Source organism: Dermacentor silvarum, chromosome 3 (assembly GCF_013339745.2).
Source record: "Dermacentor silvarum isolate Dsil-2018 chromosome 3, BIME_Dsil_1.4, whole genome shotgun sequence".
NCBI lineage: Eukaryota > Metazoa > Arthropoda > Arachnida > Ixodida > Ixodidae > Dermacentor > Dermacentor silvarum.
Genome location: NC_051156.1, coordinates 126,766,390 through 126,907,169, shown reverse-complemented (window position 1 = coordinate 126,907,169; position 140,780 = coordinate 126,766,390). Strand labels below are relative to the sequence as shown.

The 140,780-nt window shown below is 46.7% G+C and overlaps 2 protein-coding genes across 4 annotated transcripts in view; one reads left to right on the top strand and one right to left on the bottom strand.

Annotated features, from left to right (window-relative positions):
• The first annotated feature begins 19,121 nt into the window (after positions 1-19,121).
• LOC119445764 (uncharacterized) lies at positions 19,122-106,071 on the top strand. The gene is made up of 15 exons (XM_037710043.2): positions 19,122-20,079; positions 40,704-40,939; positions 53,933-54,014; positions 54,545-54,632; positions 71,425-71,516; positions 74,985-75,152; positions 75,885-75,978; positions 79,096-79,188; positions 81,936-82,101; positions 90,379-90,458; positions 92,452-92,565; positions 93,933-94,053; positions 95,717-95,906; positions 102,678-102,820; positions 105,534-106,071. Exons 1-15 carry the CDS (start codon positions 19,449-19,451, stop codon positions 105,825-105,827), a joined length of 2,592 nt encoding a protein of 863 aa, XP_037565971.1. The 5' UTR covers positions 19,122-19,448; the 3' UTR covers positions 105,828-106,071.
• A 20,934-nt stretch (positions 106,072-127,005) lies between these two features.
• The window catches only part of LOC119445761 (uncharacterized), a 190,586-nt gene continuing 176,811 nt past the window's right edge, over positions 127,006-140,780 (bottom strand). For 2 of the 3 annotated variants that reach the window (XM_037710041.2, XM_049663607.1), the window contains exons 4-7: positions 140,526-140,780; positions 137,956-138,183; positions 132,088-132,225; positions 127,006-130,944 (exon numbers count right to left, since the gene is read on the bottom strand). The exon at positions 140,526-140,780 is cut by the window's right edge and continues 2,603 nt beyond it. In XM_037710041.2, coding sequence (XP_037565969.1) covers positions 129,153-130,944; positions 132,088-132,225; positions 137,956-138,183; positions 140,526-140,780 — 2,413 coding nt within the window. In that variant the 3' untranslated portion in view covers positions 127,006-129,152. The remainder of the gene's footprint in view (positions 130,945-132,087; positions 132,226-137,955; positions 138,184-140,525) is intronic. The other variant, XM_049663608.1, reaches the window with a different exon arrangement.

The following is a 140,780-nucleotide window of genomic DNA, read 5'->3' as shown; positions in this document are numbered from 1 at the left end:
CGCGGGAACGCGTTCGCCGAGGCCAACGCCCGCTTTCGGCTGGAGTTTCTCGAACGGCACTTGACGCGCGTGCTTGGGTACGACGCAGAGAACCACGTCACTAACCATGCTGCCAATGGCGCGGGCGCTTGGGTACGACGTAGAGAACGACGTAACTGACGGCGCAGCCAATGGAGACGTTTATTGAAACATGTGGCGAACGGCTTTTTTGTTTCGCATAGCCATATACAGCTTTCGCTGTAAAACATCCGTGTACTATAAATTTAGGTGCACGTTAAGGAACCCCAGGTGGTCAAAATTATTCCGCAGTCCCCCACTACGCTGTGCCTTATAGTCATATCGTGGCTTTGGCACGTAAAACCCTACAATTTGATTAATTTTTAATGTATTGGATAAATAAACAGCTCGCAACACAGCGTTAGGGTAACGACTACGTCACACGTTAAAGCGACAACAAACACAAATTATTAGGTCAATTTACAGCCAATAAAGTCCTGTTTCGAAACTACGCTTCCGTTAATTTCGCGGTAGCAGGTCAACTGGTAAAAAAGAAAATAATGATCACACTTTAATTTATTTCTAATTTCGCACTGAAACTCCAGCGCCGATACGTGATTTGTGACGTCACAAGTTTTAAAGTAACATTTTTGCAATCGGGACGTTGTGGCTCAATAGAAGCTCTAGAAACTCTCTGTTTGGCTCTTTCAGAGTAAAGTGCGACGCATCTTTACAGGGAAACAGACAAAGAGCGCCTAGCCGACGCCGCCAGAATCCACTACGTCATGGCAAGCTGGCATCAATGTGGCATCGCCACCCGTCTTTTGATATTGCATATTTTCTGGCTTACCAAGCATACTTTCCCGGTAACAGGAACTAATAAACGTTTATTTTTATCGTCTCTTCGATATGAGGACGGCATATACGATGACCGACAGGCAGACCTCATAGCCGAATTAGATATACTCCTGCGGCCCTTCTGACACCAATCGCCTTCCCTGTATCTGCAGAGTAACTGGCAGACGCCAACCTGTACACGAGCACAACTCTCTGCATTTCTCTCTGTCTCTCTTGTGCATAGGAAGAAAGGTTCCGCGTTTCGAAAAGCATTGCTTTTCACATACAGCCTCGAACAAAGTGAGAGCTCGATCTCGCCACACAACGGCCGACCTAACCGATAGAACCCCGCTAATGGACCTCCCACGCAACAGTAACAATGCCGTAGACAGACTCCCGTGATGCACGGCAGCCTCCTAATCACCACGAGGCTACCGCAAGCTTAACAAACGGTAGCCTGACACGCAACTAGAAAGTGGCACTAACGCCAATGGACCGCTGTGAGAGAGAAGAATGGGATCATCTGATTAATGACTGATTTTCGGGCTGCGCCTAATGTCCGAACGTGCCTGCGAAAGGTTTGCTGCAGGCTTCGATCGAAGCTCAGCTGGACTGCCAGATATTATCGCTAAGAAAAACACTGTTTCGAGCGACGGCGGCCTCGTGAACAGTTCGATGCTGGGCTTCATCGCGTACGGTAGCCTGCGGTTTGTGTGCGAAAACCTGGGTCTTCCGAATAACCGGGACGCCAGATCGATACGCCTTCGAAACCTCTTAGGCAAGTGCGTATTTAGGTCGAGCCAAGCAGTTTCGTACAGCATGTCGTTATCCGGATGTTTACGTTTGCGAAAGAGATGACTAAGCGAAATCTCTTGTTCCTCCTTAAGAAAGAAAAAAAACTCGGAAATATTCTAATGCCCCAGAACTAACAGAACCACTTACAGATGAGAAGTCAGGGAAAAAAATGTCACAGTTTCGCCCTAAGGGCGAAGCAATGAATGCGATAGCAACACAGCAATGTCATACGAAGGTGAGCGGCTTTGGTAGCAATATGAATTGTACTAAACATGAGCTGATTAAGTAAGCAGGTGTGCTGCGGCGTAAGTAGACCGACATGAAGAGAGACTCGATGACCACAAGAAGGGGCGTGTGAAACCGTGGTGTTGATGAGAAGCGCTTCCCGTGGGCAGGGCGTGTGAAGGGACACACCTGTAGTGCTGCACTGCCGATCCGGGCAGCATTGCATGTGTAGCGTGCGTTGGAAAATGTGGCCCGACTATTACTAACTGAATGAACAAGCGTGGTGTAAGCGCGCACAAACAGGAATAGATCACGCTGAACGACTGCAGACAACGACTGTCAAAACGCTGGCAGCGAGCGTATATACGCCGCAGCGGGCGAAGGTACGTGCGGTCTATCGCTTCAACGGAAACTGAGCGGCGAATGCACGGCGCATAAAGGTCAGAGCCGTGTGGAGATAAGAGACGGTGCGGACGAGCGACGAGCGCGGTTGTTGGCAGCGTAGAAGTACCCCCCCCCCCCCCGCGCTCTCTCCGGCGCTGGCTTCCCGCTTCCTTGCTTGTGCGTGGGTGATTGAGTGCGTTCGCGAGAGAACGGCGCTGCCGACTGCGCTGCTGTACATGCTTGTCTTTGTGAATCGTATAAAAATTCTGTAAATAGATTTCCCCTTTGCTCCTTCCTTCCACAGCATTATTTTATTTTATTAACTGTCGTGAACCGCCGACAGACAGACAGGCAACGAACTTTTATTGAGGTCCTGAGGGACTAGCCGGCGGAGAACCGTTGGGGCCCCCGGCTCGCCGCTGGCTGCTCCCATGTCGGAACCGCTGAGGTTTCTATTTTGCAGCGAATGACAGCAGCAAAGTAGCCCTTGCGATACCGTATATGCACAGAAAGCAGCATGTGACACGAAGCTGCTTGGACGTACTAATTTGGCCGGTGCTTGCATTCAGCAAGTAGTTTCCGAACATTTTATTCAGCAAGCTCTCAGCACGACGCTCCGGTATAGGTCTTAATATTAGCACTAGTTGCACAACTTCTGACAGATCATTACGGCTTTAATAATAGCTGTATGAAAACCACATTCGGATAGGAATGAATTACCGCAAGAACATAAACAACAAAATACAACGATGCACAGCAACCACTTGCAAAATTTTATCTATGTGAGATAATATAAGGGGCGGCAGGAGAAATTACTAAAATCTTTCAAGGACCCTGAAAAAAGCACCTTTGCGAATAAGCGAAATTAAGCTTGAAGATGTGGCAGCAGGTTTAACAACGAATGTTTCTAGCCGGAACATTGCACATGTGTCGTTGAATCCTTGTACGAGCGGATGCATGCGCATCTAAACATGTTTTGCACAGTCGGAAATACCTAATTACGAGAATTCTTTGACGACGGCCGAGAAGGAGGTGGAGGAGACATCGCGTGAGTATCGCGCGCCGCGAGAACAAACAAAAGAAAAATTCCGCAGCACCCATCTCGCAATGACCGTCGACAGTAAAGCGTTTAGCCTCGAATCAATACTGGTGAAACAGCCAACACAACGTATTTGCACCGTCGAAACGGCTTATGTATGAGGCGTGTGCTGAAGCGGGACTCCTATTTCGCGCCTCCCCAAGAACATTCGGAGCCAGCTAGCACGGCCGCGGTGAAGCCTGAGCGTGGCCTCCGAAATGCACGGCGCGCCGATGCGTGGCGAACGCTGAGAAACTAGGGAGCGTTGCATGTAGGCTCCCTGGTAAGTGGTTCCCGAGGGAAAGGGAAAGGTTGGCGCTATCTTCTGCAGCCCTTGAGGGAGCACGGCTCAGCGCCAAAAGGCTCCCTGTGAGAAACGCGTCAAAGGGCAACCAGGCTCCTCTCTCGCGCTCCTTCGCGGAAACGCTGCACCATCTAGTGACGCTGCCGAGAAGTCCGCGCGAGGCCTCCAAAACGAGAAGCGTCGCGCGTGTCTGCTTGATCGTGGCATATTCGCGGCCACTGTCACCAGGTCGTTTTATAGATTATTTCATGCTAATGTTCCTTCTTGTCAAATTATATTAGTTTTTTTTTAAAGCTTGATGCCCGGATGCCAGGTAAACAATGCTTATAGTAAATCGTACCGCGTTACTTTTAGGAGCACGGAAGCTAGGAAAAAGTGTTTCCTAAGAGCTTCGCTAGTTATCTGGATCGGGATGAACACGGGTGCGGCATACCGCATGGAGCACGAAGACACCTCTCATTGTTGTCACCTGAGTGATGCCTTAAGAGACTTTAAGGTCAGACATATAATAATAGCGCGCTGCACGTATGTTACGTATGGGCAATGTTCAGACTTGACTAGCCTCCTATTTAGATCGCGGGCAGGGCTGTGGCAGCGCTTCTAGGCCCCTCGCTGCTCGATGTTAGGGTTAAACTGAAGCTAAAGGCTTAGTAACGACAGACTAAGAAGTTTCCCAATCGCAAAAACGCGTTCAGAACTCTCGGAAAAACGCTAAAACTTGCCTCAACAGTACACGTTCGCTGTGCAACCTGCCGCGCAAACGCACATAGCAGCATAGACGGCGCTGTGACAGGGCGGCGCCCTCGATAAAACAGTCTGCACAGTTTACAAGCTATCACTAGAATCCCACACCAAAACAGTCGAATGCACAGTGCGAGATATGCACACTACGGCGACGGAGGTGATGTATGACGTATGTCTAAGGAAGTGTGGTGTAGAGCAGTGGTGTAGCCAGCAATTTTGTTCGGGGGGGGGGGGGGGGGGGGGTGCTCAGGTTTCAGCGCGGCCTCCTCCTTATAGAATTTGTCGCGGGATCAAATGCATGAATAATAACTGCAATGCCAATTTCATTGTATATTAGATGCTGCAAACGAATTATTGAACGCTATGCACTGTCCATTAAAATATGTATGTTTTCATAAAAGAATATATTCGTATGCCCCAAAAATTGTGGCAGAAATAACTGCTATCAATGCTTCCGCGTTTTTTTGCATAATTAATCAGTAAAGAAAACATCACATGAACTTTAGAACTATTGACCCTTTTCGCGGAGCAGTTTGTTTTAGAGAAACGAGATGGCGCTCACGGCGGCGCGCCATACCTCTCCTCAGCGACCGCGCACGAATACGAAACCATTACCGCTTCTACCTTGCTTCTGTGCGATCAGCTGTCGGAAATGCAACTGAGTTTTCGCTAACACACTGTGCTCCAATCATGCTAGATTGGATAATGTGTATTGAAGACGTGTGCAGTAGTTGGCTGCAAAAATAGTGACTGGCATGTTAAGGAATAGAATGAATCTGTGTGGCGAAGTTCGCGGACCGCTGCTGCAATTGTCCGAACGTGTTACCGGCACTTCGTGATGTACGGCTTTCCTCGAGGATACAAAAATTTACTCATCCGCCAGCCTTCTATCGCTAACCTTCAAAGAAAGGGCTTCATCCCCATAACGTCGGCAAGAGTGAGTACCACTCGTTAAACAATGACAAAGGGAGTAGCGCCGCTTCCTGTCATAGTAAGTTTCGCGCACGTTATCTATACACATCTGTCCAAATGGCAGGAAAACGTACGCCCACTCTATCGCCGACGTATCAAGAATAAGTGAATGGACGCACACTTGAATATATGCGCACTGTATACACACAATAAATGACGGACTACACCTATGGCGCACCAATGGTCGAAGCTGAATGTTTCGTGACGGTCCACAAGAGTAAGCAAGTTACTAGCTGTAATATATATTTGCTACAAGGTATTACAATGTACAAAACAGTTACGTTGCAAGCCTTGTGCGCAGCAAGAACAAATCTATCGGATTCAGAGCTGAGCACACCCGCGAGCGATTAAGCAGAAAATAATCAGATAGTGGCCACACCGAGGAACTTCACTGTGTCAGAAACTGGCAAGGCACTGCTTCAAAATATTTGCCGAATAAAGAACAAAGAGCAAAACACACTAATCCTGACTGAATTCATAATCGCAAAGCTTGAAATGCATATTTAGCCCCGCTTTTAGAAGCACCATATACACTGCTTGCGCCGTTTGGACATAGCTTAATCAGCTCCGAAAACGCTTTTGCATGTTCTCTGAAGCTGCAGGTGATCAAAGCTTCGTGTCGTCCACCTAGTCACCGTCTACGATATCTCTGAAAAAAGAGGTTTTCTAAGCCGCGCCGGCGTCATACACTTCCATTGTAAACAAGGAGGCAGTTGAGGCATGCAATGGACGCGTCATCACGTGATCAAATATGGCAGCGCCCATGGGATCGCCGCGAAAAGGGCCAATATCAGTTTGAAACCAGCAAAGCACTGCATGCAGCTTATATGAAAAACGTAAAGGCCATGAAATGAATAAGTTGAGGACAAATATTTTGATGAATCTTTGTCATTCAAGAACCTTGTTTACATTTTTCTACATATGCAATGGCCAGGAAGAAACCTCAATGATGCTATCCCTCGTTGCAGTCGATTGCGCAGGAGCAGCTGTAATTCGTCGTGTTTTGTAATTACACCGAGATAATACTAGCAGCAGTGAGTACAAATAAAAAGTGGGAGTTCTGCAAAATATATATTAGAAATGCAAAGATAGAATGGAATATACAAATGCGAAGATACAACTCGCTAAAGGGCAAAAAAAGAGTCGCTGGAAATAAAGTTCACTGCTTGTATGCACAAAACCTCGCAATAAGATATTTAAGAATACGTAGGAGTCTCCAATAAATCTACGTATATAAGCAAACGTCAGTGTATATAATGCGTCAAATAAGACAAATAAACATGTTGCTCAGTCACAGATAGTAAACTTTGCGCACATAAATACAGATGATCTAGGCAAGAACACAACTATGATCGCAGAAATCGTGATATGTACTTGGTCGGGACAGTGCCATGTGGGTAGAATAATAAAGGAATAATGCATAAATTAGTACGAAAATGTGTAATTTAACTGCCTGCACAACGCCAACAATTATTCTGCACCCAAAATAAAGGAGGGTATTCCTTCGTTTCAAAAAAGAAATAAAAGCAGGTAGCTGAAAAGGAAAGAAAAGGACAAACGAAGGCCACAGATGATGCGGTAAGTTGAACTACCCAGTTTCCGAGTGTGCTTTCGGCGAACGGCGCGTGGGCCGGGCTTTCAATCAGCAAGGTCGGTCAAAATTGGTTATTGGTATCCTCGTAATTTTTCTATTCGCGTGATAATTGTGATCATGATGCTAACTGCTAGAATAAACGGCGAAAATTTCTGCAGTTTTAAAAGCTAATGAACGGTCATACGTTTTCATAATTAAGAAGTTATGAACCTGAAGGAACAGTGCTTTTTACTTGCATTGATTTTTGCTGCTTCGCTATCTAAAGGACAAACTTTTCACGGCGGGAAAGTTGAGCAAAGCGGTCAATGACTTCGGACACGCTGATGCCGACGTCTCTGTCGGTGTATAGAAGCGCCAGCCTAACCATGCGTTCCACAGACATTGTAGAGCGCAAGTAGTTCTTTAGTAAACTATTGTTAACAAAATATTCTCTCTTTGCTGGCAGTGGTCACTGGAAGGGTGACTAGAAGCTGCAGCAGTATTTACACATTTACATAGAACCTGCTGTCGCAGTGAGAGATGGGCATCTATTCCGGTGCTAAAACCTGAAACACTCCCTTGATGTCATTGGCATACTTGTTTAGGTACCTTGCAAAAACAGCAGGCTGTTCGATTCCAGCGATGCCCGTCGTTTAGTCAGGAAGTATGGAGAAGCAGCCTGCTTTTGAATCTAAGCTTTCTTTGATAATGTCACCACAAATTTCTATAATTTGGTTTTGTGCGTCTGGGCTTAAATACGAGGCAATACTGGGGCAAATTTACGAATGGTTCTACAGATATGTATCTCCACAATCAGCTCGCATGCGAAGAAGCACTCTGAAAATGCCTGTATTTTCAGCAGGGGCATTGCTTAAATCCATAGGGCCCCTGTCCCTGTGGCCACGGAGAGTCAGACCTTGTCGCCCGCAAAAAAAAAAAAAAAAAATCCTCAATAATAGGCCGTTCACTTTCTTCTGTTTTCTCATATTTTACTTTGCCTGCCCTGGTCCAGCTGATCAATCACATTGGGCACGCTTCCTGAAAATGTTTGGAGAAAATTATCAGCTGCTAGCTGACAGTCACGGTGATATTTAGTATTTTCGTGTGTGTGGGAGATTGCGAGCGTGCGCTTCCATTTATGGAACGGCTTGGGCACGAGCGTTCCAGTGCGCGCATGTTGGCCCAAGTGTATAAGAACATTAACCCCATAAAGTTCTAGAATTGAAAATCTTTTAAAGCATGCCTTTGGAAATGTCAGCGCACCTTTCGCGTCAAACGTTTATGAGAACTTTATACCCATAAACTTTCGTAATTGAAATCCATGCGCTCCGTTTATTCCACGGCCGCTGCGAGATGCCGCAACGCGCCCGCTCGCTATCGAAAAGCCGTTGAAAGGTTGTGCTCGGATGGGGCTCGTTGCGTTACGTGACTCCAGGTGCAAGGGCGTTGTCATGAAATCCAGCCCGAGTTCGCAATGTTCGTGCTGAAATGTCTTTTCGAGCGTGAAAAGGACATTGTGGACAAAATCCAGCATGATTGCCGTCGTCTCGGTGGTAGTTTTGGTCGGCGGTGCATGCCAGCACGAAAAAATTTCGGGGGGGGGGGGGGGGGGGGCTGACGCCCCATCAGCCCCCCCCCCCCCTGGCTACGCGCCTGGTGTAGAGGGATGTATGGCCAAAGGGGTACGACAAGCCTCTAGAAGTATTTGAGGATTTTAGACCCCTTTTGTCTAAGTTGCACATATCTATTCCAGCAGGATTATGGTCCATACCAAGCTGCCCAAAGATAGGGTAGTCCAAATACGATAATATCAATAAAGCCGTACAATAGAATATGCTATTTCATCAAAATGTCAGTGTGCTTTAGAGATGACAATGTGTACCGCATTTAAGCTATCCATATAATTACTAGGGTAAACTTGCTTGTTGCTGCAACCCACCAGCGACAGCATTTATGTGTTGATTAGTTGTTTTACTATATATGCAGAACATTTAATACTAGAACTATATATACAGTAGATTTAATCAAAGATGGAGGAGATATCATGCTTGAAAAGCTTGCGGCCCTTTATACGCAATGCCTCACAACTTCAAGTGTACCAGAGAGCTGGAAGAACGCCAACATTATACTTATCCATAAGAAGGGAGACGTTAAAGAATTGAAGAATTACAGACCCATTAGCTTGCTTTCAGTATTGTATAAAATATTCACCAAGATAATTTCCAATAGAATCAGGACAACACTTGACTTCAGTCAACCAAGAGAACAGGCTGGCTTCAGGAAGGGATATTCTACGATGGACCATATCCATGCCATCAATCAGGTAATCGAGAAATCTGCGGAGTACAATCAACCTCTCTATATGGCTTTCATAGATTATGAAAAGGCATTCGATTCAGTAGAGATATCAGCAGTCATAGAGGCATTGCGTAATCAAGGAGTGGAGGAGGCATACGTGAATATCTTGGCAAATATCTACAAGGATTCCACAGCTACCTTGGTTCTCCACAAGAAAAGTAGAAAGATACCTATCAAGAAAGGGGTCAGGCAAGGAGACACAATCTCTCCAATGCTATTCACTGCATGCTTAGAAGAAGTATTCAAGCTCTTAGAATGGGAAGGATTAGGAGTGAGGATCGATGGCGAATATCTCAGCAACCTTCGGTTTGCAGATGACATTGTCCTATTGAGCAACAAGGGAGAGGAATTACAACAAATGATTGAGGACCTTCATCGAGAAAGTGCAAGAATTCGGGTTGAAGATGAATATGCAGAAGACAAAGATAATGTTCAATAGCCTGGCAAGGGAACAAGAATTCAGGATCGTCAGTCAGCCTCTAGAATCTGTAAAGGAATATGTTTATCTAGGTCAATTACTCACAGGGGACCCTGATGATGAGAAAGAAATTTACAGAAGAATAAAATTAGGTTGGAGTGCATACGGCAGGCATTGCGAAATCTTGACTGGGAGCTTACCACTGTCGTTGAAAAGAAAAGTGTACAATCATTGCATTCTACCGGTGCTAACATACGGGGCAGAAACTTGGAGGTTAACAAAGAAGCTCGAGAACAAGTTAAGGACCGCACAAAGAGCAATGGAACGAAAAATCTTAGGAGTAACGTTAAGAGACAGGAAGAGAGCGGTGTGGATCAGAGAACAAACGGGGGTAGACGATATTCTAGTTGACATTAAGCGGAAGAAATGGAGCTGGGCAGGCCATGTAATGCGTAGGATGGATAATCGGTGGACCATTAGGGTTACAGAATGGCTACCAAGAGAAGGGAAGCGCAGTCGAGGACGGCAGAAAGTCAGGTGGGATGATGAGGTTAGGGAATTCGCAGGCGCAAGTTGGAATACGCTAGCGCAAGACAGGGGTAATTGGAGATCGCAGGGAGAGGCCTTCGTCCTGCAGTGGACATAAATATAGGCTGATGATGATGATGATGATGATGATGATGATGATGATGATGATGATGATGATGATGATGATGATATGCAGAACACAGCTACGTGGGCTCACAGGCAGTATTTCATGTGTCGATTCCTCGTTATATAAGCCGGTTTGCTGTCTCCTATCATTCAAAATAACTACCGACCGACCGACCGACCGACCAACCGACGGACCGACCGACGGACCTATTGACACCAAACTGTAATGTGCTCGGCAATGAAAACCTTCCCGTTATTGTGCCAAGGATGGTTATTGCAAGGACACTATAGTCTAAATGGTATGCAGATACAATACACGTGTTGGAACCTATGTGAAGCGAATTAAATGATTAAAAGCGCGAACGGAACGGAAATGACAGAAGCACAGCAAACGCGTGCTTTATACTGCGCCGCGACACTTGCGCCGCCTACCGGCGTACCCTTAATGAGAGAGGGAGAGAGTGAGAGAGAGACTTATATGGAATGATTTGCTGCGCCGCACCTGTGGCGGAGAGGGGGAGAGGGGAGGTCCAAGATTCCGTCCAAGAGGCCATGGCTGGCTTTCGTCGAGGTCGCTCATCCATCGAGAAAGTTATTGACCTCGTTGCCTGGGTCCCTCATTTCCGTTCCGTTTCCGTTCGCTGTGCTTCCGTCAATTAAAGCGCTTAATTAACTGATTTACAACTAACGGCAATGCGTACAATGTTGTTTACTTTCATCCTATGCAACGAGTGATCGCATGGAATGGTATTGTTTATCCAACACAATGATCACTACTTTATTGATAGACAATTTTTTTAAGCTTATGCACTGCACTGTTCACAAGTTGTGGCTCAACGCCAACTCCAAGGACGAAGACGATGTTTGGTGCTTGTCGAGAAAATAATGGTGAAAATACGACACGTATCAATTAACATTTAGGGATTCTGTACCTCTTCTATCACCGTGGAACACACCGATTCTGGAGGATTATCCAAGAACGGGCACATTCCCAGTTGGCATAACAAATGGCTAAATAAAAAAAGTCGATAAAATGAGTGAATTATGCCACCAAGTCGGTGTTTTCTAGAGATATCTGTGAACCAACAATAACGTGTTATGTGGGAATCGTAGTGGGACATGCTCATTCTGAAGGATTGGCCAAGTACGGGCATTCGCACGCACTTAGTGGCTAAACCAAAGAAAATAAACTAAATCGGCGAATTCGTTAAATGTAACTAACCACTCCATTTCCAGAACGGTGTGCTTGAGGGATGCCTGTCAGCCAACATTATATTTTCAGGTTTTATTGCAGCAAATTAAAATAATAATTAACAAAAGTTTATCTACATGCGTAGCCAGCATACAAGGGTCGTATAAACCACTTATCTGGTAGTTTTATGCAACCTTCGTATAAATGTCTACAAATATATTCGCCAAAATAGCGACCGAGCCAACAGCACAAAGCACCCAGAAGCCATGCAGCTGCACGAAACCTGCGTAGGTAGGTCAAGAAAGCTTAGCTTTATTAGTAGTTTGGCGGCTCACTACTACAATGAGTCTTGGCGAAACGGCGTCGTTCCTTAACAATGGAAATCGAGCCGCATGATCCCCATTCTGAAACCTCGAAGTCTCTGCTTGATTTATCCTCATATCGTCCGGTTGCGCTTTCGAGCTGCGTCGGCAAAGTGGTGGAAATAATGATTCTTGCTCGCTTGGAATCGTATCTCGAGCGATTCAACATCTATCTGGACGCCATGGCTGGCTTTCGTCGAGGCCGCTCATCCATCGAGAATGGTATTGTCCTCTTTGCCTGGGTCCAAGAACAGAAAAGTCTCAAGCGCCTATCAGTTGCACTTTTACAGCAAAAGCTGTATATGGCTAGGCGAAACGAAAAACCGTTCGTCCCATGTTTCTCTAACACCGTCTCCATTGGGTGCGCCATCAGTTACGTCGTTCTCTACGTCGCACCCAAGTGCGCGCGCCATTGGCAGCGCCGTTAGTGACGTCCTTCTCTGTGTCGTACCTGCTCTGCCCGCAACGCCGGCTCCTCGGCTCGCCGTTGTCGCATGCGCTCGATATCTCGAGTTAGCTCGGCGTCGTGGTTAGCAACATCCGCCCGCCATTGGCGCTTGCGTTCCACTTCGCGATTTCAACGTGGACGTTTCGTCGCAGCCGAAGCCAAAGTGCCGCTCGAGAAACTCCCGCTGAAAGCGGGCGTTAGCCCCGGCGAACGTGTTCCCGCCATTGCCACGTTGACGCTGCTTTGCCCGCAACGCCCTCCGCTCGGCTCGCCGTTGTCGCATGTGTTCGATATTTCGAGCACAGCCGCTGGATAAAAAAATTACGCCATCTTCCCGTAGGGGAACCCTGAGTAGTATGAGAAGCAGCCATGGGGTCGACTCTAGGTAGTTTTATCAGCTGTATAAACTTGGACATGCAGCCAACGCCTCCTATAAAGACTTTATAGGAGGCGTTGATGCAGCAGCACCAGAAACGCGCCGAACTGTTGTCGACGCCGTCGGCGTTTTTGCCCGCGTTCGCACCTAACGCGCGCGGCGTTGGTGACTGTTGCCGGTGCCTCTGGGGCGCCTACCGTCGCGTCTCTAACCTAAGCTGCTTGGCATTATGGCGCGAGGAGCCGCAGGTGTTGCCATTAATTGCGCAATCCGGAGAGGAAAGGAGCGTCGGAGAGGAGAGAAGGAATGCCGAGAGGTGAGGAGATGAGACAATGATGAGGATGCGCATGCGCAGTAGGGGTGTGGACGCACGGCGGTTGGATGGATGGATGGAGGGAGGTAGGGAGGGAGAGAGTGACATAGCCCCGAGCATAAGATGCTTCGCATCTAAAAAAGCCCGTGTCTCGAGTTAGCTCGCGTCGTGGTTAGCAGCATCCGCCCGCCATTGACGCTCGCGTTCCACTAGAAACACAAACATGTAACCAATAATTGAGAAACGCTTCAATACAGCGTCGGGATTAACCCACTGCTAAACACTGGGGCCGCACGTTTCAGCTCCGCTAGTTAACCATCTGAACGGAACACCTATAGTAACGGTGGTACGGAGTGCTTGGGCGGTGTTTTATTGCGATCGCTATTATATGGACACTCCAAAGCGGATTTCTGCCGTCGGCGTCGTCATCGCCGACGGCAGGTTCCGTATGACGTCAACGGCGATAAAATCGTCGCCGCGCTCCGGACGCTGTATGTGCGAGTGAAAGGGTGCGAGGGACGCGCGCTTTCACGGGGAGCGAACGCACGTCGTAGAGCAAACGCGCGTTCGGCGCTGTGCTCCCTGAAGGGCTGCAGAATTAAGCGTCTATTTCCTCCTTTACAATCACCATATATAGAGAGCAAACGCGACTTCTTACGTCGCGCGAAAGGCCGTGAGGGGACGAGAGGGAGGGAGGGGAGGCGACGTTTAGCTGCGGCACCAAATGCGTATTTATATAAAAACGTTAGAAGGTGGGTAAGATTTCCGACGCTGCTCCACGAGTGTCCCATTCTGATCTCGTCGAAAACCTCTGAACCGCCGCCCCCAGAGGCATCGGCAACAGTCACCAACGCCGCGCGCGTTCGGTGCTAACGCGGGCAAAACAGCATCGACAACAGTTCTGCGCGTTGCTGGTCCTGCTGCATGTCCAAGTTTATACAGCTGATACAAAAACTACTATCCTTACTCGGTTTACCTCTCTACTAGTTTGCTATCGCAATTGATGCTTCGCCTTTCGGGTGTTTTAACGCGATAGCGTTTAGGGCCCCGTATCGCAGAAAATCCGGCGTCGGCGTCGGCATTGGCGCCCGCTGCCGAGAAAACCGTCCCCAACCACGTTTAGGTATGCCACACCATTCTATCATTAATGTTGCTCATACCTTGTTCTGCATTCTTTGCAAAGCTATTCCTCGGAATTTTGAGAATGACAATCCACAAACAAATGTCATGAGACAAAACACCCACAGCGCATGCCTTTTATGTTAAATCTTCTCAGACTGAACTATCAAAAGTACGAAACAAATACGGAAACCTGAAAATGATGTAATTTCTTTGGCGCGGTTGGTGCACTATTTCCGGGATTGGCCCACGCAAGAGGCCGCGTTTCCACCAGAAAGCTCGCCTACGTGCATAGCGTTCGCCGCAGGTGTTTGCCGGTAACCATTACGGTTGCATAAGCTGCACTCGTCGGGAACCATGAGTAGCAGTCTGAGATCTTTGAATACTATCGCGTTCCACTCTTATAAAAGCGAAGCTTAAGCGTCCTCCCAATTTTTTTTTCTCGATGCCAAAGGAGCATACGACAACGTCGCTCATGAGGCCATACTGAACTCACTTGAGGCTGTGGGAGTTGGTGGCCAGATGTATCAATGTATTCGGGACTATTTGACTGAGAGGTGCTTTTTCTTACAGATCGAAGACGGCCAAACTTCGGAACATTACATCTGCCGTGGTGTGCCGCAGGGTGGAGTGTTGAGCCCTATATTGTGCAACCTCGTCTTGGTAGGACTTGTGGAGTATTTACTGCGGACAGTACATATCTCCATATACGCCGACGACATTTGCATCTGGGCCTCTGCAGTGACTCGCCCTCAGGTGCGGGCCAGGCTTCAGCGGGCGGCAATCATGACGGCGTCTTATCTACGAGAACAAGGCCTCGGTGTGTCTACCGAAAAGTGCGCATTGGTTGGCTTTACGCGCAAACAAATGTCATTGTATACCCCGTTTCGATCAACGGTCAAGGTGTGACCTATGTTGAGAGGCATCGCTTTCTGGGTGTCAATCCACCGCAACCTCTCGTGGACCCCTCATTGCGTCTATCTAAAAAAGAAGTTAATTGCTATTGCTCAGGTCTTCGAATTCCTCTGCGGGAAAAACTGGGGTAGACCAGTCCATTCTATGCCGCAGCTGTACAGGGTACTGTTCCTGGGACTCCTCCGTTACAGTCTGCATGTTTCGTCAAATACATGCAAGACGAACATTCGGGCTCTGAAGAGCATACAACACAATGTCAAGCCCTACGCACGTGTTTAGGGCTGCCTCGGTGCACCTTAACATCAGCAATAATAGCCGTCGTGAGAGACCATACGATCCAGACACACGTAACTGTCGACACCCTCAGAGCGCACATTCGTCATCTGTCAAGGATCCCCGATCATTACCTAGCTTCCCTACCAGCCGAGAGACCTCAAGCGACCTTTTCAAAAGTGATTAGCGCACATCAAGAGTGCATACCGTCGTCTTATACACCAGCGGCGAAGCCTTCATCTCCCCTGTGGTGTCTGCGACAGCCACAAGTGAATTTTACTATTCCCGGAATTACCAAGAAGGCCAATCATTCGTCGCCGGCTCTGAAGCAACTGACTCTTCTATTACTGCACCAGACATATCATGACAGCATATATATATATATATATATATATATATATATATATATATATATATATATATATATATACTGACGGTTCGATCTCACCTACCAGTTCAACTGCCGTATTCGTCGTTCTAGCAAAGCAGGTTACAGTTAAATTCGAAATGTCCCATGTGACTACATCTACGTCGGCAGAACTTGCAGCTCTCCATGCAGCTGTGACCTACGTCACCGAAGAGCCGGCGCAGAAATGGGTCATACTTTGCGGCTCTAAAGCAGCTCTTCACAGTTTCAAGTCTGCCTTACATCAGATAACTTACGAGCAGATGATATCCGACATCAGGGAAGTACACAACTATGTTCTGGAAACAGGGCACAACCGTCTTTCAGTGGATTTGGGCCCAGCATAATCTTTCAATGCATTCCTGCTCACTGTAGCATCGTCGGCAACGACTTTGCTTACAGGGCTGCCCGGTCTGCCCGCGAAGACACCCAGACGCCTTCAATACCTTTGGCGAGGACGGACACTGCCAGGGAACTAAGTCTACTTCCACACAAAAAGTCACAACCTTTCTGAAGTTCAAGGGGTTTGAATTGCCGATTGTATGATTTGTACCCCTTGCTACGGCTACAATTAACTGTCATCTAGCTGCGGCGAAACAACCTTGCTGTGCCGCTAGTGGCTGGGAGTGGCGTTCACGAACGCTTACTCGCATCGTATGGTAATGGCCGAGAGCCCGATGTGTGACTCTTGTATGTGCGAGGAAACCATCGAGCACCTATTGTGTACCTGTCCTCGCTACGACGACAACGCCTCTCTCAGGACAGCTTTAAACTGACTGGACTCTAGACCGCTCCCCGAGTCAAAGATACTCGGACCATGGCTACACCCGTCACTGGTACAAAAAGCGATTCGGGCACTAGTGCCCTACTTGAAGTGTACGGGTTGAAGAGACCGCTTAAAGTACTCCTGTGCATCGTCCCACGTGTACTCAGTACTATCTTTCTCCCTCTTTTCCTCTTTCTATTCCCCTTTCCCTTGCCCCTAGTCTAGCGTAGCAAACCGGACACTCGTCTGGTTGACCTCCCTGCCTTTTCTCTCCTTGCTTTATTTCCATCTCTTAGCTTTAAATGTGTGGCGTCGCAATGCAATTGTTGAAGCTATTACACAAACTTGAAGCTAGCGGGTACTCCATAATCAACCCCATTTATTTATTTATTTATTTATTTATTTATTTATTTATTTATTTATTTATTTATTTATTTATTTATTTATTTATTTATTTATTTATTTATTTATTTATTTATTTATTTATTTATATTGAAACTTCCAGGGTAGCAAGCGGTCAATGAAAGATGCAATACTGGGGGTCTCTCTATTAATATCTACCACCTGAGGTTCCTTGGTGTTCATCTAAATCTAATAAACGTAGTCTTTTTCGCATACATCGCCCCTCGTAATGCTCCTACGCGGTCGGGAATGAACCCAACCCACGAATTTGTGCTCAGAAGCAGAACGTCCCAGTCACTGAGCCACCAAGGTCGGTTGAATTTCGAATTCAATGTGAATTCACGACATTAAAGAAATACTGACTACTTGCGAAGAAAGTGAAGTCCAAATCTCCCGCTTTCAGTTTAGCGTTTAAATGACACCATTGCTGGAGCAATAGTATCGTCACATAATTTAAGTATTTGTGGCTTCTTTACGAACAACAATACCGCTCTAGTTGTCACGGTGAATAATTTTTTGCTACATTGCAATGCAAAGTATTCGCCTTTGGTTCGAAAACAAGCAACTATCCCCGAGCAAAAGCTTGCAAAGTCTTGGACATGACGAGAAGCGGGGGCCATTAATTGCCTCCCATTTGTGTCTTTTCTATAGCATACAAAGACTTCGTGCATAGTAATCTACTAATCTGGCTTAACTTATAATGTAGCTCCTTCCTGTCCCTCAAAGAGACAGTGAAAAGCAATGAAAAGCTACACTGAGTAATTTTTTTTTTATCATTAGCACTCGGCGTGGCCTTTATTTCGTTGAATGCTTGCCCAAGATGCTTGCAGCCGTTCTCTTGGACCTTGAAGCAGCAGTGCTAGTGCTTTGCGCCCAAAAGGCCCTTCTAGTCTTCCTCCGAGACACTGGGCGGAACCCGACGCTCTGGATGCTTGTTACAGTGTGTGCTTCAGCTAGATCGTCGTGCATGTTGTGTACGTGTGTTGTGTATGAATAGCTCATTTCATGCATCATCAACATCACATGGAGTGGCATGCGAGCCGTATACAGTAGGGCTAGGCAAACGTCTCCAGTACCTATTAACGTAAGCTTTACTCTCTCCATCTCTTGCCCGTGTTCAGTCTGGTACATTATGGCGACAATATAGCTCTATCTGCAAACTTCCAAATAAACCTTTATAAATGCGCACTCCATATGCCTACGAAGTCGAACAAATTTCTCACACGTATTATTTGGACATCACATGGGAGGGGCGCACCAAATTTACGCAATGTAATGACCACGTCGTAAACCATCTGAAATATACTGCAAGTGGTTAACGAAAGAACACGATCGGCTTTTTGGTAAGCATATTAGCCGTGATAATGGTGTCATTTTTATTCATTATGTGTAAGTGCGTGTGCTTGGGGAAATGGCGTGGCAAAAATGCGTCGAAGGCTCCGTCCGTGTGGTGGTCGCTTAAGGCGCTAGTGGATAGAGTAATCCCCAGAGATAGCTTTAATAATGTCGGCAGGCTATCTCTTTGTATAACAAGCACGACGACTTGAGTTTTACGCACGTAGAAGCAATAACTAACATAATCCACGAGTTAAGGTTTGCGCCGACAGAAGCAATAACTAACACCTTCCCTGAGGTTCATAGACACGGATAATTGCGGAGTCGGTACCAACAGCAACCAACGCAATTACAATACTGCCTCTAGGCATCCTGGATGAACGCCAAACCACTGAGGAAGTTCATGGAACCGAGGCGCTGCCCCAGGGGCCACAATTCATTAGGTACTCCCGTTAATCCTACATAATTATTAACCACGCAAAACAGGAGCAGCCCCCAGGTCGCGCGTCGACTCGACGGCCATCGCACCCGTGCACGACCGTGAACATCGGAGAGAAGTCGGCGGGAGCACCAAGCTCTATAGCGGGTGGAAAGGAGGACGCGTAAGCACAATAACCCTTTCCATCTATAGTCGCAACCAATGGTCGCTATTGAGACAGGCGTGCGTTGCGCCACGCGCCGCCAACGGGTGCTGCTGCTCGGCTGAGGAAACTTTCCGGCCTTGAGGACGTCCAGTTTCGAACCGACCTTGTGGTTCGTTCTCCTCTCCACTCAATGCTACACACTCGCTGCTGCTGCTGCCAGCCCGGCGGCAGCGTCGGCGTCGTTCACGATGTCGCTTTCTTTTTTTCTTCTTCCCCGCCTCCTCCGATCGCGCGGGGGCCGTATTGAGCCGTTTTTTCCTCCCTCGGTCGGTAAACGCACGCGCTCCTTTAGTATAAGCCGGCCCTCGAAAGGCCACCGCCGCCGCCGCCGCTGCTCCCCGTCTCACAATATTTCTAAATGTCCCGCGCGACGCGAGCTGCACGTTTCTAGGTGACCGCCATCGCCGGTTACCGAGATGTGCCTTCCGTGATATTCGCCTCCATTCGGGGCCGTTGTGCCTTGCCTTGCCCGTGTGCGTACCTCTGCCGGCCGGCTTCTTCTCAGAAGCCGACCGCGTGTGCCGACCCCCGCCATTCGGTGTCCAACTGTCAAAAGAAATGTCTGCTGCAAGAACCGTGCGCTCCGCGTTTGCGTGCTTATGCGTGGCGACCGTCTTGTGCCTCGCCGACGGAGCGGCAGACGGCGATGTCCCAAACGGAATTATTGCCGCTCCCGCTCAAAGAGCGGCAGAAGACAGAACAACAGCAGCAACAAGAGGACGGTGGCCTCAAGAGGCAACGGACAACGGCGTCGCGGAGTACCGCTCATCGGCTACTGAGGTGCGTAAGTTCGCACCTAGTTTCACTCGGGAAGCACGCGCAAGGCCCCAGGTTTCGCTTTCAGTCCACGCGAGTGAACTTCGAGACGCGTACGGTGCCAATTACGATCTCCGGGAGTACACCGGCAACTCTCGCCTTGTGTCGCAGAAGAACGTAGGATCCTTCAACAAGCGGACACCACTTGGAGGCGGCATGCGGAGGAGGAGGGCGTTGGACTTGGACAGTGAACCCCGCGCGGCGTGGAGTGACCCCGAAGGCGCGCTCACCAGGACGGCCGAGTGGTTTGTGCTCAAGCTGTGGATGCCCATTCAAGAGCTGGCTGGCAACGGCACGCTATCTTCCAAGTGCCTCTCCGGTCTGCTGGCCGTCTACGGCGGGGTCCGCCGAGGACAGCTGTGGGCGCTCAAGTGTAAGTTTATATACCATCAAGGCTCGAAACAGCCAGCGCTTAACGGGGGTTTCTCTGAAAAAGTTAACTCAAAGTGGTTTTCTGTTTGACATCAAGCGGTAACGGCCGCACTCAACGTGCACTTTGTTCGAAGGATGACATTTAAATTTAAAAAAACAGCGCCAGTTTATAAAGGCTGAGCTGCTGAACCATTGGCTAAACTACCGCATAAAGTTAACCACTGGCTCTGGCAGCGCTTGCGTTGTCTGCCTTTACTGTGGTCCCTGTTGGGATAAGCCGCGGTAGAACAAGGACCATTTTTCACGGTGTGTAGACGTCCAACAAACTAGCCAACTTCGCACTTTCGTGAAGTCGAATCGAGATTGCGCTCAGTCGTAGGAAGTGCCGGAACGAATGTCTCAAACCCAGGTTTTCGCAGTCTTACGCTGTTGGTTCGCGATTTCGTTTCATAGCACTGCAAACGTGAGGTTTAGGCACCTTCGTTGCGGCGCGAAAAGACGTAGACGTTGACACAAGCGGAACAGGAGCTCCGACTCAAAACTCCTCAAGCTATTCGGAAACAGCATATACCACATGGTGGGGCAATATAAGCAATTGTCACGCAAAAAAAAACATCGCCTGCAATGACCAGAGGCACACGCGATCGCTAGTGTAACAGCGCAAAACAGCTAGAACAAAGCAAATAACATGTTCGTGTGACATGTCGTGCTCAGCAAATAATTGCATCCCTTACAGTTTGTCTAATAATGCGTGCGCCTTACTGGGGCACGTTTTCCCATTCTCGTATTGTGAAAAGAAAAATCATGTCTTGCCTCAGTCTACATATGTTCGCGCTGCGTCGAAGTATGCTAAATTATACCACGGAACAAGTTTTCTTATTCCGTGCATTATACCAACTAGCCCAGATATCCACCCTGCTTCAGGTTAACATTCCGTGAGAGTCAAATGCTCCAGCTCAAGAAAAAACAACTGCTTTCCTCTTGCTCAACACTGCGCTTAAAAGAGAATAATAAAACGCTAACGAAGAAGCGGACTACCGAGGGCAACGTGACAAATGTCTGGTTTTGCTTTCTCACGTTTTCCTAGATGCGATTACGCGTTGTCAGACTGCCTATAGGAGGTGCGTCATCACGCCACGAAGTGTGCAAATGTTTGCCTCTACATTTTACAGTTTTTAGCAGGAGGATATACTGTCGGTGGCGAAGTCGGTCGTTGACATCTTTGTTTACTCGGCGCGTTATGCAAATTGGGCCTGTTCGCAGGAAAACGCAGAGAACGACAGCGGTGCCTTTAACGGCATTAAAGTACGTTGCAACTCCGTCGGCACGTGCACCTCATCGGCCGACTTCGGGTATTTCTTCTGTCGTCAAGGAGGGTTAAATTTCCTCTTGGCAGAGTGCGCCCATGCGAGCGATAACCTACGTGAGAGATGGGCGCAGCCGAACGTTTTGTCTTCGAACAGCTGCTGACAAGAAGCATTGCAGTGATCAGATCTTGAAGTGTTCGTTGTCAGATTTTCTTCTGTCATTTTGATTTTTGTGAGGACATAATGTTTAGCTAATCCTACTGTATATTTCCCAAAGGGGCAGCGCGGACCAATTCATCTTATTGGCTTGGCTAATTGATTGAAAACACGTACTATTGCCGCCTTTGCACAAATACGTGTTGTCAATCCGTTACCCAAGACATTCAGAGGAATCAGTCTGTAGTGTTCCTGTGCGGATTTATTGATTGATTGATTGATTGATTGATTTGATCTCAAAGCCGAAGCATTACCGAGAGTAGTGAGAAAAGAAAACAAAATAAATGGGCTGCAACAGACAGCAGGCACAATATTCACTATCGATGGCTGTCTTGAAGGCAGTGACATAAGTGATCGAAGCGACGGAGGCGGGCTCTAACTGGTTCCATTCAGTACCAGTTATCGGGATAAGATTTTCAGCATATAAGTTGGTGTGGCTGCAAGGCAAGCCAACTTTGAACACGCGGTCGTCGAGGGCTGAAATATATGTTGGTGGGCGGAAAGAAAGTGTCTCTGGGACAACTTAAGACAGATAAAGCGAAGCTAATCTACCCAAGCGGGTGAGACACAAACGAAGCCTTGTCAATGCAAGTGACGAACAACACTGCAGTTTCTAAAATTCGCAGTCAGATACAAAGTTACGGACGGAAGTCATCTTCGATATGTATTTTTTTAGCTGAAACCAGGTTTAAAGGGACATTGCGTTGGCACGTTCATCGGGTCCCAATGAGGTTCACACGTAAACTTGATAAAAGTTCAACAAAAAACTTGCGCAATGGAGCACCTTGTGTCCTTGAATTAATTAGTCGAGCTTAGGGAATACAAATGCTGTGAGACAGTCAGCGATAAGCATACGGGGGCACGTTTATCGGTTCGAGTTTGTTTTTTCTTTCAGTCAACGCCCCTATTGCATAATTCTTCCATTCCAGTTATTTACTCTAACTATTGCCGTACTTCCAGTGTCAGCCCCCCCCCACCCTCCAAAAAAAAAAAAAAAGACTCGTCTCGACCTACTTAAGCCATCGCTACCGCTACGTCTAAAGATATCGCGTCCATCTCTGTTTCATTATATATACCATTTTAACCCAGCTCTCAGAGGCACACTGAACTATGGGTCTGTATCCGAGCTAGTTCGTAAGGCGACATCTGAAGGCAGGTAAAAGGCAAATAAAACACAGTGCTACAGAAAAGTGTTTTTCCGAGCGTGAAAGAAGCCCGCGAATACACGCAAAGTGCCTCGAGCGGCCAGCCGCGCGGCAATTCCGCGTGTCCTCGCGGGCTTCTTTCACGCTCGGAAAAACACATTTATCTAGCAAGTACTGAGCAACAGAAAGCTGTATTGGGAGTTTTTCATGTTGCTCTACAATTTTCTCATTAACACTTTCATAATTAGAAGAGTACTTCTCGAGTTATATAATTAATTACAATTGGATAATTAAATCTCAGTAACGAAAAAAGTACTGGCGGCTACTCCACTGTACTGGAAACAATACGCACTAGGTTTGCTTCGCGTAACGCCGTTCCTCTTTTTTTAAATCGTGCTGCGTGATAGCTGGGACACTCTGTGTATATGTATGTATATATATATATATATATATATATATATATATATATATATATATATATATATATATATATAAGTGAGGTTATGCCGGGATACGGTAGTTGAACAGGAACTTGGAGGTTGAGGACGCACGTACGAAAAAAACGATACTTTATTTCCAACGTTTCGGCCGGGGTCTGGCCTTCGTCAGGGAATACATGAAATCGTAAGGCGGTGTGCTTAAATACCTACATGGTATTGGGGGGGTCTTCACGACACACTGTTGCTGTCAGGTACCCGTGCCGAATCAGCAATGCACATGTCAAACGTGTTTAGAAAAAGGAGCATTAAAAAAAGAAGAGTATATATATATGAGAACAATGTTTTTACGCCACGGCATGGTTGTAGGAAAAGGTTTGTACAACAAAGTCCGCAGAGCAGCCAATGTCACCAAGTATATACACAAGAAGATCACAGTTTACAACGACCCATCAAACAACCTTGACAGGGAATGCTAAACAATTTTGACAGAGACCGGCATGATAGTAGGGGGGGGTGTCCTCAGGACACACTGTTGCTGTAAGGTATCCGTGTCGAATCAGCATTACACATGCCAAACGTGTTTAGAAAAAAAGGAGAATTAAAAAAAAGAAAGTATAAAAATGATAGAAATGAGTGAAAATGAAAAAAAAATTTTGCCACGGCATGTTTGTAAGAACAGATTTGTACAACAAAGTCCGCAGAGCAGCCAATGTCACCAAGCATATACACAAGAAGATAGGGTTTACAACCAGATGAGACATCAAACAACCTTCGCAGGGAATGACAAACAGAGACAGCTTTTGACAGAGACAGCTTTTTGCTGTAGGGTACTTGCACCATGACGAATCATCACTCAAACATGCTAAGAGAGCAGCACCACGGGATGTTTGCAACGACAGGTTCGTAGAGCAACAGTTGCAACAAAGGAACGGTTTATAAAAGATCATAGAAATAAAGGTGTAGACTAGTTCTAGCAAAAATGAGATAGCAACAAATAGTTAATATCACTCATCCTAGGTTAAATATAATAGAATGACACATCATCAACTAGAAAATTGTTTCGGGCGAACCTTGTGCATGTGTGTCGGGTGTGCGAACAGCTGTGGCATAAACGACGTGACGACATATGAGCTGTTTCTTCTGAGGACAATAGGAATATGAATCTATTTCGCGGACAAAAAGGTTAATGTGCCCGGGTTTTCGTTAATCCCAGAGGCCACGGCACGAAATTTATGGATTAGAAATGATTCGCGAACTTCCCTTTCGTGGTGCGATTTGAAACCAGACTCAAGTATGGTGGCCGTTAGCTTGTCAAAAGAGTGGCCCGGGATAGAGACATGCTTGGATAGCGGAAGATTCGGCAGGCTCGCGGCATGCGATCTATGATTGTTAAACGCAATCTAAAGGCTGTTTCCGTTTGTACAATGTACTGTAGCTTGCACGTTGAGCATTCAAGTAAATAGACAACATTGGTTGTGTCGCAGTCGAAGTTGCCTTTGCCTTTGATCTTGAGGCTAAAATCTGAAGCGGTGTTCATAACACTCTGCGAAGTCGTCATGTGAGTGCAAACCTTGCACCGCGACTTGTTGCAAGGATGACAGCCTATGTGAATTGGTTTTGTTAGCTTAGAAGGCGTTAGCATGTCGCGTAAATTTTTTGATCGTCGGTAAACTGCGCGTGGCGGCTCCGGAAACACGTCTCTGAGGCGATTACTCTGCATGAGTATGTTATGATGTTTTTTTAAGGATGACATTAACGTTTGGAATGATGCAGAATGTGTCAAGACTCAATTTGTATGCCTTCGTTGCTCAACCCGCTTATCCTGTCTAAGAAGCGCACGGCGGTCCACTGCATCGGCTCGCTTAATCGCGTCATTCACAATTAGGAGCGGATACTTCTGCACCATAAGGGCATCGCGGAGTCTGTCGCAGTTGTTAATGAAATCAGAGCGTTCGGAACAAAGCCTCTTAAAGCGAAATGCTTGACTATAGGGTATAATGGTTTTGCAGTGCTTAACATGGCTACTTTGAAAATGAAGGTATCGGTGAACGTCAGTAGGCTTCTTATAAAGTGTGGTGGTTAGTCTGTTTCCGCACAGGGATACTGTGACGTCCAGAAAACTGATAGATAAGTGTGAGTATAATTTCGAAAACGAAATGGATGGATGAACCTTATTAAAGTCAGCAATGAAAGCCAGTAGTTCCGCCTCCCCGTGGTGCCAGATGAGAAAGATGTCATCAATATATCGTTTATAGTAGTAGGGCTTTAGTTCACGTGTTGAAAGAAATTTATTTTCCAGTTGTCCCATACATACATTAGCGTAATTGGGACCTATTTTGGTCCCTATTGAAGTGGCACTCACTTGTACAAAGTGTACGCCGTCAAATTCAAAATTGTTAAGATTCAAGATAAGTTTTAGCAAGGTAGCTAAAGTAGAGCTATCAACATATTTGTCAAGAGGAGAATCATCGTAAGCGTTAATGACAGATCGGAATCCGTCGTCATGGGGAATGTTAGCATAAAGAGAGGCAACATCCAATGTAACTAGCAACGAGCCATAGGGGATGTCAAGTGTAATTATGTCTGCTAAGAAGTGGGACGTGTCCTTTAGATAAGATGGAAAAGTAGAAGAAATCCCATTAATTAGGCTATCGACATAGCTTGAAAGTAGCTCGGTGACAGTTCCAACGCCTGACACAATAGGGCGACCAGGGTTATTAGTCTTGTGTATCTTGGGTAGCAAATAAAACCTTCCTGGTACCGGACTGAGAGGCATTAACGAGTGCATTGCTTTGTCGGCGAGTTTACCATCTCTTATTAGATCCCTGATGGTGTTAGAGACAATACTTTTTAAATTGTCAGTTGGATCATCATCAAGCCGCTTGTAGAATGACTCATCATTTAATTGCCTCTGGGCCTCCTTGACGTAGTCAGTCACGTTCATTACTACTATAGCTCCTCCTTTATCGGCGAGCTTTATAACAACGTCTGAGCGTTTCTGCAATCCTTCAATTGCTTTTCGTTCGGGGAGAGGAAGGTGTTGTTTGAATGGAATGCGTCTACCATAGGCCTGCAGAATGTCACGTTGCACCGCTGAAATATACAAATCGAGAAATTTATCCCGTTGAGTCGGCGGGGTTCAGTGTTGGCGGGAAGATATGGTATTGGTGGCGGCTCGCTCATGAAAAAACTCCCTCAGCCTCATATTTCTCGCGAAGCCATCTAAATCTTTAGCTAGCTGAAATTCATTAAAGCCGCCGGTAGCCGGGAAGAAATTTAAACCTCGAGAAAGCACAGCCATTTCCGAGTCAGATAAGGCCACGTTCGAAATGTTAACTACGTTTGAATTGTTGGACAGATAGTTACTTTTGCTGCAAGAGGGTTCAGCGTCAACAGAAACGTCGCGCGGCGGGAGCGGTTGAGGACTAACGTTATCATGTAGCAGCTTCCTGGACTTCTCCTTGTGAATTTCTGATCGTTCTTCTTCTTCGTACTCAACAAGCAAAGTACATTCAAAAGGGCTTAATGCCCAAGCTTTGCGCAACTGTCGTTCACTGTTCGATAAGGTTTTGGCAGATTATTGATAATGATTGATAACAATCCGCATGAGTTCAAATGATGCCCGTTTCAATGTGTCATTCCATTTTGCAAGGTTACGGCTTGACATTTGAGGGGTAGCTGGCTTAAGGGAAACGAGAAGTCCGTTAGGTACAGTCAGGGCAGCCAAGTATACATTCAACGTGGAGGCGTAAAGTTCATATCTGACACGCTTATGAATAACTTTTCTAATTTTGAGGAAAGCAATGCTTTTGGTAGTACTATCGGTTGATGTGGTAAGTCAGTTCTGACTATATATATATATATATATATATATATATAGAGAGAGAGAGAGAGAGAGAGAGAGAGAGAAATGAGAAGCACAACTTCGCGGTTATCTTAGGTTTATTTACCCAACAATCTCGGTCGGTCGCCCGACCTTTTTCCAAGGATACAGCAAATTCTCCCAACAGTATTTTGATATGTTCAAGTAGGGAAAGAACACGCCAAAAAAGAGAGAAGAGAGAGAAAAAAAGAACATGAGAGAAAGAGCCGATGGCCAGGGAGATTACTCGTTGGTAACGGAGTTCATCACGACGCGTCCCTGTCATCATTGGCAGTGGACAGGTCTTTGATACGGTCCCCATTATGCGTGCTTTTACACGTGAGTCATCATTGGCAGCGGACAGGCTTTGACACGGTGCCCGTTACACGCGCTTTTACATGATCGACGACGATGCATGGCGCATTCCCGTTAACAGTGGCAGTTGACACGTCATTGACACGGTCGATGTTAAGCGTGCTTTGACATACGTGATTGAAGGGCATGTCGTTCATTTTGAGCTGAACATGCAAAAAAAGTAGAAAAGGCACTAAGACCTTGTCTTGCCAGACAAAGAAAAGGGAAAAACACGTTAGACAAAGCAATGTCGAAAGAAGAAGAAATAAAGTGCAAATATAATATTAAGAGCATGGCGTAATAACCATGAAATAAAAAGCAAGGTACATATACATATAGTTGAAAGACAAGAAGAGTTTCCTGTCAACTGCATCGGTATTTGAGTAAATCCACGTTGAAAAACACACTAAAATTGATCCCACGTTCGGGCCGGCAACCGGCCTTTATCAAGAATGATTTTGCAGGCGCGTGACAGTTTTTTGGTAGATTTGAGCATTGTTTCAATATTGTGCAGCTATCTTGCAAAGAAGTTGTAAACATAGATACAAAAGGAAGTGCGAGAATACAAAGTTAAATACACAATTAGCAAAATAATTACCAAAAGAACAAGAATGAGGATGCAGAGTACAATGCACCTTCCTCATGAGCCAAGGCACCGTCGTCAGGAGTGGCCTCAAAGCAAAGTCCTTTTCGGGAAATGTAATTACATATGCACCGTTGACATGCTGGCAGTGTCGTAACATAATCACATACGTACAGATTTTTCAAAAGTATGTTTCCAAAGCCATAACTACACGTACAAAATAAATTCAGTCCTACAACCACTTTGCAACTGGTGACAAAGAAGGACTGGTCGCAAAGAAGAAGTTCCAAACACCGTCGTCAACATCTTCAGGCGACTGCGAACAAACGCATAGGGAATACGTACATAGCAGGCACACAGAAGGTAATTATATAATCATGATAAATTCAAATTCACAAGAAATATACTTTTATAAGCATTTGTAAGCTCTAATCGACCATTCTAATATGTTTCCCGATGTCCCGATTTGTCCTCACGCTTAATTTGTTCACAATAGCATTCCCGAGAGACATCGCTGATTGGGTGGAGGTGTGGTGACAAGCCCAAGGGACACTGCAAGGGTCCCTCATGTGGAGCAATTTTCCTGCCTAGGCTAACACCCCCCCCCCCCCCACCCACCCCTGCCTATAAAGCTAAATTCCTCCACCACTACCACCACAGCACGTTATGTATGCACAAGATACGCTATTCACCTAGGCTTGCTTCTTCAATGCTGGCATCACGCAAATTAAAATTACGTTCGTATTTCTGCATAGAGCCCTAACCAATCGGCCCAGCCCCCAGACATGATACAGCTGACAGGAGAGTAATTTGGTGCCGAACATCTATCTCATTATACGCGGCGCACACCACAGCCGTTCTTTTCTCTGAGAAGGTAAAATCGCACTTTTTTGAGGTCACGTTGAGAAACGAGTCAGCAATAGTATACATGACGGGTAGGCTATAACTTGTATTCAGTACCAGGAAATGACCATCCCGTGAAGGCAGCCGACTGCGTAAGAAGAGGCGAACAAAAGAGCAACAGGAAACCCAAAGATATAAAAGCACAGAATGTCGCTCTATCACGGAAACTGAGGTATAATTTCTTCGTGTGTAAGAATTATACACCTCAAGCGGCGAAGCTTTGGATAAAAATCGACGGATCATTTTCCTCTATACGCCTACGGGTGCCGCTTAGGTAATCGCAGAGAATGACCGGAAATCTGTCCTTGCGTAAGACTAGACAGATGCGTTCGCTTTAAGCACCCCGGCCACAAAAGGCATCCTTTTCTATTGCCATAAAATGAGCGAGAAGAAATAAAGCAAATTTTCAAGATGCTTACTTCAAGGCTTCTAAACATATGCTTACCGCATCTCATGTGTGCAAACGTGTTGTCCTTTTATCAGCAAGATTTCGATTGTCTTATAGATAACATATACATGTGATGGGGCTCTCTCTGGGTGTTATAACATAGAAAAAAAAGTAGTAAAATAATTCTGGGTTTTTACGGGCCAAAACCATGATCTGATTAGGAGGCATGCCGTAGTTAACTTGGGCCACCTAGGGTTCTTTAACGTGTACTGAATGCGCTGTACACGGGCGTTTTCGCATTTCGCCTCCGTCAAGAGAGCGGCCGCCGCGGCTGAGATTTGATCTTGCGCCCTCGGGCTCAGACGCGCAACGCCATAGCTACTACGCCACCACTGCGGCCAGCAAAAAAGTGGTAACAACACTTTCACGGCTTACCACGAGGTCTCAGTTTAATGTTTCGCTGAAAGCTATTTGAACTGGTGCCGACTTGTGACCACTTGCACTCGTTCGCTAATAACGACGCAAGTGTACCACAGTGCTCGCTAGATTCGATTGACGATTCGTTGTGAAGGAGTGTTGCCTGCACCCTGACGAACGGGAAGGCGTGTGGGAGATTGAAAGACGTCAGGATCAAATAGTCTTGGGCACGAGGGTGACGAAACACGCAATGTGATGATAGTCTGTTGGGCCACACGGTTGTCTTGCGAAAACAGGGCAGCCGCTTTACTCTGTACCTAGACTGTGGTTGTCGGCTGGGACCAAGAGACTGGAACTATCTGACGTTTATCGAAGTCGTCAATAGCATTGCTTCGTTGAAAAAGTGCCGGATACGTCAACCACTGACAATAATTTCTGCGCGGCACCCTTTCTGATACCCTGTCTTTGTAATGACCACTTTTTTTTTTATACATACAGCTCTACAGTAATGTACCTCGAAGAACATCAATGTCTCCCGCTGTGTGTGCCACGTACAGCAGATGAAGTTGTCCCATAAAAAGTGAGAAAAAAAAAAAGCTTTGCAGATGTCGCTGATTGCTATAGCACCGCAAGGGTGGCCTGCTATCTTCTTTTTTATTCCCTTACAGTGATCAGTACAAACACGTACAAGCGTCATCTGAACAGTATGTGCCACTTTGTTCTCGAGGAAATATGTTACGCCAACAATAAAGGTTCCACAAGGTTCTCTCCAACGCAGTGCATCCAAAACAGGAATTCGAAGTCCACATGCACAGACCTCTCAGCTATGAAAAACAGTGCACTATGGTGACATTTGAAGCGAGATTTGAATTGCGTTTTTCTTTATTTTCTTTTCCTTTTTATCTGCTAGCTATTGCGTATTTCTGTTGTTCTTGTTTTTACGTGGGTCTATAGGTAACCTAACAAAAGCTTGCAGATTACCTGGCGCATCCGAAGATTCGTTATGGTTTGTATTAACGGGAGTACATGTGTATCTATAGTAATTAAAGAGAAACTGAGACTTCCACCCAAATGTAGCAATTCGCTACTATGGAAACCCAACTGGGTTCCTCGAAAGAAAGCCTCGCAGTTGAAGAAAAATTCGTCCTGGTCCGGGACTCGAACCCGGGACCACCGCCTTTCCGGGGCAGCCGCTCTACCATCTGAGCTAACCAGGCGGCTAGCAGATGGCAGGGCGAAGTCGAATTTGTCGACCACTCGAAGCAAAGGCAAGTATATGATGTAATAGTTCAGCGGAAATCCGCTAGGTGGAGATAAGTAATTAAAGAGAAACTGAGACTTCCACCCAAATGTAGCAATTCGCTACTATGGAAACCCAACTGGGTTCCTCGAAAGAAAGCCTCGCAGTTGAAGAAAAATTCGTCCTGGTCCGGGACTCGAACCCGGGACCACCGCCTTTCCGGGGCAGCCGCTCTACCATCTGAGCTAACCAGGCGGCTAGCAGATGGCAGGGCGAAGTCGAATTTGTCGACAACTCGAAGCAAAGGCAAGTATATGATGTAATAGTTCAGCGGAAATCCGCTAGGTGGAGATAAGTAATTAAAGAGAAACTGAGACTTCCACCCAAATGTAGCAATTCGCTACTATGGAAACCCAACTGGGTTCCTCGAAAGAAAGCCTCGCAGTTGAAGAAAAATTCGTCCTGGTCCGGGACTCGAACCCGGGACCACCGCCTTTCCGGGGCAGCCGCTCTACCATCTGAGCTAACCAGGCGGCTAGCAGATGGCAGGGCGAAGTCGAATTTGTCGACAACTCGAAGCAAAGGCAAGTATATGATGTAATAGTTCAGCGGAAATCCGCTAGGTGGAGATAAGTAATTAAAGAGAAACTGAGACTTCCACCCAAATGTAGCAATTCGCTACTATGGAAACCCAACTGGGTTCCTCGAAAGAAAGCCTCGCAGTTGAAGAAAAATTCGTCCTGGTCCGGGACTCGAACCCGCTGAACTATTACATCATATACTTGCCTTTGCTTCGAGTTGTCGACAAATTCGACTTCGCCCTGCCATCTGCTAGCCGCCTGGTTAGCTCAGATGGTAGAGCGGCTGCCCCGGAAAGGCGGTGGTCCCGGGTTCGAGTCCCGGACCAGGACGAATTTTTCTTCAACTGCGAGGCTTTCTTTCGAGGAACCCAGTTGGGTTTCCATAGTAGCGAATTGCTACATTTGGGTGGAAGTCTCAGTTTCTCTTTAATTACTTATCTCCACCTAGCGGATTTCCGCTGAACTATTACATCATATACTTGCCTTTGCTTCGAGTTGTCGACAAATTCGACTTCGCCCTGCCATCTGCTAGCCGCCTGGTTAGCTCAGATGGTAGAGCGGCTGCCCCGGAAAGGCGGTGGTCCCGGGTTCGAGTCCCGGACCAGGACGAATTTTTCTTCAACTGCGAGGCTTTCTTTCGAGGAACCCAGTTGGGTTTCCATAGTAGCGAATTGCTACATTTGGGTGGAAGTCTCAGTTTCTCTTTAATTACTTATCTCCACCTAGCGGATTTCCGCTGAACTATTACATCATATACTTGCCTTTGCTTCGAGTTGTCGACAAATTCGACTTCGCCCTGCCATCTGCTAGCCGCCTGGTTAGCTCAGATGGTAGAGCGGCTGCCCCGGAAAGGCGGTGGTCCCGGGTTCGAGTCCCGGACCAGGACGAATTTTTCTTCAACTGCGAGGCTTTCTTTCGAGGAACCCAGTTGGGTTTCCATAGTAGCGAATTGCTACATTTGGGTGGAAGTCTCAGTTTCTCTTTAATTACTTATCTCCACCTAGCGGATTTCCGCTGAACTATTACATCTATAGTAATTGTATCGTGATTTATTGTTTGATTACTTAGATGAGAAATTTGCTCAGAGAAACTTATGAGTCGCTTTGCGATTGCTTGGATTGCCTGCAATGCGAGCAGTACAGTGCCTGTGGTAAGCGCAGTTTTATTTTATTTTTATTTATTTTTTCTCTCTTTTTTGGCGCCTTACGGCGAATGCGAAGCTGAGGATCAGAAAAGCGCACTGGCGACACCCCGATAACGACTCCTCGATGACGACTTCGCCAGCGTAACTAAATGGGCGGGCGGACGGACGGATGGGTGAAGCAAACCCAACATCTCGATTTTAACGACGGTCGCCGTAGAAGCGACTACCACGTGAAGCGCGTTTTTGTCGCATTCTGAGCACGGCGTCACCCAGCGTCAGTGTATCGCTTACGACGACCAAGCTGTTACCCCGCTTGAAGTGCGTAACGTCTATTAAGGGAGGCACATTATTATGAGATGAGAAGCATCGGCGAACACACTCCCCGACTAATGTAATGCTATAGAGACGGCCCATCTTCTATAGGGGCACAATCTACGGGCCACGAATATAGTATAGACATCCGAGGAATGTTCTCGGCCACTGGTGACGCTCGACCCGATGGTCATTACGCGTGCACTTGCGTCGTCTTTGTCGGCTAGGAAGCATCTAGTAAGGCAAGGCCAGGCGGTGACGCATGGAGCCGGCGGATACGTGCGCGCGCATTAGCCGCAATGGCCGGCCATCGACCGAAGTTGTTGTCGGCGGGGCGCGCGTTTTCTTTGCCACCTCGCTGTCCCGAATGCCGAAAACGTGATGGACCGCGCGCGCCTTCGTTCGCGCGACTAATTTGACACGGGCTTGACGCTCACGTGTCGCCTTTGCGATGCCCTTGTCGACATGCAATCGAGCGAGAGTCTTTGTGCCCACATTCCTCGAAACTTGCGCATTTTTTTAGGTTCCCCACATTCGTGACTCGGTAGAGCTCGTCTAACCCTCGACAGAGTAATTACGCCCACGCCGGCACAAAGATCACGGCGATATATCTGCAGCAGCCGCTGTCCCATACATTTTGCTCCAAGCGGGTATACTTGCGAAATCCACTCGACGGAAACAGCAACCTCACAGGACCACGGAGAAGATGACACAGCCAGTACGGGCACTACTAATTACTGCGAAGCTTATTCGCAAAATTATCGCACAGCATATAATAAGTAGCAGGCATGCTTCCAAAATCGCAGGTGCGTGGTCGCCAAGTATCGCGCACACAGCACGTGTTGCCAGTTTTAAAACATTGCTTAACCAGTCCAAACAGAGTTGGTTGTGCTCTATAGTCTCCGTTTAAACCAATAGAAGCCTCGATAATGACTGACTCAATTTGTCTTTATACGTGAAAAGTTTCCGCAATCACCCAAGTACGCCGACGGAGATATATACATGCTTCGTGAGAACAGATGTCCTCGTCTAGCCCACAGATCCCATCCACTATAGAGATGCGCTAGTGTAACTGTGAAGCCTCGAGCTTGCCTTCGATCGAGCCCGGTAGACCCAGGCAGAGGCTAACTCTGAGCGGGGTATTCGAGCGCATCCTAACACCGACAGCTTTGTTCAGGGCGCTCCAGTGTAGTGTGCTTCTTACGTCTTCGCGCCTGCCAGATCGCAGCGTAGCGGCGCAAACGGCAAGGAAGGTCTCCCACGCACCGCTCCTTGTTTGCCGCTCGTCTCGCGTCGCCGGAGCTGTCATTAGAATACAATGAATACAATGGCCACGCTCTGGGTGATACTTGTGACTCTACTTAACCGCTAGCATTAGATGCGGCGCAGACCGGCGGTGTACAAAACGGAGCTCAATAACAAGTTCCTGAGGCAGCGAGCAGACACCGTGCCATGCGTGCACGTCTCGCTAACAAAACGAGCAGTAGCGGCGTCCAAGAAGGAATCGTGAGACTTAATAGATGCGCTGCCACCTAGCTCTAGCGTGGCGTACTTCTGTTTCTTCTTTTTTTTTTTGCGATATTGCCGACTCGCACAAACCAGACGGCGTGAGTTTTGGATTCCTCTGCGAGTGGTTACATTCATTACGCGTCTTCACCACTTAGTTGCAGTGCGTGATTGTTTACGTCTTAAAGCGCATGCTTGTGTATGTTGTGCGCGTGTGCACTGTGTACACGTGGGTCATTGTGTTTGTCTCATGTCACGTCTTAACGCGAACTAAGGTGCTAGGCGTTACATGACCAGGTAAACGTATCCAGCATTCAGAAAAGAACGTACACCTCCATTTCCCGAGTGCACTCACTTGACCTTGAATTGCGTCGTTGCCTACCGCGCGGATGGCTTCAGTGTGTCGCGCGTGGTGGGGCGTAGCATTTAAAAACGCCTATTCATTTCTCGTCGTAATAGCCAACAGCGCCGCTGTTGAAGAACTGTAAACACATTCTGTGCCACTGTCACTGCTTCCACCGTCAACGACATGCTCTGCATACTTGTTTCAACCGCTTAGACAACAGACCATTCTCGGAAGTAAAGATCCTGGGACCTTGGCCAAAAAAGTCCGGTATGCACAAGGTCACGAAAACGACAATGCGTTTCTTGTCGATGACTGGCCCAAACGAGCCCTTGTGACAATATACATGGGAGTGAACATTTTTGACAAAAATAAACTCGGACCCCACTGCGCTTCGACCACATTCTCTAAAAACAAATAATTTGGGGTGGGTGAATATTCGAAGTTTCGAATACTAATCCAATAATACAGACTAACTATTCGCATTTGTATTTTAAATGGGACTATTCGGTATTTTTCCAATAATTTAAACTAACCAAATATATCACCTCAATCTGCTGTTAAAGTATTTTTACTGTTCTCCGTCTGCTAAATAAAGTTTCTCAAGTTATCATAATTAAGATAACGGAAACTTTTTCGAAGCAAGTCAGGAACAAAATAGATAATGCAAGCTGTGTTTCCTATTTCAAAGCGGAAGCCTACAAGTTAGCCCGTCATATTTGCTGGTAGTCTGTGTTCTTGGCAGTCTGGTTAAAATAAGGGTTTTATCTTTTAAGCTACAACCAGCAATGTTTTCGTACTTACGGGCCCTTTTACATGTGTTTACGGCATGCAAGTCCTTCAGCAGCTTTTTTTTTTTTTATTGCGATAGCAATTATATGGACACTCCAAAGCAGATTTATGCCGTCGGCGTCGCCGTCGCCGTTGCCGTTGCCGTCGCCGTCGCCGTGAGGTTCCGTATGACGTCAATGGAGATGAAATCGTCGCCGCGCGCCGCCGAACGCTGTATGTGCGAGTGAAAGGGCGCGAGGGACGCGCGCTTTCACGGGGAGTGAACCCACGGCGGAGAACAAACGCGCGTTCTGCGCCATGCTCCCTTAAGGGCTGCAGAAGTAGGCGTCTCTTTCCTCCTTTACAATCACCATATATGAAGAGCAAACGCGCCTTCTTCCGACGCACGAAAGGCCGTGGGGGGGAGGGGGAGGGAAGAGAAGCAGCGACGTTTAGCTGCGCACCGAGTGCCTATTTATATCAGAGGCTCCAGCAACAGTCACCAACGCCGCACGCATTTTGTGCCAACGCGGGCAAAACGCCGACGGCGTCGACAACAGTTCTGCGTGTTGCCGGTGCTGCTGCATGTCCAAGTTTAAACAGCTGATAAAGCTACTATCATTACTCCGTATAGCTCTCTACAAATTTGCTATCGCAATTGATGCTTCGCCTTTCAGGTGAAACTGCGACAACATTTTTATCACTTTCTATCTTTTTTCGGCAACCATTTATTTCACGTTTTGAGAAAGCTAATTGTACAACAGCCATTCATTCTTGAAAAGCTTTTTTGCAACCAGGCGACAAAGTTGTTGAGTGGCTATTCGATCGTGCACATGTTTTATTGAGAATTAGTTATCTTGTGTTTAAAACTGTTCCTTTGTCTCTGATAGCTTGTTGTCTGTTTTGCACTAGTCAGTACAGTCGTTCTACCTGCCTATACTTGAATAAGTATTACAGTTGTAAATGTATGCATCTGCGTTTGACTGTTTAATATTCGATTCTATATTTTATGCTGACTATTTGTATTTGATTCGTATTGTATTCGTAAAAGTTTGTATCCGGCCCGCCTCTAAAAATAATGGTTTTGGCAAGCACGTCATAGCCTAAACCAAAATACCTAAAAAAAAGGAATTGGTTTTGGTCTCGACGCACAACTTAATGTTTACTTCGCTAACTTCGCTATCGTTTATCGCTTAAACTTTTCATGTCTTTCTCTCTCCCTCTGTCTCTGATGCGAGGTTTCAAAGGCACACCAAGAGCTACAGACACTCTCACGTAAGCTTAATGAAACTGCAACGTGAGCCTATATTCCTTGGCAATCTAAAAAAAAATAATCTGCGCACATCTTTTTTTTTTTTTTTACTACAGCTCCTCGAACACGACGACACTCATATCTGCCTTCCTACTCGTACATCGATGAGGGTCACTGATAAGGAGCGCGGATACGTTTGAAGAATTCTCAGGCTTTGAGCCGGAGCAGACAAATCTTCGTCTCTTCCACTCGAACACTCCGGCAAGGTTGTGAGTCTTGACGCGCGTAAACCAGCAAAAAAAAAACATTTAAAAAATAAAGAACTAAGAAGTTATCTTGTTTGCTCCAGCTTATCTGCGTCTCTGTTTTTAGATTTGCGTGGTTGCCAAGTTAATCTCTTTTTTCTCTCTAATTTCTGGAGGCTGCTATACCAGAGGTACTGTAAGCCCCGAGCAAGAGGATCACAAAAACAAACGCTGCCATTGGAATTCACTCCAACCGTTGCTTTCTGGAGTATCGTAAGTAAGTGCGGATCTCGCAAAAAGAGAAAAACACGGCGAGTGAGCGAGACGTCGAGGCCACTCGCAACTCAAGCGGCGTCTCCCTCAGTCCTTCGAATTCATTGGCACAGGAACGACGCACTGGGCACCGTGGCTCACATCAAGAAGAAACAACATGAAAACAAGTCGCAGTTTCGCCCGAAAGCCGAAGCATCGATTGCGATAGCAAATCATTAGACAGCTATACGAAGTAAGGATTGTAGTTTTGTCGGCCGTATAAACTTGTAAACGTTAGCTTGCTAACACAATTAACAAGCATGGTGTCACGCCCGCACAAGCAAAAATTGAACTCATCTCACTCGATGAGCGCGGACAATCGCTATCAAAAAGCTGGCGTGAAGAAGCAGGGCAGCAGCAGCGAGCGAATTGACCTTCGTGCTGCCTTTCGCTTCAACGCGAACTAAGCGGCGAGAACGCAGCGCACACGAAGCAATCAGCACTCGGCGCACTCTGTCCCTATCGTAGATCGCTCTCAAGATAGGCACCCGCCGCCGGAGTAGCGTTACGCGCCCCGGTGCCTTGCGCGCGATGGAAGACGGCGCGCTTCCTGCCTTGCGCACGCGAGATCGAGCCATCATCGTCGGCTCACCCTCGCACACTTTCACTCGCACACACAGCATACGGCGCGCGGCCACGATGTTATCGCGCTCGGACTTTATGCGGAACGTCACGGCGACGCCAACGGCGAAGATGACGGAAGAATTGTGCCTGGAGTGTCCATATAATTACTATGGCTATAAAATGAACATGCAGAAGACCGCAGATATAGAGCGTGGCAATATTTCGTGAGATGGTATTATTCAAAAAGTTGACTTCTTGAGGAATCAGCAAATACGAGTGCGTCCTTGCGCCTGATCGTTATTTTTTCCATGCTACCTCTCATTTACCCGTTCGTTCTCAGCACGGTTTTAGTCAAGGTTGGCGGGTTTCTTGCCAACTACTTTTGACCGCGAAAGTTCCACCGGCACACACACACACACACACACACACACACACACACACACACACACACACACACACACACACGCACGCACGCACGCACACACACACACGCACACACACAAGCACGCACGCACGCACACGCACACACACAAATCTGTTCAAAATAAAAAAATAAAAACTTTCGCTTTCTGTGTACATTTTTTTATTATGTATCACGGAGTGAAAAGACCCTCTTCACTGCACTATGCAAATAAAATTACAGCAGACCGCTGGAAAGGAGAGCTAAATAGAAAGAAACAAGTCTTTGATTACAATTTTATATATTTCTTGCAGTCTCGATTGCTCGCGAAAAATTCCGCACGTCCGCGTGCATGTGTCATGCAGTGTTTTTGCATTTAATTTGTATTTACGGACGTTTTAAAACCTTAACGGCTGTCTTGAGAAACGGTTTAAACATATACGACACGAACGTGACTTCAGTAGCGGGACATTCTTAGACCATGGGCAACGCCCCACTAAAACGTTTACACCCTTCCTGTGGGATATACAGACGTCAGTTAGGCTACGTAAATGAGTTTTAAATGCGTAAGCATTTCATACCTGCCAACGAGGAAACTCGTCCGTCCGTCACGTAAGACGAATCGCTATAAAGAAATTGATGTATGAAAGAAAATAAATTCCAAAGTCAAATACATTGGCGGTGGTAAGTTTCGAGCCTACGCACTCACGCTTAGAAACCGGGCGCCTTATCCACTGGGTTAAACACCTGCTTCTTTTTTTTTCTTTATAACATGGGAGCAGAATTTTCGGGAATCTGCTGCCTACATTCTTAGTGTGTACTCTGCACAAGAAACAGCGCCGGACTGGATGTCTTTGTTGGACGCTCGCACGTGCTTGCCTGACTTTGCTGAAATTTGGGCTAAACGTCAACGCTTGCAGAAGGTGCATACTTGTATTAGTGCATTTTTGAATGCGATAGAATTACAGACGGACTTCAGCCACTTTCGAGGTAGCATCGTCCGGACTAAAAGCGTGGGCCGATCCCGAAGGCAGTGCAGTCTAACATAGCGTCTCAAAGCACTAGCTATGACAATGGAAGAATGTGATAAACTGACTCACGACGCACGCGCCAGACGCTTCAAAGAGCGACTCTGGCACGACAGACGCGCGCGTGCGATCGTGGCCTACTGGCTAGAGTACTGGGCTGCTGTGCTGGAAGATGGAGGTTCGAACCCACCATCGTCCACGCATTTTTGTTTTCTTTCATAGCATTACAGGTCTACTTCACCCACCTTGGAGGTATCTAACAAAGAAAACTCGAGATATGGTGAGCTTACGCGAGCGCGTCAAAGTGTGCGTATGAAATCGTAAGTCTCTGAGAGATACGAGGTGTAGAAAGGTCCCTTCAATAAATTAGAGGGGGCAAGGATGCAGGCACGCGCGCAACTAATCATCGCAATCTAAGTATTGTGCCAACATCCTGACGTGTTTTCTCTCACTTTTTTTCTTTCATTCCTTACCATCTCACCTGGAGTATCATCCAAAGCCTGTCACTCGGATACCTTCTGCAGATACCATGAAGCTTTATCTCTCTCTTTCTCGTGCAGTGTTTGTGGAAGGGCCCTAGTCCCTAAGGAATTATGCGTCAACGCTTCGTCCGCTTGCGTGACACTCGACTGTTGTGGGCTCAGTGACGCGCCTTCGGCTATGTGCAAAGGCCGGCCTCGCATTTTCTATGCCTTCCCGCGTGGCCACCAACCTCGAGCTAGTCTTGTTTGTCCTTCGTTATGTTTCTGAGTGCGTGTGTCCATGCCTGTCCTCCACGAAGTAATGTTTCACCAGCTAGCCCCACAAGATGTGCTTATCATGAGAAAGCTGCGTGCTGATATCAGTGCCATCAACGTTGCCTTGTTTCTTTTCTCTCTCTCTCTCTCTCTCTCTATGTTTCTCGTTTTGTTTAATGTTATTTTCTTCGCAGCGTCCTTGAAAAGCCTGTGAACACTATGCGAAATGTATAATGCATGATGATTGTCTTAATTTTTTATGTATTTTCATTTGTTTTATTGCAGTGGACTGCGCCGTGTTTCGCTGCTGACCGCTAAACAGCTTATACGTTTCGTTTCGCCAACTATCATCTTTCAACTAAATAAACAGTTTAATGAAATAGAGAATGCTGTTCTTGTTGCCATGATTTCTAATTCATAATAACTAAATACATTCCTCGTTTCTTTTTAGGTTCCTACCATCCAAATAACTCGTTTTCTTGTTGTTTTTTGAACTCTCAAGTTAATACCATCCCGAGCAATCCTAAATTCTAATCAAACAATCAGTTGATTGAATAATTTCCGCGCGTACGCAGTTCTGGACGCCACGGGCAAGTTCCCTAGCGGAGTTCTCTCGTCGTCGTCTCCGTCCTCCGACCCTGGCTCGTACGACGAGTGCTTGGAGATCGGGCACATCGACGCCAACAGTTTGCCACGCAGAGACCGGGCGCCCCCCGCCATGGAAGGCCGATACTGCAGCCTGCAGTGGGTCATGAACGCAACTTCCTTGGTTACGAGAATCTCGGACAGCGATGACGACCGGGACAGCACCGTGAGTTGTAATTTTGTTAAAGCCTGCGCGCCGCTCAAACACACTGAATATTGAAGGCTCGCGAATATGTGATTGGTTCCATTATAAAGGCGTTACTTCCATTTTTAACTGAGGTATCTTATTGAAAGATATTTCTTCGGCTCGAATATGTGGTTGTTGCCGAATGTACACGGTTACTGTGTTTATTAAGCATCTCTTTTTTAAGAAGTTATCCAGGCATGCTTTGTAGTTTAGTGGCAATTTTAGTTGGCCGTTGTTGAGCCTAGTCAGCCAGGAGTCTTTATTCAAGGGAGAGAGAGAAACGAGAAGGGAATGGTAGGGAGGTTAACCATGGACGTGCCCGGTTGGCTACCCTACGCTTGGGGAGAGGGAAAGGGGAAGAAAGATAAGAAGGAACAAGAAGAAAAATATTAAAGAGTCCGTCATTCACAGAATCAGTCGCAGGGGAAGGTTCACGGTCACATGCGCTGATACAGTCCAGTTGCCTTCAAGTGCAGAAGGTCTGTTGTGGCCTTTAGCATGCAAGAATGCATAGACCATGGTGCCAGGATCTTTTCCTCTGAGAGCACTCTATTATCTAATAGGCTGAGTTGAGCTTGTAGAGCAGGTCGCTGAGCGTCAAAGGATGGACAATGACACTGAAGGTGCTCTAGAGTCTCATCGCATCCGCACAAATTGCACGCCCCTCTGTTAGCCATTCCTCTTAGGAATTAATAGGAATTTGTAAATGCGACGCCCAACCACACGCAACAAAGTAAACTTGTTTCGCAACGGGTGAGTCCAGGTGGCAGGCAAAGTTGCAAGTTAGGGTTGAGAGAGTGCAAGCGTGAGTTGCTGAAACCCGGGGAATTCCATCTTAGAAGTGTGATGTGGCGAGAAAGTGATCGAAATTGCCGCGCAGCATCCGTTCTTGAGAGCGGTATAGGCACCCGCTGATGTTTCTGATGAGCCGAGCGAGCAGCTTCATCTGCGCTGTCGTTGCCGACAATTCCGCAGTGGCTCGGCAGCAACTTAAATACAATTTCGTGTCCATTCTCGGGGGCATGATGATGAGCTTGCCTTATTATTGCGATAGCAATTATATGGACACTCAAAAGCAGATTTCTGCCGTCGGCGTTGCCGTCGTCATCGCCGTCGTCATCGCCGTCGCCGTCGCCATCGCCGTGAGGTTCCGTATGACGTCAATGGAGATGAAATCGTCGCCGCGCGCCGAACGCTGTATGTGCGAGTGAAATGGCGCGAGGGGCGCGCGCTTTCACGGGGAGTGAACGCATGGCGGAGAACAAACGCGCGTTCTGCGCCGTAATCCTTTAAGGGCTGCAGAAGTAGGCGTCTCTTCTTTACAATCACCATATATGTAGAGCAAACGCGCCTTCTTCCGACGCGCGAAAGGCCGTTGGGGGGAGGGAAGGGAGGCGACGTTTAGCTGCGGCACCAAGTGCCTATTTATATCAGAGGCTCCGGCAACAGTCACCAACGCCGCACGCATTTTGAGCGAACGCGGGCAAAACGCCGACGGCGTCGACAACAGTTCTGCGTGTTGCCGGTGCTGCTGCATGTCCAAGTTTATACAGCTGATAAAGCTAATATCATTACTCCGTATAGCTCTCTACAAATTTGCTATCGCAATTGATGCTTCGCCTTTCAGGTGAAACTGCGACAACTTTTTCTTACACTAACTGCATCTGTAACCCATGACGTAGGGCAAACGACTGAGTTTGTAGGGCTGCTTTCGAATCGCAGAAGTCTTTATTCGAAGTGGGTGGTTATCAGTTGCTGGCGGCATTCCTGTTGTACTGAGATCTCAACTGCTGACTTCGCTTCGGGTGTAATCAGTTTTGGACGATAAAACTGAATGACCTTGACAAGGATGCATAACTTTGGGAATTCCTTCATTATGATATTTTGCTCACACTAAATGTTTCCTCGTAGTGGAGTTTACGGTAATTTTGCAACTTACGCGATTTCATAATTATGTGATTCATTGTTATTTCTGAAGAATACGACCCCCCACTTTCTGCATTACGTCAGTGTGCGACAGATCGTCAGTGTGCGATCTACATGAATCCGTGTGTCGCAGCGTTTTCTTTTTTTCTCTTTTATACTGTTAGGGCTATGTACTTACCAGCTGTAGTGGCTACATATTTTTTTGTATTCCTCGCAAACTACAAACTTTTGTGAACTTCCGAAAAACATATTCAGTAATAAAAGGAATATTTTGGGGCCCTTTTCTCTTCTCCCTCTTTTGTTTGTTTTACAAGTGAAACACACCTGAATGGTACGGGATAAACAACGAAATATTGCGAAAAACAGAACGTTTACTTGTTTTTGTTTTTTTTCTGGAGCATAGAAAAATTGCTCCAAATTTCTAGCCCCCCAGAATGCCAACGTAGAATATAAAAAAAAAAAAACATTCTGCAGAAAGAGGACTACAAGGGGCATTTTCTGTACAAGAAGTTTCCTATCGAGAGCAGTGAAACCAACACAGAATAGGTATCTTTTTGTGTTGCATGCTTGTGGTTCAAAGCTTTTAGGCTTTGTTTATTTATGATTTATGTTTTCGTGTCACCTTGAAATTATCAGATCAGCTTAATCTCGTATTTCTTGTGGACAGTAAGCATCCCACTTTATTTCTAATGTCTTCTGAAAAAAAAATCCGAATACAAACGGCGTTCTTTGTCGGGGCATTCCAAATTTCTGAACACTTTCAATCTCTAGGTTGAGTGGGGTCATCGGCGATTAGTCCGGCAGTGTAATTGAAAGCGGTGACTACGGTGACTTGCGGTTATTGCGCTTGCTCGTTCGGTTTCGCGATAAACGTTCCTTCCTTCGCCGAATGATGCGCCAATCGCAAACGTGCGTATACGCCCTCGAGCGACCGTTCGAGGAAGGTCCCGTGCCGAAACCTTTCCGACGTGGTTGACGGGCTTCGTCCATGGCCAGTTTGAAAACAGGCGTTTGTGGCATGCCGTTTCGGGACCTTCCAGCGACGAACCGAGGCAACTGCGTCGGACGAACGTCGAGCAATAAATTTCCTCGTGGAAGCACAGCCAGCATTCTTCCTTTGTTTCACGCATTCTCCGCGGCTCGTCGAACGTGCCGAAGCGTCCGCAACGAAGAAAAAAAAATAAAGTGGAACAGAGTGCAGCGCCTGGGATTCGTGTTTTTGAAGGAAGTGATCAGACTCATTGCAGGCTTATTGGTTCTTGCTGGGCTGGTCTATACGTGTACTTGGCAGCCGAACGGACGTTAATTGGAGTCTAACGGAAACAATCGGCTTTTGTCAGAAAAATATCTGTAGGTGTGTCTTACGCCGTCGAAAAATAATCAACGAAAGCATGATTGAGGTCTGCACCGTTATGGCCTGAGTAGTGTGAATCAAAAGAAAGTGCGCAGAAATAACAGGCTGGGCGGTAGTGAAGCGCAAGTTCAGGTGCAATGCGACAATTCACGTTCCACATTAATTTAAAAAAAAGATAGTACAAACAGCGGTTTATGGCAGCATTATGAGAACTCTGTAATGCTCGCTAAATGTCTGAGAATAAGGTCGGGACTGGTAGTTTATTGATCTCGAATAAGCATTTCATTAGGGAGAAAAAAAAATGCGAGACAGAAAGAGAACACGTAGGAATGTCCGAATAGAAAAGTTTCCGACTTGAACTCAGCACCAAGTTGTCAAAAAATAATGTTGAACATTCTTGTTTTCCCCAATAACTAGTGAAAAGGAGACTGTATCACAAATCAACAAACAATATCTTTATAGTTTTCACTTCAAGATTAAAATTAAGACTACTGCGCAGCGGATTCAAATGAACAACCACCATGATATGGCAGTATGTCGGTCAGAAATGCAGGTAACGCGAGTGTCAAGTGGAACGCATATGTAGACAATAAACTCGATGCTTCCGCCAGGACCGGAAAAAAAGTCTTTTTCAAGTTCATCCGTGGCAGATAGCACAATTGTTGTTTTCGAGATGGATTACTCATGAGGCGCACATTATTTGCACGAGACACTGAACTCCATAATTTTGGGGGTTACTAAAGTTTAATAATTATATTCTTAAACTAATAACCTTCCGGCACCCAATGAAACTTGCAAATCCTAGCCGGGGAGTTCTGACCGCGTATCTACCCGGAACTAATTCTCAGTATGACACCAGTTTCGAGATATTAATTCCCAAACTTTGCGAAGAAATACATTGGTGGTCCAGTGATCACTTGGTGTTTCAATGCATGTAACGTATTGTATTACAAAAGTAAGTGAACAACAGTCCATTTTTACCGCAGGTATCACGGCGCATATCTCGAAAACGGTGTGATCCACGAAATTGTTTTCAGTTGGATATCTTGTAAATCCTAATATGGCCTGCATAGTAATCAGTTAAAAAAACGAAATCGTTAATTTGCGTAATTAGTCAATTATGCATTTCAATTTCTCGTGCAGAGAATAAATATCCCCCTGTTTGAGTAATCCACGTGAAAAAATTTAAATGCGGCCAGATGCCACGGGCAATTTTTAAAACGTTTTGGCAGTTTTCCCATAAGCACCCAGTGTAAACAAATAGCAAGGGAAAGGCTGTTATACAACTTGTGTTGTCGTAACAATAATTTAGACCATCTGAATCCGAACAAGATTAGGTGTATGCTGTTCAAACACTTAAAAAAATGTTATAAAAGTACATGACTCGCAACATAAATATTCAGCCACATAGCCCCACATGCAAAGTTTAGTTTGGAAACATTCCAGGATCTCCATAGGCAGCAAACTTTCGAATTATTTGATAACCTAAGTCTGCACTTGGACGGAACCACGATGGGTCTATCGAATCGATCCGACTTACGTGGAAACGGTTTACTGCGCTGCATGCTATTTGAGCTACGGCTCCAGTGCACCAGCAATGGGTCCGTCCATCCGTCCGTCCGTCCGTTCCCTCGTTCGTTCGCTTCTATTACCACGTGTTTCGAGCCGCATTCTCTCCGTGAATTGATTCAAACAGGGCAGATAAAATAACAACGCAGAAGCTCGAAAAAAAAACAACTAACGGCAATCACCATAGAAATACGTTGCTTATAAGTGCCCTACATGAAGTGACGGTACATGCACACCGCGCATATAATTCATTCGATTCATCCGTCCAAGCTCCTCCTTCGCAGACGCAGCGTAGACAATGCGCGTTCCTCCTTTCTTTATTCCCCCCCCTTTTCAATACGGATGGGATTTCCGCAAATAATTAAATCACATACTGGAGTTTACGTGCGAGAACCAAGCCATGATTACGAGGCAAGCCTTATTGGCGGGCTCTGGGTTAATTTTGACCACGTGAGGTTATTTAATGGGCAGCCAATGCACGGTACTTCGGCTTTCCTGCATTTCGCCCCCCTGTGAAAAATGCGGCCGCCGCGGCCTGGATTTCATCCCGCGCCCTCGGGCTTGGCAGCGCAAACGCCATAGCCACTATATGCCACCACAGCTGGTGATTTCCGGTCTTGTGCCGCTCACTGATGGAGAGTGTAAAGTCAACCAAGAAGCTGGTCCTTTATCATAATTGTGACCGTCCTATAGCGGAGACATGTTTTCCACCGGGTATGCCATTCCTGCTCACTTGCTGAAGCAAGAGTATCAGGCTGTTAAGCCGGCCTCCGAGATTACGGGAGTTCTACGCGATCTCAGAGGCGATTCTCATGCGCTAGTTCATCGGAGCAGCAGCAACACGCTGCAGGAATTTGACGTTGGTATCTGCACTTCATTTCTCTGCTTCCTCTTATTAGTCTATAAGCGAGGTGCTGCGACCGTTCGTGTACGTATCTATATCTAGAAACAGAAGACTTGCCCCAAAAGAAGAAAAAAGGAATTAGTGCGACGTCTTTTATGGTTGTAGAGAAATTTTAGGTTCTTAACTCTGGTTTGAAGCTAATATGCTGCCAGGTAAAGGAAACCCAGAAGGCAATTCGGTGTACTAAACCATAGAGCGTCGCCCTGAATGACTGAACGCTAGTATAGCGGTGCATTTTTAAGTAGCGGCTCATCGCGCCATTGTTAACTCTGTAAAGATGTTGTTGAGACTGCAATATTGAATCTACGTAGTTGAAAATTTCCCACAACGGACCGAGGAGGCTGTCTTAGCCACACGTGTGAGCACTATCGAATTGTGGCCTCCGTTTAGCAGCCAGTAAGGTTTATCCTCTGCTTCCTCGAAATGATCTGGGACAGTGAATGCCCGAGTAACGGTGGCTCGAAGCGCTTGAAGCGCAATCCACGGTCACGAAAGACGGACAGATTGAGAGCGTGAAGAAAGCAGAAGCAGACACGTTGAGCCGCGCGTCACAGGCGAAAAATACGGAGCGTCTGACCCAGGGAGACGAACTTCGTTTTGCAACCGTGCCGTCGCTCGCGACATGTTATGTCGTGTTTAGGGGTTGGGAAATTCTCTTGAATGTGCTGCGCGATATCCGCCCCGTACTCTGGCCTTTCTGAGAAACCAGCACAACGTTAAGAAAAGAGAGAGGGGAACTCATCCGAAGGGAAATATTTACGCTTTGGTCATATTACAAAAGAGCAATGTGCTTTCTCCATATGAAAGAAAATGGGAACGGGTTGAGGGGAGGAGGCGTGGAAAGAAACTAGGGTTTCAGGCCGTGTTCGATTTGTAAATCACTAAAGACGGCGCAGATACAGTTTTCTGTAGCTGGCGCCATCTCGCAGTGCTTTTCTGGCCTTGACTCCAACGAGGTGCCGATGCGAGACACAGATATCTGAATCCGCGCACGTGTCCACGCATTCGGAGCGCACCCGCCTGCCGCGGCGGAATACGGTGGGTCACCTTGGCAGAGAGCATAGCTTCCTTGGGGGCCATTTACGATTCAGCAGTACGTGCGTGCTCGTTGGTGCGTGCGCGCGCGTGTGTGTTTGCGTGTCTCGCACGCGTGCGAGAGCGTGTGTGAGCGCGAGTGTTTGAGAGTGTTGCAATTTCGACGAACAGCCCACTTACAACACTTCCACGGAGATGGAAACGCCAAAACACTGAGGTTTTCGCTACGACCCGTCATCGCGTAAACGGAAAACAACTTTTCAAGGATAAATCAACACAACCATCGGTAGCCAAAGGCACTCCAGTTGTAACCGATGAGCCGCATACCAGGGACCCGTTGACCTTAGCCGGTTAGGACAGTTTAGCAAAGGAAAATAAGCACGTGCCAGTGGCGCAGCCAGAAATTTTGTTCGGGGGGGGGGGGGGGGGGGGGGGGGCTCAAGTTCCAACGCGGCCTTCTCCTTATAAAAGTTGTCGAGGCATCAAATACATGAACATTAACTGCATTGCCATTGCCAATGTCATTGTATATTAGATGCTGCAAACGAATTATTTAACGCTACGCACTGTCAAGACAAGTAAATTATGTATTTTTTCATAGAAGCATAGCTTCGTATGCCCCAAAAATTGTGGCAGGAATAGCTGATATCAATGCTTCCGCGTTTTTTTTTTTTGTCTATCTAATAACTAAAGAAAATATCACGTCAACTTTAGAACTATATCAGTTCAAAACCAGCAAAGCAGTGCATGCGGCTGATATGAAAAACGTAAAGGCCATAAAATTAACAAGTTGAGGACAAATATTTTAATGAATCTTTGTCATTCAACAGCCTTGTTTACATTTTGTACATATGCAACGGCCAGGGAAAAACCTCAATGACGCTGTCCTTCGTTGCAATGGATTGCGCAGGAGCAGATGTTACCGGTCGTATATTGTAATTGCACCGAAATTATAGTCGCAACAGTGAGTACATATAAAAAGCAGAAGTTCCGCAAAATATACATAAGAAATGCGAAGATAGAATGGAATATACAAATGCGAAGATAAACGGCAAGAAAGTGTCGCGTGAAACCAAGTTCGCTGCCTGTATACACAAAACATCGCAACAAGATATTTAAATGTACGTATAAGTCTGCAATAAATCTACTTATCTAAGGAAACGTCACTGTATTTAATGCGTCAAACAAGACAAATAAACATGTTGCGCAGTCACAGATAGTAAACTTCACGCATACGAGTATAAAGACAAGACGATCCAGGTAAGAACAAAACTATGATCTCAGAAATCGTGATATGCATTTGGGCCATGCTACGGTCGCGACAGCACCATGTGGCTAGAATAATAGAAAAAGAATGCAAAAATCAATGCGAAAATGTGTATTTTAACTGCCTGCACAGCGGCAACAATTATTCTGCACCCTAAATTAAAGAAGGCTATTGCTTCGTTTCAAAAAACCAGTAAAAACATGTAGCTAAAAAGGAAAGAAAAGGACAAACGAAAGCCACAGATGATGCGGCAAGTTGACTTACCCAACATCCGAGTGCGTTTTTGGGAAACGCCGCGAGTGGCGGGCTTTCAATGAGCAAGGTCAGTCAAAATTGGTTATTGATGTACCCGTAATTCTTGTATTCGCAGGATAATTGATCATCATGCTAACTGTTACAATAAACGGTGAAATTTCCTGTGGTTTTAAAAGCTAATGAACAGTCATACGTTTTCATAATTACGAGCATATATAGGAACGTGAAGGAACAGATATTTTTACATGCATTTATTCTTGCTGCTTCGCTATCTAAACGATAAACTTCACTCGGCGGGGAAGTTTAGCGAAGCGTTCAATAAATTCGGACACGTTGATGGCGACGTCTCTGTGGGCGTATAGAAGCGCCAGCATAACCATGCGTTCCTCAGACATTGTAGAGCGCAAGTGGGTTTTTTTTTTTTTTAGTAATCTCATGTTTGAAAATCTCTCTGCGCTGGCAGTGGCACTGGAAGGGTGACTAGAATCTGCAGCAGTTTGTACACATGTACATATAACTTGCAGTCTCAATAAGAGAGGGCATCTATTCCTGTGCTAAAACCTAAAAACACTTCTTCGGTATCGTTTCCTCAGCACCACGCTCAACAAGATAGACAGCCGTCCTCTCACGGAAGCCAGAATTCTTGGTCCTCGGTCCCAGCCGACGTCGGAACGAACTGCTTTAAAAGCGCTAGTACGCTTTTTAAAAGAAACAGGACTTAGTGAAAAGCTATAGAACGTGCGGACTGATACGTTTCTTTTTCTTTTCTTTTTAATCTTCTCTTGTTTTCTAATCTTTTCTGCCCTTACCCCATCCCCCTGGGCAGAGTAGCCAACAGGACACTTAACCTGGTTAACTCTCTGCCTTTCATCTCTTATTTTCCTTCCTTCCTTCCTTCCTTCCTTCCTTCCTTCCTTCCTTCCTTCCTTCCTTCCTTCCTTCCTTCCTTCCTTCCTTCCTTCCTTCCTTCCTTCCTTCCTTCCTTCCTTCCTTCCTTCCTTCCTTCCTTCCTTCCTTCGATATCGTTGACATCCTTGTTTAGGTACCTTGCACAAACAGCAAGCTGTTCGATTCCAGCAATATCCGTCGTTTCGTCAGCACGTATGGAGAAGCAGCCTGCAGCGTTTAAAGTTTGCATCTAGGCTTTCTTTGATAATTTCACCACAAATTTCTATAATTTGGTTTTGTACATCTGGTTTAAATACGAGCGATTACTGGGGCAACTTTCCAAATGGTTCTTCAGATTCTTCACAATCAGCTCGCATGCGAAGAAGCGCTTCGAAAATACCAGTATTTTCAGTGGGGGCTTTGCTTAAATCTATAGGACCACTGTCGCTATGGCCACGGAGAGCCACACCTTTTCGCCCGCAAAAAAGAACTGCCTCAATAATAGGCCGTTAACTTTCTCCTCTTTCCTCTTATTTTACTTTGCCTGCCCTGGTCCAGCTGATCAATCACATTGGGCACGCTTCCTGAAAATGTTTGGAGAAAATTATCAGCTGCCAGCTGACAGTCACGGTGTTATTTAGTATTTGTGTGCGTGTAGAATATTGCGAGCTCAGGCTTCCATTTCAGGAGCGGCTTGCACACGAGGGCTTCAGTGCGCGCATGTTGGCCCAAGTTTATAAAAACATTAAACTCATAAAGTTCGAGAACTGAAAATAGCACTCCTTTGGAAATGTCAGTGCACCTTTCGCGTCAAGAGTTTATGAGAACTTTATACCCATCAAGTTTCGGAATTGAAATCCATGCGCTCCGTAGATTCCGGGGCCGCTGCGAGATGCCGCGACGCGCCTGCTCGCTATCGAAAAGCCCTGGAAAATTTGTGCTTGGCTGGGGCTCCTTACGTTATGTGACTCCAGGTGCATGGGCGTTGCAACGAAATCCAGCCAGAGTTCGCAATTTTCGCGCCGAAATGTCTTGTCGAGCGTCAAAAAAACATGGTAGACAAAATCCAGAATGATTCCCGGCGCCGGTGGTTGTTTTGGTCGGCGGTGCATGACAGCACGAAAAAATTTCGGGGGGGGGGGGGGGGGGGGGGGCTGAAGCTTCATCAGCCCCCCCCCCCCCTCCCCCCTTGGCTACGCCTCTGGCACGTGCAGTACCAGAAGGGCTCTCTACAGCGGCGGAATTTTCTTTGGACTTTTAAAGTATCACACGGGAATGAGGAGACGTCAGCGTTGTCTGTACAAAGTAGGAGTATGATATTTTCGAAGAAATCAAGCTTGGCGCGAAAAGCGAGGACTTTAGTTGTTTCTCTGGCATGCTACTCATTTAATGTGACAGCAGCACACTCTCAAAGCGAACAGCAATCTGGTGCTGGTGATGTTGCGATAGTCCTCAGCTGTAGAACGTATACCAACTAATGTAGATAGGCGAAGAATCGTGTCTAGGCCACCAGTCTCCGGTTATTCCGAAAAAAATATTTAGTTTTGTTCGGCATATTAATGCTTGTTTAGTCCGCACACGCCACATTGACCTGGTGAAATTTCGCGGTTTTGTGACGTCGCCTGACAGACATGAGAGGTGGGCGCAGCTCAAACAATTTTGACTTGTAGCGGCGGGCTAATAACTAAGTAGGCGTAAAATTTGAAATACTTTTTACTTTTGTTTTGAGGAGGGGTGGGGCGAGGGGGCGACGGCATAATGATACATAATCAGTGTGTACACGTTATATCAGATGATGAGTGGTCACGTTTCTCGTGACTTCGCGTGACTTCGCGTGACAGTTAGGTTAAGTAGGCGTCTCCCGAAAATGTTTAACCATTTGAGGAAGGCGCCAATGGTGGAAATGGGACAGGGACAAATTGGAATACTATTACGTTTTAGGGCCCTAATGTATACGAGCGTTTTTTGCATTTCGCGCCCCATTGATATGCGGTGGCGACATCAATTATAGCTAGTCAATCTAGATCCCATAACAGCTATCGCTGCAAAATTACAACATAAAAAAGCGCACAAATGCAAATTGACTCCTGACGTTTCAATAGAAAGTGGCCCTGACGTTCACACAAGCGACTCCGCTTCGAACATCGCGCGACCTCGGCAGACGCGTTCGAGCATGTCTTCATTGAATGTGTCTCAATGTTGCATATATTAGCACTACCCTAATTAAAATTCAGTGATCGAGCATCGCTCGTTTGTCAAACGTTACGCAGGACATGTACGATACATCGAGTGATTTGCGTTTTCAGCGACATCTCACCTTGGTGGATCTAGTAGCGCAAGCTGGCTGCGTTTTGCGCTTACGCAATGACTCGAGCCTCGACGACGTATAGATGGCTCAAGTGAGGGTGCAACCTTCGCACTACACCATGCGAAGGCGCCCGCCTGGCCTTCGCTGTGGCCACAGCCCCTGAGATGTCGATTCTGTGAAAATGAAGCTTCCGCTAGGCGACCTTTGCCGCAAAACATGCCGGTAGCAGCAGTCCTTAGAGAGACGAATTAAGGGCAAACTATATTAAGATGCATGTTGTGCTTGTACCATCACAAACCCAGCTGAGCCCTCGAGATTAAAACGCACGAAGGTCAGGATAACATGATTCTATAGTTACCGGAAATTCACCGGAAATATTCCCAATGGCAGTGCCCCGGCCGGAATACCGCTGGTATTTCTTTCAGTGTTGCCTTGAACGCAAGTGCAGCGGGAAAGCGACGAGGACTACTGTCGTCATGGCGACGTAAGGGCTGCTGCGCATGCGCTCTGAACGTAGCGAAATCGGTCTATTGCCTTGATTATTTGTGCTCTGCGTGTGTGCGTGTGTGCGCGATGGAAATGTGCAAAAAATTATCTGTTTCTTTCGCACACTTCTGTATGCTGACCGCCTACTCGAGAAGTTTATTTTACACCTCGCTCGCTTGCCCCGATGGTACCTGAGCAAAAAAAAAATAATGTCATTAAACTGCACCTCTACTGACATTCTATTAAATGCAGCATGGAGTTAATGAAAACGCAACAGAATCTCAACGCTGACATTTTTCATGGAATAACGCCTCAATTTTCGCCATTCTCACCTTTTTAATGTCATGCATTGCCTCCTTTCCTTGTATAGTTTTGCTTTCTGGTTTATTTCGTTTTTTTTTCTCCACCCTCATTTACGTCTGATTAATGCCTGCTTCTTCATCTATAAGCAAAGTAGCTGCGCACAAACTCACATAAAAATGTGTATTTGCTTGCTTGCTTGCTGCCTACGTCATACATTTTGTGACATACAGAGCTTTTTCATTTCCTCTTCTGTTTACGTGGTCCAGTTGTCAAACAACGGTCACCGGTGAAAGATAAACAAGTACACGTGTCAGGATACTTGTTACCTTTTTGACCAAGAATGGTCAGTAACATACTGAGTGGTGCATACCCAATGCCCCAAGCTGTATATTCGCAAGTTTGGGCGACAGGAGATAGACACGTACATCGTACGGAAAAGAGGGCGAAGTTCCCAAAGAATGCTGATCGCAATAACATCTCATGGGTAACCTTCCTTCTTCCGAAGAGTCATCTGCTTACGTACTAAAAACGGTAAAGTTATTACAGCTTCGAAAATGTGTGTCGGCACTCCATTAGGCGCTGTGTGCTTTTAGTCACTACCACTTGTTGTGGTATAGCAAATGTATAGGGAATGTTGCCAGCGTGAGCATTTTTTTTTTGTTCAATACCACTTCCAGAATACCTTCAAGAGGATACGGCAAGGCGTGTGCGTTCCTTCTCATTGCTCTAGGAGAGAACTGGAAGCGCTCGTGGCGAAAGGCGAGTTGTGGTCACTTTTGCCAGTGAATGAGAGCTTCATGGTGTGCTTTCATTTTGTTTTTCTGGCTGCACTGCTCACGTTGCATCAGTTACCAGGCACGAGACACTTCTTCCGCGCTTAAAATAAATTGTAAAATTTATTGTCGTGCGCATGTTTGATCTAATTTAAGCTGACACAATCGATTTGCATGACGCAGCATGCAAAACGGTGTGAACTGCTCACATCACTTCATTTTTCTGCCTATCCATCTCGACTAGCATGCTAGACATGCCACCAGCCAAACCTCTACAGGATCCATTAGATCTGTCTCTCACTCTCTCTGCAATCAAATCTTCCTTCCTGTCATAATTCCTAAGTTAGAATTTACTGGCATAATAACTAACACATCTGCAAGGAAATACAGCAGATTGCAAACAACGTAATTGCATATTTTAAATATTTAGACAGTGCAGCCAAGGAAACCTCTCCACTTTTCCCTAAAGAACCTGTCCCTCCCTCTCTCTCTCTTACCTTTGTTTTCTATTTTCAGTGCTCAACGGGTCCAATACATCAGTCGCAGTGTCAGCGTGCCGCTCTCGGAGCGACTTCAGCATCACCCAAGTGCAGCTGGCAGTAATGTAAGTCCAACTTGTTCAACATCTCAGCTGTGACAGATACTCCGCTGAAGGGATCCGCTATCGCAGCTCTGGAAATCCGTGAAACGAGGGGGAAATGCGTCGCTGTCACGTTATGCTCCTTCAGCCGTGCCACAAAGAAACGAAAGTTCCAGATGCTTTCGGAGATAAGGCACGCATAAAGTGGGCAAGAATTTTTTTTTTTCCTCGCTTAGGCGAACTGAGCCTTGCGGTGGGCGCCCAGCGATGATTGAGATTTTTTGTAGGCACAGCTTTCTCACACGTTTGTTTTACCCTACACAGTATGGCGGACTTTCCGCTCAACATGCCGGTTCAAGCTAAGGTGGAGTGTACAACAGTGTAGCTCAGATTCATGAAAAAAAATATCGGTGAGTGTGGGGTGAGAAAACAAGTGACGGAAATGGTGGCATCCGCTCCTCACGCTTCCTATTTTCCACGTTTATAGGATAAACATATTGTACGATGAAACGGAAACCGCAACAACGTCACAGTCCTATGGCGATATCCCGCCTACCCTACCAAACGCGTAGCCATCTTTCGTCTGATCACATCCGCAAAGTTGGGGCGTTGTATATCAGCGGTGTGCTCGGCATCACCTTTCGATATCGGGGTATGAAGGCACAGCCACTAACGTGGACCCGTGGCTATAGTAACACACAGCTTGCTTGTCATGTCAGTGGTTTTATATTGCTGCGGCTTCATGCAGGCAGCCTACACCAGCGCACTTCGCTCGCGGCAGCTGCCTACGGAAAATATAAGTACTCGATGAAGCCCACAAACGCACGAACGCATTAGAACGCTCGTATAGATCTTCCTCGACGCTCAGGGGTGAGTGGCAAACCGCCATCATCATCATCACCACCACCAGTCTATATTTATGTGCACTGCAGGACGAAGGCCTCTCCCTGCGATCTCCAATTACCCCTGTCTTGCGCTAGCTGATTCCAACTTGCGCCTGCAAGTTTCCCAACTTCGTCACCCCACCTAGTTTTCTGCCGTCATCGAATGCGCTTCCCTTCTCTTGGTATCCATTCTGTAACCCTAATGGTCCACCGGTTATTCGTCTTACGCATTACATGGTAGCTTAACATGGTAGCTTAACAAAGCGTCGTTTATGCATTGACGCACAAAAATAACTGGAACGCCAATGCATTTCTCCGCAAAGTTAGGGAATTAATATTTCGAAAGTGGCGTCATCCTGAGAATTCGGTCCAAGTGGATCCACCTTGCGAACTGCATGGCTATAATTTGTAACTTGCAATATGTGCCCTAAAGTAATTAGTTGAAACCTAATTAGTGAGTTTTTATTAATTAGTCGATTATACATTTCAATTTGGTGTGCAAGTAATGTGCGCCTCTTCGAGTAGACCAGCCCATGAACTTGAATTGTGCTATCTACCACAGGCCACCTGTAACAATTCTTGAAAGTGTTCGTTGAAACACCCGGTATATAAATGGTGCCAAACAATGCCCCCTGCCGAATTCCTTGTCTAAACAACATATTATAGCGAATTATCTTTCTTTCTTGGCCGGAAAAGTCTGGCTTACTGAGCGAGGCAGCGTGCTCTGGTACCTTATTTTCCTTGAGGATGGGATGAAAAATATCGCATTCTTGCTTCAATTTCGTGTTTGATCAGGCACAGTTGACGATGTAAATGATTTAAAAAGGATTCGAAAACAAATCTGTACTTTCATGTAGCCAATATTCGATTAGAGGGCGGAAACGAACAGGAATATATTCGATTCGTTGTTCGCACGTTTTACAGCGAAGATTTTAAGGGCTCAGTCTTCCATTGTCGCGTCTGGATGTAGAAAAAACTCTCATTGGCCGTATATGCTGTATGTGCGAATGAAAGCGCGCGAGGGTCGCGCGCCTTCACGGGAAGCGCGGGAGCGCGGGAGGGAGGGGTTGCGGCTTCTGCTCTGCGAGCAACTCGTACTTTGCGCGGCACCGGGCGGTCGCGCGCACCGTATCGTGAAACCGACCTGCAACGGCTCCTACCTTTGTATGCGCCGTGCTTTCGCTGCTCAATTTCCGTTGAAGCGATAGATCGCATGAACCTTCGCTCGCTGCTGCTGGCGCGCTTGCTCACGCCCGCGTTTCGACAGCGGTTGCGTGCGGTCGCACAAACAACACGCAGAACTGTTGTCGACGGTGGCGGCGTTTTGCCTGCGTTCGCACCGAACGCGCGCGGCATTAGAGACGTGTTCATGAAGAGCGTGCCAACCTTTGCCGTACACCCTATGGTGGTGTACCGTAGCGACCATAAGGCCGTAGTCCCTGTGGTCACTAAATAAATGAAAACCACCGGATCATATGTATTTATCATTCTTTAATAGTTCAAATAACCAATTACACCATCACATCTTAATAGTCATAATTTGAAATACATAATTCCCATCATAGTACAGCACGCTGGTCTGCCATCTCAACCCCATTGGAAGGGCTGACAGTTTTAGATGTGAAGCAGCTTATGGTCGGGGCTATGTCACTCCCTCCCTCCCTCCGCCAGTGCGGCATCCACGCCCGCACTGCGCATGCGCATCCTCCTCCCCCTCCACAGTATATGTATGTATGTATGTATGTATGTATGTATGTATAGTATGTATAGTATATGTACGCCAAGCTGCGGCTTCCGGAAGCCGGCTTCTGCTTCCGGTTCCGCTTCCGTTTCCACTTCCGGTTCCGCTTCCGGTTCCGGAAGCCAGCTTCCGGCTTCCGGAGAACGCTTCCGGCGTTTTGCCCGAATGATCCCCCGGTGCTTCGGAGCTGCATACTCCGCTGGGGGCCACCACTGTAGCTCGCGGTATAATGACGCGCGCGCGCCCTCCGCTCCTCTCATTCTCCTCCCGGAACGCCGCGATGAGTGCCCCGGACAGCGCCAGCGTCAACGCCAGTGTCAGCGCCGTTGACAGCGCCGCGGAGAAGAGGGCTCGAGCCGCTGCCACGAAACGGCAGCGGCGACAGGCCGATCTGAAAACTAATAGGAACTTGAGTCGACCCCATGGCTGCTTCGCATACTACTCAGGGTTCCCCTACGGGTAGATGGGGTAATTATTTGAATACTAGCCCGCTTCTAAATTTTACTGATTCGTGGGGTTTAAGGTCCCTGAGCAAACCACATCCATCCTTGAGTTGTGATTATCACAAGCTGACAGAAGAAAAAAAATATCACAGCATATCCACGGGGTGAATGATGATGAGTGGGGCGAAGCTCCGGGGGATCATTCGGGTAAACCACAGCTACGGACGAGAGAGAAAGAGAGCGCGCGTCGGGAACGAGAGAGAAAGAGAGCGCGCGTCAGGAACGAACGCCCTTGTGCAATGCAGCGCCCCTAGCTACGGACAAGAAAGAAAAAGAGCACGCGTCGAGAACTGAGAGAAAGAGAACGCGCGTCGGGAACGAACGCCCTTGTGCACCGCAGCGCACCTAGCTACGGACGAGAGAGAAAAACGCCGGAAGCCCTCTCCGGAAGCCGGAAGCTGGCTTCCGGAACCAGAACCGGATGTGGAAAGGGAAGCGGAACCGGAAGTTGAACCGGAAGCGGAACCGGAACAGGAAACGGAAGCTGAAGTCGGCATATACATATATATGTATATATGTGTATACCATACATACATAGCGGTCTCCATGCCAACCAGAGCTACGGACACTTCATAAAACTACATGCGGCGTCTCTTTCACGTACGGACACACAACGCCATCTATTGAGCAATTCATAAACTAGAGGTGGCTACATACTACTACTACTACAGAGGAGGGAACGACCCACACCCTAAGGAGCTTCGCCCCTAAAAAAAGGAAGGAAAAGGAGGAACGTCTTTGCTGCAGGTGACTGGGGGCGTTCTCGGAATGCAGGAAGCATGCTGACGTGCTTATTTCAATCAGTATCGAAACGTCGTATTAGCGGTCATAGACAGAGAACGCGTGTGACGGTTGGCGTAGGAATTGTAGAAGACTTTGTGTAGTGTTTGCAAAGGTTTTCATTCAGTTTCTAAATTAATACCCTAGTTATGGCTGTAATAAAAAATGAAATTAGAAACAAAAATTTATCGGCCATTACAAAGGTGGTTGACCAGCGAAGCTGTGTTGGACGACACGGCAGTACGACTGCACGTACACCACAGTTACACGAAAATGTTTTCAACCCGCACACGTGCTACGAGAAGAATCGCGCCGCGTGAAGTCGTGATCTTTCCCCCGCATGCTTCCTATTATCATTAGGCATTATGAAGCTCATTGAAAACCTGAAGATTCCTAGTGCCCCCGGGCCAGATAACATCTCTGCCAATATACTAAAAGGTACGAACGAAATTTCCAGTCAAATATTACAAATAATTTTTACCCAGTCTATTACCGACAGCTCCCTTCCAAACGACTGAAAAATTAGTAAAGGGGTACCTGTATATAAGTCAGGCAGCCGCTCTGATCCTTCTAACTACCTTCCCATTTCTCTAACAAGCATTGTCTGTAAACTTCTAGAACATATATAATATATTCGCAAATAGCATGTCATCTTGGTCATCATTCCTTTTTTTTTCACAATCAACACGGTTTCCGGCCAGGTTTGTTATGCGATACACAGCTTTTCGAATTTGTTACTGAACTTCATCTGAACTTAGACTCATCACTTCAAACCGACGTCATCTACCTAGACTTTGCCAAAGCTTTCGACTGTGTTCCCCTCCAGCGACTTTTGGCCAAACTTTCATGCCTCGATCTCGACCCTCTCACGTTGTCATGGATTCATTGCTTTCTAACAAATCGCTTCCAGTACACAGCTGTCGGAAATCATTGCTCTGCCACTTCTAGCGTGATCTCCGGCGTACCATAGGGGTCCGTCCTCGGTCCCCTTCTCTTTCTCATCTTCATAAACGACCTTCCTAACGGCATTTCATCCTCTATCCGACTTTTCGCAGACGACTGCGTAATTTATCGTCGCATCACGAACCAAACCGACCATGCAGTGCTTCAACAAGGCCTACATTTAATAGAAACCTGGTGTTCCAATTCTCTAATGAAACTTAACATCCCCAAATGCAGAGTTATGCAGATCTCCCGTAAACGCTCTAACAAGGAATAACAGTACTCCTTAAACAGGACAACCCTATCCACCGTTGAATCATATCGTTATGTCGGTATCGCCATTAACAGCAAGTTGACCTGGACCGACCACATCACAAAATTGGCTACCGACACTACTAAATGACTTGGTTACGTCAGACGTACCCTCGCCCTGTGCCCCACATCCACACGAAAACTAGCTTATGAAACTTTCATTCCAAGTAAACATCAATACGCCTCAGCTACTTGGAGCCCGCACCAAGCTTACTTACTCAACACTTTAGAATCAATACAAAATCGTGCTGCTAGGTTGGTAACTTCCAGGTGCAGCCGTCAAGAAAGCGTCAGCGCGATTAAATCATCCTTAGGACTCGAACCATTGCTGTTGCGTCGGAAAATTGCAAAGCTGTGTCTTTTCCACCGACTATATTATAACTTCCCACAACTAAATGCAAAGCTTCTTGTTCCACCAACCCGTACATCTGGCCGCCTTTCTAACTCTTGCAGCATCCAGCGCTTGCATGGTTTAACACCTTCCTTTAATCAATCGCTTTTGCCTAGCGCCATCGCAGAGTGGAACAATTTACCAGATAGAGTGGTCAGCGAGCGTAACCTAATTATCTTTAAACAGCTGCTTACTGATCACCTCAAACTCTTCTTTTGAGATTGCCGTTTCACATTGGGGCTTTTTTTGCTGATTTCATATTGCACTGTATTCAGTGTGCCGCAAAGTTTTTCTTTTTTAGTTGCATTCTCAAAGAATCCACAGGCCGTGGGAAACTGTAACCATGTCTTTATTCCTATTCTTACCTTCTGTAAGAAGCTAGCGAGATTGCTCCTTTACAGCGTTGTTCGTTCCATGCTCGCCCGACGGTGGGCTGCGAACAGTGACGTGATTCATGCGCATATGGTAAGGATATCACAGTTCCTCTCTTGGACAATTCAGTTTCGGTTGTCGGGGTGAGGAGGAAGAGGAATAAACATTTGCTGTAGAACCAGCACTTTATGATGGCCGTGCCTAAGCCTCCCATGAAGGGACGTCGAGGGCTTGCCTCGCCGCCGCCTCAGGGGCGTGCTGAGTCGCCCAGGTTTGGTCGTCGAGGGCGGAGCTCAGCAGGGCCTCACGCAACCTCGACGAGATGGTCGTGGTGTTAATGTGTGTGTACTGTGCTGGGAACTCCCACAGCATATGCGGAAGCGTAGCCGGGTGAGTGCCACAGCACGGGCAGTTGGGGGTACTGTAAACTTCAGGGAATATAAGGTGGAGGCGGGCAGGTGAAGGGTACGTATTTGTTTGTAGCAGACGCAGGGTGGTAGCCTGCGTTTGAGGTGAGGTGGGGGGAAGGTTCGGCGACTGAGGTAAAATGCCTTAACGAGATTGTTATAAGCGGTCAGATTGTCCCTGGTGTCCAATTCGTCTCCAGTGTTTCCGGCGCTGTTGACTAGGCCTCGCGCAATGGAGTGGGTGACCTTGTTAATGTTGGGAAGGTGGGGGTGACAGGGTCTGCATGGGCCGGGATCCATGTGAGGGAGATCATGCTGTCTTTGGAGTGTGGTGCCTAGCGCAGGATGCGAAGAGCTTGAGGAGAAATACGGCCTTTGCTGAAGTTAGTGACGGCGGAGCGAGTGTCACACAAGATAGTGTGACAAGTGGGATCTAGAGTGGCCAGGGCGATGGGCACTCTAAATATTATATCCGGGATTATATTTCCTGCCTTCTTTTCTGTGCGATTCGAGACGGCAATTAAAGAAGACAGCAACCCTCATAGAGCATTCGTGGTTCCAATCGGCTGCCTTCCTAAACCAGTCAATTACAATAATTAATTCTCTATTTTTTTCGATTCACCTTAGCATGATGACTGTTCCAACTTGAACACAGATCAGAAAAAATCTTCCCCTAGTATATCTGTTTTTTTTTCTGAACTTTCTTAGTCCGTTTTCTCCAAACCGCCCAATTCTTGGCCCATCCCCCACGGTGGGTGCGTGTCATTTGTCATCATCATCAGCAGCAGCACGCAGTCGCGAGCCGCGCGGCGGAGCGAAGCCATCACTGCGCGTAGTCGCCTCCAATACCAAGGAGTACAGCACTTTGAGGACGAGTCTGTCCGCCTGTGCCGTCGTTTACCGCGGTGAGTGGCCGCTCGGAGAGGGCGACGAAGTCAAAGCGGGCTGTTGAAACAATACCGTATGTACTACGATGAGGGAAGCCCCGCAGGCGAGTCTCCACGGCATCAGCACTACGCGTTGTCGGGTGGCCAGCCCTCCAGGAGTCAAAGGTCGCCGGCTGCGGCTTCGCGACAGCACGCGCCCGAATCGCCACAGGAGCCGCTGTCAGCCGGCTCTCCGGGAGAAGGAGGTTACGACTTCTACGACTACCAGCCAGGCGGCGAGTCCAGGTACGGCACGCACGTACGCGACCCGTCAACCTTGTCGTCGGACTACGACATGACAGCTCACAGGCGTCGCTCCGGCGGCTGTCTCATCACGGGGTGGGCTTTCTGCATCGTGGGAGTCGCGATTCTCGCCATTCCCTTGGTGTTCTTGCTGCTTCCCTACATCAAGGCGAGCTTTTTCGCTGCCACGGAGGCGCCACCAGGCCACGTGTTGCCAAAAACCGATCGACCGCCTATGAAAACGGTTGCTCCTGACCAGTGCCCGCGGATGAATGCCAAAGTGCGCGACGCCGAGAAGATGTCGGATGTGCCCAGCGAGAGACTGTCGGCTGGTCCCAACGCTCCCCCCAACGGTCCGCAACCCGTATACTGTCTCTTCAATGTGAGTCGTTTCAGGCGGCCTAGCGGGTATTTCTTCCTAGCGCAGCATCTCCCGTTGGCCTTGTGCCCGAGTATCGTCTACTGGTCTTGGAGCCTGCCCGACGGAAACCTTACCAGCAGGGCGGAAGAATTCGACAAGAAATACGGACTCGCCGTCATCAAAGATGTCGCGCGGGTTCAGAGAGTCAACGTAGACGTGATCCTCACGCTCGGCGGCTACCCCGAAGACAGCGCCGATTTTCACAAGGTCGGCGAAAACGACAAAGTTCGACACCTGCTGGCGCAGGGCACGTACGACATGTACCGCAAGTACGACCTTTCCGGAGTCAACCTGCACTGGGTTCCGAACAAGGCCGCCTGCGAGTCCCCGTTCAAGGACCCCATACCGCGGCTGGTGGAGTTCATCGACAACCTCAGGCGCCTGGTGACGATGAACGCTCCGAGCGCCGCTTTCAAGGTCACCGCCATTGTAAACGTAGAAGACGTCTCCACGATGAAGTTTTTCCGCGTGCATCAGAGCAAGCTAAACGTGACCTTCTTCAAGATTCACCAGATGCCGCGCGGCAACAGCTTCTCGGATGACTACTGCAACAAATCCGTGCCTGTCTTCGCGTACCACATGGGGCTCGTCGCACCATTCTTTGGAACACCCCCGGTGCCAGGCAGCGTTCCCCCTTCGCAACCTCAGAAGTACGAAGGTCTCTGCGTCAGCATGTCGCTGGCGCTGTACGCCGGCAGTGAAGACGACACGGAACGACCCGCACCTCCGCAGCCCGTGTCCCAGACGCCGGGCCGCATGGCTCTTTTCGAGGTGTGCGACTTCAAGATCGAGTTCAAAGATTTCGTGAAGCCAGTTCCGGGCTGCTTGCTCAGGAGAACTTTGAGCCGCTACCTGAACGTCACGATCGCGCTCGACGACAGGTCAACGCTGCAGACCAAGATGTCCCAACTGGGCAAGCCGGAAGATCTTTGCGTCCTGCTGTACGACGTCGACTTTGACAACTACCGGGCGGGCTGCTCGCAGCGAGACGAGCGGTACGTAATGTTGCAGCACTTCTACAGCGCCAGGATCACGTCGAGCGCCTTTGACGTCACCGATCATCTGCCAAAGCAGAGCTAGGTCGTCTTCAAACCTAAAGGCGGACAATCCAATGGACGTTGCTGGGTACAAACGCACTAATTCCATCGTGCGCCATCGTCCTTCTTTTTTTTCTTATTCTAATATTTTTTTCTTTCTTGGCAACACTTTATAAACAAGTTTCATCTGCCTAATCAGGACACTTGAACCTGCAGCACTGACGTGAACTTGTAACGTTACCTTATTCGTTGTTACTGATTTGTTAGACTCTCCGATATCAGCAGTTACGCACAATTGTCGCACTTGGCGTTGCCCTATCGAAAGGCGGGTCATATCTGCCGATATTTTTAAATGTGTTTTGAAATGATTCCGTGTCGTTTTAAAGCGCTCTAAAAGTCCACTTTTCTGCAGGTATATCTGTTTGGCCCTCCTTTGTGATAATGTTCGAAGCCCCCAGGCCTGATATGTACTTTTTCTTTCGCTAGTTCTATAAACATATGATTTCAGTTTGAATTGATGAATATTTGTCAGCAGGGTGATGGCAGGGAAGAGACGTCGCGAGCAGGAAACGTCCGGGACGTATCTTTCTGAAAGCATCCGAAGAAAAGTACATGCAACACTACGCTCGTATACAGTTACATATAACGTGTCCTTTAAAGCGAAGCGTATTTCTCTGTTTACGTACACTCATTTTCGCACATGAATGCATTTAGATGTCAAGCGCTCAGTAGTGTTCAAGCATTATTTATACATCGCGACCACCATTTCACATGGATGTCGTGACGTTTGCTGATGTTCCACGACTATAGTGTTTTTGTTTACTCTGCTATCTCGCGAGCCAATGGCTTCTTCGACCCGTCGTTGTTTGTACAACCTGCTTGCTAAGGCCAACACCTCTTCTATATTGCGAATAAATAAGAACGCAACTGAACTCGTCTGAAACTGTCACCGATATTAACTCGTCCCCGACGAATAGTTCGCGACAGTGATGTCTTTCTTCCGGCCGTGCGACACCTCACAAGACATCAGCACACGCGTTTCTGGCGTTTCGCAGAACCTTGTGAGTGCGATTCTCGAAGACATGACAATGCCTCAGGAGACATTGTCATGTCTCTTGAGGCCTTCTTGGGTTAGAAGGCCAGAACAGATATGACAGACGCGCCGTGAGTTTGGCTGCACGAACGACGACACTAAATGAAACGCGCCCTCACGCTGCACTCAATCGGCACTGCAGCGAAGACAGGACGGCGTTCTGCCTTCCGCCACTGCCATGGATGAGCACAAGCGTTCCTGTTGCACAGCTGCGTCTATATTACCAACACCCCCTAGACTAGACTCTAGTCTAGGGGGTGTTCATACTACACCACCCGCCGTGCTGGCTCAGTCAGCCAAGGCGTTGCGCTGCTGAGCACGAGGTCGCAGGATCGAATCCCGGCAGCGGCGGTCGCATTTCGATGGAGGCGAAATGCAAAAACGCCCGCGTGCTTGCGTTGTATTGCACGTTAAAGAACCCCAGGTGGTCAAAATTAATCGGGAGCCCTCCACTACGGTGTGTCTCATAATCAGAACTTGTTTTGGCACGTAAAACCCCAGAAAGAAGAAGAATGTATACTACACTGTGGTGCGTACAGCGGTCTGAGCGACTCCACTGGTTAAACTAAAAGGCATACTTACCGATAAATGCCTGTGACCTCTACAAAAAATTTCTAAATACAAAAATATGAAAAAGCATTCAGCGAAAGAAAGACCGTGATAGTTCTCCTGGAAGAGATATACCTACACGTGAAATAAAAAATGAGAGCGAGAGAAATATAACTCACAAAGTAAACCGGAACTTTGGGCAAAAAAAAAAAACCGAGAACCAGCGCGTAAAATTCGCGTGCCAACAGCAGCGCCGTAACAGGCGTAACGTCCTCGCGGGCGGACAAGGCAGACCTTAGTAAGACATGCTTCCACTTCACGTGAGCAAATTGAACGCTCATCTTGAGGCACATGTGTACAACGCGTCACCTGACTGGGCACGTCCTTGGTTAACCTCCCTATGTTTCATTCTTAGTTTCTCTCTCTGATTGGGCACGAACGTGCTAGAACGTAAGAGAGTATGCGCGCCGCGGTATGCCCATTGCTATACGGATATAGCGTGGCCTAAAGCGCCGGGTGTGATACGAGCGTCAATACAGACCTGCGTCTGTCGTCGTTCAAGATAACGTACCATTTTAGTGTCATTCCTATAGGACGGTGTCAGAACATTTTACTGGGACACTAAAACAGCCGCAGTGCCTCATTGCCAGCACCGGTTCTCTTTAGGTGACGACTGACAGCTGGTCGGCCACATTTCGATGGGGGCGAAATGCAGAAAACACCCGTGTACTTAGATTTAGGTGCACGTTAAACAACCCCAGGTGGTCCAAATTAATCCGGAGTCCCCCACTACGGCGTGCCTCATAATCAGCTGGTGGCTTTGGCACGTAAAACCCCATAATTTTTACTATTTTTTTTTTTTTGGTAGCTAGTCAGCGGGCGGGCCTGGGCCGGTATGTTATAGCGATGCCTTTTCGAGCTTTTCGCGCTTGGTCAGTGGTCAGAGCGACGGTCCGCTCACGTTATCAACGGGATCAGCCGGCCGTGAGCGGTGGATGATAAGACTAGTATATAATAAGGCATCGCTACAAAATACCGGCCCTGATATTTCTGCACATGAATGTTCCATTTTTGACAAGACATACCACGTGTGCAGCCACTTCTTAAAAGTACTGGCCGAGTTATTCCACTCCCAATGACCCGAACGTTGTCGTACAACAAGCACGCCGCTACACGAAGACGTCATCTTCACTCGTTGAGGGGAAGACAGCATAAGGAGCCCTATAACGTAAAACTATTCTAATCTTTTTTTTATTCCAATCTTCTGACGTCAAACTTACGTAACCGCGGACGCAAGCACCGGGCAGTGACCCGCAGAGTTTTCTGAACCAAACGCTCTCCTCGTTTATATGTCACCTTTGTTCGCTTTCAAAATGAATAACCTACACTGAGCGATATTAGGGGCGAGGCACCAGCTCTGGTTGGCATGGAGACCGCTATGTACGTATGTATACGCATATATATATATATATATATATATATATATATATATAGTGTGTGTGTGTGTGTTTGTGTGTGTGTGTATAGTATATGTACGCCAAGCTACGGAAGCCGGAACCGGAAGCCGACTTCCGCTTCCGTTTCCACTTCCGGTTCCGCTTCCTCTTCCGGTTCCGGAAGCCAGCTTCCGGCTTCCGGAGAACGCCTTCCGGCGTTGTTCTCTCTCGTCCATAGTAGAGTGTACTAGACAATGGTCGAGTGGGCCGAACGGCGCTCTCCCGGTGAGGCGCCGCGTGTGGAAAAATTTTGCGAGGGCGCTGCGAGCGAACTGGATTGGGGCGGAGACGCGCTCCGCGGCATATTCAACGTACTTTCGCTGCGGGCGCCGAGGCCGATTGCGCATAGTACGCTCTTATAATAGTGCTTTATTTCAACTGCAAAATTATGTTTACACCATTTTGCCAAACATATATGTTTTAGGCATGGATTATAGAACGAGACGCCTTCAATTTTGCTGTCGTTGTCAAGCGCGTCGTCTGCTAGCGAGCGCGCGTTCGCTACGCGGACGCTGGCGGACGCCCAGTTTTTCTCGCAGAACGTCTCTGCAGTACATTTTTTTATGTTTTAGTTGCTTTGGTGCGTCCATGACTCTTGACGGCCGGTACCAAATGTAGTTTTAGCCAGGTGAACTGCTGTTTCTACCACTGTCTTCTAAAAGTAACTGGTATCTCTGCAACATGAAGCTACGTAAGAACATCTTATTATTGATGTGTCATTTTACGCGCGCTTCTCATTATGTGATATTGATCAGGGACAATGATCGCAGAAAATAATATTAGAGTGAAATAAACCAGGGTTATTAACTGCGGGGCGCGAAGAATGGCGAATGTATTTCTAGGCTATTAAATCAAAGGGTACATAGATATAATAGTCATGATATATGTGTAAGGGAAAAATAACAAATATGCTAAATGCACTAAAGTGAGAACTCCAGACCGGAACAAACGCACGTGTTTGCAGTAACAAACACACTTATTAGTGAATACTGTCCATAGAACTCTCATTCGCAAAAACCATCTCATATATATATATATATATATATATATATATATATATATATATATACGCAAGTGTTATTGATATACTGTACGACGCCGAATAGTAGTTTCCGTTCGAATGTAACGCATAACAGCACCATTGAAGTCTCAAAGGTAAGTGACCGATGCAAGCGGGGACTATTATTCCGAATGATTGTGCTTCCGGGGAGTCGTGGCTGTTGCGCAGAGGCGCAGTTCCTGAGAGAATTAACGCACGGGTGTTAATAAGTCCTGCTTAACAAGTTCCTAGTGTCATTCAATATAAACGCCCCCGTTTGGGGGCAGCCTGTAAATCTGTTAACTTAATTCAGGCAAGTAAAACTTTTTTTGACAGTCTCACCATGTTTACAACCCATTAAAACTGGGTGCCCCATGTGGTACCACACTTATCTTCAACGAACGCAACAGATCTGCACATATCTCGACGTGTATGTGAGGTATGCCGTTCCTTTAATTGTTTCATTATGGTCATTATGATAGTGCACCGGATAACTGAAAGCAGCCGTTTATAATATACAAGCTGCTGTGTTGAGTGGTCATACATTTCGGAACGGCATTACATTTATGTATGAAATATAGTATAAGCGTAACATGTTTTCCTCGGAAATCATACTCGAGAATAATTTACAACGATTTTGTTTACACCCCTAGAAAAAAGCCGAAGAACGCAGCCACGTGATTTTCTGTCTCTTTTTTTAATTTAAATAAATTCATGGCTCTACGTGGCAAAACCACGATATGATTATGAGCTTTAGTTTTCACCACCTGGGCTTCTTTAACGCGCACCTAAATAGAAGTACACGAGCGTTTTTTTTTTTTTTTTTTTCATTTCGCTCCCGTCGAATTCCGCGACCTGGATTGAACCCGCGGGTTCCATGGAGTTTAGCAGCCCAACGCCGTATATCCACTATATAGCCACTAATTAGGATACCGCGCCAGCTTTCTTTCCTTCTTTTTTTTTTTTGAAGTATTGACAGGAAAAAAAATTACACGTACGGCTTATACGGCCAAAGATGAGCATATAGAATGACCAACTAAAACTGTTTTCGGCGCGCGAGGTCCTACCGCAATAAATGGCCCCGTACCGATTACTCTGCATTCTGTTACGCGAGGAAGGCGGAAACTTGAATGGAATGTTGCGCTGCAGTTTACTCTTTTTTTATCTATAACAATGCTTCCCGTAAATCTGAGTACAAGGCGCCGGATGGGGCAGATATGCTGTATACTTGTTTCAAGCGGCAAGCAAGAAGGTTGCATGTGTTTCTCCGTCTGCGTTTCGCAAGACCTGCTGATGGAAAACTATATGCGCAAAAACACATCCGAGATATACATGCTGCTTGGAGAACGAGAAAAATATTTGTTCTACAACGGGAACCATACAATAACATAGTAGAAGGAAAGCCGATACTGCGGCCGCAATGCACGTGCATCACCGAGCGGCATTAAAAAAATAAAATAAAATAAAGAAGAAAAAGGAAGGAATTCATTCTTAAGGCATAAATACGTGTCATATGCAATTATGAACACCATTTGAGCGGTCTGAACGCAAATATCAGCGCGCGAAGTAGTACGAATGACCCCACCCAGCTGTATCGCCAGCAGTTTCCAACGGCGCGACCTTGATGCGGCCCAATCCACTTCGATCGCAGCGCCGCCACAGTATTTTTCCACATCGGGCGCCTCACTGCAAAGCATGCGCCGCCCAAGCTAGGTCACTCTACCCAAGCCGCTCGTCCCACTCGACCGTATTCTAGTACACTCTAGTCCATAGCTAGGGGCGCTCCGGTGCACAAAGGCGTAAAGCCCCTCAATGAATTGGCTGACAAGAGGCGATGAGCACGCCCAAGTGGAGAGGGCTTCGGGTGAGAGCCAGCGCAGTGAAAATACTTAACCGGATGAAGAGGGTGGTGCCGGCGTCTCCGTTTGGTCCGCTTCCCCTTACTTACAGTGTACTAGAATTACGAAAGATGTAATACATAAACAACCAACTCACCAGCTTAAATTGTGCAGCAGTGATACCTAAATATTTAATTTCGTGAATATATGGGACAACGTGAAAATGTCTAAGGCGCTGGACGTCTTACCTGCAAAAAAAAAAAAAAAACGAAGTGGTGGTTAAATTCGGCGCGGTGGTGCTGAGAACGCGGATGCGCGGTCGTTGTGGTGAAACCACACTGACCATTTTATCAATCAGCTGCAGAAAAAACTCGAGTGCCTCTTGCTACCGTGACTGCTGCGGCCGTATCAAGCCTTTAAAATAACAGCATGAATAGCAAGGCTAGTTCAACCGTGTCTCTGGCTCGAAACATCGCCAACCCTGTGTAGATCAGCCGCAACAATACTAATTTATTTCACTGCACACTGCGAAGGTGCACCAAAAGAACTTTCGAGCGCTGCACGTCGTGCATTTTACTTTTATACGGTGAAAACAGCAACACGCGATAGCTGTTTTACCGCGACGCATAGGAAAGTTTCAGGATGATGATGATGATGATGATGATGATGATGATTTATTGGCATCCCCTTTGAAACGGGGCGGCGACAAATAGTCACCTAGCCTGCTTGATTTAATCAGGTATACTATACATGTTCTTTATCTTGCATTTTTGTATACCTATCATTATTTTTCTTTTTCAAAAATTTACCTTGTACCGCTGCCTATGATTTTAAGAGATCAGGTCGCATCCATCTTTTCCCTACTTTTTTTCCACCAGTACTCTAATCGTCGTGACGCTGCGAACCGCTCCACCTGTCGGCGGCGACACGAAGTGCGTCAAGCTCTGCCGCGTTGTGAGCACACTACAACTCTTCTAGTACACTGTACCCTTACTGGTCTAAAATCGCGGCGGCGTCCAACGGAAGGTTAAGAATGCCGCTAAAACAGATCCTCAGCAAGGAAGAGTTGGCAAAGCGATGTCGTATACGAGCCGAAAGGGCTCGATAACGTTTTACTGCCACGCAAGAAGGTTTATTATACGCAAATAAATCCATGCTCACCTGCAGGTGCGAGTAGCAAGTAGGCTGAGCGATTGGCGGGCAGCCATCTTCTATTCTTTCGCAACGGGGCAGTCTCGGGCAATGTGCCGAACAAAATTCAGTTTTGTTCGGCACATTAATGCACCTTTAGCGTGTGCACGTCACTTTGACGCGGTGACTTTTCGCGGTTTTGTGACGTCACGTGACAGACAGGCAAAGTGGCGCAGCCCGAAAACTTTCCACCAATAGCAGAGGGCTAATGGCGAAAAGGCGTCGAATCAGGAATAATTATTTTTCTTTTGTTCGGTTTAATCACGCATAATCAGTGTGTACACGTCATATTAGATAAGGAGCTATCGCGCTTTTCGTGGCGTCGCTTGACAGACAGGCGGAGTTGGGGTTGGCCCGAAAAATCTTTGACCAATCGTGGAGGGCTGATGCAGAATTGAAATAGGAAAGTTTGGAATAGTTTTACATGATAGCGCCTAAAGTCCCCGTTTCTTCTCGACGAATGCAAAGTAGCAAGCCCTATGTGAATGCTGGGTGAGCGGCCTACTTCTGTACCTTCGTTCACGTTCTCTGTCTGTCTCTCTCTCACCTATAGGGCAAACCAGCCACGAGGAAATGATCATGTATTAATTGTGATAGCAAAGTTTGATATGGTCTCTCTTCTCTTACATGCTTCTTTATTTTCCCTAACAGCTGCATCTTCATCGTCTGGATCACGCTAATCGCCATCTCCACTTTGGTGCATTTCTACTGGAATAGAAAGGAGTCATCGACAAAGATCGCTGGTAGGAATCACCAGCGCCTTCTCTCTCTTTTTCTTTTTTTTTTCTTTCGTTGCCAATAGCTATATTTTCTTGGTGCCTGCTAACGCTTTCTGCAGCGAAACTGTGCAATTCATGCTACTTTATGCCCACAGTGCTTCCAGAGTCTAAAACAGGAAGAAAAAAAAATAGAAATGTATATTCGTGAAACGAGGCGCTTTGTATTTGCTTGGTCACAAGTAGCCACAACGTTTCTCTCGGCGGAAAATATTGGCGGAGACCAGAGCAGCCTTCGCGGTGCCTAAAGGCCACAGCTGTGGAACACGATGGTTGTGAATTGGCGAGCCTGAAAGCACGACCGTCCGCAGTTATGCAACTGACTTAGGAGGTAACTTCTTAAGAAATGACGCGAACGGTTGCGATTCACGAAAGTGACGCTCCTGCAATGAAGTGTTATTACGTTTTTCAATAGCTTTTTTTTTTTTTACATACCGGGTGGTTCAGCGAACACTGTCAAAAATTTTTAAAGGTTGCCTGTGGCATACAGCACAATTCTAATTCGTGAGCTGTGGCCTACTCGAAGAGGCGGACATTACTTGCACAAAAAACTTTAATGCATAATCGATTAATTAGCAAAATGCACTGATGACTGTATCCTTATGATCCATGTTGCACTTTACAAATTCTAGCCGTGGAGTTCGCAAGGCGGAGCCACTTGGAACGAATTCTGAGGATGACACCAGTTTCAAGATATAATTTCCTGAACTTTGCGGAGAAATGCATTGGCGTTCCAGTTACTTTTGTGCTTTAATGCATAAAACGACTTTTTCTTAAGAAAGTAACCGGGACGCCAATGCATTTCTCCGTAGTGTTTGGGAATTAATAAATCGAAACTGGTGTCATCGTGAGAATTCATTCCAAGTGGATCCACCTGGCAAACTCCACGGCTAGAATGTATAAATTGCAAGATGGGCCATAATTTAGTTTGTTAAAAACTTAATGAACGAAATTTTGTTAATCAGTCGATTATGCGTTTCAGTTTTTTTGTGCAAGTAATGTCCGCCTCTTCGAGTAGACCAGCTAGCTCATGGACTAGAATAGTGCTATCTGCCACAAGCAAAATTTAATAATGTTTGAAAGTGTTCGCTGAAACACCCTGTATTTGTAGCAATTATAGTGACAGCCAAGCGTCTCCCCTGTCTCTGAAGTGCTCGTATTTGCTTTTACAATGGCTGACAAGACAAAGAAAAAAGAAAACAAAGCTAATTTTCTTGCAGCCTGAACAATTTGAAATTTCTCTTGCAGAACGGGCGCTACCGCATTCGGCCGTTAAGTCTTTATTTGCGTAGGTCAGGTCTGGCTGGGTTACATCTTTGTTATTTTTTCAAACTACTTGAACGAACTGAGTTTTCTTTTTTTTTTTCTAACGTGTCACTGACTTACAAGATGATAGTTATGATCGAACATGATTGATCGAACAACTTTATTGAGAGCAGACGAAGTTGTTTATTCACCTTCCTTTACTGTAGAAAAAAATTTTTTGAAGTCAAATGTCGAGCAGCTAGAGCTTTCGCTAACATCGCCAGCCTTTATCTCCCTGGTGGAGTTCTCGCTGGGCTTCAGCCACAGGGATGCCTGTATTGCAGTTTACAAATTTATTAGGGACATAAAGTGACTATACCTTGTTAAATTTCCAAAACTGTTTATTTTGTCTTTTATTTTATTTCTTCAGTTCGAATTATTTAATCTCAATATTATTTTTTAGCTTTCTTCTCATTTCTAGTTTTTTTTCTCTCTCACCCATACTCTAATAATGGAAGTTTTAACTTTGTTATAGTACTACTCATGAAAAAAAGCACACTTATAGCCTGCCTGCTTCTTATCCTATCTGACGTATAGTGAGTAAGAGCCACTGCTTGAAAACAAAAGCAAAACAACGAGACATGAGGGCCCCGCGCTGCATTTCCAGATGTAGTGTGCACTGCGATAGTCAGCTTGCATTTGCGAATGCAGTTCAAAGAACGTCGCAAAGCAACGGTTTCTAAAGCTGTATCCCAGAGGGAACTCAGCATAGCCTTCTTCGATATACAGAAAGACAGGGATGGAGGAAGGTTGTAGTTTATGCGTTGAATGAAAGAGGCCTTCACTGCAGCACACATCTGCTGCACCACCTTCAGTGAGCACGCGCTCATTAAAGATGTAAGCTGTATGAAATTACGTTACAGACAGAACCATTGTGCGCTTTTACTTTTGGCAGTCTGTGAATTTATCGAAATTGTGGCGTTCGGGAGTTATCCGAGTTCTCGGTGGTTGTTGGAGGTAACATTGCTTTGCCATAAATGTACAACGTACTTTGGAAGAATGTACCGAGTACGTCATTGAGGGGAACTGGACAATAACGAAACTATAAGCAAGTAAACTTCCTCCTGCTTACGGGTTTCCGCCCGAACTGTTTCGTGTTACGTTCAGTGTTGCTGCATGTGGACCTCGTTGTGCGACCTGCTCGACCCCTGGTCAGCTCGTACGGTAGGACGACAGCCACGGAAAGGCGTTGGTTACGGGTTCGATCGCCTCACCGGGACAAAAATATATTTTTTTCAACTGCGAGGCTTCCTTTCGGAGAAAACCGTATGCGTTTTCATATTAGTTCGTACGTTATTTACACTTCTGCACAGCACGGGTCAAAGGTGTGTCCATTTCACAGGCTATTTACTCACGCCCACTTTCCCCACGACGTCACTCATAATACCGCTATTTGCCTCCCCTTCATTTTACCCCACCGCAGAGTGACAGGCTAGAGGAGTTTACGTCAGGCCGACCGCTTTGCCATTTCTTAAATACCTTCTCGCTCTCTCCCTCTCTCTGAGCAAGGCAGAAGTTTACATAACGATTGAGCTTTCAAACGATCAATTGTGGTCGGACAGTGAATGTCGGCGGAGCTAGAATTTCAACGAGAAGATTATCTTCGACAAGCGCAAGTTCACATGCGGAGGCGTTGGCTCCAGCGACATTCGTTGTTCTAGGCGGCGTTGCATGTAGGCTCCCTACGTTGTTCGACCGTGCCCATTTGTCTCTCTCTTGTTCTACTCTAGGTGGATGACGATTGCCCCTTCTATCAACTGAAGCATAAGTGCGTGTGCGCGTGACCGTTACAGTGGAGCTCTGTTACAGCCTGTACTCAACAAACATTCGCAGACGTCTACTGTTTTTTAAAAAAGCTTCTGTGTTTGGAGGGGTTCTTAGAGTGAGCTGTGTGTTGGTTGTATCAGTAAACGTAAATTGGAAAGCATTTCAGCGCAAGCAGACAGGTAAAAGAGGCGGGCCGTGGTGTTTACGTCTTCTTTTTGTCCGTGCCTGCTCACGCTAAAATACTGTTCAAATTATCGGGATGTTGTTGGGACGAGATTCATCCTACGCATTTCCACGCAGGAGGTCTTGTCTCTTAATCGCTGGCACGCCTTTTTTTCTTCCTCCTTGGCTCCTTCCTCGCAGATTCGTGCCACCGTAAGTTGACGCTGTCCATCTCTGCCGTGACGAGCATCAAGCGTCTGCTGCTGGTCCGCCAGGAGAAGCACATGTGCGCCGTGCAGCCGCTCAAGACGGTCAGCCTGCTCTGGATCGTCCTCGGCATGACATACAGGGCCCGGTTACTGGAACACGGTACGGTTGTGTCTCTACATCAGCAAAGAAAAGCCTAAATAAACATGCAGCGCATACCGCTTCCTTAGCACTACAACAGGCACTTATCGATGCTTGGGAAACCAAAGAGCGCACTGCTAATTTCTTTCTCGCAGCTTTCCACTTTACGCCCTGTAAAGAAATAAAAAAAGAGAGAAGGAAGGAGAAGAAATAAAAATCTAGTTGATGTACATTATTCGCTCGACGATTACTGGAATCCGCAAGAGCGGTCGTTTACTCCCACCTACTGTCTTCTGCTTGACAAAAATACACCGAACAAATGGCCAACGCTCCACCCAGTCTCACCACTCCACTAACCGCACGCAAATTCGCCTAACAAAGAACCGACGACCGCAACCACCGAACATGTAATACAATCAATGTCTCTGTAAAGGTATTTTATTTTACTTAAGCACGCGCTACTCAAGTTCAAAGTTAGGAACGCTGCTCCTTCAGTCCTGTGTCAAACGTCTGACGTCTGCATTCCTTGTCGGGTACGTCGTGCTCTACACGAAGTGGCGCGCTCAAAGCGATCGTTTCATGCGGTCCCACAAAATTTGAGACCGTTGGCAGCACTATAATAACGTGACTATAGTCACGTAATTATAGTGTAGTCAACGGTTTCATATTTGTGGTATACCACGGCGCTTTCGCTCGTGTTACATTCGCTGATCCGTTGCTGCGGCGACTGTCTTTTTTTTTTTTTTTTTACAGGCGAGCACGAGGTGGACAGGCAATGGCGGCACGGCACCCTTCACACGCTCGCTGCCAGTTCAGACCTGGCGTACACCACGGTGATCCTGCTCAGGTACCCATTCGACCAATTCTTTTGTCCTCCTCCCGCTGTTTATGTGAAAGAGCCCCCTCACATTGCAAACAAACAAGCGATGTGCACAGATCACGCCATAACGATCGTATCTGCCAGATATTACGCACATGCGCGCCACGAAAACAGCTAAAACTCAAACGAAAAGGCGCGAGGTTCTTAATCTCAGACCAGCTACTCTGCTCACCAACCGACACAACATCATAACTGCCCGTTACAACGTCGTGGATCCCGCCAGCAGCGACTCGAATACCACTACCGGGAACAAACGCAGAGCGTGCCAAAACCACCGCCAGAAATGTGCCTCACTTCATTGAAAGGAAGAGATGAAAGGAAGAGACGGAGCTTTCAACGTAATTGTCAAGTGGGCCATCACTTTCAATAACGTAGGGGAAACATTTTGTTCCCCGACGTTGGTAGAGTAAATGTGAGAGAGCTTCGCATTTGGTGAGCGCATATAGATACTACAGCCGCTCACAATATCACGTTGACAATATTTCTTTGCTTTTACCTCCACTATTACTCATTGTGTTTCTTTTTCAACTCTTGCGGTAGAACACTCTCTGGACTGCACTTTGCAACTTCCAGGGTATAGCCAATATTTCCGACAGCCTTGGATTTGGCACTGCTGAGCGTAGGCGCGAATACTGAATTTCTATATGTCGCTTTTTGTCGGGCACATGTGCAGTTCGTTGCACGATGCATCAAGTGCGCCATTGTTTTGCACATCCGAACTTTTAAAACAAAGTGCTGCGGCAAGTGAGCAGAAGATTTTACCCAAAGATCCGTCGCGAAGAGCAAATAATGACTTACGGTAAAGTACGATCGCAACCAGTCGAAACAGCATTATGTTGTAGTTTCTGCCGTGTACATTTTGATAGCGAATAAACGAGGCTACGTGCCGTTCTGCGGAGCAAGAATTAAATGTAGGAAAATTTACTGGTCAATTGTTTCAAAAGCAATATACGACCGCTCATTCCAGCGTTGTTATCAGAAATGTAACCACTGAGCACGAGGTCGCGGGATCATATACCGGCCGCGGCGGCCGCATTTCGATGGAGGCGAAATGAAAAAACGCCCGTATGCTTGCGGTGTAGCGCGCTTTAAAGAACCCCAGGTGGTCAAAATTAATCCGGAGCCCTCCACTACGGCTCGCCTCATAATCAGAACTGGTTTTGGCACGTAAAACCCCACAAAGAAGAAGAGGAATAAGGATTGTAACCATCAAAGTGGTGAACGGCGTTAGGAGAAAAATCCTTGAAAGTCCACACGTGAATGAAGAACATCTGAATCTATTTTTATACATTGTCACTTTTGTTCGCTGCACTTAACTTCTTGCCGTTGACGGCAAGAAGTTGTCGCCCATGCTGTCGCTCATTCAGTCTCGCCTACGAGACAATCGGGAACAAGGGTTTATGCTATTTTCACACAAATCATCGGCTGTTGACATCTTCAAGGCAGCCGCATTCGCCCTCGGAAACAGCCACCGTCGGCGCTCTTTGTCTTGCCACTGTCTAGGACTCCAGGCGGTCGCTTGTGCATGGGGGTCGGCTCCGGCGAGGCACACGTGGAAATGTCTCGATAGTTTGGAGACACAACACGATGATACAAGGGACAAAGCCAATGACGTTAAGGAGAAAATTGCTGGCTCTCCCGTAATCGAGAGTAGATGGAAGCATGAAATGGCTACCATACCATATCTTTTGCTGCCTGTAATGCCGCCGCCTTCAACCGCGTTTCTTCTTGCAACAGTCCAACGAGCTCAGCGTCTGTCGCCACTTTTTCTTCTTGTCACATAGAAGTGGTCGGCTGCAAATGTGCGGCCTTAGGTCCTCTGTATCTGCCCTTTGAACGTCGCTATTGGAAATGACAAATAAAACTTCAGCGTACTAGAAGTTACAGCTTGAGTGTGAGTGATATTGTGAAGAAACATTAGGAAGAACTCGGAAGCAATGTTTTTGTAAGTTGTTTGGAGATTAACCGGCTTATGTAATGCAGTCCTGCACAAAGGGTTAGGGGCCAGAGACCGCATTTCCTTAAGTTTTGGCCCGGACGAACTCGTTTTGTTATCGCAAATTGCCGGCATGTTCTCGTTTTGAGTGCCCGGATGACGGCTCTGGCTTTTAGCTCAAGGTCACTTGAAGGACGCCGACAACGGGAGCTCAACCTCTTTGCACCAGGAGGCCGAAATAAACAGAGAGGCACCTAGGACGTACGCACACGTACAGTCGTGGACACAAATTAACGCATTCAACTTAATTATTATAGTTGTTTGTAGAAGCACCTTGTCACAAAGAATTGTAAGAGCGCCTTCGTCACCCTCCGCTGCAACGAGAGGTCGAGTCGGCATTCTAAAGCCGGTCCTTTCTTGAAGGGATCTCTCATCAACGCCAGCTAGCACATGCAGTCGCGAGCGTTCGCGTCTGCACGCTGCGTGGAGGACACTCACAAAGAAGGTGCTCAGATGTCAACTGTTATGAAACTTCACTTTGGCTGAATTTGTTATAACTGGACAGTATGCTATATCGAAACAATGTTGGCAAGGGCTGGTAGTCGCCTAATGTTCTTATAAAAGCCTTCGAATATTTCCGAGGCAGACGACGCTTGCGTCACGTGATTATCGAATAACAAGCGCCTCTCAGATTTTCAGCATGCCGCGGGCACCGTTTATCTGAGATGTCGAGTCATGCGTCATTTCCGGCGAGTGGTAATGGCGACAGTTTTTCCAGCTTCGGTATCAAAAACTAGCTTTTTTTTTTGCTAACTCATCTTGGCACATCCACCCGTATTTCAAGCCTCAAGTATTCCATGGAGGCTGGTCGTTATGTAAAGTATCTTAAAATTGGTTTTTCCGGTGGTCCGAAATTTCGTTTCGTTGCAATCCGCATTAAAGGCGCTCCTTGCGACTACAGTATAGTCACACGCAACATTTTCTGCCATCACTGCACCCAAGCACACGTGCGCAAAAAACACACATTCACACGGAACTACGCACATCCACACAGGCAGCGCACACACACAAACACAACAGTGCGGGCGTACTACGTGCATCACGTTTACCTGTGTTCACGTCTGCCTCGTCCTTCTTGTCCAACGCAGTGGATACGCAGCGGCCAACACTGTCCTCGAGCTGCACAGGCTTAAAGTTGGCTTCGTCAGAAGACTGCTAGCCGTCCACTGCTTAAAGAGCAGGTGAGCCTACCGTCGACTTGTTTGACTCAACAGCGAACTAAGCAAACTTCACTTACGACGCCCTCGTCTTGAAGGTATAGCAGTTCGTCAGCCTGCCATGTGAAAATCGCGGTATAACGTACTATTGTTAATCAAAAGTATACGAGACGTAAGACCTGCAAGAAAAGCTAATATTTCCGCACTCTGAGGCACACAGCCTGGGGTTCATATTTGCAGCTTCCTCTGTTGTACATACGGCGCACATACGCTCATTATGGAAGGCGCCGGGAATAAGGTTGTTGGTTGAAAACATCGACAACGTCAATGCCAACCGCGACGTCGAAACGGCAACGCCGCTTAGTGTACACGGTAGCTCACAGTATTCACTGGCGCCAAGTGCCGATATAGTAGTATTGCAAATGTGCAGCTAAAATGAAAACTGCTCAAATATTTTAGGTGGCAGTGCTTCATTTTGCTCATCACATCAGTTGTAGAAGTTTCGGCCTCGAGGTCTCTTCGTCTTATTTTGACTGGTTTAATGCTCAAGAATACGTACCAACTGACCCGGATCGCAACTCTACTGCAATGCTTCTCTTTGAAAGTTCCATGCGGGGCATTCAAAACGAGTCATCGTGCCTTAAAAGCATGAAGCCTTTAACAGAGCAACAGCCGCATCAATTGCCGCCTAAATGTTGAGTGGTGACTTCAAATGTGAAGCTCATCCGAAATCCCACGCTACAGTCACGTCAAGCATGTAGGTGCTTCGAGGTTATCCTATTGCACGATGCAAACAAAAAAAATGGAACTGTTCCACGTAAAGCAAGGAAAAATGAAGATGTGCAAATATTATCTGAATAAAATATATTATATCTAAAGTATTCAATGGCCACGAACAAAAAGAGATTAGCATAGCCATTTGGTCAAACAATTACCATTAAAGGTTTTAAAAAGCTATGTTCTTACCTAATTAAGTATAGCCTACATAGTGAAGGGGAGTCTTAAAATGTTAAAGTCGGTCAATGTACGCAGTTCTATTTTAAGAATATGCATGACCATGTCATACAGAAAGGAGATTGCGTACATCACAAACAACAAAGGTCAGAGCTTCCCTATTTAACACTACCCTTCCTGTACCATCAAAAATTCTAATTCCCTTTCAAGTGGTATAATGCATATTTGTTTTTGTTTTTATTGATACTTTATATAATAAGCCTGTGTGCAACCGCACCCTTGCCCCCTAAAAAACCGCCTTAACCGCTGGAGTCTCTTCGATATCCACGTAGTGGATGGACGCCTTTGAGAAAAAAGCAGCCGACCAAGACAAACAAATAAGATTCCGGTCTTCATTGTAGGAGAATGCTGCTGTCGCACTAAATGAGTTCAAAGCCGAAGGAATCGCTCAAGTCTGCTGTCATTCTTTTTTTTTCATTCCACCTTCATTTCGATGCAACCGCGGCGACCGCAAATCGAACTTGCGACCTCGTGTGGAGCAGCAATATACGCCACAACCACTGAACCACTCTAGCGGTGTTGTATACGTTTTCGAGCTCCGATTCCTTTCGCATTAAAAGCGAATGTCATGGGCAGAAAACAAACGTATGTATGCATAAGTGGCAACTTTTCATACATCACAATAGCTTTGAAACGTACACAAAACATCAACGCAACTTACGACTTAGCTAACGTCGTTATCCAAATCGCGGCGCCTTGAACAAAGTCTATGCGCAAAAGAAAAAAAAATTCTGGCTGGTTAAAAGTTTTCTTCACAAACAAGCGGTTCTTTCCGAGAGCCGCATACAGCAGATAGCGAATCATTGAAAGGAACAGCAGCACAAACAAACAGTGGAAATAACAAAGAAACACTACAGCGTACGCTTCCTACGGATGCCCGCTGGGCAAGTACGAAAACAAGCTCTTGGTGTAACTTGCAAAGCAAACGAGGGCAACTGAACAGTGTAAGTTGCCGATGGGCTAGCAGGTTAAAAGATTATACTGATAAGACATTATGTACGTTTTATTTTTGTGTTCAGTAAAGGTGCCGGACCTTGAAACCCCAGAAACATTACTGGCAAGCCAAACAATAATTTACTGTAGTGGCTTTTCTAAGAAACAGTTTTGGTTTCGCTTCTCAGGATGTTTACGTGTCGTGTCGCAGAATCTCGCGGCATGGTAGCAACACTATACCCTGCTTGCTCGGTCAGCTATCTATCATAGAGAAATAAATTCAACTTCTTTCTCTGTGTGTATATCTACGCTTGTGTGCTCATTGCGCTCGAGGCGCGCGAGCAAGCCGAACGCGAGGTCGCGTGTTTCACTCCAGGCCGCGGCAGCACCATTTCCATTACGGCGTGATGCAAAAGTTTGTGTGTATACTTTGCTTTGTAATTGCGTTAAAGAAACGCCAGGGGGCGGTCGAAATGAATCCTGACCCCTGAGCTCCGCGCAACATCCCCTCCTCATAGGCCCATTCTGCCGCTCCTGAACGTGTAACATCCAGATTGCGCAATTTGTTGATATCCCCACTACAACTCGCCTCGCCATCCTAAAGCGCACGTTCAGAAGCAACAGGAACAATTGTCTCGAATGGGCAGCAGCACCGGTAAATGCATTCCCGGGCGCACCGTCACCGCGATCTATAGATAGGAGTGAAGAGGATGTACATACAAGGAGCAAAGTAGTGAATCATTTGGTGAACAAACGGCGTGCGGTTCCTCTGGCGCGAGCCGTGCACTCTGCCGGTGCCAAGTGATCACGTGGTCCTTTCGCAGGCTGACCGCGTCAGCTCTCTTCACCTTGGGTGCGTTCGTGCTGTACCCGCTGTTCGTGGACGGCCCAGCCGCCGACCGGGTGCTGCCGCTCCTCAGCGACGTCTGCCGGCGACGATGGGGTTTCGTGGTCGTGCACCTCAACAACTTGCAGGGACACGGCGATGTGGTGAGTGAGCGCGTTGATGCTAAACTTCCAGGCGGTTACTTTATCGTGTTGCATAGATGTGTGCTTCGTGACGTGGACGTATACTGCAGTACCGGAAAATCGTAAGCTCGAAGAAAAGCTCAGCTTCGTTATAGTGCTAAGTTAGTCACATCTTTATTCAATCGATAGAATAGAAGCGCTGCGAAGGCGAGATCTTGAGTCGTTTTTGATAAATCGCAATTCATCGGAAATCTACTCGCTTTGCACTGGGCCATTGTCTTTGTTAAGGAAGAGGTGTACGGAAACGTGTGCGTAACCATTTAGTCGCAGCCGGCATCTTTAGGACGGCAATTAAGAGGAACGACGTCGATCAATGCCATGCTGGGAAAGTTCGGCATTCCTTGTAGTTGAACACCACGTCGCAACACGTCATGCTGTCGCGCTGTGCCATCCAGTATGTCGGCGTAAGCACGCCTGCCGTGTGCCAAATCTCTTCGATTACACGTAGAAATATAACGCACGTTTTCATAATGTGATAGTGATGCTACTGGTACTATACTGGTATATATCTATACTATATATATCCACATTCTCATATTCGTATACTCTGATAATATGATTCTCATATTCGGATTGAAAATATAGGAATAAGCCCTTGCCCGCGCAATATCGCTGCTTAGATTCTGTGAGCATCCGCATGAAGCTTATCTAAAAAATTAAACAATTTCGTAAATCGTTCATGATCAACATGGACCAAGTAGCCGGACTTGCAGCATCCGGAGCACAAATGGAAAGGTAGAGCGAAGACTCAAACGGCAATGCTTATACTCTGAGATCATTGCTGCGAAAGAAGAGATTAACCGTGGTCAGCAGCATCGACATTGTAACGTTTTATAGCAATACAATTGGCCAGGAACGTCTAGGGAAAGCTTAAACGAGTTCAGTTATTATAAATTCCAGCCGGCCTTCCCGGCAGGTTGAGCAATGTTCAATATTTAGCAAAATGCGGCGCACCATGAGGCTAATTTTAGATCACCGGAAGACAGTTCATAAGCAATGCGAGATCAATCGGACGGCGGAATAGCTAACCAATCACTGGCTTGTCTCCAAATTCACGAAGGCAATTCGACATCGAAAGAAAAGTGATCAGCGGCCACGAGACATGTATACATGCCAGCAATAAAGGACTCCTTCGAAGAACGCCCACCGCATGTGTTATCTATTTCGCTCTCTGTTCTTCCTGTGAGCGAAAAACGCCGGCTCTCTGGGGGGACTCCTACTATCACGGCCCTCTTTTGCTACTGCCAGAACAGTCATTGACGGCGCCATTTAGCCTGCAGTAGGCAGCTGCTGGGACCGTGACTGCTCAAATGTAGGGATGTGGGAATAGTCATTTGCGGGACCGGATGGAATATGAATCGAGTAGTTCTAAAAGCGAATCGAATCAAATATCGACTAGGTTTCGTATATTATTCGAAAAATGAATGACTAATTGATGTAAACCAGTTTTCCCATCCTGTATATTCAGGACGTTAGGGAATTCATCCCTTTATATTGCACGTCCTGAAGCGTTCTTCATTGAAACCACAAATGGGGCAAATCATACTCTCATCAAAGCATAAAGAGAACGTGGTGGGGTAGGGAATGGAGTCTCGCTGGACGCGCGATACCGTCAGTAGTCATCGGCACGCCCAGGGGGCGGTGGGGAACCCAGCCACCCACCCCTGGCCCCTCGGGATCCCCTAGTGGAGTCAAGTCTCAGAAGTATACGGCAGATTCGTCAAAACATCCTGTCGAAGACTCATCATCTGACGTGTTACGAACAACAACAACAAAAAAACTAAATAAAAAGTGCCCATGTGTGAATCTTATTACCACTCATGCACATGTGCTGTGTGCCTGATTGATAATAGGGCTCACACTGTGTGCTCTATATACCTGCCTCTGAGAAAGGACTCTCTAATTGTAAGCAGCAGATATTCGGAACGACGTCTAAAGTGGAAATGGTGCTTGAATCGGACCGTACTATTTCTCGTGCCTCAAAATCGCCCTAAAGTGTTTCGAAAGCAAGCCTAAATGATCGCTGAAGCGTTTGACCAGTTTTTTTGGAGAGAAAGAAATGGCTCAAAATCGCGAAAGCGAGCCAAATACGCTCGGTATAGCGCACATACTAGGCGTGACGCCCACTCGTCGTTGTGTCAGTGTTACAAATTGCGTCCAGACGCAAAAGCGATTGCCCACGCACCAGTCGAGGTCGCCCGTATGCGACTTGGAGCGCGTACATAGTTATAATCGTAGGCGATTTACCTTCACTGTGGTGGCTGGGACCTTGCATAGCTGCGCGCGAAAATAGTCCCCACTTTTTTTTAACTCTTCTTGCGTAACTACCGTGCCAATAAGGATAACCAAGATAGTTCGGATTACTTCTCGCTACAGCTGTTTCACTGTCGTCCAGTCCCGTCCGCCCGTTCGCTGTTAGTCTGTTCCTTCATTGTTGTCTGCGTACGCCCGCACGTCCATATTTATTTCAAGTTTCCTTTCTCTCTATCCGTTACTTTCTCGGCTCATGCGACCATCTAACAACTTGTCGGTCTTTCTTTCGCATCTTATTTATTTCCCTTTAACTCGCATTGGATTCCTGAGGTCTCCGTGAGGTCTGGCTTGGTTATGAATTCCTCGCCGAAATCGTGCACAATATTGCGCAGAAGCTCGCGTCGCTTAGCAGACGTCGTCCGGATTTGGTATGCAAACTCTGAATTAACCGTGAGAATACGATGTTCTGATTGTTGTACTTGTACTACTCAAGACGCGTTTTGTCCCCCATTTTTCTCTCTCTTCGCGATGTACTTCGCCAAAGCACTCAACACCTTTCACGCTTGGTCACAAAAGTCATCTTGCTGTACCATAAGTCTCCTGTGCAGTATAGTCTACACCTAAATCGTATTCTCATCACGTGCACTCCCCTCGCAAAATATGTACAGAGGTACGATGCCATTCGCGTACTATAGCGTACACGGGCATCTAAACATCGATGCCACATAGCAGTGGTTCCTAAACTTTAAGCTGTCACTGACTCCTTTGACCATGGTCCTTGAGAACTCTTGTTCTGTGTGTGCTTATTCGGGAAAGTACTCCTCATACGTAGGGTAACTGCAACAACAACACGCTAGATTTGGTGCATACGTCTGTGCAGCATTTTGGATGCATTCTATTTAATTAACACGCGCTGATTATTTGGAATAACCATTCGCTTTTCAAGTGGGGATGCCGTTCGTCACGTTCGAAGCTAAGTTCACTTCTCTGTGATTCGTATTTGCCGTTTCAGCTTTTGTCTAGGTCATTGTGAAGAACACATCATCATAAAAATTCACCGCTACTTGTAGGCCGCTCCCTGATTTCAGGGTTCTCGTCAGTGGAGCGTCCGCAGATCATTCTCTGCACACATTTACGAATGGTGTCTCGAGGACACCTGTCTATTTCACAATCCCGCGGACAGTCCCGGCGTGAGGTAACACAGGGACGTCAGAAAGTAAAGAAGAGTGCCGCAGACTAACGACCGAAAGTTATTGAAAGAGCGCAGGAACTAATTTAAGAATGGACAATGTCGAAAACTTGCATAACAGGAAAATAACTGCTGGCAACGTATCAAAAAGATATTCCTGTCCCAGGCTCGTGCACATGGGGCAGAAAATTCTATTTCTTTTTTTTTTCTTGCATAAGGTGATCGACGGCACGTTCACGCAGGAGCTGCCATTCTTGTGTATCCTTGTTGTCCATCGATAACTTCCTGCATGCCTTCAATGCATGTCAGTTGTTAGTCAGCGGCATTGTTATCGGTAGTCTGTCGTCCCTGCGTTACGTATACGCTGGCCGAACCAGTCGACACGCGCCAACTACTCCCGCAAAATACCGTGTTGCCGCCCCTACAGGCCTGCGTGTGGCCGTTTCTTGGGCACTAATACCTACATACGACCGGCCTATACCATCTATGTAGGGATTCAGAATGGGTATATAAGTATATAGGAGCTGCTTTGCCTCTACAGACAACGATGTTTTTCCGAGTTTCGTAGTGCCCAAATCAGCCCACAGAGTGTTTTATAACCTCGTGAAACGAGCGAAGCGTACGTATCCTTGAACAACAAAACCGTAAACCGTCCAACGAACGGTCACCCAGTACCAGTCTGACGGTAACGAACATTCCCGCTCGTATCCAGCCAGCCTCAGTTATTTCCATATCTGTTCCCCTTCATCTTATTTTCTCTTTTATCCAGTGTAGGGTAGCCAACCAGGCTCAGTTCTGGTTAAGCTCCATGTATTTCCTTTATCTCTATATATATCAGCCCATAGTTCAATTGTGTTTACCGCTCGGCTCAAACCTTTCAAGTTCTTATGACATTTTGCCGCGTTTGTCGGCGACCGTTCGCGGAAAAGTAAGTTCGCGTCAGTATGAGTATAAGCCGGAGTCCAAGCAAGATCTCGAACGCCGTTCCTGATTCTTTTTTTATCTTTCTTTGCGGGTGCGTTAGTGCCGTCCTTGAACGCATGATTTAGAAGACGGCGGTTTCTCGCTTCCTTTCGGGCGCACGCGTGTAAGGCGGCAACGTACACCAATGTAGTATATATAAGAAATCCAAAGACTTATTATTGCCGCCTAACGTGTTTTTAGAGTACCAGGAAACGCACAACAAACGATGATGCCATACGAAGCCACTTCTTGAGAACCAAATATAGTTGCTGCTAAATAACTGCGTACTCGCGAAACCTAAAAATACTCGGGTTTATTGTTGTGGCGTACGTCGAACCTTATAAACACTTCGTTTTAGCTTGTAGCAGTCCGGCGCTGTATCAATTGTCTTGGGTGCGCTGTGATTGAAACTGCATTTCAAGGACGACGAGATAACAATAGCCAAGAAACGCATATAAACTATTTCAATTAGCATCGGCATCGGTGTAGTTTTCCCAGATGTTATTTTACAGGTGCGCAGCTCGGTCTCACGGTTCATCCTCCACTCGGCATTATAAAGGAGAAAAATTCATAACTCATCAACCGCGAAAGTGGTCCGATTCTGCGCTTTTTATTGCGATTAGCATTATTTGCTTACTTAGGGCATTCTTAATCTATCTATCTATCTATCTATCTATCTATCTATCTATCTATCTATCTATCTATCTTTAATCTGCCTATCTATCTATCCATCTATCTATCTATCTTCCGATCTGTCTGTCTATCTATCTATCTATCTATCTACCGATCTGTCTATCTGTTCTATCTATTTATCAATCTTACGCCGGCCAATTGGCCCAAGTAGTCCGCTAGCTCGGGCCTCTCGTGGTCGTGGTATGTGCTCGTGGTCGCGATGACGTCGTGGTCGTTGCATCATCCGACTACTGTCGTTCCGCTGTCGTCACGCCTTTTACGCCGACCCAGTGTACAAAGTTGTCTAATGGCTTGGCTCACTCTCGTTAGGACTCTCGCTATGCCATCGCTGCCACGCCATCCTCCTCACGCAATCAACGTCACACCGTTGCCTTCATGCCGTCGCCGTCCCTCTGTCGTCTGACCTACGTCATCACTTCACCAACATCATTCCGTAGACGTCATGCGATCATCGTCATACCGCGTTCGACCTTCCAATGACGTCATTAGTTATTCGTCGTTCTATCGTAATCATGTTATCGTCATTCAATAGGTAATTATGCCCCAGTCGTCACGCCTTCGTCGTCATATACAGTTGCCACCATGCATTTTCGTCGTACACTCGTCGTTATGCCATCGTCATCATTTTAGAATCGTTATCTCATCGTCGTCATCATGCCGAGATCATAGCGTCTTCGTCGTTCCATCGATGAAGTTCTTTCGTCCTCATCCCTGCGTCGCCGTCATGTAGTCGCTTCTCATGCGCTCATGCTCATGGCCTACTTTGGCAAGTAAGTATCATAGCAAAGTGGGCCGATACCGGAGACCGCGTGTGTTGCATGTAGCCGAAACAAGGAAGTCTCAGAATGACAGCTACAGATTCTAAACAAACGCGTCTTCAATGATATGGTGCGCCACTTCATTGCTCGAATGCTTACCGCATTACCACAGCTCATTACCATAGCTTTGGCGCTCTTTGGCCATACCTCGCACTTGCACCAATAACATCTAATAATCATCATCATAACCGCATTACCGTTGACAGTCAATGTTAGATGGGTTCTGCCGGAATTTTCTTTAAAGGGTCATCATCATCATATTCAGCCTAAATTTATGTCCACTGCAGGACGAAGGCCTCTCCCTGCGATCTCCAATTACCCCCGTCTTGCGCTAGCTGATTCCAACTTGCTCCTGCAAATTTTCTAACTTTATCTCCCTACCTAATTGTCTGCGGTCCTCGACTGAGCTTCCCTTCTTTTGGTATCCATTCTCTAACTCTAATGGTCCACCAGTTATCCATCCTACGCATTACATGGCCTGCCCAGCTCCATTTTTTCCTCTTAATGTCAACTAGAATATCGGCTATCCCCGTTTGTTTTCTGATCCACACCGCTCTCTTCCTGTCTCTTAACGTTAGCCTTTTTGTGCGGTCCTTAACTTGTTCTCGAGTTTCTTCGTTAACCTCCAAGTTTCTACCCCATATGCTAGCACCGGTAGAATGCAATGATTGTACACTTTTTTTTCAACTACAGTGGTAAGCTCCCAGTCAGGATTTGGCAATGCCTGCCGTATGCACTCCAACCCAATTTTATTCTCCTGTAAATTTCTTTCTCATTATCAGGGTCCCCTGTGAGTAATTGACCTAGATCAACGTACTCCTTTACAGACTCTAGAGGCTGACTGGCGATCCTGAATTATTGTTCCCTTGCCAGGCTATTGAGCATTATCTTTGTCTTCTACATATTAATCTTCAACCCCACTCTTGCACTTTCTCAGCTAAGGTTCTCAATCATGTATTCGTCCCCATTGTTGCTGAATAGGACAATGTCATCTGCAAACCGAAGGTTGCTGAGATATTCGCCATTGATCCTCACTCTAAATCTTCCCAGTTTAAGAGCTTGAATGCTTCTTCTGAGCATGCAGTGAATAGCATTGGAGAGATTGTGTCTCCTTGCCTGGCCCCTTTCTTGAGGTATCTTTCTACTTTTATTGTGGAGAACCAAGGTTGCTGCGCAATATTTGCAGATATTTCTCAAGATACTCACGTATGCCTCCTGTACTCCTTGATTACGTAGAACTACTTACATAGTCGCAAAGTGAGAATTAGCGTGTATTGCTGCGATATTGCTTAGGCAATAAAGTCATCTATGGGTTCTCCCTGCTGGCTTGGGCGAACGCTCCGTGTCCTATGCCAGGTATACGCTCTCCAGCCTGTACTGGTAGTTGTTTTCGCATCGCGCGGTCTATTTAGAATGATGTGGCGTAGTCGACGTTGTAAATGGTTCTGCGAGACATAGTGAAGTGACTTAACTTGGCATGGCAAGTTTCTGCTGCCGGTGAGGCGGATGTGTTCGCGTTGGTTTGAGTCTACAATGAGTCTCGCAGACTAGTTGCGTATTTAAAAAAAAAACGTATCGCGAGTGCGCCGTTACTGGCCTTTAATTCTAAGCTGTGGTTTAGCAGTAATTAGCATTGAAGAAACATGCACAACGATCGTCATAGCGTGGACACGGTTCTGCTGAGACAAGTGCTGCTGCTTACTTTAACAACCATTATAATTGCCATCTATAGATGCATTACGTGACTACCCATTTTGTTGGACGCGGTTTCCCCCCACGTATAAAATAGTTTTTGGTAGTAATAACAGCACACCTATTCTCTCTCCTATTCTCACTCCCTGTCCTTTACTCCCATTTCGTCCCTCCCCTCGGTTGGCCGCCGTTGAGGTGTCTGCTGCAGTGCCGTCACGGGCGATGTTCCTTCGCTTCCTCCTTCCCGTCGCTAGTATAATAAAACAACCAATTTTGAACGCAATGCAGTACAGTGACATTATATGACATTTGACGCTCCATGGGCTTTCTTCTTTTGCTTGTGTGTGTGCGTGTGTGTGTGTGTGGGGGGGGGGGGGGGGGTGCGTGCGTGCGTGCGTGTGTGTGCGTGTGCGTGCGTGCGTGCGCGCTCTCGCGCGAGCGCAAGCAACACACATTTTCTTGCGTATCCAGTGGCGCTTCTTCCAAAGCTGCTGTCAAATATGGTTGCTATGTTTATGTGACGCTGTAGTGTATTATTTTGCCAGTGGCTGGTTTATTCTTTTTTTTTTCCTTCTCTGAGGCATGACGTTTATGTGCGGCGCTTTATGCTCTCTTTCACCATGGCGGCAGTGCTACCATCCGTTGTGGTTCATATCCTGCGAGATGCAGATATTCGTCGCCCTCTCCGGCATCGTCGTTCTCATAAGAAGGTGAGACCCGCGGCTCGAAACTTTCACGCCGAGATCAGTAACGAAAGCATCACAGTACCAAGGCGTGACATAGCGCACAGGAACTACCATATTCAATTCCGAAACAACAGGTGTGTATAAAGTACACTCGACAGAGCTTCGCGCAATTGACATTGTGCTTGTAAATTACAAACAACACACCTAAAACGCAGAGCGTGTGGCACATTTCCCCAGTGTTTTCGTCAACATTGTAAAAACTGCAGGAAATATTTCTTTAGTTTTGCACTATTTATTGGCAAGTCCTGTCGCTTATGTGCCCTTGTTTCGAAAGGTTAATTTGCTGCTTGGTCCGAAATGATCTGCTTACCTTGACTGCCCTGTTCGTCCACTACCCACTTTTCAGGCTTCACTCGGAATTTATTTTGGGCGGGGCAATTGCTTTATGTACAGCGGGAGCAATGTCTAAAGACAATGGTACTAGCAAAAAAAAAAAAACTTGAAAACCCTTCAGCCCAGCCGTTCGACGTTGAATTATTTCTGCGCACACAGGCGGAGTTGGCTGTACCGCTTGATTTCACCCTGTGGGTCTAGGCTGCGAACCAAGAAGAAACTGCTGCAGAACCGATCCCGCGATTGACTGTCGACGATGATGCGCTAGCATTGAATCGATACAACGACACAACGTATTGCCACCGTCGAAACGAGTTATGTATCGGGCGTGTACTGCAGCGCGTGTGTCACGTGTGTTCGCGATATGCTGAGACTGGCCGCACCGCCATTTCGCAGTCTGGTCAGCTGGCAGCATAGAGATTCATACAATCGCTAGAGGGAACTGTTACTATAGTGTCTACGGCAGCTCCGAGCAGGGCATTTGAGCCAGCATGGCAACGATGGGTAGTACATGGGTTTGCCTGAACTTCGTCCGTCTGGCTTAAAATGTATTCGTGACTTTGCAAAGTGATCATTTTTAAGGAAGTATTTTGTTATAATTAATTAAATACACACTAGTCCGACGGCAGGATTCGAACACAGGAGCAATATGCACGGAAGTCCGATATAGAAACCATTATGCCACGGACGCATGGACAACCGGTAACACTGCAATTAGAAAGATTATGCGTGCTCGCAGAGTCCTATTACCCTCTGCATTAAAAAATATAAATTGCTTTGAAATGCAGGCTAATTTAGGCCCACATAGATGAATTAGTAAACAGCTGTACGAAGTAAGGATAGTATAGTTCTATCGTCCGCGCAAGCTTCTGAACATACGCTAACTAAATTAACGAGCATGGTGTCACGCGCACACAAGCAAGCATGAACACATCTCACTCGATGACTGCGGAAACTCGCTGTCAAAACGCTGGAGTGAGGAAGCGCGGCGGCGGCAGCGAGCGAATTGACCTTCGTGCTTCCTCCCGCTTCAACGCAATTTAAGTGGCGAAAACACAGGCACACGAAGCTATATCAGCACTCGGCGCACTCTGTCCGCATCGCAGATCGTTTTCAACATAAGGACCGCGCGGCCGCGCCATAGGCAGCAGCCGCCGCAGTAGAACACCCCCCCCCCCCACCTTCCTCCCCCCGGTGCCTTGCGCGCAATGGAAGGCGGTGCGCTTCCTCCCTTGCGCGCGCGATATTGAGCCGCCATCGTCAGCTCACACTCGCACGCTTTCACTCGCACATACAGGATACGGCACGCGGCGACAATGTTACCACCCTTGGAATTTATCCCGAACATCACGGCGACGGAGACGCCATAGGCAGAAATTCACCTGCAGCGTCCACATAATTGCTATCGCAATAAAATTTTGCTCGCTGCAAGCTTATTCGAAATTATTTCTAAAGCAGTCGTGCTCACTTGAACCTTAAACATATTTACGTTGGTCAGGTCATAACCTTGACCACCACGCGATGCAGCGCTAGCGCTGCAACGAGCTTCAGTATAAACTCACCCTACACCTGCCCAACTCCTAACACACGAGTTAAACATTCCTCCTACTACGTGACTTTGCAGATTCAAGAGAACATCGTGCATCTTTCTCACTTTCATCGGCATCGTCGCACTTGCAGCTGTGTCTGCCGCAGTGGGCGTCAGAGGATACCAGCCTCCCGTTGCCATCCACAGCAGGTATCGTTTCAGCTCTTCATCTTTTGGGGAAAATAAAGTCGTTTCGCCCAGCGTACTGCAACAAAGCGCTACGGGTGAGGAGTCGGCTACGTGAAGGCGAAGGGTACCGCTCAAAGGCACAGAAGAACAACGTTAAGTTGATGCTGTGTCACATACAATCACAGAAATGGCCTCGAAACCAAGCAGCTTTCTTTACCGCGTTCCATGGCCGTGGCATGAAAATTGCGCAATTTCTCCCGGACCTCAGTGCATTTCCGCATCCTTCGACGTAAGCATTGTCGCATAACCTGCAGCATGCGCTGGATGGCTTGGTTTCCACAACGATCGCATTTTCCGGAATTCGCAGGAACGGCGCAACGCACCGTTAGTAATGCTGCAAACCAGGACGGTGCGCTGACTATCCATTGACGTGCAATGATACGGCAAACCACTATGCCTTAAGCGGTCAACCAGTATACTCTAAGTTTGATGGCCGCTGATCCACGGATTCGTTGCCACTACACACCTTGAGAGAAAGCATCTCCATAAGCGGATGCCGTATAATTATGTCCTAATGTGAATATATATACTAGAATGAGTGGAAGAAACGTTGCCAGATTGTGCAGAGTCAGGTGCACAGTGTGCAACCCTACGTCGTGTTTTAGAAACGCGTGTAATGTGGTTGATTTTGATCCCTTTGAATGCCAAGATCTCTTTTTTTTGTTTGTTTCGCTTTCCTATTGCAATGCCAACAAATGTTAAATTAAATTCTTGGGTTTTGCGCACCAGAACCGCGATCTGATTATGAGGCACGCCATAGGGGGACTCCCGATTAATTTCGAAAACATGGGGTTCCTTAAGTGGCACTCAACGCACGGTACACGGGTGCTTTCGCGTTTCGGCCTCATCCCAGCTGGGATTTGATCCCGCGACCTCGTGCTTAGTAACGCATTGTGCAACAAATCATTAAGCCTCATAAATAAAAACAAATGTATTTAAGCATTTGATTCGCTTTTCCGTGCCGTGTGCACACTGAACTCGTACTGGTTCTGTGCAGCCAGAATCGCCGCATGATCTTATGCCGTCTTATCACATTATTTACATCTAATCACTGTTTCATATAGAGGTTCTGCTTTGTAAATAATCGGTTTGCTATGTAGTTAAAATTTTACTGATGACGAGTGGCTGGCAGTCTAACGCCATTAAACTGTTTCTGTAAAACCTTCTATCAGCACCGGACCGCGTTTACTATCGAAAGAGATGCAAACACCATCGTCGAGATGCCCACAAAGAACACTGCAGACCGTAGCATCGCTGTCAATCAAGTGCGAAACGCGCCGCGTATGCAGTGCCTGACCTTGCTTGGCGTTTTCGTGCTCATGTTGCAGGGAATACGTGAGGACGCTTAGCGAAGTTGTGTACCTGCCGTTTCTACACGCTCCGGCATTCATCATCGGCGTTCTGTTCAACAACTGGATAACCAGGGTGTGCAGAGTGAGCATTTCTAAGGTGAGACGTCGTCGCCTGTGGTTCCCCTTTTGTTTGACAGCTACAAAGCGCGCAAGAAATTGTGAATAAATGATTAAACATGTAACCTCCTAAGACCACTTGTACGATTTATTGCAGATTGCCTTCAAAAAAATTTTTTTTGAATAGGAAGGGAACACTCAAACTATTAATTCTGGATATGAAGTCGGGTGCCTGTGTGGAACTGTACAGACGTAGTTTACTCATATTCTTCTCAGGCTGTTTCGATAAATCTGACTCTAAATTGATGTAGACCTCCGTGTTGTCAATGACGGTGGAAAACAAGCATAATGTGTGTTTCGAATTATTTGAGATTACGTGAAAATCCTGGATGCAGCAGCAACATCACAATGCACTGCACATAGTTCCATTATCATCCTTGCGTTTAGGGAATGAAATGCAGTTTTTATCATAGCAAACATGAAGAGATGGTTACTTCTACGTACAAGGAGATGCAGCTTTTTACATTTTATCGTGGTGTTTAAATAAAAAAAATTTCGCGTTCCTAACATCCTTTCTTTTCGTCGCTCCTCCGTTACTTTAGTGACATCAAAGCGAGTTCTCTCCAATCGCGCGCCGCTCTTTCCGCCTCCGCTGCTGCGCCATTTCCTCCTCTAGTCTTTTACACTCCTGCGCCATGCATCCTGTTACTCTCTCCACCTCTAAAGCGATAAACACCAACCATACAAAATGAATGAGGTAGATGGCATCACATCAACTGAACTGCAGCACATGGAGCAATTAAGCGTTATGGCACTGAACCGGTACCGAATCGATGCCCCACGTTTTTGTTACAACTTGTGTGCTACGGTGGTGTCATCGCCGGCTGGACGAATGTTTTTTTTTTTTTTCGAACTTTCCCGGTCGTTTCAATGTAAAGATTAAATTAAATTCTGGTATTTTACGTGTCAAACTACGTTTCATGGTAGTCTATCACAAACGTAAACCGTGTCTTCCAGCCATTTTTTTAGTAAGCGTGCACCACCGTGTTTCCTGTAACGTCTCCCCCTAGCGCTTGGGTCCGCGGTACTGCGCACGCGCAGGCCGGTCTACGCGTGCGCAATACCGCGGCCCCAAGCGCTAGGGGGCCCCTACGCTTGCGTCCCCCTAGTCTAAAATTCTGTACTATCTCTTCACCCTGGGTTGGGAGTTGCGGCCATTACACTCCAGGAGCAAGAATACCTGGCGGCGTACATAATATCCGACATCATGCAAGTACACTGAAAGAGGTGTGGACTGAGGTCCACTGCTCAATAATTCAGTGAGCAAGAATAAGGTTTCATCCTACTGTCGATGTATCCGGTGCCGAGTCACGCGAAATCTCGCGTACGGGATCGTAGTTATTCTTCCGGAATACAGTACCTGGTTTGCGCGCTCGCTGTCAATATGGATTAGGCGGCTGAATCGTGCGCGAAATATTGATTTTACAGTGTCTTCGTGTATACACAACTATGAAGAAGTGGCAGGTTTACTCACGGAGTTCCTTGAGCAAGGTTGCGAATTGCACTCGCTGACTGTTCACCGATAAGGCAGCCAGCGCAGAAAGACTCAAGCGATGACGGCTTCCGTTTCTGCCTCAAATCTGCGCTAGTTTCCTTAGTATTCTTCGACCACGAATGATGCGAACAAACAAAACTTGCCGCAGTGCCTGCGTTGCGTTTTCTGGCTCCTCTCGGCCATCGGACTGGTCTGGGGCGCCCTCTATCCCTGCATCTGGACATCCTGGGTTCCCGTCCCGACGGCAGCGGCCTCGGTGCTGTTCATCGTGGGCCTTCGGCTGGTCTGGTGCGTGGCCATCGCCTACGTGCTGTGGACTGCCACAACGTGGAAATCTGGTACGCATGCTACATGCGACGCATCAAGAACCGCTTCCACTGCTGCGCTCTATTAAGCGGGTTGAATAAAACGCTTCGAATACAAATTGGTTAAAGTACGTACGCCGTACCTCTTCGAGTCGCGGACGACAGCTTACTGTTCTCCTTGAAAAGGAAAAATCTAGAATCACGTACTACATTTCAGGAGTGTGCGATTGAAACTTTGAGTATAACAAAAAAAAAACTTGAGAAATAAACTATATAACAACCTCGCAACGAGCCATGCAACAGAAAATGGTAGCTGTAACCTTAGGAAAAGTGTGTAGCCAATATTCTTAATGAGGTTAAGCGGAAGGATTGGAGTTGGCCGGGTCACGTATAATGCGCAGAGAAGGTAACAGAATGAGTGCAAAGAGAGGCAAAGCAGAGCCAAGAGTGCTGGCAAGCCGACATTGGAGAAACACCAGACAAAGCATGGAGTTTGCTGGCGCAAAACATGGTAAATAGGGTAACACTGAGAAGGGAGATTCAAGTTTGCGTTTATTGATTATAGATAAGATCGCAGGATGTACGAATGGGAGTACAATATACAGGAAGAGGTCCAGTAGTGAAAGACTGTAATGACACTTCTTGTTATAATCTAGGTAATTAAGAGTAAAATAAAAACACATGCATTGCGAAACATTGAAAAGTAGCATGCCTGTTGCTGCAAGGAGCTTCGACGTAACATCAGAAAGACGAAAAAATCCCTAGTAAAAACTATTTTCTATCATTCTCACAAGAAAAAATTAACACTGCTACACCAGCCTTATACGAAAACCAATACTTACTAATAAAGTAAAACGTAATATATTGCATGACCCGTGTTAGAAATACACTTCACCTTTAGATAAAAACACACAAATGAGTTCTATTTAAGTCTATAAGATGAAAGGGAAGGCATTGATCATATAAAGGGAGGGGCAAGGACGTAATATATTGACACTTAAAAAGAAAAATATTTCGTCATGCCGTGAATATGAGGTGAAATATTTTGATGCTCATGATGAAAACTCTTCGTGCGTGTGGCTTCAGGAATGGACCACTGGTAGAATAACATCCATGTTTGAGTACGTGCGTTGGACTCTTCGTTAAGTGTGATTATTGAAACGACCGGCGTTCATCACGCGCGCCAGCTAAAGAGTAGTCGTCATTCCCTAGAATACAACAGTTTGCTTGCAGCGGGCGGCATTTCAGCCACTCCGCGCAATGAGTAAAAACACGTCAAAGATGCTCGGATCGACGTCGAGTTTTTCAGTGGATGTTTCTGTAAACAAAGTAAATTGGTGGCTTTGAAAAAAAAAACTTGGTGCATTTCGGTCTGGGTGAGAATTGAACCCAGGCCTCCAGGGGTGCGAGACGAGCACGCTTTCCCGACGCCACGGCGGCTTTTTTTTTTTTATTGCCATTTCACAAACACAAACAAAAATTATCAGATACACATGTACATATTCTAAATACACCAGCTACAACTCAGCCGGTGTATGTGGCTTAAAAATGTTTCACAGAAGCCAATTGATCCAATATAGGTAGCCATTCTGGGGGTTCACATTGGGCTCTGAACAAGTCTCGGGTGTAGATCACACTCTCAACAAAATAGTGTCTTGCTGAGTGAGTTTGTATATGAGCATGCCTAACATCCATCCTGGTCTTCCATACGCTATGCATGCAAAGCAACATTAGCATATCACTCGGCACTTCCCCTGTATCCGCACATGGAAGAAACCGGAGTCCGAAAGGGCTTAATGGCAATTCTTTTTTAAGAGTTCTTTGCAAGACATCCCGCAGTAATACGGCATCCTGGCAGTCTAGAAAAATATGTTCTATTGTTTCCGGTTTCCTGCAGATTAAACAATTTACTGACCAAGGTACAAACAGACCTTTACTTTGTAACCATGGCTTGACAGGGAGAGTGTCGGTATGTATTTGAAAAAAGAATGTTTTAACTGAGGGCCTGATCGGCATTTTTTTAACACGCTTTAACACATCGCGTTCAGGACCTAGCTTGTAGACAGCTCGATAGACAGGTGTTGGTAAGAATACATCAAGAATGTCACAATACAAACGCTTTTTCGTAACATCAGACAAGTATTCATATGAAAACCTTGCCTTGAGCAAGCGTATAGACATTACCACTTCACGCAAATAAGAACTAAGCGGTCCTGCTTTCAAAGAAAACGATGATACAACAAAATCACATAGATAATTCTGTAATCGTGCTTGGATCACAGTTCTCAAAAATACATCAGTTTGATCCCGCACAAAGAAGAATCTGCTCACCAACTGCTTGAAGAACAGATGCGAGAGCCCTAGACCCCCATTTTTCACCTTATGAAACAAATTGCACCGGCTGGTGCGCTCCCACTGCGATCCCCATATAAAAGTCGCGAATACTCGGTGGATTTTTTAAATCTAATTTCTGGCCATGGTCATCACTTGCAACACGTAAAACACTTTGGCAATTAAAAAAATATTGCAAACGGAAACTCTTGCAAATACTGAAAAGTTATGGCCACCCCATTTATCGGTAGTACTTTTAACACGTTTGTTTTCCTCAGACCAATATTCTTCCGCATTTCGGTAATAATTTAGTGGAACTCCAAGGTACTTTCCTGGGGAAGCTGTCCAATTCATATTGCAGTACACATCGGGTGTGCTCTGCCAGATGCCATGCCAAAATCCAAGGCATTTCGGCCAACTGATCGCGCTACCTGTTGCTGTGCAGAAATCTATAGCTATTTTGACAACTTCTTCCACGCTTTTCTTATCAGTACAAAACACAGCTATGTCGTCCGCATACGCTAGAACCCTAATTTCACTGCTCAAAAATGTATAGCCTCGAATACGCGGTGTTGCAAGTAAACCTAAACAAAAGGGTTCCAGGTAAATCGCAAAAAGAAGAGGAGACAAAGGACATCCTTGTTTCACGCTTCACCGCACAGGAATTGAATCACTTAATTCTTTGTTAATCACTAATTTGGCTGTACAATCATGATACACCATTTTCACACCTTCAGTGATCACAGATCCAACATTTCCATGCTCCAGCAGTAAAAACAAAACTTCATGTACAACTTTATCGAACGCTTTATGTAAGTCTAACTGAATCACGGCTACGCGGTCATGCATTGCGTCACAACATTCCAGAATACTTCTAGCTATGTGTATGTTTGTAAAAAGTGTTCTACCTTTAATACCACACTTTTGATGCGGGCCAACAAGGGACTGAGTAACACTTTGCAGCCGTCTAGCTAACACCTTCATGTATATTTTGTAGTCTGTATTGGTCAAACTAATGGGACGGTAAGACTCAACTGAAAGTAACTTTGCAGGGTCATCAGTTTTGGGGATCAGTACTACATGCTGCTATCCTAAAAGAGAGGGGTGCTTGCTTTTTTTCATAACATTCAGTGATCACTCGATGTAAAGCCATTGCCATTTCTGTCTTAAGAAACTTGTATATGGCGGCACCCAATCCATCCGGCCCGGGTGACTTGCCGTTACTTAATTCATCTATTGCCGCTTCAATTTATGCCACGGTAATTTCAGATTCCAGTGACTTTCAAACCGTGTCTTGTAATCTTGGCATAAGGGACAGAAAGTCAACTCGGAAGCGCTTGGGGTCATCAATTTTTTGGCCAAGAAGCTCTGTGTAAAATTCAACGAATGCAAGTGTTATCTCTTTGCTTTCTTGGGTAATCTTATTGCGATATCGAATTTCATTTATCGCTTTATTTGCTGCATGCTTCTTTTCTTCACTAAGCACACGCTTAGTGGGCGTTTCGCCCAGCCACAATCTTTCAGTACGCGCCCTTATCATTGCGCCGCGGTACTTCATCGATCAACTCGAGCTTTGCGTTCACCTCTTTTATTTCTTTTTTAAACGCTCCAGGCACTTCATTTTCTACGCCTAACATATACTCCAGCTCACTGCGTAACTGTTTCTCTCGTTGCCTTTCCTTGTGACGTAATACACACGCTCTATCAATTGCAGCAATTTTTATATCACATTTAAACTGTTCCCACACTGATATGAAGCTGTTAGTTTTAGTATGCAGGGCATTTGAAAGACATGCTTTGGCTCTTGTGACAAATACTTCATCTTGCAGCAGTTTCTCATTAAACTTCCATAGGAACCAGTTAAACTTCACAACCTTTCGTTTTTCGCCAATGGTAAACTAAGGTGTTGTGTTTCATAAGAGGAGCATAGTGGTAGAAACTTCGCCGGTATGTATATTCTATCTAGCCTCGCATGGAAGTCACCGTTGAAAATGTGTATACCGTGCTTGGCCATCTCGTGTCATGACATAACCAATGTCCTCAAGCTCTCTCTCAATCACTATTGCACTCAAAAGCTCAGCGCTTCTATCAGCGCACACTGAGGCCCATTGTTTTGTCCTCAGCTCTACAGACGCAATTAAAGTCCCCTAGAACCACAATATTTCGTTCTGTTTTCAAAAACCCTTCAGCATACCTGAAAAAAATTTCACGTTCATGCATTTTGTTTGGTGCGTAAATGCACAGAGCACGCCACTGTAATCCAGAAAAAACAATCACATGCAACCAGTCTCCCACTATTGCAGGCGGACACTTTTTCAACAACCGCGATGCTATTGCGAATAAAAATGACGCAGGCTCCTGACCGTCCAACAGCATGGCAAACACATATATTGTATCTAGAGCGAAAATTTGAACCATTTGTTCTGTTTGCTCCTCACTTTGAATTTTTGCTTTCTTGTACAGCCAGAAGGTCAACGTCATTTTCCAAAAGAGTGCGACTAATCTGACATTGCCTCCTACGCGAACACAGTCCTCTCACATTCAATGTCGCAACGCGAAGGCTAGATTTAAAGTTAGTCGCCATTTCATGGAGGTTGCTTGGCCAGGCGTCCTACTCACATCGCAACAGTGGGTTTCTTGGGGTCCTCGTTGAAGGCCTCTGGAACGTCACCTCCGCTAGTGCGGAGGCGTTGTAGGGTTCACCCTACGGTCAGGCGGCAACTTTGGCTTCGGTTGAACCGAAGACCGCCACCCAGTCGACGCCTTCGTTGGAGGCTCGCCGGTGCCTGACGCACTCGCTTTCCCTATGTTGTCGGAGTCTTCGTAAGGCCGCTTTGCAGCGACGCTTCCGGTCGTGAGCATCTCGGCGTCCGTTACCTCCTGGTCGGCGTCTTGCGCTACTGACAATGACGTGCTTGCGGCCTTCGTTTGTTTCTGCGTCATCTGTTGTAGTCTCTGGCATCGTTTCCGATGCTGCAGCCGAGGGCTCGGCACCACCATTCACTTCCTGAACAACTCCTGAAGAAGCTTCAGGGGGCGTTGCAGCAGTCTTCGTGCCGTCGTTGTATTCCCTGCTAGCTTCTTCGGCGTCTGCGGCGTCCATCAGGTGTTCTGACACAACGTCGCTACGGAGTGGGCCTGTAACGCTGGCATAAGAACGCACGCACTGGGAGTCATCGTGGCCGAAGCGCCGACAGATCCCACATCGTGGAACGCGGCACTCTCGTCGGATGTGTCCGGTGCCACGGCATCGGAGGCAGAGCGGCGCTCTGCCAGGAACGAAGACGAGCGCCATGTCTTCGGCAAGACGCAGCGGGTGAGGAAGGTCATCCACTGTAACGCCACGGCGGCTCCACGGTTATGGCTCACTAAAGGTGTGCCTAGTGCGTGCGTCATTGCACACGTCACGCCGCAGCCATCTGGCTGACTATAAAGGTGTGGCCTAGGGCGTGCGTCATTGGGCACGTGACGGCGCAGCCAATGGGAGGAGGTAGCGCCACGTCATTAGTGCATAAAATGAGCGCGCTGCCTTCCCGCGCGTCACTTGCTTTTCGGATTTCATCGGGGCTGTGACTACTTCGATGGACTATATGGACGCCACGTCGTCAGTGCATAAAATGAGCCGCTCTGTGGCCAACGTATACGCAAACACAAACACACAACGAATCAGCAGAAAGAACTTTATTGCTTGTCGATCACATCAGTCGAAAACATTTCACCAAAGGATGATGCTTTCCCATTCCCACAGATCATCACCATCATCAGCCTATATTTTTATGTCCTCTGCGGGACGAAGGCTTCTCCCTGCCTCTTCCCATTCCTACACATAAGCAGTCTTAATTTTTTATCAAAATGTCCTCTGTACATATTCCTACCCCGTACGTTTTCTTATTGTTTTGTATTTTCAATGTATATATACTTTTCATTATTTTGCTCTACCATTAAGAAAAGTGATAACTGTTGTCACACAATATTCCTCATCCCTTCTTAAATGCACCATCGTCATGAATTGAACTGCGAGCAGAAAATTATTGATCAGAACGCATGTCATAACAATGCCACCGCATGAACACATAACAATGCCACCTCTAATAGCTTTGTAGCCGGTTTCAAAGCATGTAGTAGTCCAAAGTGTACGTTTATGAGTTTAAACTAAGCCGCTGTTAAAAATTCAAGTGAACCTAGAAACTTAACAACGCGTTGGATTATTTTTGGAATTCTTCCCGTTTGAAATTTTCTTTCTAATAGTAAATGCGCATATATGGCTGAGATTAAAGTTAATAAGTAACCTTCCATTTCTTTTTCTGCCTTGCAAGAAACTGTCCAAATTAGCGTTATACCGAGAGCTCATGAGCAAGCATCCTTCGTAAGGACGTCTTGACAATGAGTGCGTATGCCATCTCTGTTGTGGACACCCACAGCTGTCTCTCGTCACAATTTCAAGCCTGCTTAACGCCGGTCCACTTTATTCAGGACTGGTCCGCGACGTTCTTGGCTGCCGCACCGTTGCCGCTCTCGGACGGCTCTCGCTGGGCGCCTACCTCTGCTCCTGGATGATCGTCATGCACGGCGTGCTCTCTGCACGCAACAATCCTGAGACCGCTCACGCCTTTCTTGTAAGTGACGATATATAATGGCGACTGTACACACTTTGGGTTCTGTATGGCATTTAACCATTGAAGACCAACTGTGACGTAATTGTGGACCGTGTAGAGAGCCTGAGTAGTTTCATAAGATGTAGATACGTAGCAGGCTCTGTGCAAAATATTACGTTTGCAAATACAAGTGGACGTGTCACGAAAAAACTCGCTAAAGAGACGTTATTTGGCACTGAAACTCAAAAAGAAACGCCACCATTACCGCTCGCCGGATGTGATGCAGTACCCAGAACGTTCAGAACCAGCGTCCCAGCGCGGTTCCACTCTGCAAAGCGTGCGAGGCCCGCGCTGACCTCGATCCCATAATCTGCAGGGCATGCGCCAAAGCCTCACCCACCAACGCCCACCGCACTAACACTACACGCATCTTAACTACGGCCGAGCAGTACGGCCGAGACTTCGCTGCTCAGCTTAGACCCAGAAGAGCAGCTCTGGGCCGCCCGGATGGCCGAAGACGCCGCCAGAAAGCAAGGACTGGCCGCCGTCTGAGGGAGGGGTGGACTGGTGGTTAGTCTCCCAAACCCCGACACCCCCGGACCCCATCACTGACGCAATAAGTCCTCTGTGACGTCTGTGATATGGCGGCGCCCGCTGCGCGATGGAAAACTCGGAGGTGAGGTGCTGAGATTGGCGTCACATGGAACTAACTATGAGGTGCGCGCGTCGTCTCCTAAGGTGCTAATGGAAAGCTGTTAGTACGAAGATTAGGAAACTCTCAGCTTTGCAGCTTTGCCAAGATTGCCTTCAATATGATACCCTCTACTCAATCACTAACAATTTCCTCATTGTGAAATCTCGCTGCATTTGGCCTTTAACGGTGACATGTACAAGCGTACTTTGCATACGCGTAGCGCGTGCCGACGGACGCGCCACGGGTGGCGGCCTTGCTAAGTGCACTCGGGAAAGGAGGCAGCCATCCGTCGTAATTTGCTGCCTCGTTGGTCGTGCTTCTCTGATTCACATTTTTGAAGTGAAATAAGCAACACCCATGGCATGTGTGTGGTGGCTGGCCACCGTTTAAATACATGTCGAAGAACAATTGTTGCACGGTAAGGTGCCCAGATACGTGTACTTATCGCCGACGCTGATCTAATCATTCCCCTCGAGATTTCTTCAGTGGGAGCAATTGCAGCAATGAATAGCCGCCAGTAAAGTTCTTGTTCTCGGGCTTTCTTTTGTCATATCGGTGTTTGTTGCACTCGATCATGTTTACACGGATAAGCGACGAAGCTGGTCATGGCCTAGACATGTTTTGGTTCGGTTCGTGCACAGTGCCGCATGCGGGCTAAACGCATTTCGTTTCGTTGCGTCTTTGAGCGGAATAAGGGCGGAATGAAACCATGTGGACAGGACAGGCATTTCGCTTAGGTTCCGAATGCCGCTTGCCGCTTCTACCGTTTGCAGCTTCTTTACCGTGTTGCTCTATAGTACGACTGTACGAGTGCATCGTGATGTGTGCTAGACCTTCTGAAGGCTTGCAGACTGATTTTGTTGGTTTGATGCGGTCCTTTAAATCGTCGTGGCAGCTGTTACGCGCACTTAATTTTCTTGGATCTATTTGATGCGCGGCTTCGCGCATCTTGACCGTCCTTCGTGCATATTGCTTCATGCAGAACTGCTGTTGATATTTTGAAGTACGAGGTCTTCGCCTCGCCTTGTTTGTACTAAAAGATTCGTGTCAGATTTGTGGAGGCATTGCACTTTGATGCTGCCCGAGTAGACTTAAAACACAAAGCGCTCTGTCTGTTTCACAGCTGAGTGCATTTTCGCGTGTGCATTTTGCACTTGTTCAGGGACACCCAATGACGACACCCGAGCGACTGCTGCCCGAAACAACAAGAAGAACACTTTATCGCTGCCTGCCTGCTAAATTACATGTTCAAAGGTGCCGCCCCCTTGCTCTCAGCATCATCTCGTAGCTGCGAACTCAATCGCGAGGCGGTGACCTCTACGCTATTCAACTGAATTATTTTTTATTATGTTATGTGGCGTAGGAGTGGCCAATTAGCCTACGCCGCAAAGGACGAAACCCGGCCTTGCCACCAGCGCCCATCTCCAACGCTTCTCCACCTTTTCATATATCGTGTGGCTTCTCTTTTCCGTAGAATTCTAAAAAATATGCTAAAAAATGGTCACACTTTCGCTTTGTACGTTTCCAAGCCGGTCACTCAGGGAATTTAAAACTGTCAACACTGCAGCAGGAAGGCCAGTTCGCCGACATGCGTAGCGGAAGTGCATCAGTGGTGCGGGCCTAACTTTCACTTTTATTCACCCATGCGTATTAGAGATAGCTAGAATAAATTTATAAAAAACGCTTAAGACATCGCATTAGACCACGAAACGAAGGGGCTACTTAACACGAGCTCCACTTCGTATAGCTGGGCTCCACAGCGATTGTTTGTAGGACGCACCTGGCACGTAACATTGTGTATACATATATAGACCGCTCTCATAGAGGTCCGTGCCTTTCCCGCAGCTGTCAACGCTGAAGTAGGGGGCTAGCACCTGCCCACCAAAAATATGAATTCACAGCCACGAAATTCAGGCATACTTGTGGCAAAGTGTTGTCGTCGGCTACTGCATCCCAACTGTACTTTCGCAAGCTGCCGCTAGGTGTCCATACGTGGCGCCTCTATTTACGGTGCCGGAATTATTCTTTTTTTCTTTCCAGATTCGGGACTTCGTGGCCAACACGGTTCTGAGCTACGCAGGCGCGCTGCTCTTCTACGTGGCGTGCGACGGGCCGGCGCAATCGCTCTGCTCGCTGCTGCGCACTTTGGTGATCGGCCGCGAGGCGGCGCGGCGGAGGCAATCGTTCGACGAATGCGACCGCAAAGTCCGCTTCCTCTCAGAGCTGTTGGGCATGGAGTCACCGAGGACTGCCAAAGAATTGCAGCAACAGCAGCCTGTGTCGCGGACGCTGCAGAGGTTCTCGTCGCTCAAGGATATGGTGTTGCACTTGTGAACAGCTGTCGAGGCTTCAGACTTTTTGTGCCAACGGGTCTCGAGGCGGTGAACAGTACCGGTGCCTCTCGACTTGGTGTGATGACCGTGCGTGCTTTCGAGGACCCAGAACCGGGCGCCCACACGAGCCTAATCTAGCCGGTGTTGGTATCTTGGCAAGAAAGTCGCTAAATTTAGCGTGTTTTTAGTCACCTTAACGGCAACATTGCCTTTTTGAAGTCTCAGCGACATTTCGGCGACTTTTTGTAACGTAAATGGCCGGTAAATTGTGCCTCGCCCTGATTTTATCCAGATGGGGATATACGCGCTTTCATTTGGTCGCTATACTTCTAGAGACATACTGGACAGCATATAAGTGAGCCATGAGGGTGCGTCAAAGCCCATTTTCTTGACAAAACACAACCGTAGAATCTGATACCGTTTTAGAAACACGGCGGTTGTTCTGGCTTCTCACATTCCATCCGCTGACTCGCCACCACACGAGCTACTTCGAAACTCTAGCTTAAAAAATAACGAGGTAGGCGCCCACAAACAACTATAACAAAAACTACTCAATTCCGATCGCGTAAGCCATCATCATCCCTCACCTATGTATTGCTAAAAAAATGTACGATTTAGGGCCGCAACCTGGCGACTTTGTCCAAACAAAATAATAAAGCTACCAACACTGAATCGAGCCCTCGCGATGTGTCCGATAATCCCGGTGTCGAAAGCACGCCAGCGGACAACCGCGCTGCTGCCGTCGGACCTGTACGTGCTAGCAAAAGAGACAGACAAAAACTTTATTGAATGTCCTTGCTGGGGTCAAGGGAGGCGGGGGGCGGGAGACTAGCCCCACCGCAGGCCCCCTGGCTTCCTCAGGCGGCGGCCAGACCTTGACTCATGGCAGCGTCGTCAGCCAGCCGGCCTGCCCAGAGTTGGTCCTGCGGGCATACGCTGAGCAGCACAGCCCCTCACGTTACAGCAAAGCGTCACAGACGCTGATCCGCCATCGTGCTGTGACATCTGACATCATCTGCTTGGCGTCCGTGAAGGAAGTCGCTACCGCCGAAAACTTCGAACTTGTAGTGACACTGCTACGAACACTCCACATAATCACAGACCTTTGTTTCTGTGCCGACATGATACCCAATGGCGCTTACGGCATATCAGCACACTTACTAGCGCGGGCAGACGCCAGTTAACGCCAGATAAACAAATGCAAGTTGCTACGACACACATTAGTAATTTATTTATGCCATCCACGTCGTTGCTTTCGGCGGCATCAACACACTACGGAACCAAAGTGAACATCCACTCGATTTGCTAGACTGCTTCTTAAATGAAGAGCGAGAAGGCACTTTCGTCGGTTGAAAGAAGCCGGTTGACTTTACGCAACGTCACGAAATTTTTTGCGATGTCATTAAATACTCTTGAGGCTGGGCCTACTCACTGCCGGTCTTTCTTGTACAAAACACCAAGTTCCTGCTCCTGCACATCGTTCTTTGTCGAGACAGCTTCCTGCTCGATCGGTTAACTTTCGCGACGTTACAAAAGTGCAGTAGATTGGCACTGTATTATTTCCTGGCTGCAGAATCTTTCACTAGTTATTTACACGGCTTACTGAAACAAGGAAGCATGCGCTGTCAGAAAATTAGTAAACACTCGAGAAACGTTAGCTATACACGTATTTTTATTTCGCGCTCTGTGGAATTACGCCGAGCGCTCACGCAGGCCATCCCGAAAACTATTTTACCGCAGAGGTGCGACAATAAATGAGGACTACGTGGCCACGTAGCACTGTAAGCACAAGCTGTAAGTCGCGATGTCCTCCCGAGACCTGATGACAGCTCAGGGACGCATAACCGCTGTTTACGTAGTTCATTCGTACTGAGCGGCAGGTTACGAATGTGAAAAGGCAATTTTTCGTTTCAAGGGACACTAAATGCAAATATTAAGTCGATCTAGATCGAAAGATTATGCTTCTGTAATAACGAATTCTTCATTCGTAATGAAAACAGAACTTTTATAGGCATAAAATAGAAATTTGGAGTGGAGTCATCTGTTGTCGACTTATGTACCTCTTATGTGTGGCATCAGCACCTCTCATTCAGATAGAGCGGCCGTGACCCACCACTGCGAACGGCATCACTTTTCTCTGGTGTGAGCGGAGGAAGCGGGCGGAAAGGCAGGAAAACGGTTAATTGGGATAATTACAAAGTACGTTCACATTGTCTGAGGCTGAGAAAACCCGGCTCTCCGCTCTCGTCTCCGGAAAACGTCCCTCGGCTCTCAGGGTTGCTTGACCTGGTTTCCGAATAAAGCTAACTTGGTAAAGAAGAACTATAGTCTTGCATTGACAGGTCATAGTCTTCTAGATGGGTGGGCAGTCTGGGCTGTCTGACTGGGCACTGATCGTTTAGCGGCAAAGCAGATGCAGTTTCTGAACTACGCGACGCCGGGCGATAAGTCTTCAAAGGTGGACGCAAACACGAGGATGTCCTCCAAGTAGACTCTGATGCCCGATCTTATAGGATGTTGAAGGTCTTGCAGGACGAGCTGCATGGCACGTTGAAATGTTGAAGGAGCATTCCCGAGTTCGAAGGGCATACGTGTCCACATGTATGTCCCACTGTGTGTGATGAAGGCGGTTTTCTCCTGGTCTTCCTCTTTCACTCTGATTTGCCAGTATGCACAGCACAAATCCAAGACCGCAAACAAGGAGCTGCCAGCAAGGTCATCAAAAATGTCGTCAGCCCGGGGAAGCGGCTGCAGGAAATTCACTGTCACATGGTTCAGAGGTATGTAATTCACGCACAGCCTCTTTTTGTCGGTTTGCGTTACTACCACTGCTGGGAAGCCCCAGGGGCGATAGGCTGGTCGGATGATGTCACTCTCAAGCAGAGTCGCTGTCTGACGCTCGAGGAATTGTCTATCACTGGCGGTGTAACGGTACGGCTGTCGACCGCAGGGCTTGTCGTCGGGCACCAGCTTGAGCTCGTGTTCGATGCCTTCATAGAGACCGATGTCTTCGGGGCTTGTGCTGAAAAGACCAGCATGACGTTGTACAATGCGCTTCACGGCTGCTTGTTCTTCGTGATTGTGCTGAGCTCCGAGGCAGATGTCAGTCAGGGGATCGTCAGGGACGTTAGCAAGTGGGTCTGAAGGCAACGGGCTGAAAGAGTTTGTCTGGAGTGGGCTTGTGGGGCATGTTGTTTCCAGTTGAGCTAGGGCCGCCTTGTTGAGCTGGCTCCACAAGGGTTCATTGTCGTCTGGCTCGTACTCGAATTGAAGTGGCTCTGCCGTGGGCTGCGAGGGATCAAATCGTGACAATGCAGATGTTGTCAAAATTACAGCATTTGGCATTCTTGGCAATAGTTCCTCTTTGCACTGCACGATAACGTTGGTAGATGGCTGGCAGATCACAGGCAGCTTCGGAGGTTTGAAGTGGAGTTCAGCTTGAGCTGCGTAAAACCAATCCTCAGCGACCGAAGCGCTGCCTTGGACGAGGCAGCCTCAGTTATGAAGAACTGCTCACTGTGCTGGCTGAGTTAGAAGCGATCGTCAACTGCCGCCCTCTAATGCAGCACTGTGAAGACACCGGGGATGCAGGGGCACTAACGCCATGGATCGCACTTCTTAACCGGCAAGCGCGTAGTTGGACTACCAGCAAGAACCACCGGCTGTTTGCCTAGCTCCACCGCACATGACTTGCGAAGGCGGGTGAAGTACACAGACGAGCTTCTGCGCCGATTAAGGAAACGATGGAAAAAAAAGCATTTCCGTCTCTTCCGCTCCGCTCATCACTGCCAGCCATCACCTTCGTCCCGACTGAGCGTTGGCGACTTGGTGATTGTCAAGGACGACAACGTGCCGGCGCTACAGTAGAAACTCGGCAGAGTGGTCGAGGCGTTTCCAGGCAGGGACGGCATCGAGAGACATTTCAAAATCGCCTTCCCAAACGGCCAGCAAGCCCGGCGTGCCGCTCAACATTTGTACCCTTTGGAGGCAGACGACCACAACACGGCCCCGGAGGATGTTGAAGTCTACCGCGGGAAAGCAGTGGCGTCGTCGCACAAAACAACCAGGGAATGCGAGGCCGAAGCGGAGGCGAGCGTGAACTAGAGTTCGTGAACTAGCAATAAAAAAGGAAAGAAGGAAGTGTCCGACAAGGGCAACGCGGGTGTAAGTCTCTTCTCTTTTGCTACAGGGGGTTTCTGTTTGCAAACCCGGCACAATGCCCCGGCTGGATTCGTCCGGAACCGCGAAGCAAGAGGCGACGGACAGCAATAGCGATGTCCTCACGGGGAGTGCTGACAATTTGGTCTGGCCGCACCCACAAATTAATACCATCGCGATCTCCGAGAGCGGTTCCCGCTACCACCCAGATGGCCCATGCCAGACTGTGGCGAGCCCAGAGGTGTAGACAAAGACCACCATCTGGTCGCAAAATTACCTTCTCGCCAGGTAAGACAAGCGGCGGCAGACGAGGATACCCGTCGCGTTTCACGTCAGAGCATGGACTATCCTCACACGATGGCACGGCGAAATCGGCTGCCTCGCAAGCGCGGAAGCGTCACCTATACTCCACTTGACACATTATTCGTTGCGAAGAAGAGATTTGGTATCAGGAGATGCTTATCCCTGCATAAACTCCATGTCGCAGGCTGAAGCGCCGCGTCGTCTTAAAGCGGCGGTGACACAGTTGTCCAAGTTAGCGGCTGGGCGGTCGCCATACTGAGTCGTTCGTTCCACCAGTGAAGCTCCGAAGCAAGCCGGGACGCGATGCTTGCCGTGCAAACGGGCAATGTCTCGGGGGCCCCTGGTGGGGGCGCCGGTCAGAAATCATCTGCGGTGTCTGCTCTCGAGAGGTGAGGGCAGTGTTCCTATGCGATGATTTGCTCCTTTCATAAAGGCTCGAGCACAGATAGACCGCAGAATTGACGCAAGGTCGAATTTTTGCCGATTGTCATCTCAATCATGCGTTTCGCAAAAGAATCGCCTTGCGACTTGCGCAGCTCGCAGATGTTCTCCAACAAACCTTTTTACGGCGGTTCATAGTTTATTTGCCACTTTGGTGCCTGCTTCCCAAGCAGCTTCAGCCCCACCGTTGACTTCCACTCAATTCGACTCATCTATATGATAACTTCCGAATGTATACCGCCCTATGCGGTACTTTCTTGAAACCACCGCACGCATTCTCAAGCGTGGCACGCCGGCATGTGTGAACAAATTCGTAACTTGCGGTTGTGACAACTAGTTGCACGACAGACGACCCCGCCCGCACGTTCGTCTGTATATATATATATATATATATATATATATATATATATATATATATATATATAACGCGTGACAAGATGCGCTCGTTATATATGGAGTCCTATGGGGGTATATGAGAATGCCTTATGGCTATGTACGACTACCGAGATTTACGAGTATGACTGTAGTGAGCACTAAAGAGGTATCAAGAGTGATTAAGGTTGAAAAGCGAATAAGATTAAATACAACGAAATGAATTAAGCCTATATAAGACTCCGTAAGACTAATAAAGGGTAACGGACACCCAATGGAGGCTTCTTAAACAAAACTAAGTAATCCATTAATATAACCTAGAGTAAGGTTACACTGATTAGGCCTAAGAAAGTTGAGTATCTAAGAATAATTAGGTCTAATTTAGATTAATCACAATTACATTAAGCCCAAACAAAATTAATAAGGGTACGAGAAATAATTTACATTGCATTACTGAACCCTAATTCAGATTAATTATGATTACATACATTTCGACTACTTAGGTTCACCAGTTGGGCAATTTCAACAGTTCCCTGCAATACTTGCAGCACATTACGTCCTACTTGAAACAGTGAGCCGCGTTGTAACTCTACCACCTAATCAGTCATTCATTGCACGAGTGCAAGATGAGTGACTGAAATAATACAGTTATAGTTTAACGTTAGCGTAAAAACTGGATTAAGGGAAGTAGCGTTACCGTTCCGCAAACGAACTTTGCAGATAGAGAGTTTTAGTATAGCGTAATAGCGTAGTTTAGGTGAGGGATGCTATTCCATTACGCTTCGAATTTCACATACACAGTGCACCTCAGTGATTCTATCTGTGTGCGCGTCCGGAAAGTGCGAGAGGTAGCGCAATGGAAGCCAGGAGCGCATTGTATTTGTGATAAATTTGCATGTTTCGCCAAGCAGTACAAGCTGTCTACCATAGCCTTCGAAATCTTACGATCTCAGAGGCCATATGCCGTCATCGCGCCTCTCTACCGACTTCACCGATAAATGGGGCTCGCATCTCGGAGGTTTCTCTCGTTAGACTTGGCAGCGTTCGAAACGAGAAGCGATATCGAAAACCCCTCAAGTTTATCCATAATACTATGCCGTCCAAGCGGCCTGACATTTGTTATAGTGAGGCATAAATTAATAAAATTAAAAGCCTCTGCCCGCACCATAAGAATATAGCAGGACACTAAGCCTAAGCTGTTTACACAGTCATTTGCTACGAACGAAGTGAATTATACTCAAGCAATGCCGCCAAGCGGGCGGCCGGGACCGCCGCCATGTTTTATGTAAACCACGCAAGGACGCTAACGGTAGGGCCGGCGTCTGTAACAGCGAAAAGGCACCTAAATTCCCATTGGCTGCGACACCACCTCGCGAGCGCGCCTCGAAGGAGCAGAGCGGGCGAAACGGAACACCTGCTGCCGCGTAGCACGCCAGGTGTTGCGTGAAGGGAGAGGGTCTGCCGCAACGCCACGTCAAAAGCGCACCCTATTATTGCTCTATCAATTGTATGGGCACTCCTAACGCATTTCTGCCGTCGCCGAGATTCCGTGTAAAGTCCAAACACGATAACATCGTCGCTGCGTGCCGTACGCTGTGTGTGCTAGTGAAAGCTTGCGGGGACTAGCCGACGATCGCGGCTCAATCTCGCGCGCCTGCTTCTGTGGCGCGCGCGGCAAGGGTGGGGGTATTCTATTCCGGCGGCGGCTGCTGCCTACGGCACCACCGCTGCATCTTAAAAGCGATCTGCGACGTGGACAAAGCGCCCGCACACGCGGGCCTCATCTACAAAGCGACCTGCGATGCGGACAAAGTGCGCCACGCCGAGTGCCGGTAGCTTCGTATGCGCCGTGCTTTCGACGTTCGCGCAGTGTTGCCAGGTCCGACGAGGCGGCGTAGCCAAAAGCCAGAGAAGTTGCAGCCCAAAAGTAGGCAAACAGAAAAAAGTACAAAATATTTCGTAGCCAAATATAGCCATTTTTATTTGCAATTTCATTTGTGTATACATTTTCACACTCGACTACGGCAGTCCTTTTTTTCCACAACCCATCGTAACAAAATGTCCGTGCCGCCGTCACGGTCGGCCCTTTACATCAACAACAGCAACATCATGCTTGCACAGAACACTTTTTGGTTGGCCCCGGAAGCTCTCAAGTTCCAGCTAATCGCTGCAGAGGGCGAATCAGTGCTTTTATTTTGTGACAGATAGCACTAAGTTATTATTTTCAGTTATGTAAAGTAATATTAACTACGAACTGTGCTTTTTAGCTGTCGTGAACACAAAATAACGTTTAGCGTGATCGATCTCTCACGTTATCTCTGCCTATGGCGTAGAAGTTCAGCTGTCCAGCGATCTGCACCAGCTACGTGCTCACGGCTTCTTTTTATGAGCTAAAACAAGTCTTTTGCTCTATGATATCTCGCGTTATTAGTCTCATCGTCCTATCTTGTTTTCTCGTTTTTTTAATTAGCTTGGCCCGGATTAGCTGGGACACACACTACCTATATAGTGTCAATTTACATCAACCTGGCCGCCATCTTAGGTCTCCAGCACGCCAAGAACATGCGTCAAGAAAAGGGACAGGCACCAGATGCCACTCACTGTCTGAATCGGTGTAAGCGGAGCTTTAAAACATTACTGCGCAAACCGGCACACTAGTGTAAGAAGCGCGCAGTCGTTTTCTGCGACGAGCACGTCCCGAACTTGCTCGAAATGGCAAAAGCCATGACGGCGCACAAAGAGCAATGGTAAACAACAAATTGATAACAGTGGTAATGTTGTGCAAACCGGTTACTGTAAAAAAAACTGTTTGATTTGATGGCTAATAAAGATTTAGAATATGGGCCTCTAAAATTTGGGGCCCCAAAGAGCTTTGCGGGTGTTAGCGTTGGGGCATGTAGGAATGAAGAGTTTTGGAATAGGCGTTTTGCGTTTGCGGATAGCGTGTTGCGTTTGCAGCGTCACTACGGCGTCAAAGAAAAGCTGTCATAAAAATTAAAATAAAATATACTATTTTATGATAAGAAAAGTAATTTAGACTTTCGTGTTCTCGCCTTTAATTACAATTTAGTACTTATTCAATTAGCAGCATGCAACTTGTAGCGCTTAGTTTTGAGTAACCAACTTTACCCATCTTCACCCCGCCAAGTGAATCCATGATAGGCCTACAAGCCATGAAATCGACAATTTAATTCGGAATCAGCGGCGTATAATGAATCAATCTTCATTACATATGTTAGTTGAGAGAAACCGATAACCCCACTCACTTTTTCTAGCTTACGAACTTCACGCGTTACCACGAATCGAGCCCAGTTCTGTGCTAGGTTAGAGCTAGAGTGTACTAGAATACGGTCGAGTGGGACGAGCGGCTGGGGCGGCACATGCATTGGAGTGAGGCGCTCGACGTGGAAAAATACTGTGGTGGCGCTGCGATCGAAGTGTAATGGGCCGCATCAAGGTCGTGCCGTTGGAAACTGCTGGCGATACTGTTCGGCAGGGTCATTCGTACTACTTCGCGCGCTGATATTTGCGTTCAGACCGCTCAAATGGTGTTCATAATTGCATATGACACGTATTTATGCCTTAAGAATGAATTCCTTCCTTTTTCTTCGTTATTTTATTTTTTTAATGCCGCTTGGTGATGCGCGTGCATTGCGGCCGCAGTATAGGCTTTCCTTCTACTGTGTTATTGTATGGTTCCCGTTGTAGAACAAATATTTTTCTCGTTCTTCAAGCAGCATGTATATCTCAGGTGTATTTTTGCGCATATAGTTTTCCATCAGCAGGTCTTGCGAAACGCAGACGGAGAAACACATGCAACCTTCTTGCTTGCCGCTTGAAACAAGTAAAGCATATCTGCCCCATCCGGCGCCTTGTACTCGGATTTTGGTTAAACATTGTTATAGATAAAAAAAAGAGTTAACTGCAGCGCAACATTCCATTCAAGTTTCAGTATTCCTCGCGTAACAGAATGCGGATTAATTAGTACAGGGTCCTTTGTTGCGGTCGGATCTCGAGCGCCGAAAACGGTTTTAGTTGGTCATTCTATATACTAATCTTCGGCCGTAAACCGTACATGGAATTTTTTTGCATTTGTTACTTCAAAAAAGAAAAGAAAAAGAAAAGAAAGAAAGCTTGCGCGGTAGCCTAATTAGTGGCTATGTAGTGGATACGGCGTTGCGCTGCTAAACTAGAGCTCGCGGGTTCAATCCAGGTCGCCGAATTCGATGGGAACGAAATGGAAAAAGACTCGTACACTTCTATTTAGGTGCACGTTAAAGAATCCAGGTGGTGAAAACTAAACCGGGTGCCTTATAATCATAGCGTGGTTTTGCCACGTAAAACCGAAGAATTTGCTTATATTAAAAAAAGAAAAAGAAAAAAAGCAGGTGGCTGCGTTCTTCGGCTTATTTCTGGGGGTGTAAACAACATAAATTTCCCAGAAAACATGTTACGCTTATCCTATATTTCATAACTAAATGTAATGCCGTTCCCAAATGTATGACCGCTCAACTCAGCAGCTTGTATATTATAAACGGCTGCTTTCAGTTATCCGGTGCACTATCATAACGACCATAATGAAACAATTAAAGGAACGGCATGTCTCACATACACGTAGAGATATGTGCAGATCTGTTGCGTTCGTTGAAGAAAAGTGTGGTACCACATGGGGCACCCAGTTTTAATGGGTTGCAAACATGGTGAGACTGTCAAAAAAGTTTTCCTTGTCTGAATCAAGTTAGCAGATTTACAGCCAGCCCCAAAACGGGGCGTTTATATTGAATGACAGCTAGGAACTTCTTAAGCAGGACTTATTAACACCCATCCGGTAATTCTCTCGGGAACTTCGTCTCTGCGCAACAGCCACGACTCACCGGCAGCACAATCATTCGGAATAATAAACCCCGCTTGCATCGGTCACTCACCTTTGAGACTTCAATAGTGCTGTTATGCGTTATACATTCGAACATTAACGACGATTCGGCGTCGTACATTATACACTTGAATATTATATATATATATATATATATATATATATATATATATATATATATATAATATTCAAGTGTATAATGTACGACGCCGAATCGTCGTTAATGTTCGAATGTATAACGCATAACAGCACTATTGAAGTCTCAAAGGTGAGTGACCGATGCAAGCGGGGTTTATTATTCCGAATGATTGTGCTGCCGGTGAGTCGTAACGATTAACATTAACGACATTAACGACGATTCGGCGTCGTACATTATACACTTGAATATTATATATATATATATATAAAGATGGTTTTGCCTGCTATGAGTATTATTTCTGCGAATGAGAGTTTTATGTGCAGTATTCATTATTACGTGTGTTTGTTACTGCAAACACGTGCGCTTATTCCGGTCGGGAGTTCTCACTTTTTCAATTAGTGCAATTAGTGCATTAGTGCACTATGTTTTTCCTTACAAATATATCATGAATATATATGTCTATGTACGCTTTGATTTATTTACCTAGAAATACATTGGTCATTCTTCGCGCCACGCAGTTAATAAACCAGGTTTATTTCACTCTAACATTGTTTTCTTCGATCATTGTCCCTGATCAATAACCACCAACAAAAAGCGCGCGTAAAATGTCGCGGTATCAATAATAAAATCTTCTTACGTAGCTTCATGTTGCAGAGATACCAGTTACTTTTAGAAGACAGTGGTAAAAACAGCAGTTCACCTGGCTAAAACTAGATTTGGTACCGGTCGTCAAGAGTCATTGGCTCACCAAAGCAACCAAAACATAAAAAATGTACTGCACAGACGTTCTGCGAGAAAAACGGGGCGTCTGCCAGCGTCCGCGCAGCGAACGCGCGCTCGCTAGCAGACGACGCGCTTTACAACAACAGCAAAATTGAAGACGTCGCGTTGTATAATCCATGCCTCAAATATATATGCTTGGAAAAAATATCAGTTTCGCCCTAAGGGCGAAGCAATGAATGCGATAGCAACACAGCAATGTCATACGAAGTAAGGTGAGCGGCTTTGGTAGCAATATGAATTGTAGTAAACATGAGCTGATTAAGTAAGCAGGTGTGCTGCGGCGTAAGTAGACCGACATGAAGAGAGACTCGATGACCACAAGAAGGCGCGTGTGAAACGGTGGTGTTGATGAGAAGCGCTTCCCGTGGGCAGCGCGTGCGAAGGGACACACCTGTAGCGCTGCACTGCCGATCCGGGCAGCATTGCATGTGTAGCGTGCGTTGGAAAATGTGGCCCGACTATTACTAACTGTGGTGTGATCGCGCACAAACAAACATGAATAGATCACACTGAATGACTGCAGACAACGACTGTCAAAACGCTGGCAGCAAGCGCATATACGCCACAGCGGGCGAAGGTACGTGCGGTCTATCGCTTCAACAGAAACTGAGCGGCGAATGCACAGCGCATAAAGGTCAGAGCCGTGTGGAGATAAGAGACGGTGCGAGCGAGCGACGAGCGCGGTTGTTGGCAGAGTAGAAGTGTGCGCCCCCCCCCCCCCCGCTCCCCCCTCCCTCCGGCGCTCGCTTCCCGCTTCCTTGCTTGCGCGTGGAAGATTGAGTGCGTTCGCTCTCCGTGACAGCGTGCGTCCCCGCACGCTTCCGCTCGAGCATACGGCGCGCGGCGAAGATTTTATCTATACGGAACCTCACGGCGACGGCGACGGCAGAAATCCGGTGGAAGTGTCCATATAATTGTTATCGCAATAAAATGGTGTAAACATAAATTTGCAGTTGAAATAAAGCACTATTTTAAGAGCTTACTATGCGCAATCGGCCTCTGCGCCCGCAGCGAAAGTACGTTGAATATGCCGCGGAGCGCGTCTGTGCCCCAATCCAGTTCGCTCGCAGCGCCTTCGCACAATTTTTCAACACACGGCGCCTCAGCGGGAGAGCGCTGTTCGGCCCACTCATCCATTGTCTAGTACACTCTAGTTAGAGCCGTCGCTTCGATGGGCGCCGCCATGTTTGTTGACGAAAGCTTTTGGGGTAGCTTTTAGGGCTCCCGCTAAATCGATGAAATAGCGTGCCCGACGCAAAACCCAACCACAGTTTCCGTCTTGCGCGTGCGCAGTGGCTTCAACGCTATTTCTTTGGGGCCCCAATACGTTTGAGGCCCCTATTCTAAAACTCTAATAATTGCTGGGGTTTCACGTGCCAAAAACACGATATGATTGGGAGGCATGATGCAGTGGGGGACTCCGGATTAATTTTGGCCACCTCGGGTTCGTTAACGTACACCTAAGTACACGGGTGTTCCTGCATTTCGCCTTGTGCGGCCGGGAATCAAACACGCCTCCTGGAGCTAGCAGCACGACACCTCACAAGCTAAGCTAACACGGTGGGTGAAGTTCATGTGACGTGGTGCACTGACGTCATCGTGGCAAACATGTTTCGATATTAGCAGAATGAGTATCTGCATCCAGGATGTTACGGGCAAACCATCTAGAAGCAAACCTAGAAGCAAATCTAGAAGCAAACCAGAACCCACCTTTAGCTCGGGGTCTTGCTCCCATACTTCTAAATGCGAAGCACTTCTTGCCGGCGGCTCTGTCTGTTGTCCCGCATCCCACACCCCCACAGCACATACGCGTCCCCTGCCCCTCTCTCTCCTCTCCTACGCTCCCCCTTTCTCTCCTCTAGGAATACTCACGGAGCGGCGCCCGCGTGCCACACCCCCACAGCGCATCCCCTCCCCCTCTCTCTCCTCTCCTACGCTCCCCCTTTCTCTCCTCCAGGCATCCGGAACGGCGCGCACGACAGGTGGTGCAACAGCTGCATACTCCGCTGGAGGCGCCACGGTAGTTCCGCGGTATGAAAATGACGGAGCGCGCACGCCTCATTCTCTCTCCTGTGCAGCGCCGCGATGAGCGCTCGGGCCGCTGCCGCGAAACCATCTCCCGCTCAAGCTAACCATCTCCCCGCTGCTTCGCATCCACACATGGTTCCCTTTAGCGGGAGATGGAGTAGTTCCATCGCGTGCCGGACAAGCGTGCAAATTCTGAGAAGCGCGTGCGAAAGAGTCAGTTTTGATTCAGGTCTGACGAGACCCAGGGAATGTTTTCGTTTGTCGCACGGTCCACACGTGGGGTTGACGTTTGGCTAGAGAAAATTTATCCCAGGCATGACAGGTTTACTGACAGGCCAGTGTTTATGACACCACATAGAATTTGGATTCTTGGAATTTGGTAACCTCGCGCAAGATTTCGAGGACTGACGCCATAATTCTGACGCATTCCCACGTCCACGTTTTGCCCATGTGTTCAACTTGTCAATGTGTTATTGCACCATCTGCGCTTGCATGCCGATCCTCGACAAATAGCGGCAGAACGGTGTTGAAAAAAAAAAGTGCTTATAAATGGTTGGTTTGTCAACTGATCAATCCCGCAAGATTCGTCACTAACTGTTTGGGGCGAAGCGTTGGGTCCAGAAAATGCGGATGCAACGTTCCGACCATGGTCCTGGGCCGGTATTTTGTAGCGATGCCTTTAAAGTAATAATGCCTTTTCGCACTTATCGCGCTTTGTCAGTGGTCAGAGCGACGGTCCGCTCGCGTTATCAACGTTGATATCGTGAGCGGACCGTCGCTCTGACCACTGACAAAGCGCGATAAGTGCAAAAAGGCATTATTACTTTAAAGGCATCGCTACAAAATAGCGGCCCTAGACCTGACTTCGGGCATCGGGCCTACTGTCGGCTCTGCCGAGATAGGGCTGTCCTATGTTGTCCAAACCAATGCATGAACTGTTTGTAACCGATATAACATTGCAACCATGCAGCCTCCTAGACCAAGCTTTGTATTACAAAGTTTTTGCATAGCCCTTTAATAGCTTTTTCAAGTCACGAAACTCCCGCCTCAGTTTAATATAGAGCCAGCGCCTGCCGCTAGGGGCGCCATAGTAATTAAAGAAAGGTGTATTGGGGGAGCTACAGAATGGGTTGAGGCCAGGCAGACTCTTAGAAGACAATATGTTTGTACTAACTCAGTGCATAAAGATTTCAGTAGCTCAGAAAAGACCTTTATGGATAGCATTTCTAGATATTAAAGGAGCTTATGACAACGTAGACAGGGAATTGTTGTGGGATATTCTTCAATACGAAGGCATAGATGACGATTTCGTGGAGCTGCTGAGGGAGATATTTCGAGACAACCAAGTACAAGTGGCATGGGAAGGCCGAAAAGGAAATGAAATGGTGGGAATTCACCAAGGATTGAAGCAAGGGTGCCCTCTGTCACCATTGTTGTTCACGCTTTACGTCAAGGGCATAGAAAGACGACTGGAAAACAGCGAATTAGGTTTTGATTTATCCTACATGCGTAATGGACAAATGGTGCAACAAAAGGTCCCTGGACTGATGTACGCAGACGACATTAAAAAAGATTTACAGGTACCTGCGAATATCTGTGGGAACGCAGCGACAAATCTAGGCCAGTTTAGTTTAGATTAAGTTTAGCACAGAGAAATCAGGGATTATGATCTTTAATGAACACACGAGTAACTTCGTGGTGTCAATTCAACAGCAAGTAATACCCATAGTGAAGCAATATAAGTACCTCGGCGTACACATAAACGAAGGAAAGAATTAGTCAAGCAACCACCAAGATGATCTGAAAATAAAGGGGAAGCGGAATGCAGCAATAATGAAACAGAGAGCACTGTGGGGCCACAATAAGTATGAGGTGGTGCGTGGAATCTGGAAAGGAGTAATGGTGCCAGCGCTAACATTCGCAAATGCCATTATATGCTTAAAATCGGATATATGGGCGGGTTTGGAAGTTAACCAAAGATCAGTAGGTCGGTTGGCTTTGGGAGCACACGGTAATACGACAAATGAGGCAGTGCATGGTGACATGGGTTGGGCCTCTTTTGAAGTCAGAGAAGCACAAAGCAAAATTAGTTTTGAAGAAAGGCTCAGGAACGTGGATGAAAATAAATGGGCGGCTAAAGTGCACAAGTATCTCTACATGAAAAGCGTGGACACAGAATGGAGGAAGAGGTCAAGGAAGTTGGCAACCAACTACAGGATAATCGAAACTGTAAATAGACAACCAGGGGTCATCAGAAAGAAAGTGAGAGAAATAGAGACCGTGAATAGGATGCAAAGAATGGAAACGAAAAGGACAATGGAGATTTACAAGAATGAGAAGAAAGAAATTAGAAGGGAAAATCTGTACGATAACACAAAGGGCAGTGCCTTGCTATTTGAGGCTCGAGCCGGTTGCCTAAGGACGAAAACATATCGGAACAAATATTCGGAACTAGATGAGACATGTGTATGCTGCAGTAAAGATCCAGAGACCACTCAGCACATCCTAATGGAATGCGACGGGATCCACCCAGCGAGAACCGTAGGTAACGTGCAACTCCCAGAAGCGCTTGGGTTTAAAGTGGAAGGAAACAAACCAATCAGCCGTAGAGATCAGCAAGAGACGATTAGAATACTGGTGGAAAAAAAGAAGGGAAAAGATGGATACGACCTGATCTCTTAAAATCATAGGCAGCGGTACAAGGTAAATTTTTGAAAAAGAAAAATAATGAGAGGTATACAGAAATGCTAGATAAAGAACATGTATAGTATACCTGATTAAATCAAGCAGGCTAGGTGACTATTTGTCGCCGCCCCGTTTCAAAGGGGATGCCAATAAATCATCATCATCATCATCAAAGGCCACCTAGCCGAGCAGCCGCCGCGGGCGGAGGCAGTATTTTTTCTTCTCTGGTCACGTTGCGGTCGAAGGCCCAGCTTCCTTTCGATTTTATTTACATGCTATTTTGTCGTAGCAGTTACAGTATCCAAACTTGAACACCTGAGAGTGTTTTCTAACCGAAATCGAGGCACGTACAAAAAGTAAACAATCTCGGTCAGCTGGCGGCTCCGTGTGTCAGCAGACGACGTGCATAGAATTCTTCTGAGAAATCTGTCGTTAGTTGGCCCAACCGGCTTCGATTAAAAACTTTGAAGCGACTATTATGCGCTGTATAAAGAATAAGACATTGGCGGCGTGGCGTTGCCAGTAAACGACAAGCTCACTTAAGGTCGTGTGCAGGCGCGTAGCCAGGGGGGGGGGGGGGGGGCTGATGGGGCTTCAGCACCTTCCCCCCCCCCCCCCCACCCCCCGAAATTTATTCGTGCTGTCATGCACCGCCGACCAAAACAACCACCGGCGCCGGGAATCATTCTGGATTTTGTCTACAATGTCTTTTTGACGCTCGAAAAGACATTTCGGCGCGAAAATTGCGAACTCGGGCTGAATTTCGTGGCAACGCCCATGCACCTGGAGTCACATAACGTAAGGAGCCCCAGCCGAGCACAAACCTTCAAGGGCTTTTTGATAGCGAGCGGGCGCGTTGCGGCATCTCGCAGCGGCACCGGAATCTACGGAGCGCATGGATTTCAATTCCGAAACTTGATGGGTATAAAGTTCTCATACACTTTTGACGCGAAAAGTGCACTGACATTTCCAAATGCGTCCTTCTGATTTTTTATTCTAGAACTTTCTGGGTTTAATGTTTTTATAAACTTGGGCCAACATGCACGCACCCGAATGCGCGTGTCCAGCCATTCCAGAAATGGAAGCACGCGCTCGCAATCTTCCTCACACACGAAAATATTAAATGTCCCCGTGTCTGTCAGCTGGCATCTGATAATTTTCTCCAAAAAACTTTCAGGAAGCGCGCCCAATGTGATCAATGAGCTCGACCAGGGCAGGCATAGTAAAATGAGAGAAAACAGAAGAAAGTCAACGGCCTATTTAATTTGAGACAGTTCTTTTTTGCGGGCGGCAACGTCTGGCTCTCCGTGGCGATAGGGACACTGGTCCTACGGATTTAAGCAAAGCCCCCGCTGAAAATATTGGTATTTCCAGAGCGCTTCTTCGCATGCCAGTTGATTGTGGAGATACATATCTCAAGAACCATTTGGAAAGTTGCCCCAGTAATGCCTCGTATTTAAACCAGATGTACAAAACCAAATTATAGAAATTTGTGGTGAAATTATCAAAGAAAGCCTAGATGCAAAAGGGAACGCTGCAGGCTACTTCTCTGTACTTGCTGACGAAACGACGGATATTGCTGGAATCGAACAGCTTACTGTTTGTGCAAGGTACGTAAACAAAGATGTCAACGATATCGAAGGAAGGAAGGAAGGAAAATAAGAGGTGAAAGGCAGAGAGGTTAACCAGGTTAAGTGTTCCGTTGGCTACTCTGCACAGGGGGATGTGGTAAGGGCAGAAAAGATTGGAAAACAAGATAAGATTAAAATGAAAAAAAAGATACGTATCAGTCCGCACATTCTATAGTTTTTCACTAAGTCCTGTTTCTTTTAAAAAGCGTACTAGCGCTTTTAAAGCAGTTCGTTCCGACGTCGGCTGGGACCAGGGACCAAGAATTGGCTTCCGTAAGAGGACGGCTGTCTACTTTGTCGAGTGTGGTGCTGAGGAAACGATATCGAAGTGTTTTTAGGTTTTAGCACAGGAATATATGCCCTCTCTCATGGAAACTGCAGGTTATATGTACATGTGTACAAACTGCAGCAGATTCTAGTCACCCTTCCAGTGCCATTGCCAGGGCAGAGAGATTTTCAAACATGAGATTACTAAAAAAACCACTTGCGCTTTACAATGTCTGAGGAACGCATGGTTATGCTGGCGCTTCTATAAACCCACAGAGACGTCGCCAACAACGTGTTCGAAGTTATTGAACGCTTCGCTAAACCTCCCCGATGAGTGAAGTTTATTGTTTAGATAGCGAAGCAGCAAAAGTCAATGCCTGTAAAAGTATCTGTTCCTTCACGTTCCTATATAAGCTCGTAATTATGAAAACGTATAATTGTTCATTAGCTTTTAAAACCACAGAAGTTTTCATCATTTATTGTAACAGTTAACATGATGATCAAAATTATCCTGGCGATACAAAAATTACGGGGACATCAATAACCAATTTTGACAAACCTTGCTCAATGAAAGCCCGGCACACGCGGCGTTTCCCAAAAACGCGCTCGGATGTTGTTGTTGTAGTAGCCTATCACGCCTGTGGCTCCTACCCATGGAGGGGGATTGGCCAAGAAATGGGTGGATTATTCCAAATTAATATGGAGGATACATTTCCGAATATCTATGAAATTAGTATTGAACAGTGTAGAGTTATATGTTAAGTAAATCAAGAAAGTCATATCGAATGAGTAATCATTAATTTGAAAGTACAAAAAAAAAAAGGATAGAATTTAGCAGGGTATTCGTCTGGAGTCTGTTAGGAACGTTTGGACGGCGAAGCAAGCATCCCTGTGGCTGAATCCCAAAGTGGACGCCCCGAACGAAAGAATATTAGGTTCTGTTATTTCCAGGCCAAGCCTTCGAAAAGGTATTTCCAACAATCGTTTTCTTGCCGCAGTAAAGCGGTGACAAGATAGAAGAAAGTAAATCAACTTGCCGCATCTGTGGACTGTGGCTTTCGTTTGTCCTTTTCTTTCCTTTTTAGCTACATGTTCTTACTTCCTTTTTGAAACGAAGCAATACCCTTCTTTAATTTGGGGTGCAGAATAATTGTTGCCGCTGTGCAGGCAGTTAAAATACACATTTTCGTATTGATTTCTGCATTCTTTTTCTATTATTCTAGCCACATGATGCTGTCGCGATCGCAGCATGGCCCAAATGCATATCACGATTTCTGAGATCATAGTTTTGTTCTTGCCTGAATCGTCCGTCTTTATACTCGTATGCGTGAAGTTTACTATCTGCGACTGCGCAACATGTTTATTTGTCTTGTTTGACGCATTATATACAGTGACGTTTCCTTAGATACGTAGATTTATTGCAGACTTATACGTATATTTAAATATCTTGTTGCGAGGTTTTGTGCACACAAGCAGTGAACTTGGTTTCACGCGACACTTCCTTGCCGTTTATCTTGGCATTTGTATATTCCATTCTATCTTCACATTTCTAATGTATATTTTGCGGAACTTCTGCTTTTTATATGTACTCACTGTTGCGACTATAACTTCGGTGCAAAACAATATACGACCGGTAACATCTGCTCCTGCGCAGTCCATTGCAATGAAGGACTACGTCATTGAGGTTTTTCCCTGGTCGTTGCATATGTACAAAAATGTAAACAAGGTGGTTGAATGACAGATTCATCAAAATATTTGTCCTCAACTTGTTCATTTTATGGCCTTTACGTTTTTCATATCAGCTGCATGCACTGCTTTGCTGGTTTCGAACTGATATAGTTCTAAGTTCGCGTGATATTTTCTTTAGTTATTAGATAGACCAAAAAAAACGCGTAAGCATTGATATCAGCTATTTCTGCCACAATTTTTGGGACATACGAAGCTATTCTTTTATAAAACAAACACATAATTTACTTGTCTTGACAGTGCGTAGCGTTAAATAATTCGTTTTCAGCATCTAATATACAATGGCATTGGCAATGTCAATGCAGTTATTATTCATGTGTTTGATGCCTCGACAACTTTTACAAGGAGGAAGCCGCGTTGCAACTTGATGACTGCGATAACTCCTCGTGCTGCGCTGCACGTTTGTTCCACTTTTTGCCGAATTTGCGCAGCGTGTGCAATTTCCAAGCAGGGTTTGGTATTAGTGTTCCGATCACCATCGCTGAACAATAGTCACGCGGGAATGGCCATCAGCTACGAAGGTTTTTGAGCTGCTAGTGCGTTGTCTGCATCGAAAGTTTCTACACTCCTATTAGAAACAGCGCTTCAATCCCGTGCTGTCCAAGAGACGAGAAAGCGCGATTTTCTCTTGCATTTGCCTGGTATCTCTTTTGAAGCAGCACTGATGGCTCGTTTTTGTTCGGAAATCAAGCAGAAAAGATTCCCTTTCAAACGAAACGAAGATGACCGGGTTCCAGGGAGCAGTTTCGAAATGGCGAACGATGAACACTCCATACTCACAGCCAGGATATTTCAAGGGGGCGGGTGGGCCTGTGTCCACAAAGTGTCACCATCTCGATGTTATTGGCTGGCTCTAGGGTTACTGTCACCATCTCGATGTTATTGGCTGGCTCTAGAGTTACTGTATGCTACCCAAGGTAACTTGCTGCATTTTTTTCTCTTTATTGCACACGCAATGCTGAGAGCGACTTCTGCATTGAAAGAGAAACAGAAAACCGCTGGATCACACAACCACCGTATTGTGCAATCACATTGCCTCTGAAATACATGCACATGGGCCACAGCTGAGCCTGCATTTTGTGTAGCTTAGTAGGCTGCATTTTAGCAGTCATTGCCACAGCGACATCAATTGCCATTGCTGCAGGTCGTTATTTCTTTCCACCACATGGGAAAGATGAATTAGCATGACGCTAGGGCTGCAGCTGTGTTTACATCACGCGGATGACCGCTCGGCTGCAACTGTAAACTAAGTGGTGCCTTCTAGTGCTACTGTCTCTCATGTGCTCTCAGTAGTGCCAGTTCTTACAACAAGAACCCCAGTTATCTATTTGGATACAAAGTAACACGGCCAAAATTTTTCCTATTCAAAGAAAACGGACAGCAAAAAAGTGGATGGCATAATACAAAGCATGTAGAAAAACCAAAAATGTATTTCCATGAGTTGAAACTACTGAACAGCTTGGATGACTTGTAGAATCACCAAACCAGTTAAAGCAATGTTTAACATATGCATACACATTACTTCACTGACCTTCGTGATAAGACCGGACTCGCAAACGTCAAGCACCTAATGAACAAACAGGTAAGCATTTAACAATGGACCATCACGGTGGTTTGTCTCATTGTAGGGGCTATACGGATGAATGTTCCACATCTCATCATAAAAGATTAAACAGAGCACACTGTTACAATCATCTATATATACGAAAACAAGAAGCTTGTTGAAAGGAACTGACAGTGTGCACAAAGAAACTGTAAACTGAAATCACCAATGTATTTGAAGAAGAGAGATACATTCACTTGGTAACAAACAAGTTACAGCTTCAGATCCCCTGAGCTTGGTAACAAACAAAAGCTAGCAATACACATAGGAAGGGGGGAATATCTCAAGAAATAACAGTGTGGACACTATTCACACAACGCAAATGTGTACAGCACAAGGCCAAGATTAAGTATGGGCTACATGAACTGAAATGCCGTTTTCAAAACAAATGAATATTGCACAAAAGCACAACCATTTCTCAATTTCTGGTTTGAAGACAAATGATACTAGAATGCCCAACATCAAGTGGTATGGCTTTTACCAAGTGTTCCGAGGTGGGTGTGTGTGTTACCAGAGCTGCCAGCTTACTTCCAAGGGCCCCCTGAACTTTTATGGTGCTCCAAAGCTCTGCAATCGTGTAGCCATTTTCGCATGCTTCCACTCTTATGAATCTGCCATCAGAAATGGGAGCGTGAACAGCTAAGATTCGTATGCTTGCGAATATTTACCTATCGCCAAATGCACACCATGTATGCACCCACTATCAGCATCTTTCATATGGGAAAGCAAGCAGGCTGGGGGGCTTGCCCATTATTCATAGACCTGGGCAATACATAGGCTCAAACAATCGGACAAGAATGACATCAGCAGCAGCAGCTTGAGCGTATCACTAATATGGCTAACATGAAACTAAGAGACATCCTACATTCAGCAACAGCAATAACACAAGTTTTTGGTAATGCACAGGCTGTGTATCACTTCAGGGGGAAAATGCACATGAAACACTTGCACAGACGAGTTAGTTATTATAAACCTGATATGTCTTGATAATATCCTTCCAACATAAATGTTCTAATGCAATGTAACATACTCTGGTAATCTAAAAGGGTAGGGTAACCTTTAATGCAGAAATGAATGAGATGCAGCAAGAACTTTTGAAAAGCCATGAATATGCAAGAATGTGCAAATAGTAATCGCGTTACGACTTCACATACAGCTTGATTTACAATATACAAAACTGAATTAATTTGATCTGTTGTCAGGAATTGAGCCCTTTCAAGAACTTATGTATTGTAGGCTGTAAATTACAGGAGAAAAGGTTGTGACCTGCAGCCAACTTGCGTGGCCTGAACAGTTTTGCACATAACACAAGCACAATTACACTAAAATCCACTAGTGACAAGTGCCATCTACAAGCAATACGTGTGGAATATTACTCCTATGATGAAACATGAACAGAATAAATGTTGTGTATCAGAGCCGAAAAGTTTGAGACCTCCACAAGCCTGTTTTTTCCATGAGAATCTTCACCATATACAATTATTTTAAAAGAGCAACGCTTGTGTATGGTCCATTCATGCCAGTTTTTTTTTTTACTCAAATTGAAACACCCTTTTAAATGAATAAATACTTGACACAAAAATTCTAAAGTTCTCATGTTACACTTTACCTTCTCCCTCTAGGAAAGCTTCTGCAGGAAGCAGAGCCAATAAAAACCATGACACCACAAATTACATGTACAGTCTGTTTCACACTTAGGGGAAAACTCGGACTGCCTTGAAAGACGCTCCGAGTTTTCCCCAAGTGTGAAACAGACTGTACTTACCAAAACATGTGCATTAAACAATATACAATGAAACATGCCACCAAGGACATCTCAGTCAGGTACATAAAATTGACTTCAAACATTTGCTTTGTTTAGCAGTGAGCTAATATGAAAACCATACTAAGTATGCGTGTTTCTTTAATGCTTAGATGGAATGACAGAAATGAGCATTATGAAGCATGGCACAGCAACAGCTTTCATCTTGGTGGGATGATTTAAATAAACAAACACACACACACACACACAGATGATTTATAAGCTAAAAATAGCAAACTTCATGCTACTTTAATGAACCCGCAACATCAGAACAAGCACGATAACCTGTCGACACTTCTGCACAAATGCGGACCGTCTACATTTTTTTAGAGAGCCCTGGATACTAGTATCACAGACTGAGGCAAGCTGTGTCGTCCAATTGTCAATAGGCTATGCAATGGTAGTTGGACTAATTGCCAATGCAAAGATTGTTCTATGCAGTCTTCACTCCATATTGCACTCAATGCCCTACACAAGGCTACATGATGTGGCAGCTCTACTGGCTTGGAGGAGGCGGTCCCTGCGGCCGCATGCCTTGCGCTGCATTCAGAGGTCGCCCCAGCAAGAGCTGCTTCACAAAGGGTTCCCTCAACAACTGCTGGCTTGGCAGTCCAATGGAGCTTGCACGCTGGTTCTCTGCAAGATGGCCATTGGAGGCTTCAGTATCCACAAGGGATTGGCAAGGTGTAGTAGACTTCACAATGATTCCCACTCTGTTTCTCCAACTGGATGCATCAGACCGTGCAGCCAAGTTCTGATTTCGCTCTTCCAAAGAAACTTGGTGCACTGGTGCCTGCTGACGCACGGTCACTGTCTGCTGAGGTTGCACAAATAGACATGCTCGGTGCTCATCCACAGTTTGTGTTGCAGCCCCAGGTGGCACACGTGTCACCGGCTCACTCGCCTCCTCCTGCTGCTGTCCCTTCCACCTCTGCAGCGCTTCTTGACACGTAGTGTAAGGGTAGGGCCACTGCGACACGGAAGTCCACGGGCGCACAAATCTCGAAGATTCTGATGAAGTGCTTTGTGCAGAAATGCTTGCAGTGCTGTTGCTCATGGAGGTTCGTGGTTGTGCCGAAGACTCGCACAACTGCTCTGCAGGGAGGTACTGCTGCAGCTGCTGGATGGATCCATAGGCTGCCTGGTACTGCTGGCCACTCTGGCTAGTACTTTTTGCGGATAACATACTCAAAGCAAGTCGGATCTGCTGCTGCAGGTACCGTTCTCTTTCTGACAGCTGCCTTGGTTCAGAAGCTTCGGAATGTCCTTGTTGCTGGCCGGCAGCAATTTGTCTGCCATGGAGCCGCTGCATAAGCAGCTGGAGATACTGACGCTTCTTCAGCTGAAGCTGTACATCTTTTTCTGCTTTAAGCAGTTCGGCATCCATGGCTTGACTCGTGTCCTGTGCTCTATCAGGTGGCGGCATCAGGGGAGAGAATTGGGGCCCATAACTTTGCTCTGTTTCCATCCTCGACGTCCTTGACGACAGTGCAAGTAGGGAATTCAGTGTGCGAATTCCAGCTGTCTGCAGCCCTTGCTGCTGCTGCAAACATAGCTCACGCTTTTGAAATTGCCCTTGTGCATCACTAGTTCCTGGTACTGGTGGTGTCTGGGGTACATAGCGCAATTGTGAAACAGGTCCTGAAGTAGGACCCGTTGACTGCCCCACTGGTGGGACGTAGCCTGGAGACAACTGTGACGGTCTGGCACAGCTATAGGGAAACCCTGCACCGCCTTGCGAGTTTTCTGGAAGGCTATAGGCATTTAGCCAAGCATTGTTGTGAGAGTAAGCAGTCATCTGCCTTCCAAGCTCCTCCCGCTGTCTTGAATTCATGCTGCTTGGTTGTGCGGGTAACCCTTGATTGTGCACAGTGTGTTGACGTGGCCCTACATACATGAGCGGTGGAGGCTCCCTTAGCTCAAAACGCACTTGGCGCACCTGGCTAGGTCTGTTAGCAGCTGAATGACTTTGTTGTCCCGGCCTACGGTTTTGTTGAGGAATGTCCCGTGGAACGTCCTTCTGGCTACATGTCTGGGAGAGTTTCTCCTTTGGAGTCTGGGAGTTCTGCTGCGCTAGACTCTGAGTGCCACCAACAGTTTGCCTCTGCCAACTTGCAAAAAAGCTTCCAGGCACACTTCTGTGACCAGGCAGCTGTTTATTGGGTGCCTTAGGGTCCACTTCCATTCTAGATCCAAGCACTGAATTCTCATATGCACTGTGTGGCATGGTTCTTGCCTGAGCCAGCTGCTGCTGTTCAGGTTGAGTAGCCATTTCCCTGGACAGGGGCCTACAACAATAAAAGAAATGCAGCAAATGTGAACATATCTCCATCTCTTCAATGTATTTTTGAATATGTGCACAGCCAGTTTTAACTGTCGTTGCATGTGTTGTTTTTTAAACAAATGCCCCCCCCCCCCCCCCAAAAAAAAAATAGAAAGATGCTGGTACAGAAAGATGCTGTTCACACCGTCTTTGCCTACCTTGCTTGCTTTCCTAGTTTTTTTTCGCTGGAAGTTCTTATAATGCACTTCACAACTTCGACCATCGTCAGCTGTTCAGCACCAAATTTAACTTTCTTCCGGTTAAATCACTAATTTCTTGTGCCAACTGAGAAGCTGTAGATATGTTACCACTATTATATCTTCTATTGGCAGTATCTCTGCAGTATATGGTGGAAGTCCCATACTGCTAGCCCAACAGTGTGTGGCTTTCTGCCCAATATTTTTTGCGCCTACCGCATGGAGGCAGTTTGGTTAGACCTGTAGCTTACATTTCTTGTGAGCTAGGGGTCAGGCAAAGAAGCAGTGAATGCTGTTCACTACATGCTTAGAAGAAATATTGAATTGAAAAACTTTCACGCGCTGTTCAAACTATCACGTGGCTTGATTTTTGCACTTGTTCACAAAATAACTTACATGAGTATGAAAATGGGACAATTGGCTCAGGTGTCCCACCCCCACAAATGGCCATCCATGATTGCAATGGTGCCATGATGTACATGGCAACATGGCACTATGTACCACCAAATGCCCACCCTTTTACTGTGCCACTTCCAGACTCGCATACGAAAAATTGTTGATCAAGTTGATCATTACTTTCACTATGGCCCTCATAAATTGCTTCTGCTGTTAAAGGAGTATTGACACATACTTTCGAAGTTAACACCCTGCCATGTGCTTCTCACACATAAATGGATGGCACTTCGAAAGTATGAAGCTTAGGAGATGCATCCACCTCCAAGGTACCAAAATTTCAAACCGGTTTGTAGAACTGAATGTTAATAGTAAATAATTTAGGACACTGTGGTACTTGCCAGCATTTCTGCTAAGCTTAGGAAGCTTGGACCTTCTTCTAACTAAATAAATTACAATTAAAAATATCTACCGGTACACTTTTAAGCCAGTATTATAGAAAAATGCAATATCCCCACCTGTGCCTGTTAGGGTTGCTGGATACTGCAGTCTCTGCAACAACTGCCCCTGCACACACACTGTTGCCTTCTTTCTTGTTGGTGCTCTCGGAGAGCCCACCACTGGAAGCACCATCCAAGTTCTTTGGCTTCCCCCTCCTGAAATGATAAAGGCTGGATTTCAAAGCCAAAGTCTTTCTTAGCAAATTACCATTAATTTTCTGTATTGGGTATAGGTATGCTTAGGTATAGGTATGTATAGGAAAAATTAAGCCACAAGCGGTTATGCCTCAGTAGGCTGAACATTCTTAAGGATTTCCCGCATGCAAGCCAGCGCATTGAGATGCCTGGCTTCTTTTATTGCAGTGTCAATTTGAGCAGTCCACACGATTTTTTCACCGTCCTAAATAATTACATATAAAAAGATACTGAATTCTTCATTTTAGTGCAGTTTCTGAAAAACATCACCGAAGTCCACTGCATGATTTTCCTTTGCATCGGAATTTGAACGCCAGGTTGAGAAAGATGTTTAGGTTGCAGAGACTGGTGCAAAACGAAGCTGCATTCTGTCTAAAGGTGGTTGCATTCAGGTTACAAAGCTTTGCTTGCTGGAACAAAATGTAACACAGCCTATGCAGACCATGCAGACCCTGCCGGCTTGCGCCATCGTTTTCCCAAACGTAGTATTCATAGTAAGGGTGGCTAGAATAGTACCTGCTGGTGCGGGGTTTCTGCACCGAAGCACCGGGTTCCTTACAACGCGCAAACATGCCCTCGCGTGTTGTCAGAACGCCGGCCGAAGAGCTCCAGCTAAACGGTGATTTGCAATGAACCAAGGCAGGCCGACATACGGGCCAGGACCACTCCTTTCGCCTGCTACTGAAGCTACGATTGGCTGGGCTGGGGTAAGTGTCGGAGGGAGACAGGCGCCCCCAGCCAATCAGCACTTCAGCAGCATACGAAATGGGCCCATGACTACAGTATATCGAGTTTGCACCTTTCTTATTGCAAATTCAACATCTTTATAAAGAACATGCTTCTACTAACTTTAATATTGGAACAACTATATTGCCACGGGTATGTGCCAGTAGGGATGAAGTTGAAGTAGTGTGGGTTTTTAGATTAAGCGTGGAGACGAAGAAGATGGTTTTTTCGACGATTGATAAGGTGTATTTGTTGGTGCTGCTCCGCATCCTCGTCGATCCCACGTCATTACACTGGTGGAGGTGCAGGGTATACTTCAGCCGAACTGCCCAGATGGAGAGGCTCTAAAAGTCAAACTGGAAGACATATTCTAGAATCACTGAGCATCAACTATGAACCTAGCACTGACATAAAAACAGATATACCAGCGGATATCAGGAGACACCTATATATCCCTCTGTTACCCAAACTTTACATGCATCTTTCACACAACAAAGAATGAAGAAAGAGCCAAAGCATTAGGAAGAAGGTTTGAAAATTCTAAGACATGCTCTATGTAGACGCAGCCGACTACGAACATCAACATGCCATGGCAGTGGCAGTAGTCAATAATCAAGGACAAGCAATTTCATCAGGCACAGTCCTAACAACAACACCAGAGGTAGGAGAAGAGGTCGCCATTGCACTAGCAATTACATCTTCTCCCAAATATAAAATTATAATAATGTGATTCCAAGACCACCATATTAAATTACGCTAAATCACGCATCTCGCCAAAGGCGCAAAACATCCTCCAGGCTGGTTTCCACGGAGACCGAGTCAGGAAAATACAAATCATCTGGGCACCAGCCCACTCTGGCCTGCCAGGCAACCTGAATGCGCATGACACGGCTCGAGGTTTCGCAGACCGAGACGACGTCACCAACACCAACACGGACACATTCGCAATCTGCCGGTCGGGCAGAGATAGGCTGGTTTCTTTTGGGAAATCATAGATCATTACAGGCTAGCCAGGGACCCGGCAGCACATTGCTCGTTAAACAAGTGGCAATCGGTGGCTTGGCGGCTAATACAAATCAACACATTCCCCAACCCCATTGCCTTCAGTCACTATCACCCAGACGTATGCACAGACATATGTAAGCATTGTAACAACCGAGCAGATCTACCACACATAATTTCGGCATGCCCAAGGAAACAATATATTAACAATAACTGTCAAAAACACAACAACCAAGTTTAATAACAAGAGATGAGGAGCAATGGGAGACCGTGCTGCTCAGCTCAGACCCGGATGTTCAAGCAAGAGTATTCCTAATGGCCGAAGATGCCGCCGTGGCCCAGAGGCTGCCAGCCGCCGTCTAAAGGGGGAACGGAGGAGGCTTCTAGTCATTACCCCCTTCTCTAACCACATTTTGGGCAAAATAAAATTATTTCTCTCTCTCTCTCATGCTTGCCACCCTTTCGCGAGTCGACGATCGAGCCCGAAATCGCTATCATGCATCGAAACACCGATCCACCGGTTCAGTCACCGCCTGCTAGGCTTAGCGCCCGAATCCAGTACCCTGCTAGAAACCTCGAGAAATCGTTTGCCTCCTGCAACTACCATGGCCACCACGGCTTCATCGCAAGTAACACTGCAGAATCCTATGGTTGGGGAGAGTTTTCATGGCGATACCTTCGTCCAAGATTGGGTAGACCAGATCGAGCGCATCGCAAAGTACAACCATAAGACCAGCTCGGAGGACAAACTGTTGAGTGTCTATTTCTATCTGAAGGACAATGCTCGTACGTGGTACGTCAACCAGGAGAGAAGCTTTGCCACCTGGGACGACTTCTGCACACAACTGCTGGATACATTTACAAGCATCGACAGAAGGGAAAATGCGCAGCGTCCCCTTGAAATCTGCATTCAAAAACCCAATGAGAGTGTTGAAGACATGGCCCGTCTTTTCCTTAGGGCAGACCCCAACATGCCAGAGGAAAGAAAGCTGTGGTATCTCTTGCGAGGAGTGAAAGAGCAACTGTGTGTCGGCCTTGTGAGAAACCCACCGACAACAGTGGCGGAGAGTTCACAAAAGAGGCTACAGCCATTGAATGGGCCCTACAGCAACGATACCGCCAGCATGACATGAGTAACTCGGCGCTGAACACTTCTGTACTGGCTGCAAGTAATGAAAAGCCTGTGTGTGAAGTTATCCAAGAGGTTGTGAGAGAAGAGCTTCGGCAGCTTGGATTTATTATTGCATCTACGGAACCAATGCCAGCATTATCTTTTGTAGTTGATGTGGTCCGGGAAGAAGTCCGGCAAGCTTTTTCATCACCAGGCTGTGGTAACGCGCCATGGCGCCTTACTTATGTGGAGGCTGTTCTCGCTGTTGACGCCCACAACTAAAACATCACCTAAGCTACAAAAGAGTCGATATCGTCACCCCCATCGCCTCTACCGACCCTGCCGATCATGCCTGCACAAACAATGCCATATCTTCAAGATACGCACGCCACTCCTTGGCTCCATGAAGAGTTGCCGCCGAACTATCAGTGTTGGCAAACCAATTTGTGGCACAGCGTCGACCAGTGTGCTACCATTGTGAGGAAGCTGGACACGTCTATCGAGTTTGCCACAAATGGAACAACTATCGTGCCACCCAATACCCCAACGGTACCCTCTCATCATTGTTGCCCACTATGTCCTTATGAATGAGAAATCCTACTCCACACTCTTATCAGGATGACCTCTGCATCAGAGGATGTGGCCTTTAGTCAACACTGTACAAGCGTCACCAGTTGGTCCAACCTAAGGCCAATAATATCCTATTCAATGTCTGATAATTCTTCAAGCAGCTCTGCTAAAGGTAGCCTTACTCGAGGTGGGTTTCCGGCGGCACTGGGATTTGAGCTTGGTACCTCCCGCATACGAGGTGGACGCTCTACCGCTAGGCCACTGCTGCCCCTCCATCCCGGTGTCACCGAAAACCCACCAGTTTTTGTAGCGAGAGCTGCACTGGCCGTATTCTCGCCATTTCGTTGTGGTCGATGGCCGCACCACGAGCTAAGCCGTTGCCTAGCAACCGCCGCAGCTGGCAGCACCGCTCGCTGCACCATCTGGCATGACGTCAGAGGAGGAGCCGGTGAAACCACGAGCTGAGCCGTTGCCTAGCAACCGTCGGTGTTTGCATCGCCTGAGGAGCCGGCGTTGCATCGTATATATAGAAGGGGCGGTTCGGTGGGATTCGTTGGCAGATATGGAAAGCGAGTCGGAGAGACTGAAAGAAGCCAGGCTTCGTCGTCGGAACGAATCCACGAGGAGGCAGCGAGCCGAGGAGACAGGAAGAACAATCCGCACGCCTCAAGAAGCGTCGTAAGTACGAAGCTGCTAGGCTTCGGCCAGGCGAAGCAGCCAGATGAGGATGGTTCGTCATCAAGTTCAGCATCTCATGCCAGGGCTGCGGATGAATACGGAATGAAACACCAAGCTAAACAATAACGTTAACCGTACCTCTCGCTATGCACACCCAGGCATAACTGAGTTAAGCCACAGCCAAATTTTTTTTTCTAATGGGCAGAGATGACCCCTGGCCTGGTGCTTGGCTCTCGTGGGGGTTCACATGGAGATTTACGAGTAGTCTCTGGGTGCCTGGTTGTCCAACCACAGACGGCTTTGTTGAAGAGCATTCGCCACGGCTGTGGACGGGGCAAGTGCTGCTGCCAGGTACCTACCGGTAAAATAGGTACAAGTGCGCTCCTGGCCTGGTGCTCAGGGCCATTATGGGCCCTCAACACTTGGAAAGAGGTGTGTTTTAAACCCGAAGGCGTTCCCACCTCAATAGGTGCATTTGGTGTGCCACATGGGAAATGGCCGCCATGGGAGCGGCCCAAACATCACTTTTCTTTTTTTGTGCTCATGGGGGTTTCGACACGAATTTAGCACACAAGCTCCTATCCGAAGTGTATCACCCCTTAAGGAAGCCGAATGCCAGGCCGGGGTACGCTTGTGCCCATTTGAACCAGTGCCCTTCAACGCGTTCAGTGCCAATCATGCAAGATATCGCGAAATTGAAAGTATCTTCGGAAGCGATTATTCTAAAATAAGGCCCAAGTTTGTCAACGCATTGCCGCACCCACCTACGCTTGCCCTTGGCCTAGACATTGCACAGCCACGATTTTCTGGCAATCCTTTTTATGCTATTCCTTTTCACACTTTATCTGTGGTCATAACGATGTTCCGCACGCATTATCAACGGGATCAGGTGGCCATGAACAGGGGATGATCAAGTGCCATAGAATCAAGCAGAAGGCATCACTACAAAATCGAAGGATTATATCTCGCCCAATGTGAAGTTGTCGCTACAGATAGATGAAAGAATACAGTCAATGCATGCGCCAAATCTTCATCGGCAACTATCACTAGCTTGACTAGGCTTCGCTAGTTCGGTTTCGTGGAGACACCGGCAGCATGGTCAACGACCATGCTGACGATGTATCAAAATGAAACTATCGCCATTTCGGCTCGACTCGATGACCAAACTGACACATGGTCGTGCAGTCGGAGTCCGAATTATCAAACGATGAGCTGTAAGGTGTCCAAAATTTTGATCGGCCTTATACATTAGTTCTATGGGGCTAGTGGCGATGCCGCGGGCCTCTTCGAATAATCAAGAATGTCCAAATAACCAGCTGACAACTGTATATCAAGAGCTTCTCGTGCGATTCTGGCCATACTAACAAAATTGAAGCACGTCCTTGTACTAGCCGTCGAATATCTTTCTGCAAGGTGAAAGCCACTTGCATAGCCGTAGCATTAAAAAATTTGTTGAATATACATTGGGCAAATTTTCAAATTGCAGGTCTCAGACAAATACAACTAACGGTCAGCCAAGTACTTTGTGCACATCCAATTTACTAGACTGCAGTGCACTGACTCTGGATAAGAGTGCTAGGAACATCCCAAAAAAAAGAACTCACGCCACACGAAGAACATCATCCGGAACCATTCCTGTAGTAGAACGCGGTGGGCCAGAAATTCCTGTGCTGAGCCGTTCTTGCTCAAGAGGGGAAGTAACATCAGTGGCTGCTTGATGAACTGTACTTTCAGCTGTCAAAGCAACTGCCGAGCCTAGCAGTGTGTCCGGTTGACCAGCCACCTGGCCTTGCTCGGTTATGGCACCGGATGGTGGCAACAACATGCCACTGCTGTCCAGAAAAGACATGCGACCATGAATGTCATCACATAAAAACTCAAAATCTGCTTTTGATGTTCTTCTAGCATGACCATGCTTCCAAATGATAGGAAAGCAGTGGAAAGTACAACCATAAAATTTGCTTTTGTGTTTACAAATAAATTCACCAAGGCAAGATACACAACATTTAAACAACATTGTTAACAAGCATGCAAGCTTTTTCAAACTAAAGATATCCCTTTGATGCAGTTTATCTTAGCGCTCGGGGGTCTTTGCTATGGTCAAATCTCGAAACATCCACTGCACTGGAACATTCACTAAAACCCATTCCCATTCTAAATGCTATCCCCCTCTTTCATTAGTGCAAAGTAGCATAATAAATGACAATGGCCAGTTTTCTTAAAAAGCCTCTAAACCACTTTTTATCGAAATGGAGAAATGCATTTGAAGTTAGAATAGGCTATTTCAGAAATACTTTGCCGTAAGAAGTACTTCCAATGCGTTCAACAAAAGTGGAGTTATCGGTAATCAAACATTCCCTTCGTGGTGCTTCCGCTCCTTCTTCAATGACTGAATGTTCATGTAGATGCCACTACATCTGATTTTAGCACCTAGGACGCGCCAAACATAAGCGGAACGCAGTTGTCCTGAGCGAGCTGCTGCAACCCACTGATCCAGCAGACTTGTAACGGCACCCTGCGGTGGCCGCAGTATCTACGCTACATAGCGGACCTTGTCTACATGAAGCTGTAGTGCATATGCGCAGCATTTGCTTTTTGCCCGACAAGGCTTGAGCGCATGTTCGCGCTATATGCTCCTGTCAGGCCGTGCTATGTGGTGCAGACCGGCTTTGTCCGGGGCCAGCTTGACCGACGTATAGTAGCCACTAGTGAAACAACATCAAACGGGGTTCTATGGAAAAACTGGTTATTCGGTTATTCGATTCACCAGTTATACGAATTTGAAAACTGGATAACTGGAGTGATTGGTTATTCGGTTGGTTATTCGGTCAATAGTATCCAGATATTTCGATCGGATATTTGTTCTATATTTGTGCTGAAATTACCTCTCTTTCTCTCTTCACTCTTTGTTATTGCCACCGGCAGTGTGCGGACTCGCTTGTGCTTGATTTTGCAGAAACACCAGCACAACCAAGTGACTCCGTTCCACCAATAGGGATGTGCAGGTAAGCCCCGGACTTATGTCAGTACATTTAGGGGGCTTCAGAGGGCTTGTGTGTTTTCTAGCGACTACTTGTGCGCCGGTGTTAGCGCCAACTGGTGGCCAGAATACGAAAATTACTTTTTCACGACCTCGAAGAATAACTATACAATGCACCGCATGCCTGCCAGAGCCAAAGCTCCTCTGGCACAGCGGCGTGCCATTTTGGTCACTTAACGCTTTCGGCGCAATTTGGCACAGCAATTTGTGTGAGCATAAAAAATGGCGCAATTGGCACAGAATTCCCATGCCTAATTAATTATTTATGGGGTTTTACGTGCCAAAACCACGATCTGATTATGAGGCCTGTGGATTATGCCTGTGTGAGAGTACATTCTATCGCAGCATGTGCACAAGAAATTAATGCTACCACCATTAATGGAAGTACAGGGCCAACCACTGTTAAAGGCAACTGGCGCCAGGCGCAGGCAGTTGGTGCCTCGCAGAGCACCTCCTATGCATCTCCTCGCACTAAGTACCCTGAGCATGCGTATGACTGTAGAGCGAAGACTAATAAGCATCGAGTGAGTGTCCAGATGCTGAATGTTGTAGCCACTTAGCATTTAAATGGCTAGAAATGCAAGTCGACTACGCAGTCAAATTTCAATATAACTATTTATCAGATAAACAATGTAAATTGAAAGAGGTTATTTCCGATATCAGCGAGTAAATGGTTTACACTAAAACAAATAGAGATAACAAAGTTATTGTTGTTATCTTTATAACATCTTTATAACAAGGTTCGACAGTATATGCTTATCCCATTACAATTTGTCCTGCTCATCAATATAACCTGAATTGAGAGTAGGGGCCACCAAAGTAATATTTGTCCACGTGGGCTACATAGAGTGACCAGAATTTTTATTTCAAGAACTATTGGAGGGAAATTTCGCTCTGCACTACTTGCAGTACGATTGAAATTTTTGGTACTGTATTATTCAATAACATGCGTATTGTTTTACTGAAAGATAAATACTGAAAAGTGCGACCAAAACGTTAAACTTGAATCAAGCAAAGAAAAGCAGTGATAAGCACATCCCAATATGAAGTGGTTACAGTAAAAATGCAGGTCACTGTACAAATCTGCACAGACACCAGCCCACAGTCATCACAAAACATTTTCAAGAGTCTCACCTGTTAGCAGCCTCCCCATCTTCCGCTACTTCCTGGCATGGTGGATTGGTACGAGTCGGCAGATGAGGTTCACTGCACACTTCAAATGACATAAAGGACGGAAGGTCCGACTCCAGTGATGACGTCCCCGAGAGCTTGCCTGCATGTTCAATTAGCAGAGAGCAGACACCTTTGTCCAGGTCCAACACTCTGCCTGTGCCTAGGCATCCCAATTTAGCCTCCATTCTCCACACCAGCTGCACCATTCTCTTCAGT

What these genes read in the sequence shown, in the direction of transcription:
- LOC119445764 (XM_037710043.2), top strand. Translation starts at nt 19,449, where the DNA reads ATGTCTGCTGCAAGAACCGTGCGCTCCGCGTTTGCGTGCTTATGCGTG. An exon ending in GCAGAGTGAGCATTTCTAAG is followed by an intron (nt 94,054 to 95,716) that starts GTGAGACGTCGT and finishes AACTTGCCGCAG; the next exon opens with TGCCTGCGTTGCGTTTTCTG. An exon ending in TGCCACAACGTGGAAATCTG is followed by an intron (nt 95,907 to 102,677) that starts GTACGCATGCTA and finishes CACTTTATTCAG; the next exon opens with GACTGGTCCGCGACGTTCTT.